The sequence below is a fragment of the Gobio gobio genome (genome assembly GCF_949357685.1).
Source record: "Gobio gobio genome assembly, chromosome: 22".
In the NCBI taxonomy this organism is placed as follows: domain Eukaryota; kingdom Metazoa; phylum Chordata; class Actinopteri; order Cypriniformes; family Gobionidae; genus Gobio; species Gobio gobio.
Window position 1 is genome coordinate 12,947,845 of NC_137118.1, and position 144,179 is coordinate 13,092,023.

At 38.9% G+C, this 144,179-nt stretch overlaps 4 protein-coding genes and 1 pseudogene across 5 annotated transcripts; 3 read left to right on the plus strand and 2 right to left on the minus strand.

Annotated features, from left to right (window-relative positions):
- Positions 1 to 5,331: 5,331 nt before the first annotated feature.
- Positions 5,332 to 16,840, plus strand: LOC307118883 (protein mono-ADP-ribosyltransferase PARP14-like). The gene is made up of 17 exons (XM_079804727.1): positions 5,332 to 5,519; positions 5,773 to 5,891; positions 6,492 to 6,522; positions 6,674 to 6,880; positions 7,459 to 7,686; positions 7,817 to 10,248; positions 10,965 to 11,195; positions 12,686 to 12,895; positions 13,121 to 13,223; positions 13,394 to 13,543; positions 13,659 to 13,721; positions 13,839 to 14,021; positions 14,196 to 14,402; positions 14,515 to 15,120; positions 15,197 to 15,348; positions 15,459 to 15,633; positions 15,717 to 16,840. Exons 1-17 carry the CDS (start codon positions 5,345 to 5,347, stop codon positions 15,995 to 15,997), a joined length of 5,553 nt encoding a protein of 1,850 aa, XP_079660853.1. The 5' UTR covers positions 5,332 to 5,344; the 3' UTR covers positions 15,998 to 16,840.
- A 14,194-nt stretch (positions 16,841 to 31,034) lies between these two features.
- Positions 31,035 to 43,221, plus strand: LOC307118884 (protein mono-ADP-ribosyltransferase PARP14-like; annotated as a pseudogene). Its single transcript, XR_013818695.1, has 8 exons — positions 31,035 to 31,212; positions 33,807 to 33,925; positions 37,145 to 37,175; positions 37,408 to 37,602; positions 38,862 to 39,095; positions 40,226 to 41,755; positions 41,832 to 41,888; positions 42,041 to 43,221. The product of XR_013818695.1 is annotated as a protein mono-ADP-ribosyltransferase PARP14-like (transcript).
- Positions 43,222 to 53,173: 9,952 nt separating this feature from the next.
- LOC307119161 (uncharacterized protein) lies at positions 53,174 to 91,226 on the plus strand. Its single transcript, XM_079805240.1, has 31 exons — positions 53,174 to 53,445; positions 53,975 to 54,093; positions 56,395 to 56,425; positions 56,636 to 56,839; positions 58,676 to 58,909; positions 59,022 to 61,435; positions 62,018 to 62,248; positions 62,409 to 62,618; positions 62,770 to 62,878; positions 63,039 to 63,188; positions 63,309 to 63,371; positions 63,484 to 63,666; positions 64,069 to 64,275; positions 64,387 to 64,945; positions 71,644 to 71,906; positions 79,085 to 79,203; positions 79,410 to 79,440; positions 81,243 to 81,446; positions 81,643 to 81,876; positions 82,005 to 84,445; positions 84,646 to 84,882; positions 85,053 to 85,262; positions 87,817 to 87,922; positions 88,235 to 88,384; positions 88,491 to 88,553; positions 88,637 to 88,819; positions 88,919 to 89,125; positions 89,218 to 89,823; positions 89,913 to 90,058; positions 90,147 to 90,321; positions 90,522 to 91,226. Exons 1-31 carry the CDS (start codon positions 53,268 to 53,270, stop codon positions 90,800 to 90,802), a joined length of 10,548 nt encoding a protein of 3,515 aa, XP_079661366.1. The 5' UTR covers positions 53,174 to 53,267; the 3' UTR covers positions 90,803 to 91,226.
- Positions 91,227 to 102,369: 11,143 nt separating this feature from the next.
- Positions 102,370 to 106,157, minus strand: hrh2b (histamine receptor H2b; the record flags this gene model as incomplete). The annotated part of the gene is made up of 2 exons (XM_079805241.1): positions 102,370 to 102,711; positions 105,537 to 106,157. 2 exons carry the CDS (start codon positions 106,155 to 106,157, stop codon positions 102,370 to 102,372), a joined length of 963 nt encoding a protein of 320 aa, XP_079661367.1.
- A 30,229-nt stretch (positions 106,158 to 136,386) lies between these two features.
- On the minus strand, positions 136,387 to 142,959 carry LOC307118560 (uncharacterized protein). The gene is made up of 3 exons (XM_079804215.1): positions 140,119 to 142,959; positions 139,762 to 139,836; positions 136,387 to 137,378 (listed from the first exon to the last, which is right to left on the minus strand). The coding sequence occupies exons 1-3, from the start codon at positions 142,899 to 142,901 to the stop codon at positions 136,844 to 136,846; spliced, it is 3,393 nt and encodes a 1,130-aa protein (XP_079660341.1). The 5' UTR covers positions 142,902 to 142,959; the 3' UTR covers positions 136,387 to 136,843.
- Positions 142,960 to 144,179: the final 1,220 nt, after the last annotated feature.

Below are 144,179 nucleotides of genomic sequence, written 5' to 3' on the forward strand. Positions count from 1 at the left end.
TGAACAACTTAGAACGTCAGTAGAGAAAGTCATATAGTTCATCATAATATCGTAATGTACATCATATGTATAATTCACCCACTATATTACCAAATGTACCCGATTTTTTCATATCAACAGAAAAATATACCGGGATAACCTGGCTTCTCTTGAGACTCCCCTTCTTCGGAGCAAAGTTAATGATATGCTAAAGCCCGACCTCATGTTGACATGACTGGTTACAAGTTAGTCTGTGACGTAAGAAACACTGTTTTTTAGACTGTCTTTGGTTCACTACAGTTTTAAAGGGGACATATTATGCACCTTTTTACAAGATGTAAATAAGTCTCTGATGTCCCCAGAGTGTGTATGTGAAATTTTAGCTCGAAATACTCCACAGATCATGTTTTATAGCCTGTTAAAATTGCCACTTTTTGGGGGTGAGCAAAAACAAACCGTTTTTGTGTATGTCCCTTTAAATGCAAATGAGCTGGTGCTCCCTGCCTGTTCTTTCAAGAAGAGGGCGGAGTTTTAATAGCTCGTACTACAACAGAAAATGTCAGAAACTAACGGTGTTCAGTTCGAACCGGACTCGGACAATAATGCCTAAGGAGGCAGAGAATATATGCTGCATGGAGATAGCAGCTATAGTTTTAATAGGTATAAGGTGCTTAATAAACTTTATATCTGTAAAACAACTCAGATAAACTATTATAAAGTACGCGCCTCCCTTTCATTACTGCCGTGAGCAGTATCGCTCTGGAGACTATAAGCTGGATCAAGAATAGTTAGTACTGATCCATCCTTGAGCTTTAACTTTTTATAAAAAAAAAAGAATTTTCCCTCGTTCAGGCAATGCACCTGCATTGCTTACAGGGCATTGTTGTCGCTATAGTTGCTCGAGCGTGGAGAAAGTGGCGGACAGTGTACAACTGGCTGAGGGCGGAAACTATGCTAATACGGAACAGCCGTGGGTGGAAACGTGCAGATTAAGGGGTGGTAATATTATAATAGATCCCCTCAGAAGGGGAATGAAATCTGAGCGGCTCGTTTTTTCACATGCTTGTAGAAAAAAACTTACCAAAACAAAGTTACTGGGTTGTCCTTTTTCACGTGTTATGGGTTGGTAGATGCACCGGGGACCCGATTATAGCACTTAAACACGGGAAAGGTCAGATTTTCATGATGTCCCCTTTAAAGGAGAAAATACTCAGCAATGGTGGTGACCTATGAATTCTCATATGGTTTGTTTTAAAGCATATTAAAAAAACTCCTCATAGACATACAAGCAACATTAAAAACTTGATTTTCACCACAGGGGGTGATGAATATGTTGAAGTTTAATATGTTTAAGTCATCCTTGTGGCGGTCAGCTTTGGTCAAGCATGTTACCAGAGCTCCATATCTTAATTGATCCTTGAAGCTGAGCTTCAAGAAATGCTCACAGTGCTACGAATGTCTTTACTCCCTAAAACCAAGAGCAGAAATAATGTACTGTCCTCAACAAAACTTCACACAGACTTCTCTTTCGATCTCTGTAACAACACTGCATACAAAATCAATGAAGCATAGTCAATCTTCTCTCTCTGTGTTTCTGCTTCAATTTCCAGGGATGAGCTTGTATACAGATGGAAAGAGTGTAGAGGGGGAGCTTAATTCAATTTTTCATGAAAGATGGTCGAAAGGGGACATGGGTTGCATGCTTAGTACTCTAATTTGTGCATATCTGCTTGTGTATGTGGTTTATATTTTACTAGTCTGGCGTGTGATCTATAATGAGGCTGTCAACATTAATTCTATATTTAAAAAGAAAACAGAAATGCATATATTTATACATCGGTAGTCCTACACAACTGCACGTTTTGATGGCACCTGCACTTTTTGTGAATTCCACGCTCCATGCTTCTTTCTGTGTATGAAGAGAAGTAATTGCGGAAGCTTTGTTTAGGGCCAGGACTCAGTGCTGTCAGTAATAATAATTTATTTAGGGCCCTGCTTGCAAAGGAAGAACTTCAATTCCAGCCCTCAAACAGACGCTGCCCTCCTTCCCTCTCCCTCATATCTATACAGGTAGGTGAATAAAGGCTAATGACTTAAAGAGCTGTTACTGAACTTAAACTGAAAAAGGTGACAGGAGATCAAACAACTAATAACAGCCCAAACCTCAGGAGGTACACCTTGTAATAACATTTTGCATGTACTTAAATGTGATTGGATGAATGGTAATTACAAGATTTATGCATTCAGGTCTAATTACAGAAGAGAGAGAATAGGCTTAAACTTTTAAAGCTGCTCCATTTGACGATGAGAGGAAAGCCCTGAGGTACTCAGAAACAAATTCTTTTTTTTATACATACGTTTAATTTAAAAAGACTGAAGAGAAATTACACAAATACATAAAGATTAAATGCTCACAGTGCTACGGATGTCTTTACTCCCTAAAACCAAGAGCAGAAATAATGTACTGTCCTTAACAAAACTTCACACAGACAAATACATAAAGTTTAACCATGTTATTTATTACATGTTGATGCACAAATTAGTTCTTAAACATTCTATCCAAATAAACTAATTTGGATGCCTTCAATGTCTCAGTTTTAATGTTGATGTCCATGAATTAGTTAGTTATATCACACAGTCAGGATAAGGTTATGCTGCCATCTATTGGTTGTAGAGTGCTGTTGAAGTGCTCCATATATTATGGTTTTTCAAACATTCCCTTTTATGCAGTGTGTAATATAGCTGTTTGTGAATGTAAATGTTCTACAAAGTTGTAAAGTCGAAAGTGCTCGATAAATAGGCCTACAATTAAGTCTCTCAAAAGAAAGAATCGCCTCCACGTTAAGTCATTTTTTGTTAGAATCTCACATGCGTGACAGTTCTACATCACTAGAAATTATATTTGCATAATGCCTGCCTATGTTGTACGTTGTCTGCCCGCGAACAACTTGTCTCGCCATTTTACTGATGACTGTGTCAATCTTCTGAATTCATGTACATGTGACTTTTTATTGTTTAGGTTATCTTATCTTTACTCCTGATGTACTTAAAACACTTACAACCCCCAGTGTTAGACACTGGCATGTCTAGACCTTAATTAAACAATTTAATAATCAATTAAATGTATAATTCAGCTGCGGACGCCATCTTCTGGCAAGATGTGGGAGCGTTCATGACATGTATGAATATCTACATGAAAGACTTCAATAGATGATTTTGCTAAAGTTCATCTAACAATAAGATGAAGGCGTCAGCTAACATAACATTAAAAAGCTACCATAGTAAAAGTAAAAACATTAAAAGCACCATAATACAAAACATATAATATTGAGTGCATATAAAACACTCACCTGTGAAAGGTTATCCCATTTCTTCTGGAATTTAAATCTCGGTGGTTTCACAACCAGAAGCTGCGTAGTGTTTGTGGCATCATTCTTTCTTATGTGAGTGACAACACACTGACCACAGCATCTAGCCTACGTTTTTTATCGGTTTTTGCCATAGTTGACACAAAAACACGATATACTCTCGTTGTGTGGTGGCGATCGTGTGGTCAACATGAACGTGACCTCTGGAACTTACCGAGGTATGAAGTGGGACATTTCATTTATTATATTCCCACGTCCAACCTAGTCTGGAAAGCAGCACGAGTGAAGGGCACAGAAATTTGGAGTGGAACGCATCCTTGGAATACTGAACAGCATGTGCACTCCCTTTCTTTTGGGTATGCGGCTCTGTTCAGAAAGGCTCATGTATAATAGCACACACATGGAGTCATGGGTGTACATTTCAGTTGGACAATAAACATAACATTTCTAAAAGGCATTTTCTGAAGGGGACACAAATAATACAGCCAAAATTGTACTTGTAAGGATATGTGTGGCATTTTGGTGCACTGAACATGATCTTAAAATTATCTCTGTCATTTTATCTGGCCAACAACACAAAGCAATAGTTGTTTAAATATCATATGGTATCATATCTTAGTAATCATAGGTTCACCACGCGGCAATATAATTATTAAGTTATCTTGCTTCTTCCATATAGAATTGAGCAAAACCCAACACAGCAGTAAATCTACAATACTAGTTAGTTATTAGTTTTTATTTTACAATAATTTATCAGTTCATACTTGGCTTATCGCCGTGTCAGTTGAAGCTGGTTGTGGTGATTTACAACAAGCTACAAAAAAGTAAAAAATATCGCTAAAATACTGGAATTATGGAAAAATACATTGGTTATCATATTTTTTTTGTCATTGCTAATTTATTAGTAACTCGTCTGTTTTAAAGAGAAAATAATTACTGAATCCGATGTTTAAAGTGAATAAAATAGCCTTAAAAGCTTTGGAGTTCCACAACTACTGAAGAACTTTGTACTCTCCCCCAATGGACTTGTTTGTGTAGGTGAAGTGCGTGATGGACCAAACCACTGTGAGGCTAGAGAGGAGGGACACAAAATGTTTCTAAACTTAACACACATTTTATTTTAAGTATATATAATTATATTATTTACAATACACAATGTGGTTTTTAATGCTAATCCTGACAAATCTTAGCTGTTCTTGAAGGATTTTTCTGACATCTTGTTGGTTGCATTGTATTAATGAAACAAAACCACATACTTTTACTAGACATGTGTATAATGAATGTTGGAAAAAATAAATATTCTGAACCCTAAAGATTTACACAAACTGAGAAGTGTCAAAAAGCATTTGGTTGTGCCCCGCTCTCCCATACATGGTAAATGGACTGCATTTATATAGCGCTTTTAACAGACCCATGGCCATCCAAAGCGCTTTTACTTCTTGCCTCACATTCACCCATTCATACACCAACGGTGGTGTCAGCCATGCAAGGCGCCATCCAGCTCGTCGGGAGCAGCTGGGGTTAGGTGTTTTGCTCATGGACACCTCGACCCTTGGGCAGGTGAAACCGGGGATTGAACCACCAACCTTCTGGTTTATATGAACCACTGGGCCACTGCCGCCCACTGAGCCACATCCTAAAAAGTAAGCTACATTGGAAGAAAAACAACTCAATACATGAATTACAGGAAATTGTATACTGCATGCCTCAGAAGCATGCATGAATACATTAGATAGGAAAGGGAATGAGATCCTAACACCTACATGACAACGATGTACTAAAAAAAAAATTTCCTTTGCGTTTTTCACTATGTAGCTACAGAGGACAGCATTGTCAAAATGATCCCCGTTCACACGGATCCAGACAGTGTTATATAAATGAGCCCTCCGTTTATCAGTAGCATTTCTCAGAAACAAAAGTGAAAATAAGCAGGAGGGCGTGATCCAACTATAAACACTGACTGTCAAGTCATTTCCTCATTAACCAGAAGGATCACGATGGATGAACAGTATCCCATCACTGTCGAGGGAGACTGGGGGCCTGAAGAAGCAAAAACTGTGAAAAATAAACTTCAGATTCACTTTCAGAGCAAGAAGAAATCTCAGGGAGGAGACTGCGTCGTGCAATATGACAAAAGCAACTCTGCTACGATTCTGTTCAAATCATCTGACGGTAAGTGCTAAAGATGTTAACAAAATACGTTTTTACATATATTTATAATAAATAAATGTAATCAAGCTGTTGAGATGTTATCACGATATTCAATATAATATATAACTTCTCTTACGGTCACTGTATTAAAAGAGAGAGAGAGATTGAGAAATTTGCGAAACCTCACTTTGAAAAACCATCGACCTCAGGCAAAAAAATTAGAAAAATGTTGTATTGTGATGTATTTGACTAAGTCTGATTGTTTGTGTTTAAGTCCGAGATGCCGTACTCTCTCAGGCAGAACACATTATTACTATTGAGAGTAAGCAAATCAAGCTGAAAGTGTTCAAACCTAGCGGTGTAGAGGAACAAGCAGAGAACACCATACAAAAGGTGAGTATAATTAAACGTTACAAAAAGTGCAGTTAAATTTAGACTGCATCATCAATACTATTTAAATGAATAATAATGGTCTATCATAAATTCTGAACCTTATTTTATGGTACAGACACATTTTACAGTTTCATTAGGAAGATGGTTGTCATATTGTTGAAAGACAGTGGAGAGAACAAACTTACTCTACTTGTTTAGTAGCATTCTCCATTTACGTGGTCATAAATTCTTTATATTTTTGTGGAAATTTGAAAAAGATGTTAAAATGTTGAAAGAGTACAAATCCAGTAATGCAGAGAAAGAGGCAGATAACACTGGACAGAGAGTGAGCAGACTTATTTTAAAATGCTCAATTAGGAACAAACAAACCATGGACAAGTGCAAACCAAAGTCGCTGCTATATATGGCCTATTAGAACATTAATCATTTAAATATTACTCTTTTACGGTTGAGATGATGACTGTGTTTCTCTAGAAAGATGGTTGTCACTTTTCTATAATGTCTCAAGGGTGCAGAGGAAAAAACAAATAACTTGCCCTACTTGTTTAGTAGTGTTCTCCATTTACATACTCTAAATGTTTTACATCTGTGTGGTTTCAGTTGGACCAGGCAAGTGGATATCAGGAACCAAGTAAGAATTATCTGAAAATATGTACATGTGATCTTTTTATAAAGTACATTTTCAAATTCAATTGACATGAATTAGGTAGTTACCTAATTGGTATAAAATAATTAGGTTAATTGTAGGGGGACTTAAACAAGTGTCACTTTTAATTTTCCAGAAGATCAAAGTGTCCTGCAAAATAAGTTGGATGTGAAGAAACCTCGAGAGTCAAGTGCTGTGGTCCTGGAGGACCTTCCAGATGATTTTAATCACGACATGTTGACACTTTTGGTGGAGAACATCAGCGGTCTCTCTGAGAATTACTTTGGCATGGAAATGATACCGGAATTAAAAAAAGCAGTTGTGACCTTTAAAAATCCCAGTGGTATGTTCATATAAAAATATATTTAAATGTATTATTTACATTTTCACATAATAATAATTATTATCATCATCATTTTGTTGTTATTACAACCTTTTGCAACTCATGGCCCACCAATGACTGTTTAAAACCATTCCAAAGGACCACCTTTACAAATATGATAGTATGAACACAGAATAACAGAAAATTCAAAAAGTACAATGATATACTGTTAATGCTGTTAATCTTTTATGCCACTGTAGCAGACTATGTCAAGTCAGCTGTATAGATGAAACCTGTCCTTGTATAAAAAATACTTTTGCCAGGTTTACTCAGTAACCATATATTCCTGTAACAATAACAGGGCAGGTCAGACCAATGACTGGGTCAGACACACAAGGGGAACACTCTTTTAACAAAAGTAATTAATAACACATCCCCACATCCAGGCTAACATACCTGTAACAGGTCAGACACAAAAGAGGGGGCCATTTCATTCATAATGGTCTTAAACAGCCTTAAATTTGACTTGGTGAAACCTGCAGAAACCCTGCAAATGGGTCTGGCACATTATGTGAATATTGATATAGTATTTCTGACAGATGCAGGAAAGTTCCTTGATGACTGCAGGACGCATGAAAAGTTCAAGAAGAATAATCTGAGGGCCCGTGTACTGGAGAGAAGCACATGTGTGAGGGTGGAGAATCTTCCAGCTGAGGCCAAAAAGATGCTGCTGGAACTTTATTATGAGAAATGGGGTGGTCCGGTTGAGGACGTTAACATAATTCCATCAGAACAAGCAGCCATTATTACCTTTAAGGAGGAAGAAGGTATAAACATGTGTAGTTACTGGTAGTCTGTATTGGTACAGTTCCATATTCCATGATGATACTTATTTACCTCATTTTATCAATGTCAATGCATTTATTCATTATACCTGGTACTTTCATTACTTTTCAGCCAAAGAGAAAGTTTTGAAGCAAGAGAATATCATCTGTGATTTTCCAGTCAAGATATATCCCTACTTTAAATCACTGGATACGGTCTTGTATGGTGGCAACAGACCACATTTTAAGCTGCCTGAACCCATTACAGTCAGTGTACATCCTGCCATCAGGGAGTTCCTCCTCAAGAAAGGGGAGATTTCTTCTATTAAAAACCAGATGAGCTCACACTTCTGCCAAATAAACATGGACAAATCTGAAACTTTGCTCAATCCTGATCCAGCATTACTGAAACAGAAAGGAGTTACCAGAAGACACATTGATGGCTGGAGTAAGAATGCCTGTGATGCCTTCAAGAAAATAATCTCAAACTACACAACATCTGAGTGGCCGGTGTCACACCTCGTATGGTCTAAAGTGGAGAGTGGTGTTAAGGAATTGGTGAAAGATCAGGTTTTCACTGATATGGATGCCTCTAAAGGGATCCTGACACTGGTGGGGATGACCCATGAGATAAAAGGACTGAAACCCATTATGGAGAAATTTTTAGAGAGAGCAACAGATCAAATAGAGAGAGAGAAGAAAAGCGTGACAGAGAATATGGAGATGTCTCCTGCCATGTACTCTCTGCTTTTACAAGATGGCTTGAAAAGTGCTGCTTCTCCACACCTGCACATTGACTACAACAAAAAAATTAACAGTCTAATTGTATCAGGTATTTATACAGAAACTCTTGCCTTCAAGAATTGGGTTCTTGAGAAGAAAGTAAACATGAGGAAGAAGCCCTTAAAGATTGACCACTCAATCTTGGAGTTTCTGAGATCAGTGGATTGTGATGAAATGTCCACAGATCTCTTTATATCTCATGGAATAACTGCTGTCTACACAATCGAAAATGGAGATGTTGTTGTGACTGGGGGCACAGAAAAAGAACTTGTTGAGGCAGAGAAGAGGGTGAATACGGTTCTTGCATCTAAAGAACTCATTATAGAAGATCAGGGTGTCCTTCAAATGCCAGAGTGGCAGGATCTCAAAAAACAAAATCAAGAATTGTTCAATACTTCCAAAAAGAGATCTGTGTTTATAAATATTTCACAGAGAGACAAAATAATAGTGACTGGATTCAGAGATGCAGTGATGGAGGTCAGTGCGAACTTAGAACGTTTCATTGAAGAGCACACTAGAATTGAAGAAACAGTTCGTGTCAAATCACATGCAGCAGTTGAATTCATAAAAGACAGAAAATCACAAGACGGGCAGCATTTAATGAAGTCTGATAAGATGAAAGTGAATTTTGATTCGAAGAGACCCTGGATAAAACTGTCTGGAGAGCGTATATTTGTCCAGCCAGCTATGACTTTCTTTAAAAGCTTGACAGAATCTCTCTACACTGACACACTGACCATTAAAAAGGCAGGAGCAAAGAAGTACTTCAAGGAACAGGGTAAAATGATGTTCTCAGTGCTGTTGAAGGAAAAAAGATTTGTGGTGGTGCTCCAGGAAGATTACATGCTGGAACAGGAAGAGGATGAATTTCCTGAACGCAGTGTTAAAGATTTTGGCCAGGTCTCTTGTGAAGTTCGAATGCCAGGTGGAGTAACTGTTACTGTCAGGATGGCAGATATTTGCAAGCTCAGTGTTGATGCTGTGGTCAATGCTGCTAATGAAGATCTGAAGCATATTGGTGGTGTAGCTTCCGCACTTCTTCAAGGTGCTGGACCATGTCTACAGCAATATTGTGACCAACACACAAAAGCAAATGGACGTCTGAAACCTGGAGATGCCTTCATCACTGAAGCTGGTCGTCTTCCCTGTAAATATGTGGTACATGCTGTTGGACCTCGCTTCAGTGATTCAGACAGACGAACCACCGAGAAACGCCTGAGACGTGCTGTGAGGGAAAGTTTGAACCAGGCATCGAGCAAAAACTGCTCCTCCATTGCAATTCCAGTTATTAGTTCAGGGATATTTGGTTGTCCTCTTGATCTTTGCACTGAATCAATCGCGAAGGAAGTGTGTGAGTACATCGAAGATCGTAACCGCAGAGGCACATTAACTGAGATTCTGTTGGTTGACAATAATGGCAGCACTGTGAATGCCATGGCTCAAGCTGTCAGAAAGGAGTTTGCTGCTTATAACCCTAAAATGACCAAACCAAATCAAACCAAACCTCATGGGTATAGTAACCATGGACAAGGATATCCTGGAAATGAAAGTGCTCGTGGACGTGGAAACGGAAATGGCTATCGTGGTGGTGGAAATTATGGCCAAAGAAACCAAGCATTTGAAGGTCCCAAAGGCCGTGGTAATAGGGACTTTGAAGGAAAAGAACACTCAAGCTCTGGTGGCAGATCCGATAAATATGAAGGGTTGAGTGTTCTTGAGACCAAAACTACAAGAGAGGGACTAAAAATCATTCTGAGCAAAGGGAACATCCAGGATGCATGTGTAAGTGAACAATAGATAAAACTTGTCAGACAGATAGACCATAGCAAAAAATCCCTTCTTAAAGCTGCAGTCTGTACCTTTTTTTTGGTTAAGTACATAATCCACTTACCGTAGCCCGATTCACAACGGTAAGCTTGTAATGTGTTATAATTTGAATGGTGATCATGCCGCCGTTCGTCTTTATGTCACATCTGTATACATAAAGAAGGAGTCCCCGGTAGGCTATATTGCATGTGAGGATGCTGCAGGTGGCAGATCATTTATAGCCTTTTCTCACAGCAGCTGTAATAATTAAACTTATCATTTTGATAAGGTCCAAACGACAAACAAGAAAAATTACTTGAGAAGCAAAACTGCATAAAGTTTTACTTCAAAATTATACTTGAAGAAGTGAAAATCTGCCAGTGCAAAATAAAACATATTTGAAGGGATAGTTCACCCAAAAATCAAAAGTCTGTCATCATTTACTCACCCTCATGTCATTCCAAACCTGGTTCCAAAACTCCTAAAACTCAAGTATTTTTTCTTGTTTTTAAGGTTTTTTAAAATATATTTTAACTGGATAATTATACATTTTTTAAACACTTAAGTGCATTTTTTGTACCACCATCCAGGTCAGTTAAAATCAAGTATTTTATATTGTTTTTATGTTAATCAGTGGTGATCACTTCCTCCAAAAAAAAAAAAAAAGTGTGTCTCCTTTGTTTCTCCTGCAGGCTGATATCATTGTAAACACTATATCAAATGACTTGGACCTCAGTAAAGGTGCCGTCTCCAAAGCACTCCTTCAGACTGCTGGTCATCAGATCCAGTCAGAAATCACCACAGCTGCTCGCTCAAGCAATGTCAATTATGGTGATATGGTCATCACAGATGGCTATAGACTGAAATGTTCCAAAGTCTTCCATGTAGTCTGTCCATTTTGGAAACAACGCTCAGCAGATAAGGTGAAAATAATATTTTTTTTTTAATTGAAATTTAACAAAATTGTCATAAACTGTGTTGCTTCATATGTAGATGTAACAGTCCCAGTGTGCAGTGAAGAACTCACAAGGGGGGTTGCACATTTCAAGTGTTTTTATTTTTTTCACCAGTTTACCTACAAAACAGGCAGGCCCGTTGCAAGGGGAGTGCGAGGCCCTGTGCGAACGTGATGTGCATGTAACGGGGGTCTACTGTAGCTATAGTGACGAACAATTTGTTGTTTATGTGGATATTCCAAAAAAAAATGGTCTATTCAGTTTAGCAGCATTAGGTTCAAGAAGTTAAACTGTGTAACTGAAATGGGCAGTGCTGTTTTTCAGTATTTCCTTTCAGTATTTTTTTTAACTTGGTTTGACTCATTTCAGAGGCGGCCAAAATCAGAATTTGAATGGACTGTGGCAAAGTTCTACGAGCATGACGTGCGATGCCTGTTGACTGGCATGCACATGAATCACTGTCACAGTCTCATGCACAGAGGCTATTTCAAGTTACTGCATATAACATTTTTAACAAGCAGAATAATACAGCATCACGATACACATTTTTAGCTCTATTTTGAGGGACAAAAACATGAACTTTAACTATTGGCTTTACATCATCAAGTAAGCTGTCACTTTTCTTTTGCGTGAGGCCCTGTGCGATCGCACACTTGGCACAGCCCTTGTGAAGGTACTGAAAACAGGAATTAATCGTTTAGTTGCGGCTCGTGGCTATCACACACAAGTCTGTAGCACTCCTCTCAGAAACTGAAGCCTCCGCCTTCCTGCTCTCTACTGCGCAACTCCGGTCCCGAGATCGCTACTGCGCAGACTCGGTCCCAAGATGTCAGCGCCATGTGCAGGCCTAGGAAAGCTTCAACTCTGGTCAGCGGAAGTCAATTAAGTCGCGTCATCCATATTTTTTTACGGTCTATGATCACACACCGTCACTCAGGTGGAAGTCTCGCTCTCAAACTCACACGAGACTTCATAAAACATGAAATATTTTGTGTTCATATTGTCTGCAATGAAATACAAGTCAAAGTAAATTTAGAAATCACTTCTTTTTTTATTTATTTGCGTTTTCCATACTGTCCCAACTTTTTCTGATTTGGGGTTGTATATATATATAATTTCTCGAAGTGTTTCTCTCTCTATGGCTCTGGCTATCACACACCGTCACCCACGGGGAAGTCTCGCTCTCAAACTCACGCAAGACTTCACGAGAGCACGGTTCCTTTAACCGACACCATGCAACATCGCCGCCACCTGCTGGTGTACTATGAGACTGTAACGTTTCAACATTACATTACATACATAAAGATGTTTCAAACATCTTTTTAACATTACAAATTATACATTAACATTATATTCTCGAGTGCAATACTCAGTCATTGCGCTACATAGGTAATTTATTTAGATGAATCTTGTTCAAAGATGATAATAGATATATTTATTTATTTACATTTTAAAAGGTACTCATTCAGATCATTAGAGATTGCCTGAAAAAAGCAGAAACCAGGGGAATGGCTTCAGTCGTCTTCCCAGCGATCGGCACCGGGAATCTTGGCTTCCCTAAAGATCTGGTTGCCAGAATCATGCTGTCAGAAGTCCAGGAATTTAACTGTACAAGTCTTCGAGAAGTAACCGTGATTGTGCACCCTTCTGACCAGGAGAGCATTCATGTGAGTGAAGGAAACATAGATTCAAGAACCATAAAAACACAAATATAGGCTATATATATATATATATATATATATATATATATATATATATATATATATATATATATATATATATATATATATATATATATATATATATATATATATATATATATATATATATTGTGATAATCTAAGTTGCTCATGTTAAAGTTGTCTTGTATATTTCTGTGCTTTATTGATTAGTGCTTTACCAGCTTCTTCAGACATGGGATGCAGGGTTCCATCACGAAAGGAGCACATCAACATTCAATGCCTAAATTTTTTGACAAGTCAGCTGAGACCTCTGGTAACACTTGCTTATCTGATGTCCATCACACTTATTTTGTTTTAGTACATTTTATTTAAAAACAAAATTCTGATAAAAAGTAAACCCAAATGTTACAGGATATATTAAGGATAGTGACAAAATAAAATTTAGATATTTTCCATACACCGTATATCTTTGTTTTTCGTTAGGGCTGGTTGACAAAGTCTCCTCTCCCTCTCTTGGGGTGCACACTATGCAGCTGGGTCGAGTGACTTTGGAGGTTTCATCGGGAGATATAACTAAAGAAAAAACTGATGCCATTGTCAACTCCTCAAATCAGACATTTTCTCTGAAATCAGGTTAATCCATCTTCACGCACTGTCTTGCTTATTTTAATAAATCTGTTTAATTTCTAAGTTATTTCACATTTGAAAAGAATTATAATGTAACTGTCACATTTCAATTGCAATCCAGGAGTATCCAAGGCCATTTTAGATGCTGCTGGATCACAAGTGGAAAAAGAATGTTCACAGATTGGTTTGTATTTTATTATCTATTATCATTTCTTGTTGATGGACAATACCTTTTTGAATACTTCAAGAGCGATCTAATAAACTTTAGATACTATTGTTAAACCCATTTTTTTTCCAATAGTGAGATCATCAAAAATGCAGCAAACAGAGATTGTGACCTCAACTGGGCGCCTGCCATGTGGAAACATCATCCATATTATTGGACGCAATGGTCCATCTGAAATTAAGGATACTGTTTTGTCTGTTCTGAAGTTATGTGAGTCACGCCAGATTACGTCTGTTGCCTTCCCAGCTCTTGGCACTGGTAAGATGATTTGTGTGGTATTTATTTATAATGCAATAAGAGTTTTTCTTATTTACTTTCTTAAATTAATTTAAAACTTTATTTCTTAATTTATTTCTTAAATGTATTTATTTGAAAGACATTTTGTGTAAATTATTCACTATTCTTTTCCATTTTTTTGTCTTAACCCTTTAGGTCAGGGTGGTGTAAAACCAGCTGATGTAGCAGATGCAATGGTTGATGCAGTTGTTGACTTTGTGAAGAAAAAGAAACCGGTGCATGTCACGTTTGTGAAGTTTCTTATATTCCAGACGGACATGTTGGCAGACTTCCACCAAAGCATGGTCAGAAGATCTGGTGAGAAAGTAGAAGAGGAAAAAGGTCTGTTTACCAAAATGAAAGGTCAGTAAACAATAAAAAATAATGCCTTTTCCATCTATTTATGTGAAAAAGTTATTGATAATTGATCCCTATCCCAATCCCCCCCCCCCCCCCCCCCCCATCAAACTTGTAGACATTTTATTTTCATGGGGAAATTCAGAATCTCCCACAAATGAAGAGTTTGTGATGGTGGTTGAGGAAATTGAGCCAGCTGTGTTCCAACTGTGTGGAGAGACACCAGAGGACCTGAGGGAAGCCAAGGACATGATCAACAGCTTCATAGTACGGGAGCATATGACCATCCCAATCCGTGATCCAGCCATTGCTCATTTCACCAAGGAGGATGTAGAAATGCTGTATGCCATGCAGAGGGAGTTCACAGTCAGTGTCAAACTTGAGAAGAAAGGCCAAGACTCTGTCGTCACATTGGAGGGACTGACAAGAGACGTCCACAGTGCAGAGAGTCGTGTTCGGGACATGATCCGCAAGGTGGAAAGAAATGAAAACGAAAGACGTGAGGCATTTTTAACCATCAGTAATGTAAAGTGGCAATATCAGGAGAATGGGCGCAGCAAAAACTTTGATATGATGCCCAATTATGAGCTGGAAAAGGCCTTTCAGAACCGACAGCCTTCAGTGAGAATCAAGATTAATAATGATGAATATGTGGCTGATTTAATTCGCAAAGAGGCCACAAGAGGGAGAATAAGTATTGAACTAAACAGAGTAGATCTGAAAGGTGAGAATATTTTATAATTTAGACAATGATCAGAAGGCAATCATGTACAAAGATTTGTTTTTATTCTTTTCAAAAGATGCAGCTGCTGCTCAAAGCTCTTTGCCGTCACACTGGGATGACATGAAAGGAAAGTCAGTTGTTCTTGTAAAACTCACAGCAGGCTCAAAGGAATATAAAGAAGTGGAGAAAGAGTTCAGAAGAACCAGTCTAACCTATAACATAATTGAAGTAAGACTAGATGAAGGGGAAATAGAAATCTCCTGTTTATTAGTTTTGAGGTTCTGGTGTTGCATTTTAGTACTATAGTGTAATATAATAGTGTTTCATTTTTTGTTCAGATTGAAAGAGTCCAGAACAGTGCACTTTGGAGAAACTACATGATCAAAAAGGAGGAACTGGAAGAAAAAAATAACCACAAAAACAATGAAAAGCGTCTCTTCCACGGCACTAGCCCTAATAGCACAGATCAGATCAACAATAACGGCTTCAATCGCAGCTACGCTGGGACGCATGGTATCAGTCAAATTCCACATAAACTTTATTTGCTCTTGTATCCATTCATGTCCACAGTCTAATACTCTTGTTCTGTTTTCTAGGAGCCATGTATGGGAACGGTACATATTTTGCTGTGGATCCGAGCTACTCAGCCCAAGGCTACTCTAAACCTGATGCCAAAGGACATAAACGCATGTACCTCGCCAAAGTGCTTGTCGGTGATTTCACTCAAGGAAAAGCAGGGCTTCTTGTTCCGCCTGCGAAGAGCTCCAATAGTGCTGATCTCTACAACAGTGTGACTGACGACACCAACAACCCAAGCATGTTTGTGATCTTCAATGATGTACAGGCTTACCCAGAATACATAATCACGTTCCAGTGAGGATTATGAGATCTCAGTTTCTGTTTTTGCTGCTGTTTTATGTTGATTTGGTGTAGCTGAACACACTGGTATGTGTCATTTTTACTGGCAATGTAGACTGTAGCATTATGCTCATATAAATGACAAAAACTGAGAGAAAAGTAATTTATCAACAAAAAAACATTTTTTACTCTAATCAGCAGTTATTTGTTATCATATATAGAAGTATTACCTAACAAAGAAAACAGTTTGTCCTGAACATATATGGGATTATGTTTATGTGGATTAAAGGGGCACATTGATTAAAATTAAACATATCATTATGTAACAATAAATTTAACAAAGGATTTAAAATATGATTGGTGAAGATTTTGTTTTAAAAATGTGTACTACATCCTTTAAACATTCCAAATAAATCAGATTTTCTGGATGTTTTATATGTTTCTGTGTATTATTGCATTAATTTATTTACAATAAAATAAATTAGGACATTCAAATAAGATTAAATTAAATCAAGGTAAGAACAAGGTAATGGTTGGTTTGTGTTGGAGCTATTTTCTTGTTTTGTAATTAAGTTAATAATTAAATTACTTTATTTTTGTTTTACTTTAACTAATTTGCATGATTATTTTATGGATGTAGATACAGAACGTTAATGTTACTATTTTCATTAATTTGAGCTATTTTTGTGGGGACTTTTATTTTGATAGTACTGACTGAGCACCTGTTTGTATGTATATATTGGTGATTACACTTAGGACGAGCAGGCACTGGGAAAGGTTGTTGGTTTTTACCAGGGAAAGAAAGGCTGCAGACACCATTTGTTTGTATGCTTGCTCAAATGGAAATAAACCGCATAAACGATATGGTTGCCTGGATATTGGTTTTATTGTATCCTGCGTAAGATACTATCTTTAAGTGCCTCAGTGGCCGTTTGATTATTTGTTTGATTTAAGTTAAGGACAAATCGCCACAACACAAAGTAAAAACCTCACCTTAATCTGGACATTCATGTCAATGGACTTCGTGGAAAGAGGATTGAGGAGTATGTTGTTGAAAAACACGTCGTTGTCTGGAAAGCAGTGGTCTACGGACATCACAGGAAGCCATTCAACAGTCGGTATGTGAAAAATGTTTACTTTGAAGCTGTATTGGAAGACGGCTTAGCTATTGGAGCATTTGGATTCATTTTTGGAGGTTGAATATTGGAAGTCTTAAAGAGTTTGAGGGACTTTGGAGGATATAGCGGTTGCGCAAATACCTCCACAGGGACCTTCACGTCATTCATTCATAGGAAAGCTATGTCATTGAAGCGACTTAATGCAAAAAATGATGTTTTCTCGCTCTATGGCAAACAAATTGTGTGAAAATTGAACAAAAAAAAAAAAAAAAAAGGAAAAGAGGGAAAAACAATGTCGCAACAATCTTGCACATCAAAAGCCAAGAGTGACGTTGTGTCCACGCACTCGGTAAAAAGAAGTTTCAAGTTCACAGAAAAAGGATTGGCATTTTTTGCAAAAACGTGTCAAGAAAAGAGGTCTTTGAAATGCAAGCAGGCTAAGAGGTACATGGAACAAATTGGTGCCTTGATGGAGTCCACTGACAATGTGAGCTCGGTGCAATCTCAGTTGGGAAAATGTATTAAAGGTCCCATGGCATGGCATTTTTCTATTATTTTATAATGTTTCCTGAGCTGTACTTATATTGTTAGTATGACTTTTACATCATAAAATGTCATAATTTAGAAATAAAAGGCATTTTTTCTATACTGCTGTTTGCCCTGTGGCTGAATGCCCTGCTTCAAGAGGCGTGTCTGCTGTGAGACTTCAGTAAAAACACCCACTGTTGTGATTGGCTGACATCTTTGCATTTTATATGAGCGGAGGGGGCGTGGTTTATCGAGGCACGAGCAGGCACGAGTCTGCCAGGGAGACGGATGGACCTGAGTTCACTTCACATCAGTTCTCAGCATGTCTGAACTGTTTTAGTTACAGCATATACTTTAGGTTATTAGTCTATTTCTAGTCGGAGGGACTGTCACTCATGTCAGAAAGTTAGTAACTTTAGTAAATTATGGATCAGCGCTGACTGGAGACGCGAACCGTTTAGAACGATTCAGTCCGATTTGGTGAACTGATTCGGTTCACTAAAAAGAACTGGTTCAAAAGAAAGATCGTTCGCGAACCGGACATCACTAATGTATCAGAGACTGAGCTCAGCGATTGCTAACAAAGTTATTTATAGTAACTACTGAGTTATGAGAGCGCTGTCAGTCAGCGCGAGTTTATTGTGTTTGTATCTGAGAGTTCTGAATAAACAGTCACACCGAGTCCGTCTCTTCATCATTATTCTACCAACTTTGTAACACATGCAAAGTACCATTACAGCTGTCGAGATGAACGAGTTAAAAGTAAGTGTTGATAATAGCATTATTTTTAAAATAAAATAAAAGCGTCAGTGACGCGCGTTGAGTACACAGCGCAAACAAAGACACAACAGCAGTAATCGGATGTAATCCAGTTTATTGTGGAGCTAGGCTGGCTAGCCCGGATATGCTCAAGCTTACCCCCCTTCTGCTTAATCTCACGCCGCGTTTGGTGCCTCCGCTGTGGGCCAGATGCAGTACTGTGGGTCGGGGATGTTGAAGGCCGAGCTTCGGCGTGTGTGAGGTTTATCTCTGCTGATGTTGAGCAGAAACTCATGACTGTATGCACATTTTAGAACCGATAGACGCGACGAGGACGTACAAAAACACTGACTCACAAGATATAAAACACGAAAACACCGTTCTGTCTGGAGAGAGAGAAGCCGCATTGTGTGCACGAATAATAAATAATTAGCTACACATCAGAAATCACTGATCACAGATCAGAAGGAACTGAAAAAAGACTTCTGTTTTCATTTGTACATCCAAACACTGAGAAACTGCCAGCGTTCACTCGTTCACAAGCAATGATGCAATGATCTCTCGACGAGCGTTTGCATGGGCGTGCCAGATTCTCTGGGCGGAGGAAAGGGAGGAAACCGTGCCTGCTTGGACGTCAAACCAGGAGACTTCAGGATTGGCTAGTCTGGCCTGTCATTTTCTCAAAGGCAGAGAAAGACAGCCACAAATCGGTTTTACACCGATCAACATTTCTATCCACTTGGGGACAATATTCAGGCTAGGGGAACTCATATTAATGTTGAAAAACCTCATAAAATGAAAATTTCATGCCATGGGACCTTTAAGTGTTATGAGGAAGCTAATGACACGCATGAATCCTTCTTGAATTTGAATATGCCCGAGAGTGAAGTTCAAAGACAAAATAATTATTTTCATGCAAAAATGACCATGTTCCGTGATTTCACTGAGGAAGTAAAGAGCTGGTTGTCTAAGGCTGCTCACCCATATGTACAATCCGTTGATACTGAGGCCAACCATCCTGATAACCAAAGTGTAACTTCTGATGGGATTAGACCTGAAGACAGTGCATCTAACATCTCATTGGTAAAGGAGAATAATTCCAGATTACACTCTCAAATATCAAGAGTATCCTCAACTTCATCTACAAGGATAAAAGCAGAAGCTGATAAAGCAGCACTTATGGAACGCATGACTGCATTAAAAAGAAAACATTTGTTAGAAGCCAAAGAAGAGGAATTAAGGAAGGAAAAGGAAAAATTGGCTCTGGAAACTGACCTGGCGGCCGCCAATGCTAAGCTCCGTGTGCTGGAAATTAATTCAAAATGTGGCTCTAAAGGATCTGACGGAATGAATTCCTATTTTGAAAGGAACAAGCAAAGTACAGGCCGCCTGAATCCGCATGCTGACCATTTTACTCCAGAACAAGTTGACATAAAGAATACTCACAGTGAATCTCATTCTGAGTCACAGGCTCAGATTGTCAGGTCTAAAAAGGTGGAAATGAAACAATCAGACACCAGACTTGCAACAGGTGATATACAAACACAAAGGACACAAACGGTTCATGATGCTCAGCAAATAGGACATCTATCCTATCTTAACTCAGCCTGCAATGATAAATCTCAGAAGGATATTGTGAGCATTATGCAACGACAGAATGATATTACCACACTGTTGGTTCAGCAAAATTTAGCCTCTGCTCTGCCAATGAGAAATATTCCTGTGTTTGATGGTGATCCTCTTCAGTTTCTAACCTTTATTAGAGCTTTTGAAAACTGTGTAGAAGAAAAGACGGATAATACAAAGGATTGCTTGAACTTTTTGGAACAGTACACCAGGGGTCAGCCAAGAGACCTGGTGAAAAGTTGTCAGCACTTGCCTCCTCAGCAGGGATACCAAAGAGCTAAATCCCTTCTTGCAGAACATTTTGGCAATGAGCACAAAGTTGCCTCGGCTTATATGGACAAGATTCTCACATGGCCTCTCATTAAGCCAGAGGACGTGAACGCACTGCAATCATTTTCTCTGTTTCTTAGAGGTTGTTCCAATTTAACACAACAAGTCATGTATATGAAGGAGTTGGATATGCCATCCAACCTCAGAAACCTGGTGATGAAATTGCCTTATAAACTAAGAGAAAAGTGGAGAAACGTTGCATGCGATCTGCAGGAGCAAAGTGGAAACAGGGCTGTATTTACTGACCTTGTGACCTTTGTTGAAAGACAAGTAAGAATTATCTCTGACCCTTTGTTTGGTAATATACAGGATTGTCAACCTACCAGCTATACTAAAACCTCCAACGCTGGCCATGCAAAGCAGAGAAGAACTGGAAGCACTTTTGCAACCAGTGTCAGTTCAGTAAAGGAAGGAGATAACGTCTACATTGATGATAAGATCAAGTCCTCGTTTGCCCAAAGTAATCTTAAATGTCTCCTCTGCCAACAGAACAATCACGCTCTGGATAAATGCTCACGGTTTAAGTTAAAGATGCACCGTGACAAGATAAATTTCATAAAGGAAAATGGAATTTGTTTTGGTTGCTTAAAGATTGGTCACATGAGCAAAGACTGTAAGAGTCGTTTGGTTTGTAGTGTGTGTCACCAGAAGCACCCATCAGTCCTTCACATTGAGGCAAGGGGTACCTCAGTCAAAGAAGCACAGGAATCTGTGAGCCTTCCACTAAAAGTGTCAACTGGACAACAGACATGTGGTCATATAGGGGCTGGTGAAGAGGATGATGCTGTCAGTTCAATTGTTGCAGTTCAGGTTAAAAGCCACATGAGTAATACAGTTGTGCAGACCTACGCATTTCTGGATCCTGGGAGTTCAGGTACTTTCTGTACTGTTGATTTGGCAAGGAGACTAGGCCTAAGAGGAAAGCCAACAAACATTTTATTAAGGACAATGGGTCAGAAGAAGATTGTGAGTACTAATGTTTTGACTGGCTTGGAAGTGTCTGGCATGGATACTAATGATTTTATCAAGTTGCCTAAGGTTTTAACTCAAAAGAGTATGCCAGTGTCAAAGTTGAACATTCCACGACAAGAGGATGTGGCTAAATGGTCTTACCTGGGGAACATAAAGCTTCATGATGTGGATTCAAATGTTGATTTGCTCATTGGAACTGATGCAGCAAAAGTGATGGAACCCTGGGAGGTGATCAACAGTCAAGGTGAAGGACCATATGCAGTTCGAACAAGAGTTGGCTGGATAATTAATGGACCACTTCGAGGTGGAAGTGGCAATGGAGTAAAGACTGGCTGCTCTGTTGTTACAACCAATCGTATTTCGGTGGAATACCTGGAGGAAATGCTCATTAAACAATACAACCATGACTTTAATGAAAAAACATCAGAGGAAGGATTGGAGATGTCAAGAGAGGACGTTAAATTCATGAAGATTGTGAGCAGTACAGCAGAACTGAAAAACGGACATTATTGCATTGACTTACCTTTTAGAGAAAAAGATCCTGTCTTACCAAATAATCGCTGTGTTGCTGAACAGCGCCTCCAAGGTTTGAAGAGGAAGTTTGAGAGGAACGATAAGTTTAAAGAGGAGTACACCGCATTTCTTGGTGATATGGTGGTTCAGGGCTATGCTGAAGTAGTACCCGTTGACCAACTGGAACAAGTGGATGGAAAAGTCTGGTATATTCCCCATCATGGAGTACATCACCCTAGTAAAGGAAAGTTGAGGGTTGTGTTTGACTGTGGAGCCACATATAAAGGAACATCACTAAACTGTCAGCTCTTGCAGGGCCCAGATCTCACCAACTCTCTTATCGGAGTTCTCATTCGGTTCAGGAAAGAACATGTCGCTGTCATGTCCGACATCCATGCCATGTTTTATCAAGTACAGGTGCCTGATAAACACGTGAACTTTCTTCGCTTTCTTTGGTGGCCTAATGGCAATATTGAGCAAGAACCAGTAGAACATCGAATGAAGGTGCACTTGTTTGGAGCTGTATCGTCCCCAAGTTGTGCAAATTATGCTTTGAGAAGAACTGCAGAGGACCATGCGTCGGATTTTCCAGATGAGGTGATCAGTACAGTTCTTCATAACTTTTATGTGGACGATTGCCTGAAGTCTATAGCTTCGGAAAAAGATGCAATTCAAATTGCAAAGGATTTGACGGTGCTCTGTGACAAAGGTGGATTTAGTCTTAGAAAATGGGTGACTACTAGCCGTTCTGTGTTGACGTCGATCCCAAGTGACATCAGAGCAACAGAAACAAAAGAGCTGGATCTAGATACGGACCAGCTTCCTATTGAGAGAGCGCTTGGTCTGCAATGGTGCGTTGAGTCTGACAAGTTTGGGTTTAGGACTTCAGTACAGGAACGGCCACATACCAGGAGAGGTATTTTGTCGGTGGTCAGCTCACTGTATGATCCATTGGGTTTTTTGGGTCCTTTTATCATGTTAGCTAAGTTAACGTTACAGGAACTCTGTAGGAGAAACTTGAAGTGGGATGAACAAATACCCCCTTTCTTCTCTAAACAATGGTCTGACTGGCTAACGGATCTTCAAAAGATGATTGGATTCCAGGTTGATCGCTGCATTAAACCTTCTGATTTTGGAACATCTGTAACAGCACAAATTCATAACTTTTCAGATGCCAGTCAAGCTGGATACGGTACAGTATCTTACCTGAGATTGAAAGATGATCATAAAATACATGTTTCATTTCTGGTGGGAAAGACTAGAGTTACGCCTCTGAAGCAAGTTACCATTCCTCGTCTGGAGCTCACAGCAGCAGTTCTAGCCGTCCGAATGGATAGAATGCTTCAGAAAGAGTTACAGTGGCCGCTGGAGAGGTCAGTGTTTTGGACAGATAGCACAACTGTCCTTAAGTATATCTGCAATGAAACTAGACGTTTCCATACCTTCGTTGCAAATAGGGTTTCGGTTATTAGAGAAGCCACAGAAGTTGACCAGTGGAAATATGTGGGCTCTAAAATCAATCCTGCCGATGCAGCGTCCCGTGGTCTGAAAGCAGAGGAATTTCTCACACACCAGAAGTGGATTAAAGGTCCAGAGTTCCTCTCTTTGCCAGAGAAGGAGTGGCCAATCACTGATGTGGATTTAGCTGGGATTCCCTCTGAGGACCCAGAGGTCAAAAGAGAAGTAGCTGTGAATGCTATTGTTAAGCACTCAGAAGATCCCACAGACTATCTCATTAATTATTTCTCATCTTGGAGGAAGCTTAAAACATCTGTTGCCTGGTTTCTCCAGCTTTAAAGAGTTCTTTTGCTCCTGAGCCAAAAGAGAGAAGAGTTTAAATCTACTGCAAGTGACAGAGACGTAGGAGGCAAAGGGGTTGTTGAACAGAAACTTCAGAGCTTCAAGGCCACTCTTGGAGGGAAATCTTTAACTCCAGAAAGTTATGATGAAGCAGAAAAGGCAATACTTTGTTTTGCTCAAAACCGTAGGTTTAAGAGTGAAATTGCCACCCTGAAGAAAGGTTTGGTTAGTGTCTCTAAGGACAGTGCATTGTACAAGTTGGATCCTATATTGGAAGGCGACCTTCTCAGAGTCGGGGGTCGCTTACACAAGTCTGCATTGCCATCAGAGATTAAACATCCTGTTATCCTTTCCAAAGATTTGCATGTTTCCCAACTGATTTTACGTCACCTCCATCAACAGCAAGGACATGCGGGTAGAAACCACATGTTGAATAAGCTCAGACAGAGATATTGGATAATTAATGCCAACTCTGCTGCAAGAAGAATAATTTCAGAATGTACAACTTGTAGACGTTACAGAGGAAGACTTGGAGAGCAGAAGATGGCAGACTTACCTGAAGAGAGGGTTATGCCAGATAAGGCTCCTTTTACAGATGTGGGAGTTGATTATTTCGGGCCCATAGAAATTAAAAGAGGAAGAAGCTCTCTAAAAAGGTATGGAGTGCTTTTCACTTGTTTGACCAGTCGGGCAATACACCTGGAAGTGGCATACTCTTTGGATACGGATTCCTGCATTAATGCTTTGCGGAGATTCATTTGTAGAAGAGGTCCGGTGTTTAGCTTAAGGTCAGACAACGGCACGAATTTCATTGGAGCAAACAAAGAGTTAAAACAAAGTCTGGCCGCTTTAAATAATGCAAAGATCCAAGGTGCTTTGATGCAAGATGGGATTAAGTGGAGCTTTAATACACCTACAGCCTCACATCAAGGCGGTGTTTAGGAGCGCCTGATCCGCTCAGTAAGAAGCATACTCACTTCAGTTCTTGGGCAGCAGGTTTTGGGTGATGAAGGCCTGCAGACACTGTTTTGTGAGGTAGAGGCAATACTAAACGACAGACCCATTACAAAGGTCTCTGATGACCCTAATGACCTTGAGGCCCTCACACCAAACCATATTCTTCTGCTAAAAGGAAAGCCCATCCTTCCACCAGGACTCTTTGCACCAAGTGACTTGTATATCAGGAGAAGATGGAAGCAAGTACAGTACATTGCCGAACTTTTCTGGAAAAGATGGACGTTTGAATACTTACTTCTAATGCAGGAAAGACAAAAATGGGCTGTACCAAGAAGAAGTTTCTCTCCTGGGGATATTGTCATCATTGCTGTAGCCACGGCACCGAGAGGGTCCTGGATGATGGGTCGAGTTCTGAGTGTTAAGTCTGACTCCAAAGGATTGGTTCGCTCTGTGCTCCTCCAAACTAAGACCAGCGTCTTGGAGAGACCTATAACGAAGATCTGTCTGCTTCTGGAGGCCACAGTGTAGCATCATGGACATATTCTTTCTTTTCTTTCTTCTCTTCTATTCTTCTTCTGTTTTGTTTCTTTTCTAGATAGACACGGGAAGAAGATCAGAAGAATTTATGTATTATAGTTAGAGCTAAGCTAGATAGTAGCTCCGTTACAGGAAAAAAGTAATTGTGGGTTTACACAGTTCACAATTAGGGGCTGGAATGTTGGAGCTATTTTCTTGTTTTGTAATTAAGTTAATAATTAAATTACTTTATTTTTGTTTTACTTTAACTAATTTGCATGATTATTTTATGGATGTAGATACAGAACGTTAATGTTACTATTTTCATTAATTTGAGCTATTTTTGTGGGGACTTTTATTTTGATAGTACTGACTGAGCACCTGTTTGTATGTATATATTGGTGATTACACTTAGGACGAGCAGGCACTGGGAAAGGTTGTTGGTTTTTACCAGGGAAAGAAAGGCTGCAGACACCATTTGTTTGTATGCTTGCTCAAATGGAAATAAACCGCATAAACGATATGGTTGCCTGGATATTGGTTTTATTGTATCCTGCGTAAGATACTATCTTTAAGTGCCTCAGTGGCCGTTTGATTATTTGTTTGATTTAAGTTAAGGACAAATCGCCACAACAGTTTGTATATCGTAATGAGAATGTCTTGACTTATCTTGGAGGAAAGTAGGCTACTTCGTAATAAAATAAATAAAATGTATTAACAAACAGCCTAAATTTAAATGATTCCCCCAAGAAACTGCATTCCCTCGCAAAATATGTTGTGTTCCCCTAAGAAACTTTGCATTCACTCACAAAAAACACAAACATTTCACAAAGTTTCTTGAGGGAACGCAAAACTTTTGCAAGCGAACATAAAAGCATTGAAATATATTTTTTCCATCACCATGTATCTTTTAGGGTCGCCGTTTTAACTCAACTCCATTGCTGCATCCAAAATTGCATACTGTATAGTAGGTAGGCCTACTACGTTTAGTTTTAAATTGAAACTTATTTTGCGACGTTAAACAAGTATGTTAGTTTGGGTGCGTCTCAATCAGCTCCCTAGCTCATGAATCAGTAGGCCTATATCGTGTACATGAGTCCCCAAGTGTGGGTATCTGCTGGAAGGAGTAATGGGAGTGACAAAAGGTAGGGGCGTGGAGAAAGGTCTTTATCATTGGTTGTAAGCTGCGGGTCAGGGTTTGGGGTAAGTTTCTGTTGCTATCCCTGGCTGTGTCCGAAATCGCCCTCTATACCCTTAAATAGGGCACTCATTTGTAGTGGTATCCGAAACCATAGTGGATGTTACAGAGTGGTGCAGGTATAACATCACTTGGCGAAAACACAGAAACGAGTTAGCATTTTAGCACTTCCGGTTCCATTGTCCTGGAGTCTAAATGGATGAAATAAGGTCTGTGGTGAAAACAAGCTCAAGACACTTTCACGTTTTATTCTAGGACGTAAAATACATCAGTATTACCGCACTCATGAATTATTATTTTTTAAACTTGAAAAAGGCGGTTGCTGACAAGTAGCTAAATGGGACTACAGAGGCTGTCGAGGAGATTAAACATCACCACACCGAACAGGTAAGCTGAGTCCCCTTTTACAGGCTCATTATGCTTAAAATTGTGCTCTTATAAACTAGTCTAACTCAAAAGTTCTGGGAAAATGTTTTGAGATAAAAACTCAAAGAGTTGTCGGAAGCTTAGTGATGGTGACGTTGACATCGTGCAACCGTGGTGTAGTTTGTTTATAGCTCACCTTTAGCTTTTATTACTTCTTGCGACTGCATTTAGGATTCAAAATTCATAAAAGTTGTGTTCATCTGTGATAATTATCTTGATGGACATAAAGTGCAAGTATCATAAACTTTTGTTCCTCACAAAGCTTGTTTTTTAGCGATAATCCAAAAGCCTATGGGTAAATCCTATCGGGTTTTCATCGAGGGAACCACTGTGATGCTAACTGCCGATTGGCCTACAAAGTGACGTCAAACCTGCACCACTCTATAGAGAATGAGAAGGTGACGTCACGATGTTCACTCCGTGTTGCATTTTGGGAAGGCGCCGCCATATTGGCAGGATACGCTATCCGTTGCCATGGTTACTTCGACAGTGAGAGATTTGTTTGAATTTTTGCGATACGGCGCAGTCTCTTGGGAAGAAATGGAGAAGGAGGAAGCGAAAGGAACGATGCTCTATTGGAAGAGACTAAATATGTGAGAGGTGGCAGCACTTCTGGGTTGTGCAGGTCGTACGGGTCGATGTTGTTGATGTCAAGCAGTTTCTCTAAATAATGCTGTTTGGCGGTGTTATTTAGTCTCTCCCGATAGAGCACCGTTTCTTTCGCTTCCTCCTTCCCAATTTCTTCCCAAGAAACTGCACCATATCGCAAAAATGCAAGCAAATCTCAAGCTGCTTTCTCGGTCTAACTGTCGAAGTAACCATGGCACCGGATAGCATACCCTGCCAATATGGCGGCGCCTTCACGAAATGCAACGCGGAGTGAAAACCTTGTGACGTAACTCCGCCTTCCCTATTGAGTGCACGCATTCAATCCCACAACGGCTAGAGAATACCCATAAAGCACTTTGAGAGTCACACGCTGAATTAATTCCCGCATCTCGCCAGGAGATGGAGCCCACAGGTGAATCAATCATCCATGCATTTTCCAACCCACGCAGGTCCGGCGTATAAATTCCTTTTTAAATGATTATTAAATTGTTGCGGTTTATACATGCTAGTTTACATTGCAGAGTTCAAGATAAATCTTCTCATTACTGCTGGAGCTGCCAGTTTGCTATATACGTTTCAAATAATTATTAATCGGCAAGCACAAACTAAGCGGCAGCCCTTCCAGGCTATATTCACTCACTTGTTTTCATTCTCTGCTTCAAGTGGACTATATTAGTGAACGCCTGTCTCCAAATTCGGGCACGAGTAAAGACCGTGGCTCACTACACTTTACTCAATTTCCAATGGCATGACTACATACAACGTCAACGTACAGTGTTGTAGAACATGCTGGTATTAACAGTAGGACCTATGTCTTTTTGATATTATTTTTTATGCTGCGTAAACACATTGATCTGTTACATACACTCTAAAAAAAAGGTGCTATATGGCACTAAAAGTGGTTCTTGGCCCCTAATCATAGGGGAACCTTTTTAAGTGCTGTATAGCATCTTGGTGCTTCAGTGGTTCATCAGCAGTTCTTCAACGGTTCTTTGGCTGAGGTGCTTTATAGCACCGCTACCTGCAGAACATGTTAAGATATGGTGCTATATAGCACCAAAAGTGGTTCCCTTATGATTACGACAAAGAACCACTTTTAGTGCTATAGCCTATAGCACCATTTTTGGACGCACCTATAGTGAGCATCGATGTATGTTTTTTACTGTGCATTGTGTGATTTTCCAGGGAGTAAACGTTTCGGTGCACTGGAAGGATAATTGAGACAGCCCTTAAAATGGCTTCCTGATCAGTGAACTAGAGAGATGATTGAGACGCACCGAATGAGTGTGTGTAGTATGAATGAAATTTGGATGTACTATATCCTCCATGTTGTCATTTGTCATGTGACCTACGGCTTCAGTTGTGTGTTGTTTCCCCTCCATTCACAAAAATCCTCTTTATTGAGAACTGGTTTAAAATTATTTGGGTTAAACAGTTGATCAAAAAGAATGGTGCTTTATACAATTATACTGAAACAGTTGATCCTACCCAATATTTTTTGGTTTTATATGCAATTCCCAAGGATTTTTTGAGCCTATTAGAATGTAATAATGATTATTCTTTACAAATAGTTCAGGTTCAGTTTCAAGTTGCTGGGTAACGATTTCACAAGTTCTGGATGTAAAAACATTTTCTTGCGTTCCCTTTTTTAATCTAAAGGTATACATCATGTTACTTCTCATTTTGATTAGAGTAAAATGTGGATGATAGGCCTACCTCATAAGCATGGGCGTAGTGGGGGAAAAAGTGGACCTGACTACCCAGGGCCCCGTCTAGGGAGAGGGCCCTTTGAAAAGTCTGGAATATATTTTAACATGGAACATGGGGGCCCATCAGGACTGCCTATGCATAGGGCCCAGGATTTTGTGCTACACCCCTTCTCATAAGTATAGAGGTTTCATATCAAATTTTCCATCGAGTTTACCCAGTTAATCACTTACAGCGTTTTGAATATGGAAGATATTTTCTTTTTTTTATTTTTTTTTATTCTAAGACTATTATTAATCGTTTATTTTGGGAGTGTCCCGCAAGACACAAACGTTTTGGAAGGAACTCAATAAACACTTACAAAAAAAAAGAGGCTAAGATTCTTTTTAATTTTGTAAGCTGATGTTATGCCTTAAATGTTTTTCATTTTTTTTCATATTTGATGATTTATTATATATTATTATTAAAAAGAAATAGCCTAATTACAATTACAAATTCAGAACAATTTAAATGTGATGTTAAAATCTATATGGAACAATATCCATAGATAAAATTTTAAAAGCAATGCAAATGCAGCTGTTTAATAGAGATAGAAAATAAATAGCTGTTTAATAGAGAAATACAAGTTTTGAAATTCCTTACTTAATTGTTTCTTCTCCCCCCCCCCCCCCCCCATGTATTTATTTACACCTGACATTTATGGTTATATGCACTCTTGTGTGTACAATATGTTTTGTTATTTTATTGATCACAAATAATTAATTTGTTTTATCTAAGCAACTTGTTATTAAATGCGTGACATGTTATAATAACGAATGCCGAGGCGCATTAAAGGCAGCAGTCAAGGTAGCAGTACGAGTGCAGTTAAATGTTAACTTGATAGGCCTACTACACTACAGCGTTTATTAGCTGTTCTCGGGTCAGCGTTTATATAAACAATCGCAGTACAGTAGGGGGAGAGCGGGGCACAACCTAACGCTTTTTGACTTTCTCTGTTTGTGTAAATCCACTTGGGGTTCAGAGTATTTATTTTTTCCCACATTAATTGCACGCATGTCTAGTACAATTATGTGGTTTTGTTTCATTAATACAGTGTATACTTTTTTCTTGATTTACCCCGAAAGAATGGAAGTGAAATGTGACAACATGCCCCGTAGGTGGGGTAGCCTACATTGTAACATGGGGCACAATGTAACATGACCAAATAACCGCTTAAAATGTTATCTGATATAATCAAAAAAATATACAAGACAAACTAAAATATTTCGTCAACAAAATACAATTATTAACTTTTTAAAATAAAATAGGCTAATTGCATTTTTTTAATCATTAAAAATAAGCATTTTTGAGTTTGACTACAAATACATCGCTAAATAGACAGCTATAGCCTACAGCATAGTTCAAAACATAACATAGTTTCTCAAAATAATTAATAAAAGTATAGAATATAATGGCATATTTCTGGCTCATTGTAAGTGTTACAACGCACCCCGTCTGCACAACTGTTAAACCGCGGCTTGTGTCTTCTGCTGTTAGATCAGCATTAAAGAACGATCTCAACTGTTAAATAACAGATATAAGATTAGGCCTACAATAATATCGGATTTGTCTTATTTTAAATAAACACAAAAAACAGAGATGAAAACTAAACTTCAGTGAGAAATTTATTTTTGCTATGGTTAAATAGCCTACGTGTTCAGTAATATCTTCCAGAGATTTTTTAATTTTGGAGCAATTTTTTCTCTAAATAATGTCGATATGGCAACTAGTAAATACACTAAGGTTCGTCATTCTGGCATGTGTGGAAAGGGTTAAAACATGCGTGTTACAACTAACCCCGCGCTGCGTTAGGTTGTGCCCCGCGCTCCCCTATAGTTCCTGTGATAAACTTTCGGTTTCACGGTAAATTGACGAAGAAACGAAAGCAGGAGGGCGCTATTAACTAGCTATAGCACACGGACTCACAATACATTTCCTCGTTGATGAGAAGGATCACGATGGACGAATATTATCCCATCGTTGTCGAGGGAGACTGGGGGCCTGAAAACGCTAAAAGTGTGACAAATAAGCTTCATATCCACTTCCAGAGTAAGAAGAAATCTCAGGGAGGAGACTGCGTCGTGCAATATAATGACAAAAGCAACTCTGCGACGATTCTGTTCAAAACACCTGACAGTAAGTGCTAAACACAAAAGCATTATGTTAACAAAATACCACGTTTTGTATTACTTAGTAGCCCAATGCAATGCTTTCGAGACACGTAAGGTAATTTCAGGTTCAAAAAGTGTACAATAATAGGCTACTGCTTTCAGTATAGCCTGGGTACTGCAGGGCTAAAGGCACACCTTAAGAAAAAATGTGCTTTTCACTACTCGAAAAGTGTGATTGCAGACAAAATATATAGTTTGTATTGAACATTTATGGAGCAATATATTTTGTGAGAAAATAAATCATAAAATTGGTTCATTTTCTTTAAAAACCTTATAAATATATGAGGTGTAAAGTTGCCTTTTACCACACACACAGGGTAAAAGGCTCACCGGGGGCAAAAGATACAAATAATAAAATGTTTTTAATTCTTGTTCAAAATAATCACTTCAGCAAAGTCTGCATGTTCTGTTTATTTGATAAAGCTTGTTCAATAAATATACTGTCATGTTAATATGTTAACATAAAAATATATTTTAAAAATACATAAACAATTATTTTAAAAAGTAAAGATTCTGAAGGCTTTGAATGAGATCCCATAATTTAATGTAGCTTTACAGTAGTAACATTAAATCATATTTTTTAAATATGATTATTTCATTATAAAATGGTGATTTATGTCTAAGGTGAACACCCAATTTAATAATTTATGTGTTACATCCAGAGAACTGTGCTGAGAGCAGGCTGAGGCATGGATCTACGTGCAGGGGTTTAATAAAGAAACAAGTAACAAACACAAGGAACGAAAGGTAACTGAAAAACAGGGACCACACCATTCAACAACTGAACTGACAGAGAGCAAATGAAACACAAGGGCTATAAATACACAGGGGCAAACAAGCCTAAGGAGGAAACAAGATACACCTGGGGAGACTAATCAACATGAAAAACTACAAAGAACTACAAAATAAAGAACAGGAAACACTTCAACATAAAAGTCCAAGGACAGACACAGTGACCAGTGTTGGGGGTAACGCATTACAAGTAACTTGAGTTACGTAATAATATTACTTTTTCCAGGTAACTGTAAAGTAACGCATTACTTTTCAAATTTACAACAAAATATCTGAGTAACTTTTTCAAAAAAGTAACGCAAGTTACTTTTTCAAATTAATTTGACTGACAGCTCTCCCGTCCCCATGTTGAGAAAAATAAGTGCAGAGGCGTTGTGTGTAAACATGATGGTTATTGTAGTTCCAGACTAAATGTGAGCATTTATTTCTCTCCCTTGCACAATAAAGATTCTGTACTCCTCAAAATGAATAAAATCAGTCAAATGCAAAATCAGAGTATGCAAACCTCCAATAATTAAATGTTAAATAAAACAACTATTTTTATGCATTTAATCTACCTTTATATTTAATTTACTGATGTCTTGCTGCTGACCTTTGATGATAAAAATTACTAGATTTTTTCTCCTGCGTCCTATTCTTCCATTATCCAGAATGGCACCATAGCAGAGCTGCGCCCTCTACTGTTCATGCGTAAATTTGCATTATTACCTCAGCCTGGGGCTTATTATTTCAATTTTAGTACGAAGAGGTCTTTACCGTTGCACAAAAATATAACTTTTTTGTTATAAAAAACAAAACAAGCCCAGCCCAGGTGAGAAAAAGTAACGCAAAAGTAACGTAACGCATTACTTTTCTTAAAAAGTAACTAAGTTACTCAATTAGTTACTTTTAAAGGGAGTAACGCAATATTGTAATGCATTACTTTTCAAAGTAACTTTCCCTAACACTGACAGTGACAATATGATATTTACTTTCTGAATCTAACCATGTCATGTCAACAAATGGAAAAGTCAGCTAACTATGTATTATCATGTTAATTATTGTGTTTTAACCCCAACAGCAGGGGTACCTTTTACCCCAAAATACCATACTTTAACATATTCTTCCGTTATTGAAAAACTGTTGCTTTAATTAGCTTGGAAATCATTAAGAAGATATTTGTCTCAAAATAGATTCAAACATTTTAGTGATTCTTTGCTACTTAAATCTACAACATAAAAAAAAAAACTTATATTAGATCAAGTTAGCGCAAAATAAGCTTTGTGCTGCTTTCCACAATTGCGTCAAGGATCAGACAAATTTCTGCATCTTGAAAAGTGGATGTTTTGGAAAGTGCTGAGGCAAGTTTTTGCGCCATCTGATTTAGAGGAGTATAAAATCAAAGGAGCCCTTAGCCCCACTGTACCCCTATAATCTGTGAATCTTCCGCTCAGATATCAGTTACTATACTCTTACACTAGCCACCGTTGTCATCCATTTAAAGAAAAGTAAAGAAGTGAATACTTATTAATGTAGCAGACTAAAACCTGTCATGTGCACACTTTGCTAGGAATTAATAATAATAATAATAAATCCCTGTTGTCACTCATTGTCAAGCATTTTGCAACATGTATTTGGGACCTACTAGAAGAATAGTAAGCTTATCATTCACTTATATATTACGTAATGATACAGTTTACAGTATATAACTCTGTGTTATTTTGTGGTATGTTCTTTGTTTTAAAGTATTGTGATGTTTCTGACTAAGCCTGATTGTTTGTGTTTAAGTCCGAGATACCGTACTCTCCCAGGAAGAACACATTATTAATATTGACGGTCACCAAATCAAGCTGAAAGTGTACAAACCCAGTGGTGTTGAGGAACAGGCAGACAGCACTGGATAAAAAGTGAGTAGACATTACAAAATGCACCACAATGCTTTTACAATCAAACCTTAGCTTAGTGGCTTTATAAATCTAATACTCTAGATTGCATCAGGTCAAACAAAATTGAACAAAATGGTCTATCATAAAATATTAGTTATGGTTGATACGTAGATGCATTTTAGAGTTCTCTAGTAGAGAGAACAAATAACTGTTTTGTAGTGTTCGACATTTACATAATTCTTAAACGGGTAATGAATTGAGAAATCAACTTTCCCTTGAGCTTTTGATATATAAAAGTTAATCGTGATATAAGAATATCCTGTAAGTTTCGGAGCTGAAAACTTTTAGCAGACAAATATTCACATTTATATGGTAGGTAGCCTACTGGGAGCAGGGAGACAGGAGCAATAATGCAGACATCAACAAAAAAAATAATGCAATAACATTTTATTAGGATTTTTCTAAATAGATACTGTCATAATGTTTATTATTGAATACATTTTGACATTTAGACTATTTCGAAAATGATGGGTGCGTCTCAATCAGCTCCCTAGTTCAGTAGTCAGGGCACATAGGATGGCCTGGATGGGTGTAGGATTTTCCAGCCTTAAAATTGTGTCCCCGTCCGGCCCTGTGTTTTTGTGCTTTCAAAACAATGCTTATCCAATCATAACAGTGGGCGTTTACTTCCAAGTCTTCAGTGCGTCATCACATTAAAACCGAACGTGTCTTGAGAGAGGCGCAAAACCAGGGCAGAAAATAGCCTATTACTTATTCATTATGATGTTTTTGAATGTAAAAACCATGCGAACGTCACAAGTAGACCTCAGACAACAGTATATATATATATATATATATATATATATATATATATATATATATATATATATATATATATATATATATATATATTAAAAAGCCAGTTCATGACACCTTAAACAGTGTTGGGAGTAACAAATTACAAGTTACGTAATCAGATTACTTTTTCAAATTACTAGTAAAGCATTTTGTTTTAATTTACAACAAAATATGAATTACCTTTTCAAAGTAAGGCAGGTTACTTTGTTTTTTTCATTTATTGACCGACTCCTCAGTCCCCATGTTGAGAGAAATCGGGAGTGAGGTGCAGAGGTGTTGTGCACTGTGAAAACATGATGGTTAGAATAAAAGTGAGCATGCATTTACTTATCACTTGCACAAAAACAGATAAAGAATCCCTCAAAATGAAAAAAAAGAAACTATGCAAATCTGCAATATTTAAATGTTAAATTACACAAATATATTTTGTATTTAATATAATCTTTTTTACCCAATGTATTTATTGCTGACCTTTGATGATCCAATTCAACCATACGAATAAGCAAAAATGACTAGATAAACATCATGACTAGATAAACATCACATTTCTTCTCCTGTGTCCTATTCTTCTGCAATCCAGAATGGCAGCACAGCTGAAAGGTTTGTTTGAGCTGTGTCCTCTTGTGAATTGTGAATTTGCCTTTCCTTCAGCCTGAGGCTTATTCATCTCACTTTTGGCGCAACTAATGGCACTTTTCCACTGCGTGGTATGACTCGGCGCGGCTCTCTTTTCTTTGGCTTGGTTTGCTTTTCTACTGCAGTTTAGTACCGCTTCAAAGTGGGTGGGATTATAGACTGATCGTTATAGTTGCTGAGAGCAGGGGATATCATCACAGACTCCACTCACCCTTGACACCTCCTGTTTGAACTGTTACCATCAGGACGGCGACTCCGATCACTGGCCACTAGAACATAGGCATAGGAACAGTTTCTTCCCACAGGCCATTTCCCTCTTGAACAGTTAAATACCACCCCCCCCCCCCCCCCCATGCAATATTCCCACTGTTTTGTGCAATATCTTCTAAACTCAGGAGATTATTTATATTTATATTTATTCATACTACACAAATGCTTTAAAAGGACAACTCCAGTGAAAAATGAACCTAGGGGTAATTAACACATGGTTACCGAGTAGATCGTTCTCTGGGATGCGTTTTGTAAAGTAAATGTAAAGAGTTTTATCTCTAAAAACAGATTAGAGTCGAGCCACGAACGCTGTGCTAAGTGAGCTGGTCGATAGGAATTATCGCAGCTTAGCACAGCGTTCGTGGCTCAACTCGTCAAGACTGTTTTCCAAGATGGCTCCTGTCTGTATACACGTAATGTACTGTCTTTATAAAGTATCTTCTTATTAAACTGTTTGTACACTTACAAAGTTCTCAATGCTTAGGTTTGCATGTAGGGACCCTCATTATGCTACCGTGTTAGTGTGAGGCTATTTTGAGCCTTGTTAGTGGTATTAACTAGCGATTTAATTTAACTTATTCTGTGCCCCATTTACTAGCGTTATAAGCTGATCTGTTTTTAGAGATAAAACTCTTTACATTCGATTTTCATGAAAACGCATCCCAGAGAAGGATCTTTCGGTAACCATGTGTTAATTACCCCTAGGTTCATTTTTCACCGGAGTTGTCCTTTAAATATGTTCATAATCTGTAAATGTTTATTCTGACTAAACGTAACTGTGACCTTACATTTTTTTTTACTATTTTCATATTTTTATTCTTAGAATTTGTATTACTATGTTCTTGTTATTTGTATTGTATATGTGCACTGGAAGCTTCAGCACCAATAAAAATTCATTGTGTGTGCAAGCACACTTGGCAATAAAGCTCTTTCTGATTCTGGTAGTTGTGCCGCCTCTACTGCCATGGCATTATTGTAAACGCAACACAAACAAACGCACAACACAGGAGCAATGGAGCATATCGATGGAATGGTGTTCTTGATTCTCGGCATGTGGATGTTTTTCACTGCAAGACGAAGTTTAGTTGCGTCTGAAATCGTGTACTGTCTGAGTAGGTACTACATTTGAATTTGACCTTACTTCGCAACCGTTAAAAAAGTCGGTTCTATGTTGTAAGAATGAGTGTAGTATGAATGTAATCTGGACAGAGGCTGGTAGTGACTATTCTCTCTGACCAATCAGTGATCTGCAGTGTTTACATGTCACATTTTAGTATCAGTATAGCTCACTTGGAACCTCAACCAAGGTGGTACTATTTAAGCGAGCCGTATCAAGATGTACTGAGCCGTATCATGCAGTGGAAAAGCGCCATTGGTGATGCAATTAGTTACTTTTCAGGATGTAAAACAATATTGTAAATCCTTACTTTTAAAAGTTACTTTCCGCAACACTGAATGTAAATGATGTGATTTCAGGTGGACCAGGCATGTGGATATCAGGAACCAAGTGAGTAAATCATCTGGACTTTGGTCTCTGACTGCATAAGTGCATGTGATCTTTTACTAGTTAGGTTCTCATGCTGTACTTGTTTTCAATGTTAAAGATATCAGTTAGGTTACTAAATGATACAAAACATTGTTTTGTTTGTTAACAGTAGTTGATACCGGTAACTGACTTACCCAAAAAATATCCTTCAATGACATTTTATACATTTGTGTATCTTTTATTTTGCCTGAAGTTCAAAGTGTCCCTCAAACTGATTTGGATTTGAAGAAGCCTCAAGAATCAAATGCTGTGGTCCTGGAGAACCTTCCGGATGATGTTAAACAAGATGTTTTGGCTCTTTTGGTGGAGAACATTACAAGTCTTTCTGAAAATGACTATACCATTGAACTAATAAGAAAAGCAGTTGTGACCTTTAAAAATCCCAGTGGTAAGTTCTCCTATAAAATATATGTACTTTTTATTATAATGTAAGCATATTTCACTTGGTCAATACTTTTTTGCACCCAAAAATGTATTTTAAACTTAATCTTGATTACACGATGCTTAAGCTTTATGTGATGGTCTTTTTGGCCTGGAGAAAATTAGAAAACTGAAATTCTTCAGTCGTTACAGGGCTCCAGACTAACATTTGAGAGCAGTGGCACCAGCGCCACTAAATTCTACCAAATATTCAAATATTCTACTCTTATTTAATGAAGACTACCATTGTTATTCTATATCATCACACTGAACTGACCGGAAGCTTCAGTGATAATAAAAGGAGCTCTCTTTACTTGTTTTCTGTGTAATTCAGTCACAATTCAAAGAAAAGTTTTTTTTGTGAAAAAAAGACTTTGTGACTTCCTACTTTTTTCCATATTAGGAGAGGGGTGTGGAAATGGCTAATATGTCAAATAATTGCTCCTCTGCCTCCAAATACTGGTTATAGTGGTTATTAATAAATTTTTTAAAAATGTGTTAATGCTGGAAAAGGTGTGAAGCACTTGAAAACCCTTGAAAAGTGCTTGAATTTCACTCTTAAAAGGTTGTACAGATGAAAAAAAAAACCATTTGACTATTTCTTCCACAATACCATGTGGTGTTACTACATTACATCCATGGTGAATGTTGGTGATTTGTGTCCATTTGGTTGCACTCTGGAGCCCTGCGTTAGCTTCTTGTACAAGCTTTGTGTGTGCCCGAGTCCACCAGTCTCTCTGTCTTCGGCCCATCACCTGTTGGCTTTTATTCTCTCCACGCCAATCACTGCAATCAGACACAGTTGTTAGTTGCGCTTGGCCCACTTAGGCACCACTTGTCTCCTCGCCACAATTAGATTTGATAAATTAACACCTTTAATATGTTACTGATATATATAGTTGTACACTCTAAAAAAATGGTGCTATATGGCATAAAATTGGTTCTTGGCTCGTAATCATGGGAACCACTTTTGGTGCTATATAGCACCATATCTTAACAGCTTCTGTATATGGTAGTGGTGATATAGCACCTCAGTCATCCCAAAGAACCGCTGAAGAACCACTGAAGCACCAATATTTGGTGCTATACAGCACTTAAAGTGGTTCCCCTATGATTACGAGCCAAAGAACCACTTTTAGTGCTATATAGCAACATTTTTTGGAGTTTATGTTATTATGACTTGATCAAATGTGTCTAGCACATTCTGTAAAATATAATTTCTGACAGATGCAGGAAAGTTCCTTGAGGACAGCAGGACACATGAAAAGTTCAAGAAGAATAATCTGAGGGCCCGTGCACTGGAGAGAAGCACATGTGTGAGGGTGGAGAATCTTCCAGCTGAGGCCAACAACAACAAGATGATGCTGGAGCTGTATTTTGAAAAATGGGGTGGACCAGTAGAGGAAGTTATCACAATTCCATCAGAACAAGCAGCCATTATTACCTTTAAGGAGGAAGAAGGTAAACATGTGCAGTTGTCTATGTTGGTACCAGAGTATGTGAGCGGAGTGGAGTGGCATAAATTTCCCCTCCACGCTTTAAGCATTCAATAATCACTCTGCTCCAGCTCTGCTCCGGGTTCACCATTTCTCGCTCCACTCCTCGCTCACTGCTTTCAGAAACAACGCTCCGTCTTCGCTCCAAGGAAATTTGCGGCTACCGTATTTAAGTAAGCTCTGAAATATCACAAAAGTTTGATTTATAACATACATTAAATGAAAAACAAACAAACAAAACAACAATAGGAGATAATGTAAACTATGTTTCAACATAGTTAATTGTGTTTATTGCAGTGCAAATTTTGTTTGGAAAGATGAAAATAGTACGTTTTCATCAGTTATTTTATCTACGGGTCACTGTAGATTTCACTGATTTCTGCTTATTTCAAAATCAGATGCAGATAAGCACTGTAAGATTTGTTTGAATATGCATTAGAGAGAACGATTGCGTGTGAATAAGTCCTACCTGTTTAAAATGTGCTTTCACCTGATCATATTCAGTATGTAGAAGGTACAAAAAAATTCCTTGAACTAACAGGAGAGGTGGTGGTCCAGTGGGTTAAACCACTTAACTGCTATGCAGAAGGTTGCTGGTTCGATCCCAGTGCTCACCATAGTGTGTCCTTGAGCAAGGCACTTTACTCCACGTTGCTCCAGGGGGATTGTCCCTGTAATAAGTGCACTGTAAGTCGCTTTGGAGAAAAGCGTCTGCCAAATGCATAAATGTAAATGTAAACTATAACATCCCGCTCATGTCCATCGCAGTCATCATAACCTTTACATTCTATCTGATTTGAGTGATCCATCTGTATCAAGCTAGTTAAATGTGTTTAACGTGTGTGTTCTGTCTAAAAATGCAATTATATTATGGGCCGTTGGCATGAAATGTACTCGTGATGGAGCGGTAGTGGAGCGCTGTCGGAGCGAGTGAAAGCCACAACGCTCACTCCCTTCAAAATCACGCCACTCCGCTCCCACTCCGTTCACATACTCTGGTTGGTACAATTCCATATTTGGAGATAACACTTTACCTTATTTTATCAATGTCAGTGGATTTATTCATTGTACCTGCAACTTTCTTTCTTTTTTTAGCCAAAGAGAAAATTTTGAAGCAAGAGAATAACATCTGTAATGTTCCAGTCAAGATATATCCCTACATTAAATCACTGGATACGGTCTTGTATGGTGGCAACAGACCACATTTGAAGCTGCCTGAACCCATTACAGTCCGTGTACATCCTGCCATCAGGGAGTTCCTCCTCAAGAAAGGGGAGATTTCTTCTATTAAAGACCAGATGAGCTCACACTTCTGCCAAATAAACATGGACAAACCTGAAGCTTTGCTCAATCCTGATCCAGAATTATTGAAACAGAAACAAGAAAGCAGAAGACTCATTAAAGCCTGGAGTAAGAATGCCTGTGATGCCTTCAAGAAAATAATCTCAAACTACACAACGTCTGAGTGGCCGGTGTCACACCTCTTATGGTCTAAAGTGGAGAGTGAAGTTAAGGAATTGGTGAAAGATCAGGTTTTCACTGATATGGATGCCTCTAAAGGGATCCTGACACTGGCAGGGATGACCCATGAGATAACTGGACTGAAACCCATCATGGAGAAAATTTTAGAGAGAGCAACAAATCAAATAAAGAGAGAGAAGAAAAGCGTGACAGAGAATATGGAGATGTCTCCTGCCATGTACTCTCTGCTTTTACAAGACGGCTTGAAAAGTGCTGCTTCTCCACACCTGCACATTGACTACAACAAAAAAACGCACAGACTAATTGTATCAGGTATTTATACAGAAATTCTTGCCTTCAAGAATTGGGTTCTTGAGAAGAAAATAAACATGAAGAAGAAGCCCTTAAAGATTGACCGCTCAATCCTGGAGTTCCTAAGATCAGCTGATTGTGACGAAATGTCCACAGATCTCTTTATATCTCATGGAATAACTGCTGTCTACACAATCCAAAATGGAGATGTTGTTGTGATTGGGAGTACAGAAAAAGTACTTGTTGAGGCAGAGAAGAGGGTGAATACGGTTCTTGCGTCTAAAGACCTCATTATAGAAGATCAGGGTGTCCTTCAAATGCCAGAGTGGCAGGATCTCAAAAAACAAATGCAAGAATTGTTCAATACTTCCAAAAAGAGATCTGTGTTTCTAAACGTTTCTAAACAGAGAGACAAAGTAATAGTGACTGGATTCAGAGAACCAGTAATGGAGGTCAGTGTGAAGTTAGGATGTTTCATTGAGAAACGCAATAGAACAGAAGAAACCATTCGTGTCAAATCACATGCAGCAGTCAAATTCATAAAACAAAGAAAATCACAAGACTGGCAGCATTTAATGAAGTCTGATGAGGTGAAAGTGAGTTTTGATTTAAAGAGACCCTGGATCAAACTGTCTGGAAAGTATACATTTGTCCAGCCAGCTATGACTTTCTTTAAAAGATTGACAGAATCTCTGTACACTGACACACTGACCATTAAAAAGGCAGGAGCAAAGAAGTACTTCAAGGAACAGGGTAAAATTATGCTCTCAATGATGTTGAAGGAAAAAAGATTTGTGGTGGTGCTCCAGGAAGATTACATGCTGGAACAGGAAGAGGATGATTTGCTACCAGGTATAGTTAATGGTAACACAAAAAAATTTAGGAAGTTAAAAATTGGGATTAATTATACACTGTTTTTTGTCTTTAGGGCCCCTTGGCAGAGTCTCTGCTTCTTTTCTTGGTATGGACTCTATGCAAGTATATGGTAAGAATCAAAGCATATTCAGAAGATCCAATGAGAAAGTAGAGGATAAAAGTCTGCTTACCAAAATGAAGGGTTTTCCATCTATTTATGTAATAACGTTTAATAAACATTTGTATCCCTATTTTTTCTTCTATAACCTGCTTACTTTTCAGGGGGAAATTCAGAATCTCCCACAAATGAAGAGTTTGTGATGGTGGTTGAAGAAATTGAGCCAGCTGTGTTCCAACTGTGTGGAGAGACACCAGAGGACCTGAGGGAAGCCAAGGACATGATCAACAGCTTCATATTACGCGAGCATATGACCATCCCAATCCGTGATCCAGCCATTGCTCATTTCACCAAGGAGGATGTAGAAATGCTGAATGCCATGCAGAGGGAGTTCACAGTCAGTGTCCAACTTGAGAAGAAAGGCCAAGACTCTGTCGTCACATTGGAGGGACTGACAAGAGACGTCCACAGTGCAGAGAGTCGTGTTCGGGACATGATCCGCAAGGTGGAAAGAAATGAATACAGAAGACGTGAGGCATTTATAATCGGCAGTATGGTTAAGTGGCAATATCAGGAGAATGGACGCAGCATCAGAGACTTTGACACGCTGACCAATTATGAGCTGGAAAAGGCCTTTCAGAACCGACAGCCTTCAGTGAGAATCAAGATTAATAATGATGAATATATGGCTGATGTAGCTCACAAAAAAGCCACAAGAGGGAGAATAAGTATTGAACTAAACAGAGTAGATCTGCTAGGTTAGAATATTGAGCTGATCTCTACAACAGTGTGACTGACAACATCTACAACTCAATTTGTGATCTTCCATGATGTACAGGCTTGCCCAGAATACCTAATCACCTTCCAGTGAGGATTATGAGATCTCAGATTTTGCTGTTGTTATATGTTGATTTGGTGTATAGCTGAACACAAACTGTTATGTGTAAATTTTAACTGAGAGAACAATAATCCTGAGAAAGTCTTGGTCCAAAACCCCAAAATGTTTAGACTGTCCATTTTAGCTTGAGCTGATTTTCTGAAACTTAGCTGTTTAATGTTATGGTTTCTTTATTATCTTTACTTACTCTAATCAGCAGTTATCCGTGTCATATATAGTATTGCCTAACATAGAACACAGATTCTGCTACTTATATCATATTGACTAAAATGAGACATATTATGTAATAATAAATATAACAAAGGATTTTAATTATGATTAGTGAATAAACAAACTGATTTTTGTACATCCTTTAAACCTTCTAAATAAATCTGATTTTCTGTGGATGTTTTTTGTTGCTGTGTCACTGTGAGATATTGCACTAATTCAATTACAATAAATAAATTCAAATAAATAAATTCAAAAAATCACCTTCAAATAATTAAATTAATTAATTAAAAAAATTTTTTTAAATTAAACCAAGGTAAGAACAAAAGGTCGTCACATGGCTATGGAAGGACATTCTGGAAATAATACATGTGCATTGCGTGAATATGGATTGGTTCACTGGTTGAATGGTTTAATGACAAAAGCATTGGTTTATATTACCTAGGTAACCAGACATATATTGGTTTAGATTGGTCTGATCAAGTGCACGTTTGCTCCTTTATAACATACCTTTACACACTGGTTGTAAACTTTGGAATCCACAAATATGCAATGGTTTCTTTAAGTAGGCCATATATTGGTTTGGGTTGGCTCAAGTATAAATTGTTTTTTATACAACAGTTCGTTCTGATTCCTGATTGTGAGGCTGAGAGCCTTTTCCAGCCATGTGATATATACCAGGAACAGTATCTCTCTGCTTGCAGGATTTCTCTCACAGGTGGACGAGCAAACACCATAATTTTATAAATACTACTGTCACAGAATGCAGTTTTAAGAGTGTTAGAATGTGAGAATGTTATTTAGACCTCAAATAAGCGACTTATATAAACATAACGGCTATTTGACGATTTGTTTAAATGCTTTACACTCTCAACCAGTCCCTCTGGAATTTGCCACATGGCTCTTGGCATTGTTTAAATATGAGGTATAATTCATTTTGGGTATATCAAATGGGCAATATTTGGTCTTATTAATTACTTGTTTCAAAGCAAATTGATTTGGCTAAGGGCAAAGTTAATTTTCATATAACTTTATATTCTTATTTAACTGAAATCCTGTACTAGTGCTGCTTTTGTACTTTTGACTGAACTGTTTGCTTTTGTTTATTTCCTATTGTACAAACTTATACTTTTATAATGGCTAATATTGTTTATTTAAATAATGTTTTGTCCATTAGTGATTGTGATTTCCACTTCACTGAAAGTTACATCATTGCACCATTGTAAGGTGACCCGCTTTCTGAAATGGAAACCAGGGATATTTCATTTGAGAAGTCAAAATATCACTAAAATCTCATTTGTTATTACCTTTTAATTAAAAAACAGGGACAATACATTTTTTAATGTTTTTGCTGTTGTTGTTTTGGGCTCCCTATATTATTATTAATATTAACATTAATAATTATTATGATTTAGTTTGATTATTAGGATTTATGGTCTGGATTTGATGCAATTCAATGCACCCGCAAAAACAAAAATAAACAAACAAACAAGCAAACAATGAAAACAGTTAATAGTAACCATTGTAAATAACAAACAGCTCCAGTCAGGGACACAACACCAAAAACCGTGACTGTCCCTGGAAAACGGGGACGTCTGGTCCCCCTACACCATTGTCTCTTTATGCGAGTCATTAGCAAAGACTTTTATATTGAAAAGGACTGAAACAAGGTTGTAAACAAGGATGTCGTTTTTCATGGGAAATCCATTAAATGTTAAAAGGACAAATATATCGCCTTCATTAGCGGACATTTAAATTTTGTGATTATGAATACAAAATTGACCTGAAGAATATCAGCTAGATGCAGGTAATGCACTCACTTAGTCTGTCTCTATCTCTTATAACACTACTCTAATACAATTAGCTCAGTGAAGCAACTCAGCATTCCTTCATTGCTAGTTCTAAAGGGACGTTTCTGGTTCCTACTGGTGGAACTGGAAGGAAGTAGTTCTGCACAAAAAATTGGTTTTAAAGACAGTCTGTTGATGTTTCTTATTTATTTACACACTTGTGCTGTCAAACTGTTGTATAAACGCAACATCACACTAGTAGTCATGCAGTATGGCTCTATTAGCACATCTGCAACATTGCTTTCGTTCCACTGCCATCTAGTGGCTAAACAATACCTCTGCAGACACAACATTTCTCTTTTTCTTTGAAGCATTTTTGTTAGGGTACTGTCTTGGAACATTAGGCCTACAACATAATAGCATAGGCTACACTATTCCATACACCATACGTAACAAAGAATTAGGCCTACTTTAAGAAAACAATGTACATTTTTATATAAAACAAGTATAGTAGCAAAACAAATGGTGTATTTACTCCTGCCACTAAAGAACACTTTCTTTAAGAAGTGCCTTCATGATGTTTAATTTAATCCAGGTCACAATTGGCTGAATTAGAATCAGGGACTATTTTTATTTTAATTTTTGAAACACGTCCTTCAACCAAGCTGGTCGTTTAGGAACTCTCACAATTCTTCTAGGACTCATTTGCTGTTCCTTCACATTAGCCTGAGGCTGTAAGCTGGGTTTCCCTTCTGCCGTGTAAAATGCTCATGTCAGATGTAAAAGTAACTGGAGGCAGCTCTCAGATGCAAGAGAGAACTCAGAGACTGACAAGGCAAGTAAGTGAGAAACAGTGGCGACCATTTCTGGTTCATCCGTTGGGTCACTTGTCTCAGGTAAGGGTCGAGAGAATGCAACCTCATAGGAATAGAACAACAGATGGGCTGACCACCGATTTGCATGCCAGCTCATCCCGTGTCTTTGGATGTAAGAAGCATTGTAAGTTATTGGTGGACTCAAAACGGCCTAAAAAAACCTTTAATCTGGAACCTACATACTGAAACCCACCTAAAACCTAATCTTAAGCATGAAACCCACTCGAAACCTTACACCTAAAAATGCTTTCAATCGGAATCCTACAACAAATAAGGATTCTGGGGCGAAAACGGCACAGGGAGTCACAAGGTGACAAGTTTATAGAAGGGTTTTCACCATTATTCTGTTTTGTAAAGAGGAAACCTAAACGATACATGTATTGTTCAGTTATTTTGGTCCCAAGTTTCTTTGTTTCTTTTTGAGTTGTTTTACAAGTTTGTCACTATAACTGCATGGTCACCCAGCAAGCAATAGCCATCATTTCACCGCCTCGGTTAACTATAGACCCGATGTAGTCTGGCTATGACTAACCCACTTCTAGCCAAAATAACCTTGAATTTGGTTACATGTCGTTTTTGCCAAAATAACTTGCGAGATGTATGATATTCCATAATGTTAGCAAAGTCAACAGTGATTACAAGGTGTTTGGTTTCATTTCTTTGACATGTTCATGTTCAATGACTAGTCTTTTCTTGGGCTGGTTAGACGTTGTAAAACCGCATGAATTCGCTCCAAGGATCGGCAGCGAACCGCGGTGAAGGCCTTACGCGTTCAGTGTCTCAGCTGGAAGAATGGATTTGATTATAATATTCTTTATCTGACTCCATTTCATTTAGTGGTCACATTTAGAAGAGAATCCCAACCGATTGTTTGGTCATCTATATTTGGTAGTTAATCATACATTTGATCGTTCCGTTTTAACCCTTTGTTACAATTATAACGTTCCACATTGGAGATAGTTAATAATTACAGATTAATTCAGAAAGGATCAAAATGTAACAATTTATTAACAATCAAGTAAATGTAAAATGTCAATTACATCATAGACATAAATCTCTTCTAAAAGGAAACACAAATTCTGGTTATGGTTACACTCTAAATAGTTTCAAATAGATGTAAACATAAACCATTAATTATGCTCTGTAGGCCTCTGCCTAGAATGTTACCTGTGAGAGAGAGAGAGAAAGAGAGAGAGAGAGAAAGAGAGAGAGAGAGAGAGAGAGAGAGAGAGAGAGCTAAAGAACAGCTCTCTCCAGAGAAAGCCAGAGAAACCAAAGAGAGCGAGCTACAGATGAAATTCTCTTTTATCCTCTTTCCTGATGTCACCAAATTCAAACCTGACTCTTGTAAAACTGACCAATCAGACCAACCCGTGAGACATTTGAAAATAACCAATCAGACAAAACTTCCCCCATTGTATCAAAGGTGCGAAAACCTGTTGGCCAGCCGGCCAATCATTCTTTTGTCTTTCTAACTCAACCTGGCCCTTCTGATGGCGTTAAGGGGGAAGGGGTTGAGTCAATTTCAATATCTTGATCACGACGATGGCAGTTAACAGCAAAGCAGAGGATTTTGTTCCATTTCAAATATCTTTGATTATTTTCCACCTTACAGTTCCCCGTTTGGCACCATTGGCCACAACCATTGAGTCCAAAGGTGGCATTGTCCACAAAGATATGCTTTCTGTTGTGTGTAGATGTTATTCTTCAGACTTCTCGTCCAGACTTGTTGTAAAAGCAGCTGATAAGTTTTCAGCCTTTGTTGTCCTTGTAGCCCTGCATGAGAACTTCATCATTGATATGCAAAACGTCCATTGATTACTTCACACCTCAAGAACAGTCACTCTTTTTGAGGACACAGGAGCGAACTTTTGCTGCAGGTATTCTGTGATTAAGCACAACAAAGAACAAAAGCATACATGGCATTTTTCATTGGTCAGAAGTCTGATGTGGTCATATTAAAATAGTCTCCGGCAATAAGCCCTTAAATCGATATACTTAATAAAGTGGTCAGGGTTTGAGAATAAAAAGAAGATTCCACAAGCTCGTACATTGTTTCTGGGAACATTGAAATAAAATGCATTATAACAAAACAAATCATTGTTGATTTTAAGTCCCCCTTTTCATGAGGAGTATTAGCAAAATATTCAGTGTAACCAAGACTCGGAAATCAAACTCAAAGTTCATGTAACTTTCCACTATTTCGGTGGTAGTGGAATTTGAGCATTTTGGTCTGAATTTCTCGAAGGAAATGTAGCAAAAGTCAGTGCAATTGATACATAAAAAAAAAGATGGTACTCATCAATAAACCATAAAAGAAAAACAACAAATCAATCACATTTATGAAAACATATATATATATAATAACCACTGTGTTTGTTCAGGAATCTTCCAATGTAATTAATGTAGATCTAAATATGATTAGTCATACAATAATGGGTATTCCTGGTAACTGTGTGTGTGTGTGTGTGTGTGTGTGTGTGTGTGTGTGTGTGTGTGTGTGTGTGTGTGTGTGTGTGTGTGTGTGTGTGTGTGTGTGTGTGTGTGTGTGTGTGTGTGTGTGTGTGTAGCTATCTGGATCTGTTAGTGTGAAAAGATGAACAATAGATCTTTGGTGAAGTAACACTTTTAGACTCTATGTCATCTTTGTCGTTTATGATGTGTAGTGTTCAGCCTGAATAGATTTGGTCTATTCCAGGTGATGTTGTCGTGAGTGTAGGGTGTGTTCTGTGTTAATGTTTTGGAGATGGGTGGAATCTAATCAATATCAATCTGTGTTGCATAATTTAATTCCAGTTTTTTCACTGGGAGGTCATGTAGACATATTGTGAGGTGTGATTGACCTCATCGAATATATATAAAGATATTCGCACCCATCTCTCACATCTCCAGTTTTGAGATGCAGGGGGGAGGAGGGCCTTTTGGCCGTCCGTCCTCCAAGGAATTGCAATTGTCATCCTGAGATAGAAACAAATTACAAATTTAAAGAGAAACAAATTTAGAGAGAAACACAGTTAATTGCTGCTGTAGTTTCTGTGTATTAACAATTAAGACTGTTCTGGCAGTCGAGCCTTCACAATCTGAGACTTCATTACAGTCATTTTGAGTGAAGGATGAATTGGTTATGAATTGGTTTTCTATTATCTGTGCCACATTTAACAGCACAATTCCCCTCCTTTTTGGCACTGGGAATTGAACCAATGAAAAGTATTATAACTTGCTCAATTTAGAAATAGCAAAGGTCAGAGTTATTGAGTCCTGTTGCGATGAAGACATTTTCATGGTTAATGCAATTGTAATTCACACTGTAGCCACATGGCAATTCTATGTTCCTGTTTATGGTTTACTACAGCTATATTGGAAATAGCAGAGCTTCCACTATAGGAGACAAACAAATTCAACATTGACACATGCAACTTGAAATTGCTGTACAATTCCAGTATTAAAGTTATTCCAATTTACACAAGATACATGGCCTAGAATGCGCAGCATCTACAGCCTTTATCCTAAGTGTTTCATCACTTACAGTAAAGCAATCATGTGTTTTAAAGAATAAACTTGACTAGTCTATGTGTATCTTGTAGCACAAACAACCATAATGTGTAATCAATGCGCACAATGTGTTATACAATTACAAATTTGAAAATACAAACAGGATCATTGTAATCTGGATGTTTTACTATTAAACTCCTTGCTGAGAGGCTGCTAACCCGCTCGCAAGTGAAGTTAATAGCTGAAGCCCTTGCATGAACACTGCAGTTAGCTCAAAAGTTTCATCCAGTGCTGCTTGTTTTACTGCGACCACTGGAAATCCTGCATTATCACAACAATCTTCGAGAGCAGATATGTAATTACTGCCGGTTTGAAGTTTTCTTTGTAACTGATCAATTTTTGTCGCCATTTCGTCACGCTGTCTAGCCCACTCTAGTTGCTCGTATGCGACCGCTTCGACTTTTGATCTTAACTTTTGTAATTCATCAGATCGCAATCTTTCAATTTCTTTGATATTTGCTATCGTTCGTTCGTTCTCGACCATTGTCTTGAGATCGTTACGACGAAGCAAATAAACAATTGCAGCGGGGATTTTCTTGTATTTTGATTCAGATTTTAGTTGTGCGCCTTTAGCAGAATACCAGGATATCATTTCGTTGTTACTCCATTTCAGGTTCAATCCTTTATCGCTTAATCGAACGAGGAGTAATTGTACGCCTAAGATTGCCATAATTTTCTCATCTACACTGCTGCTGTTATTTCCCTGAAAAGTCATGTTTCACGTCTAATTCTTACACAATATCGGATTTCTACGGTTCCGATCTATAGTGGGCATACCGACCCGTTCTAGAAATGTGTCTATATGTGTGAGTTGCAAATAAAACTTTCCCTCAACAATTCTAAAAGGCAAAGAAGGTTTACTTACTCATTCTGGTCGGAGGGTCCGCTTTAATCCATTCACAAGATCAACAGAACAGCTGAGGAAAGAGAAGCTCAAATCTCTTGTTGATTTTAAATCCAATACTTCCTGAAAAGGACGTTTCTCGTGAAACTGCTTTGTTTTGAGATCACGTCGGGGTCACCATTTTGTAGGGCCCGTGAAATTGGTCCAATCTGCCGGTTCGCCAATACACAGGGAAGGTCACACGTGTTCTGTCCTTATTCATGCAAAGTATTGGTTGGTTAAATTTGTAATATATTAATCATATATTTACTCGTTTATTTCATCTGACTCCATAAATGAAAGGTTTTAATAATATCTGTGCCTCACTAAAAGTGAGCGAATGTTTGACTATTCCTTTAACCATTAAGTGAACAAAGTCAAAATCAGTTAGAATAATCAAATGTAACAATTTATTATGTCAGGTAAATGTATCATGCCAATTTCATAATCAATTCAAAGATAATCGATACAAAACATCAAATGCTCAGGAATACAGAGAAGATGCAAACCCAACTTTAAGAAGTACATGAGGCTGAGAGATTTCTCCCTCAGCCTCGCGGGCCGACCTCAAGTACAGGAAAGGCCTCGAACTCTCTGCTGCATCTCCTTAAATAGCCAGACCTCTTTTACATGGAAACATGTGCTAACAAAAGAAATTTACATGCAGTGGTCGCACCTTAATGGGGGTTGGTGAACATTTGCTTGAGATAACCACCTTCTTTTCTAAGTCAGTTGTCCATAAATTCTTAAAACCTTATTACCTTTTATTTTATCTATCTGGATATGAGATATCTGTACCACTCACTTTGAGACATTTCAAATGACACCAAAAACATAACAGTCAATGATAAAACATTCACATTAAACCATATTCCTGTGTGAGTTATTAGTAGTTTGTGGAAGTGAGGTTGTGTGGGGACCCTTTGTCTCAGAATAGGGCCTCAACCAGTATTTTCAGTCTTACAACGTCTACTACATTTTCAGTGACAGACCATATTTTGCCTTGTTTTACGTCAGGGCTGTGCTTGGACGGCTATTAAACGTCTTTTAAACACAAAATTGCTTGCTGGGCTTGTTTATGGATTGTGATACTGGTTTATTGGAAATGGATAATATAATTAAAATTCTTATTTTATTTGGGAAATATCACGTAAAGCAGAGTGTATGTTAACTGTACCAAACTTAAAGTTTTTTTTTTTTTACAAACTTCAATACAGAACAATCGTAAAGCTGTCAAGCGATCTCAACTGTTGAAAGGGACAATTGATGTATTAGAATAGATGATTGATTTTTGATATAAGATGCAGAATTGTGATTTTATTGTTTCATAGATTCAATTGTGTTTTTGTATGACTTTGTATTCCCCTATTGTTATGTTATTTATTTATTTATTTATTTTTTGTCACATGCTCTCCAAATATTAGTTCTGAATGGGAAAAAATGTATCAGAGGGTTTCTGTTCAACAACTAATGATTACTAGCGGCCATGATGCTGAAGGGCAAAAGACCCAGAGTAACATTGATCAACTGACCTCCCCTGAATTGCTTAGGCTACTGGAGCTTGCGGACAGATTAGACAGATCAGTAATTAATAGATTATAATGTTATGTAGGCTATTGTTTTTATAATTCTCACACACACACACACACGCACACGCACACGCACACGCACACGCACACACACACACACACACACACACACACACACACACACACACACACACACACACACACACACACACACACACACACATTTGGAAACAATGAGTGACAATGACAACTTGATGCACAAATAATCGAGTCGTCAATAATCGAGTAGTAAGTCGAGTTGTCATGAATGGGTGTCTTTTAAATGGTGATTTTTTTTCTCTTTAAATATACTTTATATATGGAGACGTGTACTATTTTCATATTTGGTGACTTTTGAGGGTGGTCCAGGAGATTTTCAGAGGGAGGGGTCTGGCAACAATGGTGGGCGGGGTTGGATGTCGTCAAAATAACACCACGTGCGTTTATAAAACTGCGAAAATACGAACTGTTGACAGAAAAACGTATGTTCCGGTTTTAAAACCCAATTAATAGGCTTGTTTGAGATGAGCGAAATCTGCGCAGAACCGATCACCGGTGATCAGCGCGAGATGCATTCCGGTTAGAAAAGTGTCCGAGGGCGGTCCGCCTTGCTCTGATGTCATGCTGACGTTTGTCAAAAAACTCTCGCGAGCGAAAGGCGGATGTGTCGGATTCTGCAGTCGAGCGCATTTGCTCTCCACCGACTGCGCTGAGCAAAAGCATGATGGGAAACGACTGGCTGACGACACAGCTTAATGCTTATTGGTTTAAACAACCGTGATGTATGGTTCTTTTTTTTAAATGTTTGATTTTAAAACTCTGAGATCATGTTTTTATGTGTGAATATTCCCAAACTCTCTAACAAAGGCGATCTCTCTGTGGGTTATGTGATTGTTGTCATATTTATAAAAATTTGTATGTAGGCCTAATTAAAGTAAAAATGATTGATAAACACGTCTTTCGAATGGAAATAAATAACAAAAACTTTGGGTGTCTTGTTCATAATATTTATTTTCATATAAAAGTAACAGAACTTAAATTACATCCTGTTTATCAGCAACAAAGCGCACGAGTGTGAATCCCGCGATATCCGCCTTTGATCTCGCAGGTGTCTGATCCACTACGAGAAGAGAGAACTGTCCGGCTTGCCTGCACTTTTTTCACTCCTCCCCTCACTGCAGCCGCCTAGTCTCGGCTGAACTGCAGGCGAGGCGCATCTCAAACAAGCCTATTATCAACTCGAAACTTCACTTAGTACAGCATATGTCCACTCTTTGCAGAGACGCATACCCGACTCTCTCCACTAGGCTGTTCCGAGACAGACAGCAGGCGCGACCAGTCCCATTACCGATGACGTCACTCACAGAACGAACTCAAAATATTATTTATCAACAAAAATACTCTGTCTTGAAGAACTAAATAAAGATGTACATAAAGTAAAATAATTAAAGCAATGTGTCAATATGATACAAAGTGGCCTACTGTGTTGTAAACAGGCCACACTCGGTTTCACAGTAAACTGACGTAGAAACGAAAGTGAAAATAAGCAGGAGGGCGTGATCAACTATAGGCTAATACACTGACGCGAGCCATTTCCTCGTTGACCAGAAGGATCACGATGGACGAACAGTATCCCATCATTGTCGAGGGAGACTGGGGGCCTGAAAACGCGAAAAGTGTGAAAAATAAACTTCATATCCACTTCCAGAGTAAGAGGAAATCTCAGGGAGGAGACTGCGTTGTGCAATATAATGACACAAGCAACTCAGCTACGATTCTGTTCAAATCACCTGACAGTAAGTGCTAAACACACAAACATTCATAAGGTATTAACAAAATGACACGTGTTGTGTTATTTAGTGATGTAATCAAGCTGTAGAGACACGTAAGGTAATTTCAAGTTCGAATACAAAGTGTGACAAACTCTCTCGAAGTAGCCTATAGTAGCCTATGCTATAATCTGTGAATCTTTGGATCAAATTACTTCTATTGCTCTAGCCACCGCTGTCACTCATTTAAAGAAAAGTAAATAAGTGAATACTTAGCAGGCAAAATCTGACATGTACATACTTTGCATAATAGTAATAGTAATAATAAAATCCCTGTCGTCACTCATTGCCAAACATTTTGGAACATGTAGTCTCCTCTAATTTGGGATCTATTGGACTTTTTTTTTTTTGCTTATAGGCCTGGATGTCTCATTGTTAATCATCTGGTCAAATTCACTATACATAATGACATATAACTCTGTGCTGTTTTGTTGTGGTATGTTCTTTGATTTAAAGTGCTGTAAGCCTATCTGACTAAGCCTGCCTGTTTTTTAAGTCCGAGATGCCGTACTCTCCCAGGAAGACCACAAAATTACTATTGACGGTCACCAAATCAAGCTGAAAGTGTGCAAACCCAGCGGTGTAGAGGAACAGACAGACAGCACTGGACAAAGAGTGAGTAGACATTACAAAATGCAGAATTAAAGGGTTAGTTCACCCAAAAATGAAAATTCTGTCATTAATTACTCACCCTTATGTCGTTCGACACCCGTAAGACCTCCGTTCATATTCGGAACACAAATGAAGATATTTTAGTTGAAAGCTGATGGCTGAGAAAGGCTTCAGATTGGCCTCCATTGGCATTCAGTACACTTATACTCCCAAGACGGATAAAAGGCACTCAAAACATCGTTACAAAGTCCATCTCACCACAGTGACTCTACAATAATCTTACGATGCGACGACAATAGTTTTTGTGCGCAAAAAAAATCAAAATAACACCTTTTTCCAACTTGTTATTGCCTTCCGCATGTGCCTCCACGACGCATGCGCGAGAATATGACGCAGATCCGGCGTTCGGACAGATGACCCAGAAGTGATTTGTTTACAATCAGAGGAAGACGCGCGTATCTCAGCTGTTGGATTCTACATTGATCGTGCTTTAGGTCTCGGCGTAGTGCTCAAAATGGGGTTAGAGTGGCGTTTCATGGAATCCCGAACCCCGGCGCTACGTCATATTCTCGCGCATGCGTCGTGGAGGCACACGCGGAAGACAAGAACAAGCTGGATAAAGGTGTTATTTTGATTTTTTTTTGCGCACAAAAACTATTGTCGTCTCATCGTAAGATTATTGTAGAGTCACTGTGGTGAGATGGACTTTGTAACGATGTTCTGAGTGCCTTTTATCGGTCTTGGGAGTATAAGTGTACTGAATGCCAATGGAGGCCAATCTGAAGCCTTTCTCAGCCATCAGCTTTCAACAAAAATATCTTCATTTGTGTTCCGAATATGAACGGAGGTCTTACGGGTCTCGAACGACATAAGGGTGAGTAATTAATGACAGAATTTTCATTTTTGGGTGAACTAACCCTTTAAGACCACAATGCTTTTACAATCAAACCTTAGCTTATAGTGGCTTTATAAATAAAATCCTTTAGATTGCATCAGGTCGAACAAAATGTAACAAAATGGTCTATCATAAAATATTAATTCGGTTATGGTTGAGGCGTAGATGCATTTTAGAGTTTCTATATAAAGATAGTTGTCTTTTTTCTATATTGTTGAAAATGCTAGAGTAGAGAGAACACATAGTCTAGCATTACATGTAACACAAGTTATGTAATCAGATTACTTTTTTAAGTTACTAGTAAAGTAACGCATTACTTTTAAATTAGTACAACATATGAGTTACCTTTTTAAATAAGTAACACAAGATAGTTTGGTTTCCCATTTATTGAACGACTCCTCTCCTGTCCCCATGTTGAGAGAAATCGGTAGTGAGGTGCAATCCTATAATGCAAATATTATGCAAACCTGCAATAATTAAATGTTGAATTACACAAATATATTTTTGTGTTTCATCTCATTTTATTAACCAATGTATTTACTGCTGACCTTCGGTGAACCAATTCAACCATACGAATAAGCAAAAATGTCTTTAGAAAAACATCACATTTCTTCTCTTGTGTTCTGCAATTCAGGGCTGTGTTTCCTGTACAACGACGTAACTCACTGCTTAACTTCCATAGTACGATGCATTGTTGAAGAAATCAACTAGCTAGTCATGACTACTTACCAAAAACCGTATTGTCACAAATGTGGTGTTCAACCATGTTTGGTTAATGATGTCACGCAGGTGGTGGAGTAATAACTTCTTTTAAAGGGAGCATAACACACACAGTTTCTGCCAATCTCATGTTAATCTTGAGTACCTATAGAGTAGTATTGCATCCTTCATATCTCCAAAGAGTCTTTAGTTTTATCATATTTATAAAAGACAAATACGGCGTACTGTTTTTTTCCGAAAACAGCCAACCTAGTGGAGGCGTGCAGTGGGCGGAGCTAAAAAGAGTGCGCGCACACACACGCACACACGCACACACACACACACACACACACACACACACACACACACACACACACACACACACACACACACACACACACACACACACACACACACACACACACACACACACACACACACACACATGGCATAACTTTCTAAAGTTGAAAGGTTGCTGAAAGGTTTGTTTGAGCTGTGTGTTGTGTAAGAAATGTTTATGTTATGCTCTACTCTATTAATGTTATGCTCTAATCCATTACTCTTATTAAAATCTATTAAAAAACAAACAGCCCCAGCCTAGATGAGAAAACTTAGTTACATAAAAATGTACATAATTAGTTACTTTTACAGGGAGTAACACAATATTGTAATGCATTCCACAACACTGATTGTAAATGCTGTGATTTCAGGTGGACCAGGCATGTGGATATCAGGAACCAAGTGAGTAAATCATCTGGACTTTGGTCTCTGACTTATGTCTGAACATATGTGCATGTGTTATCATGCTGTACTTATTTTCAATGTTAAAGATATGCTAGGTTACTTAATGATACAAAACATTATTTTGTTCGTTAACAGTAGTTGATACCGTTAAAAAAAAATCCTGCAATGACATTTTATAAATATGTGTCACTTTTATTTTGCCTGAAGTTCAAAGTGTCCCTCAAACTGATTTGGATGTGAAGAAGCCTCAAGAATCAAATGCTGTGGTCCTGGAGAACCTTCCAGATGATATTAAACAAGATGTTTTGACTCTTTTGGTGGAGAACATTACAAGTCTTTCTGAAAATGACTTTACCGTGGAATTAATACCAGAATTAAGAAAAGCAGTTGTGACCTTTAAAAATCCCAGTGGTAAGTTCTAATATAAAACATATATACTATACTACATACTTTTTATCATAATGTAAGCATATTTCACTTAAGCCCTATTCGGATGGTAATTGTTTCTCATGTGGACATCCGTAAAAATAAATTTGCTTGCCACATCAGTGATCAAACTGATTTAAATCACATTATAGTTAAAATGGTTCTCTGTCTTGTATTTTATCGCAAAATGATGGATGTCATTTTAAAATGTGGAAATAAGCGGAAATAAGTTAAAGGGTTAGTTCACCCAAAAATGAAAATTCTGTCATTAATTACTCACCCTCATGTCGTTCGACACCCGTAAGACCTCCGTTCATCTTCGGAACACAAATGAAGATATTTTTGTTGAAAGCTGATGGCTGAGAAAGGCTTCAGATAGGCCTCCATTGGCATTCAGTACATTTACACTCACAAGACCCATAAAAGGCACTTAAAACGTCGTTACAAAGTCCATCTCACCACAGTGGCTCTACAATAATTTTACTATGCGACGACAATAGATTTTGTGCGGGAAAAAAAATCTAAATGACGCCTTTATACAGCTTGTTCTTGTCTTCCGTGTGTGCCTCCACGACGCATGCGCGAGAGTATTACGCAGATCCGGCGTTCGGACACATGACCCAGAAGCGATTTGTTTACAAGCAGAGGAAGACGCGCCGTATCTAAGCTGTTGAATTCTACATTGATCGTGCTTTAGGTCTCGGCGTAGTGCTCAAAATGGGGCTAAAGTGTGCATTCCATGGATTCCCGTACGCCGGCGCTACGTCATATTCTCACGCATGCGTCGTGAAGGCACACACGGAAGACAAAAAGAGGTTGAATAAAGTCGTTATTTTGATTTTTTTTTGCGCACAAAAACTATTGTCGTCGCTTGGACTTTGTAACGACGTTTTAAGTGCCTTTTATGGGTCTTGTGAGTGTAAATGTACTGAATGCCAATGGAGGCCTATCTGAAGCCTTTCTCAGCCATCAGCTTTCAACAAAAATATCTTCATTTGTGTTCCGAAGATGAACGGAGGTCTAACGGGTATCGAACGACATGAGGGTGAGTAATTAATGACAGAATTTTCATTTTTGGGTGAATTAACCCTTTAATACAACCTCTTATTTACAGCCTCTTAAAAACATATTGCTGCTTGGTTATTTTAACATATACAATTTCTACCGTAATAACGGCCCATTTCAAATGTTTACATGCTTTTCTTCTCCCTTTTCTTTTGAGCATTGATGAAATATTGTTCTTGTAAATACTTTCCATTTCAGTAATAAAAGTGTAGGCTAGATCTTTAAAATGCATCCAAATTACAGCGATGCGCAACCGACCGTACGGTGCTCAGCATTGATTAAAGAGGATATAAACAGTGAATTTTGAAGTGACCTCCTAAACGGATGGCAATTAAATTGCCACACAACCTTGTGTTTGTCAAAAAATAGTTGGCAATTCGGCCGGGGATTTTTACGCAGGTGAGAGAAAAACACTGACATTATGGATTCGGACGGCAATAAAAACACTGACTAGCCCCTGTAAATGTTGAAAATACCTTACCACCCCATGAGAAACAATTACTTCCAAACAAGGCTTAAGTGAAACCTTTTTGCTCCTAAAACTTAATTTAACTTATCTTCATTACAAAATGGTTGCGCTTTACATGATGATCTTTTTGGCCTGAAGAAAATTTGTTAAGTGAAGAAAAGTTTAGAAAATTCGATTTTTAATAAATTAACTCCTTTGATATTTTGCTGGTGTATATATGTAGTTGTATATTATTATGGCTTGATCAAATACATCTAGCTCATTCTGTAAACTATCATTTCTGACAGATGCAGGAAAGTTTCTTAAGGATAGCAGGACGCATGAAAAGTTCAAGAAGAAGAATCTGAGGGCCTGTACACTGGAAAGAAGCACATGTGTTCGGGTGGAGAATCTTCCAGCTGAGGCCAACAACAACGAGATGCTGCTGGAACTATATTTTGAGAAATGGGGTGGTCCAGTAGAGGAAGTTAAACCAATTCCATCAGAAGAAGCAGCCATTATTACCTTTAAGGAGGAAGAAGGTATAAATACATGTACCATTGCTGGTAGTGTTCGCTGTTACAGTCTTAGATTTGGTAACATTTATATATCAGTGCATCTATTTATTGTACTTGCAACTTTCATTCTTTACAGCCAAAGAGAAAGTTTTGAAGCAAGAGAATATCATCTGTAATGTTCCAGTCAAGATATATCCCTACTTTAAATCACTGGATACGGTCTTGTATGGTGGCAACAGACCACATTTTAAGCTGCCTGAACCCATTACAGTCAGTGTACATCCTGCCATCAGGGAGTTCCTCCTCAAGAAAGGGGAGATTTCTTCTATTAAAAACCAGATGAGCTCACACTTCTGCCAAATAAACATGGACAAACCTGAAGCTTTGCTCAATCCTGATCCAGAATTACTGAAACAGAAAGGAGTTACCAGAAGACTCATTGATGGCTGGAGTAAGAATGCCTGTGATGCCTTCAAGAAAATAATCTCAAACTACACAACGTCTGAGTGGCCAGTGTCACACCTCGTATGGTCTAAAGTGGAGAGTGGTGTTAAGGAATTGGTAAAAAATCAGGTTTTCACTGATATGGATGCCTCTAAAGGGATCCTGACACTGGTGGGGATGACCCATGAGATAACTGGACTGAAACCCATTATGGAGAAAATTTTTGAGAGTGCAACAAATCAAATGGAGAGACACAAAAACAGTGTGACGGAGAATATGGAGATGTCTCCTGCCATGTACTCTCTGCTTTTACAAGACGGCTTGAAAAGTGCTGCTTCTCCACACCTGCACATTGACTACAACAAAAAAATTAACATACTAATTGTATCAGGTCTTCATACAGAAACTCTTGCCTTCAAGAATTGGGTTCTTGAGAAGAAAATAAATATAAAACAGAAGCCCTTAAATATTTACTATTCAATCGTGGAGTTCCTGAGATCAGTGAATTGTGATGAAATGTCCACAGATCTCTTTATATCTCATGGAATAACTGCTATCTACACAATCGAAAATGGAGCTGTTGTTGTGACTGGGAGCACAGAAAAAGCACTTGTTGAGGCGGAGAAAAGGATGAAAAAGGTTCTTGCATCCAAAGACCTCATTATAAGAGATCAGGGTGTCCTTCAAATGCCAGGGTGGAAGGACCTCAAAAAACGACTGGAAAATTCATTCAATACTTCCAAAAAGAGATCTGTGTCTGTAAATCTTTCACGGAGAGACAAAATAAAAGTTACTGGATTCAGAGAACCAGTGATGGAGGTCTGTGCAAACTTAGAACGTTTCATTGAAGAGCACACTAGAATTGAAGAAACAGTTCGTGTCAAATCACATGCAGCATTTGAATTCATAAAAGACAGAAAATCACAAGACTGGCAGCATTTAATGAAATCTGATGAGGTGAAAGTGAGTTTTGATTTAAAGAGACCCTGGATCAAACTGTCTGGAGAGCGTATATTTGTCCAGCCAGCTATGACTTTCTTTAAAAGCTTGAGAGAATCTCTCTACACTGACACACTGACCATTAAAAAGGCAGGAGCAAAGAAGTACTTCAAGGAACAGGGTAAAATGATGCTCTCAATGCTGGAAAAAAGATTTGTGGTGGTGCTCCAGGAAGATTACATGCTGGAACAGGAAGAGGATGAATTTACTGAAAGCAGTTTTAAAGATTTTGGCCAGGTCTCTTGTGAAGTTCGTATACCGGGTGGAGTAACTGTTACTGTCAGGATGGCAGACATTTGCAAGCTCAGTGTTGATGCTGTGGTCAATGCTGCTAATGAAGATCTGAAGCATATTGGTGGTGTAGCTTCCGCACTTCTTCAAGGTGCTGGACCATGTCTACAGCAATATTGTGACCAACACACAAAAGCAAATGGACCTCTGAAACCTGGAGATGCCTTCATCACTGAAGCTGGTCGTCTTCCCTGTAAATATGTGGTACATGCTGTTGGACCTCGCTTCAGCGATTCAGACAGACGAACCACCGAGCAACGCCTGAGACGTGCTGTGAGGGAAAGTTTGAACCAGGCATCAATCAAAAACTGCTCCTCCATTGCAATTCCAGTTATTAGTTCAGGGATATTTGGTTGTCCTCTTGATCTTTGCACTGAATCAATTGCGAAGGAAGTGTGTGAGTACATTGAAGATCATAACCACAGAGGCTTCAGTAGCACATTAACTGAGATTCTGTTGGTTGACAATAATGGCAGCACTGTGAATGCCATGGCTCAAGCTGTCAGAAAGGAGTTTGCTGCTTATAACCCAAAAATGACTTTGCCTCATCAACCCAAACAACATGGGTATAGTAACCATGGACAAGGCTATCGTGGAAGTGGCCGCGGTCGTGGTCATGGACATGGAAACGGCTATAGCGGTCGTGGAAATTATACCCAAAGAAACCATGAAGGTGCCAAAGGCCGTGGTAATAGAGACTTTGAAGGACAGGAACACTCAAGCTCTGGTGGCAGAGGATTGAGTGTTCTTGAAACCAAAACTACAAAAGAGGGACTAAAAATCATTCTGAGCAAAGGGAACATCCAGGATGCACGTGTAAGTGAATCATAGTCGCTTCGAAAAAAATCACAGACAGAACATAACAACAACAAAAAATTCTTAAAGGAAATTTGAATATCAGTTTTTTTTTCACTTGCTTTCCAGCAAAAAATATATACAAATTCTTAAAAGAAGAAGAAAGAAAAACACAACACTGCATAATGATATACTTTAGAATTATACTTAAAAAAAGTGAAATCTGCCAGTTATATAATTTTAATTAAAAGGATATTTCATCCAAAAAGCAAAAGTATGTAATCATTTACTCACCCTCATGTCATTTCAAAACAGAATTTTCATTCCCGACTGAACTATCCCTAAAGATACATTCTCTGGAAAAAGGTTTAACATGTTATGCAGTGTTGCTTCTCAAGTAATTTTTTCTTATTTTCTTTTGGAAGATAAGACAAAACAAAATTCACTGCAAAACATCTTATTCTTAAGCCTTATTTATTAACACTAATGTGCATTTTTGTACCAGCATACATTATAGATCAAAGTGAATAATTTTAATTATTTAATGTTAATCATTGGTGACCACTTCATCCAAAAGATGTCTCTCCTTTGTTTCTCCTGCAGGCTGATATCATTGTAAACACTATATCGGAGGACTTGGACCTCAGTAAAGGTGCCGTCTCCAAAGCACTCCTTCAGACTGCTGGTCATCAGCTCCAGTCAGAAATCACCACAGCTGCTCGCTCAAGCAATGTCAATTATGGTGATATGGTCATCACAGATGGCTATAGACTGAAATGTCAAAAAGTCTTCCATGTAGTTTGTCCATTTTGGAAACAAGGCTCAGAAGATAGGGTGAGAATAACAATTTTGTCATTGAAATTTAACTAAATTGTCATTAACTGTGTTGCTGCTGGCTGATTAAATTATGTGCTACATATTTAGGTTCCATTTATTTATTTGGATGGTACTTATTTAAAGATGATAATAGAGATATTTATTCAAATTGTTAAAGGTACTCATTCAGATCATTAGAGATTGCCTGAAAAAAGCAGATACCCGGAGAATGGCTTCAGTCGTCTTCCCAGTGATCGGCACTGGGAATCTTGGCTTTCCTAAAGATCTGGTGGCCAGAATCATGCTGACAGAAGTCCAGGAATTTAATTGTACAAGTCTTCGAGAGGTAACTGTGATTGTGCACCCTTCTGACAAGGAGAGCATACAGGTGAGTGAAGGAAAAATAGATTCAAGAACCATAAAAAACAAAAAGTCACGTTTTTTTTCCATTACACACAGTATCTAAATAATATCTAAACAATTGACCATAGTTTCTCAAGTTAATGTTATCTTCTATATTTTTGTGCTTTATCTGTTAGTTGTTTACCAGCAACTTAAGACATGGGATTCAGGGTCCCGTCACACAAGGAGCACATCGAAACGTCATGCCTAAAATAAATATTTCTGACAAGTCAGCTGAGACCTCTGGTAACACTTGCTTATCTGATGTACATCACACTTGTCTTTTAAATACATTTCTGTTAAAATATGTATTCTGATAAAAAGTATATCCGAATACACAGAATACATTTAGGATAGTGACAAAATAAAACCGTTTCCATTCATCTTCTCTGTGTTTTTCCTCTAGGGCTGGTTGACAAAGTCTCCTCTCCCTCTCTTGGGGTGCACACTATGCAGCTGGGTCAAGTGACTCTGAAGGTTTCATCAGGAGACATAACTAAAGAAAAAACTGATGCAATTGTCAACTCCTCAAATAAGACATTTTCTCTGAAATCAGGTTAATCCATCTTCACACACACATTGTCTTGCTTATTTGAATGCATCTCCATTTCATTACGATTTATTTCACATTTGAAGAGAATGGTAATGTAACTGTCAATTTCTCTTTGTAATCCAGGAGTGTCAAAGGCCATTTTAGATGCTGCTGGATCACAAGTGGAACAAGAATGTGCACAGATTGGTTTGTATTCTTTTAAATGTACATTTCTTTTTCATGGACATTACCTTTTTGAATACTTCAGAGAGATCTAATGAACTTTAGAAGTGATTGGTAAACCCGCTTTTTCCAACAGTGGGATCATCAAACATGCAGCAAACAGAGATTGTGACCTCAGCTGGGCGCCTGCCATGTGGAAAGATCATCCATATCATTGGACACAGTGGTCCATCCGAAATTAAGGAAACCGTTTTGTCTGTTCTGAAGCTATGCGAGTCACGCCAGATTATTTCTGTTGCCTTCCCAGCTCTTGGCACCGGTAAGACACTTTGTGTGGTCTTATTTTATTTATTTATTATTTTTTTTTTTTACATAATGGCATTTTTCTTATTTACTTTTTGTTAATTAGACCCTAAAAATGCATGAATGTTTCGTAAATCATTATCATATATTTGGGTCTTAAACCCTGTAGAATTTGTTTCAAAAAATGAATGGGAAAACAATTATTTTATATATTTTTTCCATGATATATTGCTTTTAATAAATTGATTCAGGAATACTGAAAATGTTGATGTCTAATAAAAAAAAAAAAATCAGGAGTAGGGTAGTCAGGTCACTAAAGACCCGAGGTATGCGTAAGGGATTATAAGGGTTAATAAAACAGTTTTGACATTTTCTGTGAATTATTCTCTATTTCACTGATTTGTCTCTAACCCTTTAGGTCAGGGTGGTGCAAAACCCACTGATGTTGCAGATGCAATGGTTGATGCAGTTGTTGACTTTGTGAAGAAAAAGAAACCGGTGCATGTCAAGTCTGTGAAGTTTCTTATATTCCAGACGAGCATGGTGGCAGACTTCCACCAAAGCATGGTCAGAAGATCTGGTGGGAAAGTAGAAGAGGGTAAAGGTCTGCTTACCAATATGAAAGGTCAGTAAACAATAATAAAAATAATGCTTTTTCCTCCTATTTGTGTAAAGAAGTTTAATAAACAGTAATTGATCACTGTTTTCTTGCTATCATAATCTCCAACAAATGAAGAGTTTGTGATGGTGGTTGAGGAAATTGAGCCAGCTGTGTTCCAACTGTGTGGCGAGACACCAGAGGACCTGAGGGAAGCCAAGGACATGATCAACAGCTTCATAGTACGGGAGCTTAGGACCATCCCAATCCGTGATCCAGCCATTGCTCATTTCACCAAGGAGGAAGTAGAAATGCTGAATGCCATGCAAAGGGAGTTCACAGTCAGTGTCCAACTTGAGAAAAAAGGCCAAGGCTCTGTCGTCACATTGGAGGGACTGACAAGAGACGTTCACAGTGCAGAGAGTCGAATTCGGGACATGATCCGCAAGGTGGAAAGAAATGAAGATGAAAGAAATATGGCATTTATGATCAGCAGTATGGTTAAGTGGAAATATCAGGAGGATGGACACAGTGTCAAAAACTTTGATGTGCTGACAAATTTTGAGCTGGAACAAGCCTTGCAGAACCAGCGACCTTCAGTGAGAATCAAGATTAATAATGAGGAGTATGAGGCTGATTTAGTTAACAATAAGGCCAGAAGAGGGGCAACGAGGGTTAAACTGATTAGAGAAGATCTGTAAGGTGAGAATGTCATATTTTAGACATTGATTAAAAGGCCATCATGTACAAAGATTAGTTATTAATGTATTTGTTCTTGTCCATAGTTGCTGCTGCAGCTCAAAACCCTTTCAGACTGGGAAAACATTGTAGGACCTGAGAGGACCTCATTCAAACTGACCAAGAAGCAGAATTCCACAGAGACTGAGTCAACACCTAGGACCATAACATCAGAAGATCCTGTCAGATTTTCGTTGTGTTGTGCACTACTAGGCCACCCAGGCTGAGACTATGGTGGCCTAGTAGTGCACAACACAACGAAAATCAAGAAAGCAATTACAAGTTAACAACACAGAATCTAGCCACAACACAGCGGAAACAAGCCACAACACAATGGAATCACCACAAAACAATGGAAATGATCCCGCTCTCTTTCTTGGCCATTATAGAGGGTGCATTAAAGCTATGGACTTTATACAAGAGATAATGGTCAAATGAATTCCAAATTTTGGACTTATTGTTAGACCATTAACATGCGATGCCCAAATTTTAGTTTTAAAGCATAATTTTCATGGCAGCGAGAAACAGTTCTATTAAATGAATTCAACAGTAATAATATGTGCAAAGCTCAAGAGTCCATTGGTATGGTAAAAACGGTTAAAAATTAGCATTTCGTTAGTCCATTACCACTAGTAAAAATCCTACATGTTGACTTTAACACCGTGAAATGGGCTGATTGCACAACAGACGGAAAAAAGGGTTCATAAAAATATATTGGTACAGTAAAAACAGTGCATCAGTTAGAATTAAATATAGAAAAAAAGAATCTAAAAGTTTTATAAAAAATATAACCAAAACACAAGTTGCACAATGACACCACAATGACACAGATACTACAATTGTATTAATACAATTACATATAGACATTGATACACTAAAGCTTCTAAATACATGGATTTTCATGCAATATTTCTTCATAATATTTTAGGAATATTAGGGTCTTTTATTCTTTGTACAATAAAGTGATTTAAGAAGTGAGTTCAATTCCATTTTAAAACGAGGATAGGATGGAATACTGTTTGCACACTGTTTCCTTATGAATGAATGATTTTTCAATTATAATAATAATAAAAAATCGATATACTCCAGAGGTCTAATTTTATTATCATTATAATGAGTGTGTAACACTGGCAGAATCAAATATGTGAGAACCTAGGACAGACCAAAATTGTTTGGATATAGGGCAACCAAACAACAGATGTGCAAATGTGTCCTTTGCTTGTTTACAAAAAGACCATGAGCTGTCAATGTCCAGATATTTAGAAATATTAGAATTTACATGGTATATTTTATGTAAAATGTTAAAAGTATTTAATTTGCCTTATTGGAAATGCAGTATTTTCCAGGTAAAAAACAGGCCCTTTACCAATCTATCTTCAAGGACCTCCAATAGAACTTTCCTCTTGGAGAAATGTTCCTTTTAAATTTTTAAAAAAATGGGCAAATATGCCTATTGGTACATTTTAAACAATAAATTAATTCTTTCCAAGAGTAAAGCAGATTGTATTGTAACTGAGTGACTTTTAATAATGTGAATTAACCCAGGTGAGGCCGCTTTAACCCCTGTATTAAACTCTTGGAGGAATTGAAAAAGTCAATTTGTAAGTCATAAATTGCCCACAAGTTGAAACATTTCCTGAGTCATCAAATAAGGAAAGAATGCAGTTAATATTATTGTGGAACTATTTGGGGGAAAATAGAGATGTAACGTAAGATCCACTGGAGGCAAGTTGAATTGATGAACCCAAGTGCAGTTTATTTACAGACGTGAACAGATACAACACAAACAATGACTTGAAGCATGAACAGACTTGAACGAGGAACAAACTTGACTTAAACCTAGGGATGGCTGATGCGAAACTGACATTTCAGCTCTTTGTCGAAATCCCGAAGTGCAGATGTTTCGAAACACTGCTCCGAACTGTAATTCGAAACACCCATGTCACGTGATTATGGCTAAATGAAGCTTCAAGTGTTTAATCTGGAAACTGCCTGTCGAAACTGGGTTTGAGTGAACGAACCACACAGTCACACATCTGTATGAACCTAATTTCCCACAGTTTAAAAGTGAAGTTAATCCATCTTCACCTTGTGGGTTTTTGTGAGAGGAGAGAGATTTTATGATAGTAGTGATTTTCCCTCATTTGTATGTACTTGCTAAAAAATATTTGTGCATGCCAGCAACAAGTGACCCTTGTGAGAGGATTTTTTCAAAGGAATTATATGTAAAAAAAGAAGTCGGCTAAGTCCTTCAACAGCAGAGCAAATCATATTTTTGAATAAAAATGTTATGTAACAAATGTGACACATTGTGGCTTTATTTATTTTTATGAATCTTCATTTTTCATGACCAAAAAACCTATAGTTATTCACAATGAGGAGGCTACAGGTTACAAAACCAAGATCGTGTAGTTGTCAGACAGATGTTAAAAACGTTTTTTTTTTACATGGATCGTCAAGGTTATTTCAGATCAACACATGCAAGTCACCACTAGGTGTCATCATAGAGAAGGGTGTCGGATTGTTTCGAAACTTCGACACAATATGCCACATAATTTGCTTCAACTGTTTCAGTGCTTCACAAAGCCTCGGTCTGCTCATCACTACTTAAACCAGGACAAACACTCACAACAGCGGGTTACAGGGAACGATTCTAAGGGCCCATGCACTTTTGGGGCCCCCAGAGATCGGTTTTATTAGTAGGCCTAGTAGTAATGTAATAAAAAAGTATACATGTATAAAAGTATAAATCTACCAAAGAGTCTACTGTAGGCTACTATACTTTATGTAGCCATTAAGAAAATGTATTTAGTCTCATATTTATGTTTAAATAATTTGTAATTTTTTTTATTTCATCTATGTTGATTATGAAAAGTGAACAGCACGAGTAAGAAAGGACACATCATAAGATGTGCAATATGTCGGAAGACATGGAGTGGGTCAGAAATTATTTATTATGGCAAATCAGCATAGACACAGAAAACTCTATAGTTTATAAATAAACAATTAAAATATCTCCTCTCTATTTTTGACACATTCATAATCATTTGCCGGTTGTTTGTGCCAAGCTTTATGAGTGCACAATAGGGTAATATATTACGCAAACGCTCATTAGGATATGGTTTAGAATTCTCTCAGTATAATTATATAATTATGTAATTAAATTAATAAAAAAAGCTTAGTCGACGAATGGCTTAAATGAACAACTACTAGTAGAGTAAAGAAAAAACTTTAGTCGGGGGCAGCCCTACTTATTTCACATATTTTCGAACCAGCAAGGGCATTCTGGGCTGAGCGAGCAGTGCTGAGCGAAATGAGCGAGCTCGTGTAATTGTATGTTTGGTGTGGAATGGGTGCATAGGGGGCCCAACCTCATATTCTTTCATATTGGGCCCAAAATTGCTAGCGGCGCCCCTGTAAGAACACATGGCTAAAACAACCAATGAGAACATAACACATGAGGACAAGCGAAGCACATGACATGATCACATGAGGGCACATGGCAGGATTACATGACAAAACCAGGAAACATGACTGATGGGAAAACAAGATAAGAACATGAAACATGAACATGAAACAGAACCAACACACATTACAAGAGATTATGATAGTGATATCACTGTTGTTCTATTAAAGTGTCCTATGAGGTGAGAAACTATGGATGTAGGACAGTTTCAAAGCAAGGAGACGCTGCTGATGAAATTTGGACAAAGCAATAGGTAGCAGAAGGTAAATAGTAACTCGATGTAGATCCAGGTTGGTCCTTAAGTTATACAAGTTCATCTCTTAGAAACCTTAGGACCACTTTCGGAAGAACTGTATACGTGTGTGATTTGTTGACGATGTTTTCTGATTATGTGTTTTGCCCCATTGTGGGTTTTGTTTTGTGTTTGTTTTTTGTTAAATAAATATTCATTTCTCTGCACATGAGTCCTCGCACCAGTTTCCTTGTTTGTACTGTGACACTGTGTTGTGAGTAGAGATAATTAATTTACGCAAACAGGTTCTTCCCAAAGACGTTTCTTCCGAAGAGACAAGGGTGGAAATGCCTCCTCAGAAAATTGGGCAAGAAAATAATCCATATTACAAAAATATAACAACGTAAATATTACGAAATGAACATGCACGTATACAGCGCATCCAAATATGCACAGATGATCAACCTTTGGTTTCTCACCTGTCCAGGCTTCAAATGGAGTCATTCCTTTCACAGATTTCGTTTTGGACTTCTGTTTCTCAGCTACAAAGCTGTTGACGGTTGTCTGGTTATCACCAGACCAAGCTCAATTTAAGATTGAACACTGGTCTGGGGAGTCTGCTCTGTATTTTCTACTGCACAAGAGGCGTGAACAACGAGCATAATTCAAATGACTCTGTATGCAATTGGATAGTCCTTCAACCAATCAGACCACAAGAGGCGTGATAAACGAACATAATTCAAATGACTCTGTATGCAATTGGATAGTCCTTCAACCAATCAGACCACAAGAGGCGTGATAAACGAACATAATTCAAATGACTCTGTATGCAATTGGATAGTCCTTCAACCAATCAGACCACGAGGCGTGATCAACGGGCAACCACCCATCACTTCTCTATCCGTTATCGTGTTAAACCCGCCAATAGCGCACCAGGTGGATAAGCCAGTCTGTGATTGGTTCCCGCAAAAGTGTAGCAGAAGCAGTAGAAATTAATGTACAGGTTTCCAGACTGAGTTGCAGGGTGAAATCAAATCGCAGGCAGATCAGGCTGGGTTTAACCAGACTATGTTGACTGTGCTTCGGCCCAGAATTTTTGCATCAGCTAACTTTGATCGCATAATCAATGTTTTGTTAATTTAGTGTGTCTTTGGTATAGGCTACTGTCAAATTCCTTCTTTCTTCAAGAAATTTTGAAATGTAGATGATGTATTTTAGCTGTCTTCCAGTGGATTTTTATGCCATTGCCTTCCATTAGGAACTTCAGAAAAAACGTAAGTATTTTCATCAATGAATTCCGAGCTTGAAACCCTCCCCCCGGACAGCACGCCAAATACGCATTTAAATTTACTCTTATAAATTATATGCAAGTGTGAACTTGTGAAACCAAGTGGTTCAAAGTGTTTTTTGCTATGATTACTGTTGAACTTACTGCGATGATGCTTTCCTTCAGCACATGATTCAATTCAATTCACATTTATTTGTATAGTGCTTTTCCCATTACATATAGTTTCAAAGCAGCTTTACTGAAAATGCATGTGTCTACATTACAATTTTAGAGTGATCTGTTATCAGAGGTGACTGTCCAAATTATGTATTTCAGAAATGTACGCAGTTAGCTAACAAAGTATTCATTTCAACAACTTATTAAATTAACCCTAAAACAGGCAACGCAAAACCACAAGTTACATACTCTTTAGTGTCTTGTTTTGGCCATAAGAAAGATTTTTTTCATCAAATAATTTGATCATTTATCATAGCCTGGTCTGTCTTGAGTTGCTGGTCACATGATTTGGTTTTCTGTGTTCAATTAGTCAGCCTGTCCTAAACCCAACATGGGCGCCATCGGTGCAGGACATTCAGATTTTGTGATAAATAAATATATATTAATCTTAATTTTTTTCAGAAAAAAATGCAAAGCAACTGCTAATATTAATTGTGAACATTGTCTTTAGATGTTGAAATGCAAAGATGTAGTCAACAAAAAGTAATAATATCAGTTTTGCATGTGAATATTGACATTTGCACGGGAGACCTGGAGGACCTAGGGTCTTCCCTAAGGGCCCCGGTCCTGGAACGAGATTTCTACTGTCCCTCCCACCACCCACAACCGATCGCTCACTCGTCACACTGGAATTCGCAATAATGCAATGACCAGTACAGGGAGCCCAGTTTACCTTGAAACACCATTCATTGTCAATACTGTGGATAATCCTTTTTTTTAAATAAATAAATTATAATAAATTTAAATAAATAATAAATTTTAAATAAATTTTAAAATTTACTCTAAAACATTTGATGATATATAATGTCAAGTTCTTGAAAATACTTCTTTACTTACCAGTGAAGGTGACTCATATTTTTTTGTGGGTGATTAACTGGATGGAAACTAGTGGAAAATGCACTTTCCATTGGAGAAACTATGGAGCCATGTGACCTGTGCACATGTGCTGAAACACTTTCATTGATTAGTATTTGAGTTCTTCTTCCCTAAAATAGGTTTGACCAATAAATTGGTGTTTCATTGTATTAAAAATAAACTAAAATAGACTATGTTGCCTGGAGGCAACACCGTTCGGGGTTAAAGATGAAAAGGGAATTTATTTGAAATACAATAAAGTATACTTTTTTCACCAGGGTTAGATTAAAGTAATATCAGATTTGTCTAATTTGAAATAAACACACAAACACACAAACACACACACACACACACACACACACACACACACACACACACACACACACACACACACACACACAAACCCAAAAAACAAACAGAGATGAAAAATGTACTTAAGTAAGAAATGTAGGCTACTTTTGCTAATATATGTTCACTGATATCTTCCAAAGATTTTTTAGTTTTAGCACAATTTCTTCGAGTGTTGATAGGCTATGGCAACTAGCCTAGTAAATAAGCTAAGTTTCGCCACACTCTCGGTTTCACAGTAAACTGACGTAGAAACGAAAGTGAAAATAAGCGGGAGGGCGTGATCAACTATATATACACGGACTCGCAAGCCATTTCCTCGTTGTCCAGAAGGATCACGATGGACGACGAATATTATCCCATCATTGTCGAGGGAGATTGGGGGGCTGAAAACGCTAAAAGTGTGAAAAATAAACTTCAGATTCACTTTCAGAGCAAGAAGAAATCTCAGGGAGGAGACTGCGTCGTGGAATATGAAAACAACTCTGCTACGATTCTGTTCAAATCACCTGACAGTAAGTGCTAAACATAGCATTTGCATAATATGTTAACAAAACAACGCTTTTTGTGTTATTTATCAATGTAATCAAGCTATCAAGACAATTACGGTCATTTTAGGTTAAAAAAGTGTCTTTGTCTAGAAAATTGCTACAAACTCACGAAGTAGGCTAGCCTAGGAGAGAACGGGGAACAAAGTAACGCAGGGATAGTTGTAACACGCATGGTTTACAACTTTCCACCCATGCCAGCACGACGAAACTTAGTGTATTTACTAGTTTCCATATCAATACTATATAGAGAAAGAATTTGGGCAAAATCCAAATCTTCTGAAGATATGAACATTTATTTAACCATATCAAATTTAATGTTTCATCTCTGTTTTTGAGTTTATTTAAAATTAGACAAATCTGATATTATTTTAATCTAATATCTGCTATTTAACAGTTGAGATAGTTCTCAAATGTTAAAGACAGTAGTCAGTAGTCTACTGTACAGTAGTCTACCAGCAGAAGGCAGGCGGGGCATGTCAATAACACTGCTTTACAATGAGCACCTAACTTTGCTATTCTATTCTATTCTATTCTATTCTATTATTTTATGAATTATTTTGAGAAACAACGAGATAGAATTCAAATGTTCAGAAATTATTCATTATTATTATGTTTTGAACTATGTATAGCTGTGTTTTGCAGTGTGTTTATTGTCATGCTCAAAAATTAGTTTATTTTTAATTATTAAAAAATTACATTATTTTATATGAAAGAAGTAGGGCTGAACGATTTTTTTAACCAATATTGCGATTGCGATTTAATATGCAATTATTTTTTAAACTCTTTATCTTCTGTATACATTATTGTATAGTAATGGTGGAAATCTTTAATTGGTACCTCACGATCCGATTCCGATTCTGGGAGTCACGATCCGATTACAAAACAATTCTTGAACTTTTTAATTTTTAAGTTTTTAATAAATTAATAAGATTAATATTAATAATTAATGTTTTTTTATTATGATATATGTAATTATAAGCTTTTTAAAATAACTACACATTATAACATTTTAATTAAAACAATTGCATGTTGATAATTTTAAATATATAAACTAATATAGCTGCAAAACAAAGTAGTAAATCATAAAGAGAAACAAAAAAACATATTACAAACAATGAACAAAGAGTGCTTTCAGTATTTAAGAGTGTCTGAACTGTGAGTGATTTTTCTCTTTCTCAGCTTTACTGTTTGATTATTAATCATGACATCATAGACAGCGGGAGACCTGCATTCGCACTAATGCACAGATCTCTTTTGAAATATAAGATGTTTTTGCCCTGTCTGTTTAATTCATTAAGACATTACTGATGGTGTTTACATTAATTTTGCGTCATAAAAGCATTCTGAGACGCGCACAGACGCGTGCTCGCAAGCTCTCTTCACAATGCGCCGCGTGAGCATTTGAAATGGAAAGCCTTCTGTCAGTGAGTTTCTAACGACATGAATGAAGCCCAACATTATGAAGCTGCAGACTCGGAGCCTGCTGCATCTACAGTCCCGCACCCAGAGCCATAGAGAGAGTCCAGCATTCTCAGGCCCCTCGTTTTTCGAGACAGCGCCTCCTGCTGTTCGGAAGATCGTATAACACCTGCACACAGAGTCCCGCATTCTCAGACTCCGGATGCAATATTACGGTCTCGCTTCTTTTAAAGTTTTCCAAATAAATTCACACAAAATAATAACAAAATAACATATTTGCGTTCCCTGCTCAGTGCATGTGCCAAAAAACACACTGTGTTCTCTGACTTACAAATTACCCATTAGTTATTTTTTGAGTGTGGGTGGTAGGCTAGCCTAATTGAAAGAAAATTACTGATGGAAGAGATACAATTACAGATTGAACTATCTTATTATTAATATTAATATTGTGTGATTATTATATTGCCTCAATGTTTTTTTAATTCAAATTCCAATGTTTCTTTCAGTTCAACCTATGCTAATGGTCTAATTAACATACCATGCTAACATTACAAACCCTGTTTTTTGATATTTTGAATGCAATGCAAAGCTTAACTCAAATAAGAATAGACAAATCACCAATAATAAACAATTCTGTACTTTATTTAACGATCACCTAAACACCATGTTGCTGTAAAAAGGACAAAGAAAACAAAAAAGTAAGAAAGAATTTTGTTAGTGACTTTACTTTTCATCTTCAATTGCATAAGGTAAAATAATAACTTTACTTTCTGGTAGGTGACTGTTTTTTCATTCGTTTGGCAATCGCTCAGTCAAATTCCTCGACTTCACTAAAATAATTGCCATTGTCAAAAATATTGTGTAATAATAAATTATATATTTTTTGCAAATGCAAATTACAAGCATACCTAGGGTGATAAGTAAGACCACTGAGGAACACCTCCTCAGCTCCTGCCAGGACAATGCCTGCATCTCACATAGGCCATTAATGATGGCCTGTCCATATCAATAAATAAATGAATGGCAATAATAGAAACAATTCAATTGACAAACATGTTTGGGCCCACCTCAGGAAAAGAAAACTAAAAATTAACTCCACTTCATCTGTGAAGTTCAGTTGAGTTTTAGACTTATCCAGCAGAGCTTTGAGGTGTTCAAAAAGAATGGCTGCTGTTGCTTATAGTCCATGTAGACTGGCACACGTGGCTTTGGGGGAAACACTTTGGTTTCCCATTGAGAACATCCTGTGGGCCAAACAAAAATTATTGTTATTGTTAGTGTTATTTTATATACATTATTTCTTATTCATATTATATACATTTATATATATATATATATATATATATATATATATATATATATATATATATATATATATATATATATATATATATATATATATATATATATATATATATATATATATATATATATATACAGGGCTCTCAAGTTTTGAACTGAGTTCAGAGTGAGATTTTGGCGACGGCAGCAGGGGTTTGGGTGGGGGTTCTGATCTGAAAAATGACACTAATTTGTATAAATAAATAAATAAATAAATAATAATATTTGTATTTAATTTAATTTAACATTTCTGTGTGTGTGTGTGTGTGTGTGTGTGTGTGTGTGTGTGTGTGTGTGCGTGCGTTAGGGTGACCACCATCAAACAAACCAAATGTGGGACGATTACTAAGTTTGTGTGGGACAATGTGGGACATGTTACCAACACTAAAACATAACCTGAAACTGTTGTATAATCTTAAATTCAACATCACTGAGCCCAAAGGCAGCAGGCATCATGCAGATAACTACTTTTGAAACAGTTCTGACCAAGTGCAACTAAAATCCAACTAAATAAATAATGAAACAAATAAAACAACATTAAATTAGTTAATCTTATATATATATATATATATATATAAAAAAAATGTGTATACAGAACTGCATTTATTTATTTATTTATATCGTTTTCTGACAGGGAACACATAGAACGAATCACCGCTCCACATTTTGATTGACAGCCGTCACAACCTACCAGTGACCGTGTTTACTCCTTTCTTTTCAACCATTGGATATGGTTTAAAAAATGGCTTTAAGGCGGGATGTTACTTCTGACGAAGCGCTGTTAAATATAGGTGAAAAACGATGCCGCAAAAATAATAAATAAAAAGCTTTCTTAAAAAGGCAAAAGAACGCATGCATGTTTTCTCAATATGATCATTAAAAATCAATAGACTGGTGAAAATGCGGGACATTTTCTCAATATGCGACATGCGGGACAAGGGGTGAAAATGCTGTGCGGTACAACGCAAAGCGGGACAGGTGGTCACCCTAGCGTGCGTGCGTGCGTGTGTGTGTGTGCATAGTATTAATTCTTGCATTTCTCTATTTCAAAGAAAGATGTCAGGGAAGAGGTAAATTAATAATCCATAATAATTTGGAATATTTTTTTGCAGAATTTACTGTGTTGTAAATATAATTTATTCTGAAGCAATAGTCTCACCAGTGTTCAATCAGATTTGAGATATTTAAATCTGCATATCTTTTTGATATTTTTACCTTTTATGAAGGGCATTTTCCCATAATCTTATTAAATATAGGCAATGCTTCAGTTTTCATTTTATATTCTTAAATTTGATCTATTAATAAGACACTGTAGGGCTGTTGTCAATCAAATTAAATAATTTACACTGAAAAATTCTATGAGATTGTTTTAAATATTTTTGAATATGAAATTAAGAATATTTTTGAATATACAATTAAGAAATGTTGGAAAGAAAACACTAAACTAAACCACCAGTAGGTGGCAGAATGTAAACTTTGTTGTTGCGGGAATATCTAAATCTTACCCGGATACAGCAATGCTATTTTCTGATTGGCTGTTCGGAAGCTGTATTTTTTATTTGATTGGCTGGTGCGTGGCAGGGCCTTCTGAGCACTATATGTGGAAGTCACTTGATTCCTCTAATAGCAGCGCAATTTGGTGGGCATTATCCTGGAAATTTCTCTGCATGAGAAATACAAGGTGTGGCGTGTGAGCGTGTGAACGGGTTGAAATGCGTGTGTCTCACGCCCAATGCGTGAGACTTGAGAGCCCTGTATATATATATATATATATATATATATATATATATATATATATATTCAAATATTTATATATTCAGATACAGTTATTTCACCATTTGCAGGATCCTTCATATCAACAACTTCATATCACAGTTTAATTAACATGGATTCATTTTAATATGTAAGTTTTATAAGTAGGCTACTCATTTAAGTAGGCTACATAAATTATATAAAGTAAAATAATTACTCCATCTGACATCAGTTGATTCAATTTATAGTTTTAAGATAAAAGGTCATTTAAAAAAAAGGTCAAACTGTAAATCTGATTAAAAAATTAATGATGATTCTTTGATATTAACACACTCGATGTATTTAATTGGTCTACCTTAATTTTAATCGGATTTTACCATGGCTTGTCTACAAAAAGTCCAAGGTTAAAGGCTAGCTAAGCTATACAAATATTTTCGGGAAAAAACTATCTTTACAAATATTAAATGAGCTATTCATGTTGGTGTATCGATCAGCTATAAAGTGGTTTGATTAAGACATAAATGTGTTAAATAAAATTGATGATACTCACGTTTCGGCCTGAATCCTTCACATTGCAATTGCATTGTTTACCCGATCCAATTTGATAGAAGGCGCTGTCTCGAAAAACGAGGGGCCTGAGAATGCGGGACTCTGGGTGCGGGACTGTAGATGCAGCAGGCTCCGAGTCTGCAGCTTCATACTACTCATGAAGCCTTCGTTGAGCATTTGTAAGGAAAATACCGGCGGGCGAGAACACACTGTAAGCGTGACATCAGTTTCTCACAGCGCTTATCCTGTGCAAAGAAGCCTGCGAATGTCATTGCAATTCGCGCCGTCAACCTTTCCGAACGTTATGAAATATTATTTTATGGTTCGTGCGTGATTGTGTGTGTGTGTGTGTGTGTGTGTGTGTGTGAGAGAGATATAATGGAAGCAATCAGAATACGGGTGTTTCTAAAACACACGCAGCGCCACCGCGCACCTGCAGTTAAAATCTAAGCTCAGAATCGATCCAGAATCATTGGAGAGATGATAGTAGCCTATAGTATGAACAACACCATATTAGATAGATCAAACACAAATAGTTTTTTTTTTCTTTTAGGCCAGGCATATGATAGGCTATGTGTAACGTGCCAAGTTGATGCTTCTTCTGCAGACTTTACTCTCGCGTGTCACGTGACCAGACTGTAATTGCAGCCTTTGCGGTTATGAAATCGCGTTATAGCATATCGCGATATTATCGCAAATGCAATTAATCGTTCAGCCCTAGAAAGAAGTTAATAATTGTATTTTATTGACAAAATATTTTAGTTTGATAATATAATATATATTTGTTTGGTTAGATCAGATACCATTTTAAGCTGTCATATGGTCATGTTACAACGTGCCCCACCTATTTAAAGAAAAGTAAAGAAGTGACTTATTAACATAGCAGACCAGGCCCGGTTACAGAATCATATCACTGAGGGTGCTTCTGAAATTACTGAGGGTGCTCTAGTAAAGTGCAGATAGGCTAAGCAACGGCTCCACCATAGAAGTGTGAGAAATGTATGATTATTTACAAGTCATCACTTTTACCAAGAATTATAAGTTCAAAGATATTTTGCTACAAATGTTTGTCTATTAATCTATTAGTCTGCCTTTACATTGCTTTAATGCGTTACTATTTTAACATGTCATCTTCCTGAGAATCAGAAACAAAGTTTTTGTGAATTGAGATTACATCCTTTGGAGCATAAAAAACAAATAGATAGTAAAAAAATAAAATAGAAATAATTCTATGTTATATAATATATTCTCTGCTCTGTAGAGGACACCAGAACCCATTTATTGAGAAAATTAAACGACATGAATAGACATAAACCATGGGATTTTTCTTTTATTCACTGATACATTTTTATGCTTATGTTATGAAAGATATAACGTAACAGAATAATTTGATGTACCATTTTACTTAATGCAATATGTGTCTAATTTGCATATTAATGTGTTTTGGGACAATAGCTATGTAATGTAAAAAAAATGTGGAATAATATTTTCATAAGAATATTCATCCAGACTTAAAACTGTATGTTGTCAGAGAAATTCGATAAAAAAAATTCTCTACAGAGGAAAAACCTCTATTCTGGGTCTCAGGTGGAAAATTTGATCACTAAAATGCTGTTGCTTGGTCAGTTCATCGCGATCTCACAAAGTTCCGTTATAAAAATGAAGTTTTCAACAACAAATCTCTTACTTACATCGTGTCTTGACTGGTTTCGCAAGCCTGAACTCAGCACTGAATAGCCTAAAAACTCTTTTTTTTGAGCGGTGAGATTCTGATCGCGTTCAAGAGATCAACAACTATCTGTTATTGGCTACATTACTCACCACTGCAAAAACACACTGTAAATATGCAAATCTGCCAAACCGGTTTCGCCAATATTATTACAGTATCAACTGAGGGTGCTTTTGCTTGCATTTGAGGGTGTTTAGCACCCCCGTAGAAACGGGCCTGTAGCAGACTAAATAAACGTACTAATATCACATAAAATGATAGACCTATATAACTTAATGTGTTGTTTTGTGGTATGTTCTTTGTTTTGAAGTGTTGTAATGTATCTGACGAAGTATGATTGTTTGTGTTTTAGTCCGAGATGCTGTGCTCTCCCAGGAGAAACACATTATTACTATTGACAGTCAGAAAATCGAGCTGAAAGTGTACAAACCCAGCGATGTAGAGGAACAGGCAGACAGCACTGGACAAAGAGTGAGTAGACTTGTTACAAAATGCAGAATTCATTGGATGAGTGGCTTTATAAATCAAATATGAATATGAATTACATTTTATGGTTGAGATGTAGATGAATATTCTCTATATTGTTGAAGAAGACTGGAGTAGAGCGAGAGTAACTCTACTTGTTTAGTAGTGTTCTCCATTTACAGAACTGTAAATGCTTTATGTTTGTGTTTCAGGTGGACCAGGCATGTGGATACCAGGAACCGAGTAAGTAATCATCTGGACTTTGGTGTCTGAGTGCTTACGAGCAAGCCTTTTTTGGGTTAGGTTATCTTACTGTTATTGCTGATGTTTACACATTTTCAATGCTAAGGATTAGGGCTGTCACTATATCAGATTTTTACACCATGGTTATCGTGGCCAAAAGAATTCACAGTAATGATATATTGTGATGTCTATAGAAACATAAAACAAAAAAAAATTATCTATCAAATGCATCTTTGCTTTATTTTGTGTGTTTTTTTCTGGCTTCTTTGACACAACCTAATACTGTCACGTTCAACAGTGTTATAAATCAGCTTTAACAGCACAACTAATGCACAACCTGTTAACTTGTGTCCCCAGTTGAAACCCAAATCCAAGAAATGGCATACCCAAATTAAAATACATAGTTCATGAAGCCTTTGGACTTTAAACATTGTAGACTTATTCAAAAGAAAACATTTGGCAGCTTGCTGACATATCATTAATTAAAGATTTATGTAACATTTTATGATATAAGACCATCTTATGTGATTTTCCATGCTATTTCATTTAGAGAATAAATTGCTAACTGTTTTTAGCTTAGCGCAGCGTCATAATACAATTTATGAGAATAACAGCATATTTTACTCCAAAATCGCTTTACTGCGTCAGTTAAGTGATCCTTCTGTGAACTGATGTGGCTTCTTATCACAGAATGAAGCAGAAATTATATAATTGTTATTATTATTATTATTTTGCAGTGATAATGGCTATGTTGATTGGCATTGCATTATAAGGCCTACATTATCCTTAATAAAATAACCAAGATGGCTTGAAAAACACAGATCAACCATATACTGTCACAATGGTGTGTTAATTCTCTTCATGTTTAATCAGTCAAAACATCTCTACCTGCATTTTATTCAGCTGCAGCGATCCATATTAGGGATTTCCTGGGACTTCAGAAGTGTAATACTTCTATGGGTCTCACTTGTGGACTTTATGCACAAGGGCGCCCTCCGGTGTTGAGTATAAATTAAACAAATTACACGTGAAAGTTTAACGTCCCAAAATGCTCACTTCCCCCTATTTTGGGTAAAAGAACAACAAAAATATTCCTCTCTAAAGATATTTGAAGTAAACATACGATAATCCATACGTTTTTACCCGAATGAGCACACATTTGGACTAAAAGCCTCAATGGATGTAATGTAAATATTATAAAACACAGAAAGGTGTCAGCAGTTTACAGGTTAATGTAACATTTCCCCCAGGACTAGCAATCATTACAACTGAACTTAGTCTCTGTATTGTGGAAAAATACGCAGGAGGATGGACGTGGAGGTGGGCGAACAGGTTGCTTGTATTGCCACCTTTTGCACTTACTGTTGTTTGGCAAGTCCTGCAGACTGGGAATGACTGCGAGTCATTTTCTCTGTATCCAAAAAGCTCCCATACTTCTGCTTTAATGACAGATGGCAATGTTAAGGTGCAATACCACCACTTATTGTACTTTGGGATGTCCACCAGGTACTGGTGCTGGATTATTTTGTGTACTATTAATTTGAAATATTACAGTTATTGTCAATACCGGTATATTGTCCCACCCTTAATAAACACAATATCGATATTTCATGTTTTCAATACGGGCATATCGCGACACCCCAAGTAAGGATATCAGTTAAGTTACTAAATAATACAAAACATTATTTTACAGAAATACAAAATATTATTTTAGTTACTGTAGCTGACACTACTTGTGACTTCACAACAAATAACCTGCAGTGACATATAATAAATATGTGTATCTTTTATTTTGCCTGAAGATGAAAGTGCCCATCAAACTGATTTGGATGTGAAGAAGCCTCAAGAGTCAGGTGCTGTGGTCCTGGAGAACCTTCCAGATGATATTACACAAGATGTTTTGACTCTTTTGGTGGAGAACATCAGCAGTCTTTCTGAAAATGACTTTACCATTGAGTTAATATCAGAATTAAGAAAAGCAGTCGTGACGTTTAAAAATCCCAGTGGTAAGTTCTACTATAAAATATACCTGTTCCTTTTATCATAATGAAAGCTTATTTCACTTAGTCAAGACTTTTTTGCACCCAAAACTTAATTTAACTTAATCTTGATAACCCAATGCTTCATATTTTACTGGTATATTGTATGTTATTATGACTTGATCAAATGAGTTGGGCAAATTCTGTAAAATGTTTCTGACAGATGCAGAAAAGTTCCTTGAGGACAGCAGGGCGCATCCAAAGTTCAAGAAGAAGAATCTGAGCACCCATGCACTGGAGAGAAGCACATGTGTTCGGGTGGAGAATCTTCCTGCTGACGCCAACAACAACGAGATGCTGCTGGAACTGTATTTTGAGAAATATGCTGGTCCAGTAGAGGAAGTTAAAACAATTCCATCAGAAAACGCAGCCATTATTACCTTTAAGGAGGAAGAAGGTATAAACACTTGTGCATTTGATGGTAGTCTTTGCTGTTATAGTTCTAGATTTGCTAATTCATATTTACCTAATTTTGCCAATATCAATGCATTGATTCTCTGTACCTGCAACTTTCATTCTTTACAGCCAAAGAGAAAATTTTGAAGCAAGAGAATAGCATCTGTAATGTTCCAGTCAAGATATATCCCTACTTTAAATCACTGGATACGGTCTTGTTTGGTGGCAACAGACCACATTTTAAGCTGCCTGAACCCATTACAGTCAGTGTACATCCTGCCATCAGGGAGTTCCTCCTTAAGAAAGGGGAGATTTCATCTATTAAAGACCAGATGAGCTCACACTTCTGCCAAATAAACATGGACAAACCTGAAGCTTTGCTCAATCCTGATCCAGCATTACTGAAACAGAAAGGAGTTACCAGAAGACACATTGATGGCTGGAGTAAGAATGCCTGTGATGCCTTCAAGAAAATAATCTCAAACTACACAACGTCTGAGTGGCCGGTGTCACACCTCTTATGGTCTAAAGTGGAGAGTGATGTTAAGGAATTGGTGAAACATCAGGTTTTCACTGATATGGATGCCTCTAAAGGGATCCTGACACTGGCGGGGATGACCCATGAGATAACTGGACTGAAACCCATCATGGAGAAAATTTTGGAGAGAGCAACAAATCAAATAGAGAGAGAGAAGAACAGCGTGACAGATAATATGGAGATGTCTCCGGCCATGTACTCTCTGCTTGAAAGAGATGGCCTGAAAAGTGCTGCTTCTCCACACCTGCACATTGACTACAACAAAAAAATAAACATCTTAGTTTTATCAGGTCTTCATACAGAAACTCTTGCCTTCAGGAATTGGGTCCTTGAGAAGAAATTACAAATGAAGCAGAAGTCCTTAAAGATTGACCGCTCAATCCTAGAGTTCCTGAGATCAGTGGATTGTGATGAAATGTCCACAGATCTCTTTATATCTCATGGAATAACTGCTGTCTACATAATCGAAAATGAAGATGTTGCTGTAATTGGGAGCACAGAAAAAGCACTTGTTGAGGCAGAGAAGAGGGTGAATACGGTTCTTATATCCAAAGAACTCATTATAGAAGATCAGGGTGTCCTTCAAATGCCAGAGTGGCAGGATCTCCAGAAACAATTGCAAGAATTGTTCAATACTTCCAAAAAGAGATCTGTGTTTATAAACTTTTCTAAACAGAGAGACAAAGTAATAGTGACTGGATTCAGAGAACCAGTGATGGAGGTCAGTGCGAACTTAGGACGTTTCATTGAGAAACATACTAGAATTGAAGAAACAGTTCGTGTCAAATCAAATGCAGCAGTTGAATTCATAAAACACAGAAAATCACAAGACTGGCAGCATTTAATGAAGTCTGATGAGGTGAAAGTGAGTTTTGATTTAAAGAGACCCTGGATCAAACTGTCTGGAGAGCGTATATTTGTCCAGCCAGCTATGACTTTCTTTAAAAGCTTGACAGAATCTATCTACACTGACACACTGACCATTAAAAAGGCAGGAGCAAAGAAGTACTTCAAGGAACAGGGTAAAATGATGTTCTCAATGATGTTGAAGGAAAAAAGATTTGTGGTGGTGCTCCAGGAAGATTACATGCTGGAACAGGAAGAGGATGAATTTCCTGAACGCAGTGTTAAAGATTTTGGCCAGGTCTCTTGTGAAGTTCGTATACCAGGTGGAGTAACCGTTACTGTCAGGATGGCAGACATTTGCAAGCTCAGCGTTGATGCTGTGGTCAATGCTGCTAATGAAGATCTGAAGCACATTGGTGGTGTAGCTTCCGCACTTCTTCAAGCTGCTGGACCATGTCTACAGCAATATTGTGACCAACACACAAAAGCAAACGGACGTCTGAAACCTGGAGATGCCTTCATCACTGAAGCTGGTCGTCTTCCCTGTAAATATGTGGTACATGCTGTTGGACCTCGCTTCAGCGATTCAGACAGACGAACCACCGAGCAACGCCTGAGACGTGCTGTGAGGGAAAGTTTGAACCAGGCATCAATCAAAAACTGCTCCTCCATTGCAATTCCAGTCATTAGTTCAGGGGTATTTGGTTGTCCTCTTGATCTTTGCACTGAATCAATCGCGAAGGAAGTGTGTGAGTACATCGAAGATCGTAACCGCAGAGGCACATTAACTGAGATTCTGTTGGTTGACAATAATGGCAGCACTGTGAATGCCATGACTCAAGCAGTCAGAAAGGAGTTTGCTGCTTATAACCCCAAAATGACCCAACCAAATCAAACCAAACCTCATGGGTATAGAAACCATGGACAAGGCTATCCTGGAAGTGAAAGTGTTCGTGGACGTGGAAACGGAAATGGCTATCATGGAAGTGGCCATGGAAACTATGGCCAAAGAAACCAAGCATTTGAAGGTCCCAAAAGCCATGGTATTAGAGACTTTGAAGGACAGGAACACTCAAGCTCTGGTGGAAGATCAGATAAATCTGAAGGGTTGAGTGTTCTTGAGACCAAAACTACAAAAGAGGGACTAAAAATCAATTTGTGCACAGGGAACATCCAGGATGCACGTGTAAGTGAATCATGGATTACTTGTTACTTCTAAAAACAGAAAACTAACTTTTAATAAACAGAGCAATTTCAGGAGGGTCCTTGCACCATCAGTGCTTGGGCCCTAATTAGTCATTTTTGACTGGATGGCAGTCAAAATATCTAAAAATCCTTAAGTAAGTTTCTCCCCCTTCAGAAATGACTTATTTGTTTCTCCTGCAGGCTGATATAATTGTAAACACTATATCAAATGACTTGGACCTCAGTAAAGGTGCTGTCTCCAAAGCACTCCTTCAGACTGCTGGTCATCAGCTCCAGTCAGAAATCACCACAGCTGCTCGCTCAAGCAATGTCAATTATGGTGAAATGTTCATCACAGATGGCTATAGACTGAAATGTTCCAAAGTCTTCCACGTAGTCTGTCCATTTTGGAATGGTGGACAAGGCTCAGCAGATAGGGTGAGAAATAATTTACCTCTGTCAAATGTATTTTTGTTTTTCAGTTAATAACAATTTTAAAGTTAAATAAATATTACAAATGTGCCTCACATGTAGGCTGGGCTTATTTACTTAAATGGTACCTTCTTTAAAGATCATAACAGATGCTTTTTGTTTTTTTAATTTGTAAGGTACTCATTCAGATAATTAGAGACAGCCTGAGAAAAGCAGAAACCAGGGGAATGGCTTCAGTCGTCTTCCCAGCGATCGGCACTGGGAATCTTGGCTTTCCTAAAAATCTGGTGGCCAGGATCATGCTGTCAGAAGCCCAGGAATTTAACTGTACAAGTCTTCGAGAGGTAACCGTGATTGTGCACCCTTCTGACCAGGAGAGCATTCAGGTGAGTGAAGGAAAAATAGATTCAAGAACCATAAAACACATTTGAAAACTTAATGCACCGATCCGATCTTTTGACCATGTCCGATTTTTTTGTCCCACTTGTTTACATTTACTTTAGACACGACTTGTATTTAATATCTGTATTTACATTAATTCCCGCCCAAAATGATTGCATGTGATCGCTTTACTGTGCACATGGTAGACTCTCTGGATTTGAATGGCCTATTAAAATTATTTATATAATTCATGTTGGGTGGCCATGATCATTTGCCAGCATGGACAAGATAACAGCTGTCATGGATGTTTTGCAGCACAAAATTTGACCCAACGGATATACACAGGAAAATAACACAAATTTTAATTTGTAAGTTTATCTATAGGTTGTTAGATCTAGAATTCTGAAGTGAAATAAAGTAGCGCTGTAAGATTACAAAGAGAGAGAGAGAGAGAGAGAGTAACCTAATAGTGATGCTTTTTGGTTTAAAGGGGGGGGGGGGGGGGCACTCAGTTTCAGTCAGTCTCATGTCAATCTTGAGTACCTATAGAGTAGCACTGCATCCTGCATATCTCCGAAAAGTCTTTATTTTTATTATAATTATAAAAGAAAGATGCGCTGTTCCGAGTCTTTCCGAAAAAAGCTGTGCGGCTGGGGGCGTATCGTGTGGGCGGAGCTAAAGAATGTAGAGCGCGCGCCGCTGTTACTGTGTTGAGTGCGTCTGAAAGCTGCGTCATCCCTAAAAGCGGGAAAAAACTTTATTCAAAATAAAAAATGGCTTTTAATCAGATACAGCCATACATCTATGATCCGGAATCAGACCCAGAGGCTGAAGTTGAACAGGAGCAGAAGCAAAAACGACTAGAGCAGGACGTCTCTATGTGGTATAAGTTACACTAACTATATAATATGCTTAGCGGCTTGTGTTATTTACACGTGTGTGTGTGTGTGTGTGTGTGTGTGTGTGTGTGTGTGTGTGTGTGTGTTTACGCGTGGTTTGTGTAGACATGATTTGTAGTAAGCGGACTGGTTTTGCACGTCAGGCTAGTGTTTACATAGAAAGACATGGAATAGTAGCGCATTTGAATGAAGAAGCGCGCTTATTTAGTTCAACATATTTCCCCACTCTTTGTGTATTGTTGTTTGGAGTGCTTTACAATACACAAACATACACATATAGTGGCCAGCTAAACAAATCTACACACACTATACATCGCATGCTCCATTGATCAATACGTGATCATGTTTGGGCTACTTGATGGGCATAGGCAAAAACAGACATTTGAAGCAGTCTTACTCACCGCCTGCGGTTCTAACGTTGGGACCTTTATCGTTGGGACCGCTCCAACCTTCAGTATTAGGCGATCTGAAAATCCGGCGTCGAACTGGGCCTTGTTTATAAAACAATCGGCACCGAAATGCAGGGAACAGACATAAATATTTGCGCAACTCAGTTGCTGCTCCGGAAAAGCAAATTCCATCCACTGTTGCCTTAACGCGGGGTTATTTGGCAATCTGTACAGGACTGTTTTGGCCTGGCAACCAAAAACACACTTTTTTGGTGACATTGTTAATTACTTGAAGTCACATCACCTGTGCAGCGCAGCCTACGAGCCAGCGCTTTGATGGGCGTAGCCTATTGCTTTCACGCGCTCTCTCTCTCTCTCTCTCTCTCTCTCTCTCGCGCGCTCTTCCGGTAGAATTGTCCGTACGGCCCATACAAGGAAATTCCGCCCTGTTGACGTCAAGCGGACCCATGATCGAAAAAAACTTTCCAAAACTTATGACTAACAGGAAGTACTAATTTTGGCAAAGAAATACTCCCATCAAACGTCCACCTTAGCTTTTGAAACGGTGTCAATGTTTAGCATGGGAATCCAAGTCTTTAACAGTGCAAAAAGATCAGTATGCATGAAACAGCATGTCACCCCCCCTTTAATTACAGCAAAGTTATCACCTCATTTGCTGAAAAATATAATGTAGCTTTCAGTACTTAAGCTAAGTTTTATTTCTAAAACTCACAGGGCAGAGGTTAGAACCAGCTTCTGAATGTTTCTGTGAGTGCAATTTCTTTCCTTTTATAAAGTTTCCACCTCAATAGAAAAGCTGCAATTTAGAGCATACAGGCAGGCACATCTTCTTCACAATACAACATTAAAAAGCTATCTTTGTGGGCAAACATGTCGCCCTCATCTTGTGGTGGTTTGGAATTCAAAGGGGAATCGGATATACGTGTTTAGACGTAGGTCAGATGTTCAGATATCGGATATGTATCTGACTTAAAACCACATTTGGAAGTGGCTTATATCGGATTCGAAAAAATTGGATCTTGTGCATTTTTGTGTTTACACGTGTGTAACAAATTCCGATCTCTGTCAGATGTGAGTAAAAAATTGTAAATGCAGCCATAGACTTTTAATAAAAAACATAAAATGTTTACCAAAATGTTTAAATGTAAATATAATGTTTTGTTTAAACTATCTTTTTCTTTAAATTAGATCATCTTCCATAATTGCTCATGTTAATGTTGTCTTGCACATTTCTGTGCTTTATCAATTAGTGCTTTACCAGCATCTTTAGACACGGCATTCAGGGTCCCATCGCAGAAGAAGCAGATCAACACTTCATGCCTAAAATAAATACTTCTGCTAGAGCTCAGACCTCTGGTAACGCGTGCTTATCTTTTTCTGTTATTACTGAATACATTTTGTTAAAAGATTTATTCTGATAAAAAATATTCTGATTTATGGCCTCTCTACTAGTGATCAATAGTAAAAGTTCTAACATACATGACAAACTATGATTGAGTTTTCATGTTTGTGTGAAATGAATTTATAGGAATAATTCTTGCCAAAAAAAAAAAAATTTGAACCAAAAATAAATGAATCAGTAAATACAGGATAGTTAAATTGAGTAATCATGTTAGCTATGAGATCTTTCCATACATCTCTGTGTTTTATTATTTTCTTTATAATTAGGGCTTTTTGGGAAAGTCTCCTCTCCCTCTCCTAAGGTGTACACTATGCAGCTGGGTCAAGTGACTCTGGAGGTTTCATCAGGAGACATAACTAAAGAAAAAACTGATGTCATTGTCAACTCCTCAAATCAGACATTTTCTCTGAAAACAGGTTAATCCAACTTCACACACACACACAGACACTGTTAATTAAGTTTAATTTAGAATTAATTTGACATTAAAAGAGAATTACATTGTAACTGCTAATTGTAATCCAGGAGTATCCAAGGCCATTTTAGACGCCGCTGGATTACGAGTGGAACAAGAATGTGCACAGATGGGTTTGTATTCTTTCAAATTTTAGATTTATACTTCAAGAGATGAACTTTAGATGTGATTGGTAAACCCGTTTTTTTTCCAATAGTGAGATCATCAAACATGCAGCAAACAGAGATTATGACCACAGCCGGGAACCTGCCATGTGGAAACATCCTCCATATTATTGGACGCAATGATCCATCTGATATTAAGGATGTTGTTTGTTCTGTTCTGAAGTCATGTGAGAAAGGCCGGTTTACCTCCATTGCCTTTCCAGCTCTTGGCACTGGTAAGACGCTTTTCTGTGGTCTTCTGTTTCTACATACAGTAGTTGCAGTACATTGTTGATTATTTACTTTTTTTGGTAAATTTGTCTCTAACCCTTTAGGTCAGGGTGGTGCAAAACCAGCTGATGTAGCAGATGCAATGGTTGATGCAGTTGTTGACTTTGTGAAGAAAAAGAAACCGGTGCATGTCAAGTTTGTGAAGTTTCTTATATTCCAGACGAGCATGGTGGCAGACTTCCACCAAAGCATGGTCAGAAGATCTGGTGAGAAAGTAGAAGAGGAAAAAGGTCTGCTTACCAAACTTAAAGGTCAGTAAACAATAAAAATAATGCTTTTTTCAACTATTTATGTGAAAAAGTTATTGATAATTGATCCATATTTTTTTCTATCAAACCTTCAGGCCTTTTCACATGGGGAAATTCAGAATCTCCCACAAATGAAGAGTTTGTGATGGTGGTTGAGGAAATTGAGCCAGCTGTGTTCCAACTGTGTGGAGAGACACCAGAGGACCTGAGGGAAGCCAAGGACATGATTAACAGCTTCATATCACGCGAGCATATGACCATCCCAATCCGTGATCCAGCCATTGCTCATTTCACCAAGGAGGATGTAGAAATGCTGAATGCCATGCAGAGGGAGTTCACAGTCAGTGTCCAACTTGAGAAGAAAGGCCAAGACTCTGTCGTCACATTGGAGGGACTGACAAGAGATGCGCACAGTGCAGAGAGTCGTGTTCGGGACATGATCCGCAAGGTGGAAAGAAATGAATACAGAAGACGTGAGGCATTTATAATCGGCAGTATGGTTAAGTGGCAATATCAGGAGAATGGACGCAGCATCAGAGACTTTGACACGCTGACCAATTATGAGCTGGAAATGGCCTTTATGAACCGACACCCTTCAGTGAGAATCAAGATTAATAATGATGAATATGTAGCTGATTTAGTTCGCAAAGAGGCCACAAGAGGGAGAATAAGTATTGAACTAAACAGAGTAGATCTGCAAGGTGAGAATATTTTATAATTTAGACAATGATCATAAGGCAATCATGTACAAAATTTAGTTATTCCTGTGTTTTGTTATTTTTGTCCATAGTTGCAGCTCAAAGTTCTTTGCCGTCACACTGGGAAGACATGAAAGGAAAGCCAGTTGTTCTTGTAAAACTCGCAGCAGGCTCAACTGAATATGCAGAAGTGGAGAAAGAGTTCAGAAGAACCAATCTACTCGCCAACATCATTGAAGTAAGACTAGACTAATACGTTTCGAAAGGATTTGGTGTTGTAATTTAGCACTATGGTGTAATAGTAATATTTTTATTCTTGTCTCTAGATCGAAAGAGTTCAAAACAGCACACTTTGGAGAAACTACATGATCAAAAAAGAGGAATTGGAAGACAAAAACCAGCATACAAACAATGAGAAGCTTCTCTTTCACGGCACTGGCCCTGACAAGACAGATCAGATCAACAATCACGGCTTCAATCGCAGCTACGCTGGGATGCATGGTATTATTCTGTAACAAAGTTCAGTTTAGGGAAGCATATAAACAATCAAATAACAACTTAAAATGACCCAGGCCTTGTCCATTTTCTCTCTTGGCTGTCGGCCGCACCCTGCTCACCACAAATTCAGCATAAACTTTATTTGCACTTGTATCCATTTGTCTTTTAAACCAACAGTCTAATGCTCTTGTTCTGTTTTCTAGGAGCCATGTATGGGAATGGTTCATATTTTGCTGTGGATCCGAGTTACTCTGCCCGAGGCTACTCTAAACCTGATGTCAAAGGACATAAACGCATGTACCTCGCCAGGGTGCTAGTCGGTGATTTCACTCAAGGAAAAGCAGGCCTTCTTGTTCCCCCTGCGAAGAGCTCCAGTAGTGCTGATCTCTACAACAGTGTGGTTGACAAAATCCTCAATCCAACCATATTTGTGATCTTCCATGATGTACAGGCTTACCCAGAATACCTAATCACCTTCCAGTAGTGATTTTTTGTTTTTGTTGCTATTTTCATAAGGTTGAATTGTAGGTCTTTGGTAGTGTTATACAACCTGTAAAATATTTACAAGCAGGAATTTCAGACATTTTGCAATCATTTTTAATGTGGCAAATGAGAAAGGACAGTAATGTAATCCTTGGAAAGGCTTTGTCCAAACCTCAGAACATTCAGATTTTTCTGATTTTGGTTTATTTTCATGGTTCTCTTTTAAACTTTGCGTTAATCAGTAAGAGACTTGTTTTTATCCTGCTAATTTAACATATAATAAATAAAAGCCTAATAAGGATTTGTGCTGAGCATTTCTGTTTTACAGTGGATAAAAGAGCATATTGATTACAATTATAATATGTAAATGTAACAAATGTTTTGACTGAAATACCATTAGAAAAATAAAACACATGAAACATTTCAAATAAGTCTCCATCTAAGTCTAACATCTCTGTATAATGTCATAGTTAACTGCTAAAGTTGACTTACCCAGGGCGTGATAAGAATAGGTAAGATCATCCCACCCCTTCCCAAACACCTGTCTTGACCTTTCGGCTAAGAAAGCATTCATCTTTAATTTTTGATTTGTGCATTGTTAAAAGCAAAGTCTGTGTGTTGAGAAGTTAAAAGGTCCCATGACATGAAAATTTCCCTTTGAGACTTTGTTTTTAACATTAACATGAGTTCCCCTAGCCTGTCTATGGTCCCCAGTGGCTAGAAATGGTGATAGGTGTAAACCACAATTTAAAGGAGCTGTATGTAGGACTGTGGTCAAAACTGGTACTGCAATCACTTTCAAATTACTGTAGAGCGGTGTATCCCCTCTCCCCCTCCCCCAGACTCGAGGTTGCCAGATAGGCTGCAGGATCCAGCAGGAACGTAGGCTGCTACACAGAGCTTTCAATGGCAAGTGACGAGTCGTACACAGTAAGTTTTTTTTCTTTCTGTTAATTATGTTTATGCTTCAAGAGCGATGTTTTGTGAAGTAATTATGAATCGCAAAAATGTACTAATGGCGATTAGCCAAATATAATCGTAAATATGAACGCTCGTATGTGACAGTACATTCCCACAAGAAAAAATACTATAGTAAAATTACAGCAAACCTAAATAACATTAGCAATGGTCATACAGGTCAACTTGCAGCATGTTTTGTCCACTATATATGCGAAGAACGAATGAGGAATAATTTTTACCGAGGCTTACGTTAGGTTACTGTCTCAAATACTTTTTCACAGTGCCATAATAGGCGTGCTAATGTTGTTTTCCTCAGCGTCCCAGCATAGTGACAGAGAAACGGGCTCTGATAATGCATTACTAATGTTAGCAATGACGACTCGCCGTTTTTATTTACCAAACAATTCCTTAACGTTACCTTTTCAATTCAATGACCCACCTCCTCCATCTGCGCTAACCTAACGTTACTTTGCACGAACATGCATATCTTTGTTCGACTGTCATGCATATTTGAAATGTCCATTTACATTAAGTACAAGTTAGCCAAACATAGGTGAACCTTACCTGTCCAGGAGAAAATTAGCTACGTTGGCATCAGTCTTCAAATTATTCTCTGTTCTCTTTCATAGGTTCACTCGACGCTGCGTCACTTTAATGACGTAATGGGACGCCCTCTGGGTGTGCCGATTGTCTGAAGCCCTTATAGAATCACGCCAATTGATTGGCTGATGGCGCGCACGTCGCCCCACCTGACGTAGTCACCTATATTAGCGCGCGCGCGCCATCTGCTCCTCAGATTTCTCTGCCTTCACGAAGCGGCCATTTCATGCCCTTCGGTTATCGATTTTTCTGGCCCAAAATTCTAGGATTCAGTCGATATTTACCTCAGCACTTCAGCGACCGCGGATTGTGGAACTTTGTTCTCCTTGTGGTGAAGTGCTATGGAATTCCGGCGTTGCCCACCGCCGTGCACTCGCTTCATCGCGATCGACGATCCCCACAGTAAGTGTGTTTAATGTCTGGGATTTCCTCACGTACGCGACGCGGTTCAGGGGTTCTCTAACTGTAAATACTGCGATAACCTCCTTCTCAAAACCCTCCGCTCGAGGCTCGCGGTTTTTGAGACCGCGCAGGCCTCTCTTGGATCCGCGACCTGGGGTTCGGATGTAGAGCTCGAGGATGTGGAGTGCGAGCAGACGGGCCTCGCCCTTTCTCTCCCTCTCTCCCCCGAGCACGTGCGCGGGACTCCGCCTGTGGAATACTCGCATGATTATCTCTGTCCCAGCCCGGAGGCACGCGATGCGGTTTCCTTCGGACTGGAGGATGTCATTTTCACTGCAGCATCCGACTCCGAGGATTTCGGTGCTGCAAATACTGACGACGCTCTCCCGCCAAGCGGCCAGGAAGCGTGGCCATCAGCGGCATATGACGAGCTCGTGGATGTACTCGCGCGTGCTACACAGAAGCTCGCGATCGAGTGGCCGGATGAACCCCGCGAAGCTCAATCTTCTCGGTTGGATGAGAGATTCCTCAGCGGCCCTAATTCTAGATCTACACAGTGAGATTTCCAGATCCTGGAAGCAGCCGTTCTCAGCCCGCCTAACTAACGTGGCAGCCGCTGATTTCACCAACCTCGTGGGTTTTGAGGAACAGGGCTATTCCGCTATTCCCGCGGTTGAGGACACGCTGGCCACTCACCTCGCGCCATCTTCAGCTCCCTCGTGGAAGTCCCGCCCCCTTCTTTCCACTAAGCCGTGTAAGACCACTTCTGCCCTGATTGGCAAATCCTAGATGGCGGCTGGTCAGGCTGGCATGGCCCTTCATACTATGGCCATTCTCCAGGCCTATCAGGCGGATGTATTGAAGGAAATGGACGAGGGCACCGGTTTGACACCAGAAGCTGTAAAGGAGCTTCGTAAAGCCACGGATTTGGCGTTACGGGCTACTAAACACACAGCTCGCGCTGTAGGGCGCTCTATGGCTCAATCTCACTGAGATTCGCGATAAGGAAAAAGTTTTCCTTATGGACGCTCCGATTTCCCAGTCCGGATTGTTTGGGGAGGCGGTTAATACTGTGGTTGAGAAGTTCAGATCTGCAAAATCCCAGTCTGCCACTCTTAAGCAGTTCATGCCGAGGAGAGCGAGGGACGCTCCTTCCCCCTCCCCCTTCTCTCTTTCAAAAGAGAGTTTACCGCCCGGAGGAGCGACCAGAGTTATCCTCCACCCACCACGGTCTGGGGAGCTCGCGGTCGTCCATTTCCCCGTCAACGTCCTCACAGACGCATCGACCCAAAGCGGCCCAGCAAACCTTCTGCTTCCGCCACTTCGAGTCGCTCCTGACCCTCCGGTCAGAAAAAGGGGAGCTGCAGTTCACGACCGGGGCTGGGTCAGACCGCGCAAGCGTTTCTGCCCGCCCCCCACCAGCTCTCCCTATCCAGCTCTGTCATTTCCGCTGCCAGCGCGCTTCGGAATACAGAACCGACTCTATCCTCGCCTTTTCCGGCGCTGAAGGAAGGAGACGCTGTCTGCTTTCTCCCCTCACGTCTGATTGGCTCACCATCCGCCGCTCGTCCAGACGGAGACACATGCGGTCTTCTCCGGGAACCAGAGCGGCCCAGCCTTCCACTGCCTACTCCGTGCCAGGACGCCACGTGCTCTCCTCTGCGGATGGCCACACCCCCCTCAGAGGTCCAGCTCGACACCCTAACTCAGGTATGTCCACCGCACCTCATCATACCTCCCACTTTGTCAAATTTCTTCCACGAGTGGAAGCTTTTGCCAGGGATATCATCCTGGGTCCTCCGCACAATTCAGTCAGGCTACACGCTTCAGTTCTGTCGCAACCCTCCTCGCTTCGACGGGGTCGCTCAGACGGTAGTAAACAGCGCCTCTCAGGCTTCTGTGCTACAACAAGAGCTCTCTTCTCTCCTCCTAAAGGGGGCAATAGAGGAAGTTCCGGCAACAGAGGAGAAATGTGTCTTCTTCAGCCGTTATTTCCTTGTTCCGTAGAAAGACGGCGGTCTGCGTCCCATCCTGGACCTCCGCCGCCTGAACTTCGCCCTCTACAAAGGGAAGTTCAAGATGCTAACGCTAAAGACTATCTTGTCTCAGATACGTGCGGAGGACTGGTTTGTCACTATAGACCTGAGAGATGCTTACTTCCATATTCAGGTTGTCAGACGACACAGGAAGTTTCTCAGGTTCGCCTTCAAAGGGAAGGCTTATCAATACAAAGTCCTTCCCTTCGGCCTTGCCCTGGCACCAAGGACGTTCACAAAGTGTATGGATGCTGCTCTGGCCCCGCTGAGGCTCCAGGGCATCCGTATTCTCAATTACCTGGACGACTGGCTCATTCTGGCCCACTCCAGGGAGTTAGCCTGTCATCACAGAGATGTCGTTCTTCGACACGTTCAATCTCTTGGCTTGAGAGTGAACACAGACAAGAGCGTTTTTACTCCGGCTCAGCAGACCACCTTCTTAGGTGTTCGTCTGGATTCCGTTCCGATGCAGGCCCGTTTGGCCCCTGCTCGGATTTCCAGTATCACAACATGCTTGGTCCGCTTCAGGCTAGGCCATCATGTTTCTGTGGGTACGTGTCGCAGGCTCCTGGGTCTCATGGCCGCAGCTTCCCCGGTGCTTCCCCTGGGACTACTCCATATGAGGCCCTTCCTCTGGTGGATGAAACGCTCAGGGGCTCGGTCAACAGGATCGGCCCTTCGCCTATTGAAGGTGTCACGCGGCTGCTTTCGTGCCCTATCAATGTGGCGAGACCCTCTTTTTCTTCAGAAAGGGGTCAAGATGGGGGCTGTTTTCCGTCGCCAAATGGTTACGACGGACGCCTCTCTTACCGGCTGGGGTGCGGTATTCGAGGGCAGACCAGCTATGGGGATCTGGGAGGGGGAAGTTCTCTCCTGGCACATAAATTGCCTGCAGTTGAGAGCGGTATCCCTGGCCCTTCAGCATTTTCTCCCCTCACTCAGGGGGCATCATGTCATTGTCAGGACCGACAACATGGCAGTGGTGTCTCACGTAAATCGCCAGGGAGGATCACGGTCGCGCACCCTGGACAGGCATGCGCGCCGACTCCTCCTGTGGTCTCAGGACAAGTTTTTGTCCCTGAGAGCAGTCCATGTACCCGGAGTCTTAAACCTCGCTGCAGATTATCTGTCGAGACAGAAGCTCCAGTCGGGGGAATGGATGCTGAACCCTCAAACTGTGTCACAGATTTGGGAGATGTTCGGGAAAGCGGAAGTGGACCTCTTTGCCTCGAAGGAGTCGTCCCAGTGTCGGCTCTGGTTTTCTCTGAGCTCTCTGGCCCCGTTGGGGATAGATGCGTTCGTGCATCCATGGCCCAATCTGAAACTCTATGCGTTCCCGCCCATCAAGCTGATTCCGGCGGTTCTGTACAGAGTAAGGGAGAGTGGGGCCAGCCTCCTGCTGGTGGCTCCACACTGGCCATCCCAGACTTGGTTCTCGGAGATGGTTCTCCTCCTGGACTCCTCCCCATGGGAGATACCGGTCAGGAAGGACCTTTTGACACAACTTCAGGGCAGGATTTGGCACCCTCACCCGGAGATTTGGAAGTTGTGGGTATGGCCCATCAAGGGCCAACGACACTAAACGCTGGTCTTTCTGCGGACATTCAGGAGATCATTGCTAATGCGAGAGCCCCCTCCACAAGGAAGCTCTATTCCTCCAAGTGGAGGGTCTTTGAGTCGTGGTGCTCGACTCATGCAGCAGATCCAGTTAACTGCCCGGTTGGTTCAGTTCTGGAGTTCCTGCAGGAGAAGTTTGCTGCTGGAGCAGCGGCCACCACCCTTCGGGTCTATGTCGCAGCTATAGCTGCCGGTAGGGAGTCGGACGAAATCCCTCTAGGCAAGCATAGACTGGTTTCATCTTTCATGCGAGGGGTTAGGCGCCTGAGACCAGCACGCTCCCCTGGTATTCCCTCTTGGGACCTCTCCGTGGTCCTTGAAGGGCTAACTTTGGCTCCAATTGAGCCTTTGGAGTCAGCTCCTGAGCGAATTCTGACTCTCAAAGTTGCTCTTTTGTTAGCTCTGTCTTCTTTGAAACGAGTGGCCGATCTACAGGCTCTCTCTGTTAACGGGACCTGTATGGATTTTGCCCCTGGCCTAGTCAAGGTTACCTTAAGACCTAGGCCGGGTTATGTGCCCAAAGTTTTGTCCACGTCATTTCGCTCTCAGGTTATTACTCTTCACTCCTTTCACCCCCCACCGTTTGACTCGGAGGAAGACGAGAAACTTCATTTGCTCTGCCCAGTTCGAGCGTTGAAGTGTTATGTTGACCGTTCAGACGGCTGGAGGAAATCTAACCAGCTGTTGGTGTGCTTCGGTGCTGGCCGCCGCGGGCTTGCCGCTTCGAAGCAAAGGGTTTCCCATTGGGTGACAGAGGCTATTTCCTTAGCTTATGAGGTGCGTGGTTTACCTTCACCTCTTGATATTAGAGCGCATTCTACCAGAGGTGTGGCTTCCTCTCAAGCACTTTTTAGAGGGGCTCTTTTGGAAGATATTTGTGTGGCGGCAGGTTGGTCCTCTCCGCACACTTTTGTGAGATTCTATAGTTTGGATCTCGACATGGCTCCGGGTTCGCATGTCCTGTCTGCTTAACCTAGTCATGCAGGTTATCTGGTGTTCTTTGAGCCAGATACGGCAGCGCTTTAGCTTGGCGTGTTTGGTATATCGTTCCCATTACGCCATTAAAGTGACGCAGCGTCGAGTGAACCTATGAAAGAGAACGTCTCAGCTTACTTGCGTAACCTATGTTCTCTGAGTAGGGAACGAGACGCTGCGTACGCTGCCAAGCTCCTCGCGCTGCCGACAGGCCTTCCTTTTCGGCAGAGAAATCTGAGGAGCAGATGGCGCGCGCGCTAATATAGGTGACTACGTCAGGTGGGGCGACGTGCGCGCCATCAGCCAATCAATTGGCGTGATTCTATAAGGGCTTCAGACAATCGGCACACCCAGAGGGCGTCCCATTACGTCATTAAAGTGATGCAGCGTCTCGTTCCCTACTCAGAGAACATAGGTTACGCAAGTAACCTGAGACGTTTTCAGCCGTCAAAGGCATCTCTTATACAATTCCTTGTTTTATTTCGGACACTGTCACAACGTTTTTCTGATTCATAACGAGGTCGTTTAGGTTTCGTAAAGTTAGACATTGTTTATCCAAAAAGTTTGTAGCTGCAGCTGTGATAACTAGAGCAGAGCTGGCAACCCGAATGCAGAAACACTACTGACTTCGTGATTGGTAGATAGGTGGAGGGTGGCGCTTCAGGCCAAAACACAACATGTCAACTTCAACATCAGTTGAGGGCTGCAACTTCACTTTTAAAATGACAATATCTTGGCCGGACAACCGTTGTCAGTGATATAAATATTTGAAATTAACATGATTTCTTAATGTCTAGTGACATTTCAGGGCCATTTTATGATTAATTGAAATACATTTCTTACATACAGTTCCTTTAATGGTGTCCTGCTCTGCCTTTGAGAAAATGAAAGCTCAGATGGGCCCATCTGGAATCTTCCCTATATATGTCGTCATGCGGGGAAAGGTTAGCTCCCCTTTCTCTGCTTTGCCCGCCCAGAGAATTTGGACAAAATTGATTCTGTTTTTTTTTTTTACATTTAATTCCGTCGCAATGTCAGCGCAGGCTTTACAAACAGACTTTTACCATATGGATTTGACAGCACCGCCAAAAACAGTGAGTAACAGTGTTCATTAATGCCTGATCTGTGATTTCTGATGTGTAGCTAATTATTCAAGTTCACACAGACTTTCTTTCTAAATAATTGAATACTGTATGCATCAGTGAATCAAGCCAGTGACTAAACGATCAACTTCACATTGTTTCTCTTAGTAGCATGAAACAAATCTGTTATTTAAATTGTGATTAAAAGAAACGCTCAAAGATCAAAGAACACTCTCTTTATAATGGCTGAAGCTGTCAATCACATCGCGAGTAGCCTGTATCTGCACACTTGCCAAAAATCCCGCTATAATGAATGATGCTGTTATGCTGCACAACGAAGCTCTTACTGTATTTATATCGATATTGTGTCTGCTGTTAGCTGTGGTGAAAGCATTTTGTGAGAGAAATAGTGTTGCAATGACGAGATCATTGTCTGTGTACTCAATGCTCATCACTGCAGCCTTTCATGTGATGGGAAAAGATATACAAATAATGCTATAATCAACACTTTCACAATTCCTTCATCTTGACAGTTGTAATAGTAAAAAAAAAAAAAAACGTAAAGTATTCGATAGAGGTTAATTTCAAATGCAAATATGTCAGCCAATCACAACAGTGGGCGTTTACATTGAAGTCTTACAGCAGACACGCCCCTTCAAACAGAGCATTCAAGCCAGAGGGCTAAAATCAGGATAGAGAAGTGCCTTTTATTTCTAAATTATGACATTTTTATGATGTATAAATCATATTAACAAGAACACCTCAGGAAACATAAAAATCATGGGAGCTTTAAGGAATTTTGAGGTAGTGGCTGAAAGTCATTAATGAATTGGCCTCAGTGTTGTGAAAAAGCAGAGGCTGTCAGTCACAAGAATGATAACAAACAGAAATATTTGCATGCAATGCACAGATTTTATCCACTTTATTTTTCAATTTGGAAGTATCTTTTTTTTTTCCTGAAGACGTGCAAGACTTCTGATTCCTTCCATTTTATGGCCAAACATGTCATTTTAATGGGGCCCTATTATGCCTCTTTTACAAGATGTAAAATAAGTCTCTGATGTCCCCAGAGTGTTTATGTGAATTTTTAGCTCAAAATCCCACAGATAATTTTTTATAGCATGTAAAAAAAAAAGTGTCCCTTTCAATGCAAATGAGCTGGAAGAAGGCGGAGCTTCAAGAGCTCCTGTTAGCAGCTCTGATTACCTCACGCAGACAAGCACTGAAAATGTCAGAAACTGTTCAGCCTTTTATGTTTAAACCAGAGGCGAACAAAGATGGAGAGACTCATGATGACGTGACAACATGTAGAATGCAACAGGACATTTCTGAATGGTTAGTTGATTCTTTTATGTAGCTGATGTGGAGTTAACTATCTTCAAGTCCTCGATTAGCATGTTCTGTCATGATAATCTATAAATTGCTAGGGCTGTTAGATTCCGAAATATTTGTAAACCGATTCCTGGTTCTGGAATCGCTGGAGTCAAACAAAAGAGTTTAACAAAAGATTGGAGGTACCTAGTTCCAGAGTGACAACATGATTTAAGGATGAAGAAAGTATCATTCTCTGAAGCTTTACATTTTGTAAAATTAAGATACAGTTCAATAACTAAGTAATCATGATTTTAATTATGGATGCCCCTGAAATGGCCCATAGCCCAGCAGTAAATGTGCTTTAATAAATTAATAAGCGCATTATTCAAGGATGTGCATTTATTTCATGGTTAGAACTACATGACATGTCTAAAATGCATGTGCATAAAATGTAGGAGGCACACTGTTCAATGAAACCACAATAGCCACAATATTAACAACAAAAATGATATAAGAGTGCGTGGATTTTTTTTCCAATCATGTGCACAAGGACGTTACATTCGTTACTACAGCAACAGTAGGGCACATTTTCTTTCAGGATTATCATTGGATTATAGAAAGAAAAAAACTGCATTTTATTTAAGTGAAACCCTCACATCTGCATCTGTTATTGCAGACCAAACAGCGCTCAAAACCTACCGTTTTGGACAACATAACAGCTAAAATCATGGAGTTTTGGGGTGCAAAATGTAGTAAACTTGTCCAAGATGCAGGATCACAGAAGGAAACAATGACAATAAACTAAGTGAATGAAAAGTAGGCTAATAATCTGTGAAATGTTTTATATGGCTTTATTTGTATGTTTCAGCGTGGCAGACAATAAAACTAAGTTGTTAGAATTACGTTATAGTAACGTCTTTACGCAGTGACGCAGAATTGTTTTATTTTTAACTGGTTCATTAAAACAAACTGTCCGAGATAATCTTTTGTGGAAATGAAATGGACTTCCAATAACAATTAGTTAGTGAGAGACAAATTAATGATTAACTCCATTGAACCGAAAAGGGCTCTTAAAAGAGGAGTTGATTCCCCTTGATGGAATCGATTCCAAACTTTGGAATCGACTCTCGATTCCCAGCGCCTTGGAATCAAGGAATCGATTCTTTTTGGAATTGCTTACCAGCCCTATAATTCGCTCATGTGGGAACTCTTGTAAGGTGCCTTCAAAGCCAGAGAATATATGCTGCATGAAGATAGAACAGGTACAGTTTAGTTTAATTATGGTTATAACTTATGCTGTCATCTTGCTTATATGATATGATATTGCATTTGTGTTATGTACTCATTAGCAATAAATGTGAAAAGACGGATGCGATACCTTGAGCAGATTCCCAAATGTGCTCTACTACAACATCTGTTCCTCTTAAAGCTACACTATGTAACTTTTCCGTCCACTAGAGGTCGCCTGTTCAAAACAAAGGCGTAGTTTGATGACGCCACGTTTGAGCGCAGAATCTTGGGACATGTGGTCTTCACCTCACAGCCGGTGGAAAACAGTCAGGATAGGACTCGGGCAGAAATCATGTTCATGGATGCGATTATTAACATTACTGTAGTCTGAAGCAGAGCAGGAGCGAGTGTTGTGGAGCTGAGCAAGGCCGCAGGAGCGATTGAAGAGCGGGACTGTTATTATGGCATAGTCGCTGGCGGGACTTTTATTATGACACGGTTGCCGGCGGCACTTCCTCTTCTCCAGTGCTGAGTGTGAGGTAACGCAGCTCTGTTTATCGTATTAGATATATCTGAGTGTGTTGAAAAGGAAGTTATGACGTTCGCTCGGCGGCTGCTATGACACTTGTTCACACTGCAGTGAGAGTAAAGTGTTTCACTGAATAAAACCGGAGACCGAGGGTGACGCAGATATGACGCAATCGACAGGCGACTCCCTCACACGCATAGCTCACACGTCCCGGTTCCTTGGTTAAAATAGCAATTTTCTCACGATTTACAAATAGTTGAAAACATTTGGGATATTCTAAGTACTCAACTAAACAAAATATATAACACTGGCCTAGTGGTTTCTGGATGTTTTACTGCAAAAATCCTACATAGTTCACCTTTAACAGGGCCTCACCCACTTTATTGCGTGTTCTTGTGGACAGGATGCATGTAAATTTTAGGGTTAGTGATGACACCATCCTGGGAAAAAGCTTGTTGTAGTCCCTACCAGCCGTTTGTTGTAAAAGTGACTTCTTTATAAGAAAATATCTCCCTTTGCTTTGAACTTTGAGCGTAGAAACTTTGCAGAAGTTGCTCAAACAGCAACATTACACATAGCTAAAGTTTAAAAAGTGAAATCATAATCAAGGACCCCTTTAATAATCAAATATTAGTGCATTTGAAATGCTTAAGTCATCATTTATATATTGTCTGGAATCTGGTATTGTTATTATAGTCATTGCAGGCTATTCTTATCTTCATTTTGGGATGCTAGCATATGTAATATACATTCACTGGAGTGAATGAGACAAGTCCTGGTAGACCACTGTGTGTTTTGTTGTATAGCTATGAGTCTTTTTCTTTTAGAAGGGGTGAACAAAAGGCAAATCTCCCTGATTGCTGCGTCTACAGCAGAGCAGCTGTACGCATGCCCGACGGAAATCTCGGTTTAAGGCTGGGTAGAGAATAGGGTTCAGTGCAGAGTTGAGATATCCCAACCAAAGAACGATAGAGTGAGTCAATTTGTTCGGATGGGTCTCTGCCAACATTCCCATGTATGTGAAGTAGGTGAAATAGGGGAACCAGCAAATGACAAAAGCACCAAGCACTGCGGCCAGGGTCACTGTGGCTTTGTGTTCACGCGCAGTGGCAACTGCATTTGCAGCCTGCGCAAAGGATGGAGTGGTTGCCCGTATACGACGCACCTAAAAGTGAGACATGAAGAGAGAGTGAGAAAGGGAACAGAGAAATCGCAGTTTACTTTTTCTGGGGGGATACAATGAGATATTTGGTATGATGTTTATGAGGTGGGTCAATGACAAATAAGAGGGAGTGTGTGACTTTTGAAAAGGGAGGGAAAAATTGAATTTTTCTTTTTAGGAATGTAGGGGAGAGCAACTACCTACCAACCTAACGCTTTTTGAATTTCTCCGTTTGTGTAATTAATTTTTGATTTTTAGTATTAATTTTCTACCACATTAATTGCACACGTCTAGTACAATTATGTGGGTTTGTTTCATTAATACAGTGTATACTTTATTCTTGATTTACCCCGAAAGAATGGAAGTGAAATGTGACAACATGCCCCATAGGTGGGGTACATTGTAACATGTGAGGGGCACAATGTAACATGACCAAATGACAGCTTAAAATGTTATCTGATATAATCAAAAAAATATCCAAGACAAACTAAAATATTTTGTCAACAAAATACAATTATTAACTTTTTAAAATAAAATAATGGCATTTTTTTAATCATTAAAAATATACTCATTTTTGAGTTCGACAACAAACACATCGCTAAATACAGCTATACAGCATAGTTAAAAACAATAATAATAATGAATAATTTCTGAACATTAACTCTGTCATTATTCCCCCTTTTCTCATGGTTTCTCAAAAGAATTCATAAAAGTTTAGAATATAACAGCGTAGTTCTAATAGGGGCTCATTGTAACGCAGTGTTACAACACCCCGCCTGCACAACTGGGATTTAAATCGCGGCTCGTGTCTTCTGCTGGTTAGATCAACATTAAAGAACAATCTCAACTGTTAAATAAAAGATATAAGATTAAAATAATATTGTATTTGTCTTATTTTAAATAAACACAAAAAACAGAGCTGAAAAATAAACTTGAGTAAGAAATTTACTTTTGTATTATTAAATAAATGTTCACTGATATCTTTCAGAGATTTTTTAATTTTGGCGCTATTTTTTCTCTAAATAATGTTGATATGGCAAATAGTAAATACACTAAGTTTTGTCATTCTGGCGTGTGGAAAGGATTAAAACATGGGTGTTACAACTAACCCCGCGTTAGGTTGTGCCCCGCGCTCCCCTACTCTTTGTACACTGAAGAAAATTAATAATTAACACTTTTTTATGAGCTGAACTCAAAGATCTAATACTTTTTTTATGTACACAAAAGGCCTATTTCTCTTATTGTCTTAATCTGTGTTAGTGAGCACTTCTCCTTTGCCGAGTTAATCCATCCACCTCACAGGTGTGGCATATCAAGATGCTGATTAGACAGCATGATTATTGCACAGGTGTGCCTTATGCTGAGTTCAGACTGCACGGTTTTCAAACTCGTCGGATCACTGACAGGAGGTTTCACATTGCACGACTTCACAATAGGAAGAATCACAGACAACTCTCTCCGGTGTGCAAAATACGTGAGAAGTAAACAATGCGAGATTGCGCATACGTCAGACCGGAGCTCTTGCTCGAGACTGGAATTGTTATTAAAAATTATAAACTGCAGAAAGTTTGCGATCCAAATTGTCTGTGCGCTGATTTGCAGCGAAAAGGAGAAAAAGAAAACAGATTATGGCGGAGGAAATGGTTGGGGAGACAGGGAGCACGGATTGTGTTTTGCAAAGAGAGTTTGAGGTAAATAAATCATTTTGCAATGTGCTGCTGTTGCGGCTGGTCAAGCAAATGTCTGTGCTTTGTTTCTGTTTGATGGAATTGTAAATATATCTATTAAAATACTGATACGCTGTTCTATAACTCCTCCCCGAACCTCCCGTTGCCCTGTATCTTGCTCTCTCATTGGCTGTAGGTCATCATAAATGTAATTTTCAGTCAGAACACGTTTCACACAGCAGGATTTTGAAACGCTCATCGGCGATTCTCTCAGATCCCATCTTTGATCATTCGCAAATCGGTGCTTGTGCATGTGAGTGACATGATTTTGGGCATTTGTCGGCAATTTCGCAAAACCTGTCGGCGAGTCAAAATCAGGCCTAAAATCAGATAGTGTGAACTCGGCATTAGGCAGGCCACAATAAAATGCCACTCTAAAATGTGCAGTTTTATCACACAGCACAATGCCACAAGTTTATGAACAATATTAGAGAGATATAGGCCTTTTGTGTACACAGGAAAAAAGTCTTAGATCTTTGGGTTCAGCTCATGAAAAATGGAGGTAAAAACTAAAGTGTTGCGTTTATAATTCTGTTCAGTGTAGTTCTATTTATGTCATATTATTTTATGACCAACAACTAAGATTAATGTCTCTTAGTGTAACCATAAAATAAAAAAATAACTTTAAAAAAAGTAAGTTTTTTTTTTTTAAATTAAATTTATATTTACTCAATTCATTAAATACACTTATTTTACAACACAAAAATGATCCGTTTATATATTTTAATAAAGATTTAGTTCTCTCTATGATGTCATTTCCTGTTTATTGTATGCACGCTTCTACATGCTAGTCTGCTTCACATAACCTTATTCTTAATATTAAGCTGTGCAACTTTTTTCTAAGAAGAAGATTATGCCAAACTGCATAAACTGTAACTATTTTAATCAGTTTCCCCCTCTTCGTTATGATAGATAGTTGTATCACCTTGACATTTCTATTTTGCTTTATTCTTATACCCCCCACAAACACATAATTCTTTTAATTCAGAAATTAAAACATGTCCATCATAGAAGAGGTGTATTCCAGTCAGTGCATGTTGGAAGTGAATAAATAGATCGGGATATAATTGTCATGTCATTGACCCAAGTGGAGAAACGTACCTGCTCACGTGCAACACAGAATATACGATGGTACATTCCACACATGACCAGCAGAGGGAGGTAGAAGATTCCAAATGCTTTCAGCAGCACATAATTATTATTCCATTCATAGCGGCAGGTCCTGCCTTCCTCTCCTTCATCCCACATGACCCAGTCCAGGTTTTGCACTCTAAAGTCAGGTGTGTTCCAGCCTAGGTTAATAGACACAAAGGACACAGCCAGAGAGCATGTCCAGATTGCAGTCAGAGTGACCGCCACCCTCCTAGGTGTGACCCTCCTGGGATAGCAGAGTGGACTGGAAATCGCAAGATAACGATCAACACTAATGGCCAGTAGAGTGAGGATTGAAGCACTGCAGAGCATTACATCCAGAGAGATGTAGATGTTGCAAAAGACACCACCGAGAGGCCATCTCCCGCTGCGTAATTCCAGCATGGCAGAGAGTGGCAGTACCAGCAAACCCAGCAGCAAGTCTGTCACAGCCAGTGATAGTATAAAACAGCTACTAATCTGGTGCAGACGCCGACTGGTGGCCACAGCCAGACAAACCAGCACGTTTCCACAAACGGTCAGAGCAATGAAGACCACCAGTACCACCCAGCGCAGGGCAGTGAACGTCATTGTTAGCTGCTGAAGCTGGAAAGCTTGGAGATTTGTGTCCTCCTACGTCAGAGTGATATCCAAACTAGTTTATTCAGGACTCCACGTGTCATCTGTTTTTCTCAAACATTTACATTAGGTGCTATAAAACTGCCATAACATTAACATCTATGGCCACTGCTCAGATATCAGCCCAGGTTCATTCCTACAAGAAAAAGAACATGGTTACAGAAAAAAGCAGCCATTTAGTCAACTTTATTTAACTTCATCTCATCCCAGTTCATATATTAAAATATGTCAGTGCCAGTGTTTTGTCTCAAGATGCACACCAGTAAGGTTTTTTCAAAGGCACTTTTATAAAAGCTACTTAAAGGGATAGTTCACCCCAAAACGAAAATTTGATGTTTTTCTGCTTACCCCTAAGGCATCCAAGATGTAGGTGTCTTCGTTTCTTCAGTAGAACACAAATGAAGATTTTTAACTCCAACCGTTGCTGTGTGTCACTCATATAATGCTTGTCGATGGGGTCTAATTCTATTAGAGTAAAAAAAAACATGGATACCTCATTCGAGTGATCCACGGCATGATCCACGCAGGCACTAATGAGGTATCTATGTATATATCTATGACCCGGACAGAATTTTGACCTCACACACGGGAAGTGATGGCAGTCTGCAGAGCTAAAGCGTTCGTCTGATATGAGGTGAAATTAATTGCATAAATACCGTTCGGTTTCTCTCAGAAACCGATCGTTTCGTGTCTTAAGACATCAATGTGTCGTCACGAGCCGCGGGGTTTAATTTGAAGTTGTCTGTCCATGTTTTTTTTACTCTAATAGAATTCGACCCCATTGACACGCATTATATGAGTGACACACAGCAACGGTTGGAGTTAAAAATCTTCATTTGTGTTCTACTGAAGAAACGAAGACACCTACATCTTGGATGCCTTAGAGGTAAGCAGAAAAACATCACATTTTCGTTTTTGGGTGAACTATCCCTTTAAATGTCCTAATTGAATTTAGGCCTAATCTTGGCTTAATCTAAGCCCTGTCTGTGAAACCAGGCCTTCATTGGGTCATTGCAAGGCTAGGCTCATTGGAAAAAACATGTTTCAATCTGGTGATGGGCACTTTCGAAACACTGCTTTGTGAAGTTTTGAAAATCATTTGTTACCATCCAGTCATTATGAGTGTAGCAAACGTGTGATTCCAAACCAGTTCAGCGCAAACTCAGCCCTGAAGCCAATTTCATTTCATTGAATGCTGCATTCAAAGGCCGATTACGTTACAGTGGCGCAAGGAAGGCTGTCCCAATTCGAAGGCTCCTTCAAATGCGGCCTCAAAATGCCACTCCTTCATGGCCTTGCCTATCTCAGAATTCATTGCACGCCGGTGACGACCGTTTTTTAGAGAAATTGCCAGATTACACTTTTAAGTATTTGGTTTTTTAGTCGAATATTCAATGATACAAAACTTTAAAGCGGTTTAAATGTTGACATATCTCACTAAGACGTGATCTTATATAGTTTATACTCTTTATTATGAACATGTAAATAGACCAAGGTGAACATAATTAGACAAGTTGTGAACCCTGTTTGGTTTTCAGACTGTTGAATATAACTTTCAAAAAAGTCCAGGACAAAGGTTACTGCCGTTCATCAACGGCAGCTGTCACAGTTGCTAGGCGACAAGAGCAGTCCTCTGTAGGCTAGACCGTCCCATTTAACAACACTCGGCCTGACCTTTGCAGACTTGGAAGGTGTAGCCTTTGAAGTCTGCGTCCTACGAACGATGCAGCCTCTGAATTGGCATGCCGCTAATGATATCACATGTGTTTAGTGTTTATTCTGACACATTCAGCTCATCTGATGCTCACAAATTCACTTTTCATGTAACCATAAAGGGTACATAACACACACAGTGGAAATGCTCCCGACCACTAGGGGGCTCTCTGAGTGCGGTAAATTTAGTTTTCCTGGCATTGTTCTATAGATTTGCCAGTCTTACAAATATTTAAACACTGCGATCAGTTTTAAGTGTGCAATTGTTTTACCATGGCTAAGGGAACGTCTGCCAATTCCACCAAGTTGTTGAAACGTATCTTGTATGAATATACATATATTTTTTTAAATGTTAAAATTCCAATGTTGTGTTGTGCATTACTAAGTCAGTTTTACCAATACAATCAAGCTGTGGAACATGTTTCACATGTCTGTTTTTAAATGGTAAAAGTAATTTTAATTAATACAAATGATGCGTTTCAACCACTTGGTGGAATTTGCAGACGTTCCGTGGTATCGGGTCAAAGCATTCTCGAGCATAAATATGCAGCTATAATGCATGTAGGTGATTTTGAATTAATATTTCATGTCGATAAACAATGGTTAGCCTACATATTGTTAAACTAATCGTAGTATTGATATCCTTGTAAGATTGCCGACTATAGAACAGTGGCAACTTTACCGCGCTCCGATGGCCCCGAGTGGTTGGGAGCATTTATGTTGTGTTGTGGCTTGATTTCGTTGTGTTGTTGCTTGTTTCAGTTGTGTTGTGGCTTGTTTCCGTTGTGTTGTGGCTTGTTTTATTTGTGCTGTGGCTTGATTCGTTGTGTTGTGGCTTGTTTCAGTTGTGTTGTGGCTTGTTTCCGTTGTGTTGTGGATTGTTTTATTTGTGTTGTGGCTTGATGTCGTTGTGTTGTGGCTTGTTTCCGTTGTGTTGTGGCTTGTTTTATTTGTGTTGTGGCTTGATTTCGTTGTGTTGTGGCTTGTTTCAGTTGTGTTGTGGCTTGTTTCCGTTGTGTTGTGGCTTGTTTTATTTGTGTTGTGGCTTGATTTCGTTGTGTTGTGGCTTTTTTCCGTTGTGTTGTGGCTTGTTTCCGTTGTGTTGTGGCTTGTTTCCATTGTGTTATGGCTTGTTTCGGTTGTGTTGTGGCTTGTTTCCGTTGTGTTGTGGCTTGTTTTATTTGTGTTGTGGCTTGATTTCGTTGTGTTGTGGCTTGTTTTATTTGTGTTGTGGCTTGATTTCGTTGTGTTGTGGCTTGTTTCCGTTGTGTTGTGGCTTGTTTTATTTGTGTTGTGGCTTGATTTCGTTGTGTTGTGGCTTGTTTCAGTTGTGTTGTGGCTTGTTTACGTTGTGTTGTGGCTTGTTTTATTTGTGTTGTGGCTTGATTTCGTTGTGTTGTGGCTTGTTTCCGTTGTGTTGTGGCTTGTTTTATTTGTGTTGTGGCTTGATTTCGGTTGTGTTGTGGCTTGTTTCCGTTGTGTTGTGGCTTGTTTTATTTGTGTTGTGGCTTGATTTCGTTGTGTTGTGGCTTGTTTCAGTTGTGTTGTGGCTTGTTTTATTTGTGTTGTGGCTTGATTTCGTTGTGTTGTGGCTTGTTTCAGTTGTGTTGTGGCTTGTTTCCGCTGTGTTGTGGCTTGTTTTATTTGTGTTGTGGCTTGATTTCGTTGTGTTGTGGCTTGTTTTATTTGTGTTGTGGCTTGTTTTATTTGTGTTGTGGCTTGATTTCGTTGTGTTGTGGCTTGTTTCCGTTGTGTTGTGGCTTTTTTCCGCTGTGTTGTGGCTTGTTTTATTTGTGTTGTGGCTTGATTTCGTTGTGTTGTAAGTTCACAACATAAGTTCACAACACAACGAAAACAGGCCACAACAAAAAGAAATCAAGCCACAACAGAGATGCTCCCAACCACTCGGGGCCCGGGTTTCCTGCCCAATACTATGGTATGACCTCAAAACACTTTAAGCATAATGCATGATTTAAAAAGTAATATATTTTGACATTTGCATCACTCCATTAGCTCCATATATGTGGCTTTCCTGATGTAGTAAACTTGCTTGGAAGCTCACCTGGTGTACCCTACAAGTCACAGTAAAAGAGCTCAAAAGACTTGAGGAAGTGAGCTAAAATTACATGGCTTCTTCAGAAAATGTTTCATGTTTGCTTTTGATAACATTAATGGTTAGGTTTAGGGTATGGTATGGTTTAGCGTAGGTAATTTGTTACTTTTTTCAAGCGTGATGGAGCATAAACTTTTTAACACCAATTGCTGGACATTTGTCGTGTTATACAACAACTGACAACTGACGTAATAAAACGTTGCAAGATTCTTCTGTTTCAAATAAAACTGAAAATGCTTTTAGTGTCACTCACTGGACATTTCACCTTCATAGTGTCACAGAAAGTTGCCATTTTGCAGACATGTCGCCAAAGGCATGTTTTCCCAATGATCCTGGGTTGGACTATTCTCTACCATTCATATTTTGAAACTTATGTGTTAGCACAAAGAAATGTTAATGAATGCGCTTGTCTGATATGGTGTGGTATTATGTCTTCTGGAAGGTCACCAAAAAAAATGTAATGCAAATCTGAATCTAAATTGAATGCAAATTTAATGCAAAACTTCGGCCCCTGTTTACTGCAAGGACAAAAAGGCCTGAGTTATACAAGATCTCTCTCTCAATTGTAGCTTATTTCTTTTTCTCTTGTACTTTTTTAATATAAATTTATTTAAATCACAGTGGTAGGGTGCTGGGATATTGATTTATTTTTCTTGTATTTTGCATTCAAAGCTACATTAGTTGCCGATGATGAACACTGCTGAGATAAAATCACAGGAGAAGATGACAGTGGGTTGAACAGATACTTGTAAAGGGAGGAAAGCACATAATCACTTTGTCATTGTTGGTTTCCATGTGGATTTTACAGCACCAGACATGTTTGCACAAGTGAGAAATATACAATAAAGAGACCATAGTTACTTGCTAGGCAATCTAATTTATTCCTTTGACACCCATGTAAGCACTCTGGAATGTTTGTCAATTTGAGTTATTTTATACACCCTCATAAAATAAATTCAATTGTTTTCCGCCATACTGTATATGATGGCCAGACTGTCTAGTGCCTTTATCCCTACACAGTTTAAACACAAAATTATTTGCTCAGATCAGACCTAGGTCATTTCTTTTATAAAGGTAACTGGAGAAGTTTGAGGAAATTAGATTTAGGGTCATAACAACGAGACATTGAGGGAGATTTGTCCCACCAATTTTGTTTTACCCCAGCCCAGCCTAATGTGCAGCTACATCTATAAATAAGACATTATTTGGACTTAACCGCTCGATTCATATGGATTAGTTGATCATTTTACTAACTTTTTGAAGCGACAAAGTAGTTGAGTAGCTATCAATGGAGGGACAGAAATCTCTCCGATTTCATTTAAAATATCTTCATTTGTGTTTTTAAAGGCGACATGAGGGCGAGTAATTGAAGACAATTTTTACATTTTTGGGTAAACTAACCCTTTAATGTATGCATTTTTACAAATGTCTACAGTTTATGTTTTTAGTAGCACATTTTTTTGCAGTCATCCATTAATTGAATGACAGGCATTACAGCAAAGCAGCCTTCGTCTCTATTGATTTCAGTGTGTTGTGCTCTTCCTTTGTACTTTGTGAAGCTGTAAAAAGGTGTCTTTTATAAATTCTAAGTTTGTTGAATACATCACTGCCTGTAACAACCAAATCATTATTTGTTCTTTGACCATTGTACCTGGATGATACATAACAATGATCATTAAAACAAATGGATGATCTATTTTTGATACACAACAAACATTTATTCAATATTATTTATAGGTCATAAAGGTTCATAAGCATAATTAGGGGCTTTTTTGACTTGAGCACGTGTAAACTTTGGATTTATGTTAAAACATACTACATGGAATAAAGATTGGATTATGGCCTTTATTAGCTTTTGATTACTGAAAGTAAGTGTAAATGTGATAGAGTGGACACATTAGCTACATTATTTAAGAGTTGAAATTGGGTTGAAAGCAACACAAAAGTGGTGCTATTTTCATAACCCCACTTCTAAATTACAAGTGTTTAGAACAACGATAACCTGCAGTTAAACATAGTGAGAAAAGCCCTTGAGTGTAAACATGATGCAATACTCTCAAGACTGTAAGATCTGATCCAAAACACTTGATATTTTCACTCCTTCAAGTATAATGTCAGAAATATCACAACATTTGATTATCCTCCTGGGATCAAGGAATAGACTTTTGTCCACTGTAGTGGACATTATATTTTTGTGAATTGCTCTGATATCATACATGTCACAGTTTTAATGTATGGATGCCCTGTAAAGAGCACATTCGGGGCTTTGCAGAGATACCAAATGTTTGGAGGTTTCACCAGGACAACAACAACTCCTTGGTCTTTAAAAATGGTTGACATTAAGGTTTAGCGCTCTTATTGAAATATGATAACATTTTTAATGATAATGTTATAAATCAACATCTCAGGAAAATGTTATCTAATCAAAATATGACTTTCTGTTACAAAACAGGGCATTGATTTCATAAATGTCCACTGTAGTGGACACCAGGATTTAAATCATGTTTAGGCATTTTGGAGACATAACAAATGAATAGGGAAAGAAATCTGATATCAATATTCCTATGAAATATTAAACATTATTATGAAAATGTTGCCAATTATTACTCCCATTATTACACTTCTTTTTTCATTTCATGTTGCACCAAGAACACATTAATATGCAAATTAGATGCAGTGTATAGATACATTGTATTGAGTGGGAAAATCCAAGTATGGCCCTTTTACCCACATATTTCATAAAGAAAAATGGTATATCAATGCATTTCATTATATATTTCATAACATAGTTCAGAATCATCTTTAAACAAAGTTTGTTAAAAAAACAACAACCCTGAAACCTAAAAATTGATTGGTGAATTAAAAATAAATCCCATTTTTTTTTGCCTATACATGAAATTTCATATTTTATTTTTTAAACAACTGAATCCTGGTGTCAAATACAGAGCACATATCATAACATATGAATAAAATGTAATAATAATAATATTTTTCCATTTGTTTCTTATGCTCTAAATAGTAAGTAAGTAAGTAAATTTATTTATAAAGCACATTTAAATTCAGCTTACACTGACCAAAGTGCTGTACAACACAATCATAAAATACAATAAAGATAAAATAAAAATAATAATAAAATTAACAGTCAAAATTAGAATAAGAAAAAACAAGAAAACATTACTAATCCATAATTTAATAAGCAGGAAATGCTAAAACGTAGAGATGTGTCTTAAGTCTAGATTTAAAACAGAAACAGAAGGAGCACTCTTAATGTCGGGTGGCAACTGATTCCATAATCGTGGAGCAGCAACTGCAAAGGCTCTATCACCTTTCGTTTTAAGTCGTGAACGTGGGACATATAAGAGAGCTTTATTGGCTGATCTGAGGGACTTAGGAGCTGAATTCAAATGAACAAGATCGGAGATGTAAGATGGGGCTTGTCCGTTAAGAGCTTTGAAAATAATCAGCAGAATTTTGAATTGAATTCTAAAATAAACGGGAAGCCAGTGAAGAGAAGCTAAGACTGGAGTCATATGATAACGTTTTTTTGTACAAGTAAACAGTCTGGCTGCTGCATTCAGAACCATCTGTAAACGTGCCAACGAAGATTGAGGAAGACCATGGTATAAAGAATTACAATAGTCCAGCCGTGATGTAATAAATGCATGAATAACTCTCTCCAAATCTTGAAAGGAAAGAGTCGATTTAAGTCTGGAAATGATTCTCAATTGATAGTAGCTGTTTTTTACAACTGAGCTAATTTGTTTTTCAAGACAAAGCTCAGAATCAAAAATAACACCTAAATTTTAAATAATGTAATGACATGAAAAATACTAAATTCAAAAAAACTATTTTTTCTGGGTCCCAGGGTTATATAAAAAAAGGCAAATGTCAGCACAACGTGGTTGAACAAAGTAAGAAATGCATACAAATTTAATATTTGAGTGTATGTGGAAGGAACATTGTAATAGAATAATCTCTTACAGTTAAAGGTAGATACATTTCAAAGGTATACAGATTAAATAAAAGTAGCTGCGTTTACATGGACCCTTATAATCCGATTGTAATCGGACTAGTAACACAATTGAAATTAACCATGTCAATCTGAACGAATTGGCCAGATCTGATTAACATTTCATTCGTAATGTAAGGGGTGGTGTATTCCTTTTGTAATCTGATCAAGTGGACATGAAAACACTTGATCAGATTGAAAACCAAAACAGGGGAGTACTGCATATGTGCAATATCGTAGAAATAGTGTAATGATATAAGACATGTGGAACAAGCTGTTTTTCCTGTTCAATAAAGTGTCACAAATGAGTGTCCTGTCATTCTGAAATTCACTTTACACTAATAGTCTGTGAAGTGAAGCAGGACAATGTCCCACCATTCCTTGTTTCGGACTCTCATCCACAGACAAGTAGCATAGCATAATTGTTCATGTGCTCGTCGTTGCCTAATTAGGACCCAAAATAGGAAAATATTCAGTTTACTTTTTCAAACCAAAAAAAAAAAGAGGACGGTTAGTATGCAACAACAGCAGGAAACTCTATTTGTGCAGTGTGCACATGACAAAAGGTTAAATCCTGTCAGAAGCTTGTGACATATAAACGTGCACATCAACCCGATCACTTTATAGCGTTCCTGTAAACACTAAGTTCGGATTCATCAATCAAATTGAAGCAATAAGTGTCCATGTAAATGTCAATTTGCATTGTGAAATTTCTTTTGTGTCTATTTGATTTGGCATCTTCCTGTAGTTAAGACTGTAATATCTCTCCCCCTTTTAACCATTTGTGTGTTACCACAGAAACCTATTAACACAAGGACAAGCATTATCAGTTTACACGTTTATGGCAGAGGTCAGAAAAAAATGTTAGATTCCAAGGAATGCTCAAACATAAATGCAGGTGAGAGATGGTCGATAGCAACGACACAATTAAGGCACTTTCATTCAGCATTCTCTGCAGTGTAGAAACATGAGCTTAAATGTTTCCATGACAAAATTCCAAGATCACCAAGTTATACAACACTTGCCCAGTGTTCTTCTAGACCTAATAAAACACCTTTTATTTTTTTAAACAGCATGAAGATTAACTGGTCAGATGGATAGGCTACATTACATTGAATGAGGCCTGTTTTTCCACCTCTGTTGAGAGAATGACATGCTCCAGCTCTTTCACATGCACAGAAATGTGTGTTCATGCACTAGATATTCACTCAGTGAATCATGCTGAAATAAATGAATAGTTTAAGCGTGCAAGCATGAGGTTGATGACAATATTGCCAACAGTTGGAGTGTTAATTAGCTGCAGAGTGGCTGAACTCCCTGGCTGTCAATCTAGACAGCCATCAAAATAACTAACACACGGTCTACTAAACGAATATCTTAAATAAAAATATTAACAAACAGAATGTTCATTGGCTGAGGCGTGATCAAGAATTATAGCCATGGTACCACTGGACAGTTTCTACAGTGCGACGAGAAAGTATTCACAGCTCTTCACTTTTTCAACATTTTGTTATGTTACAGCCTTATTTCAAAATGGATTAAATTGCTTATTTCCCTCAAAAATCTACAAACAATACCCCATAATGACAACTTGAAAGAAGTTTGTTTGAAATCTTTGAAAATGTAATGAAAATAAAAAACAAACAAGTAGTCACAGCCTTTGCCATAACACTCAAAATTGAGCTCAGGCGCATCCTGTTTCCACTGATCATTGAGATGTTTCTACAACTTGAGTGGAGTCCACCTGAGATAAATTCAGTGGATTGGACATGATTTGGAAAGGCACACACCTGTCTATATAAGGTCCCACATTTAACAGTGCATGTCAGAGCACAAACCAAGCCATGAAGTCCAAGGAATTGTCTGTAGACCACCAAGACAGGATTGTGTCGAGGCACAGATGTGGGGAAGGGTACATAAAAATGTCTGCAGCATTGAAGGTCCCAATAAGCACAGTGACCTCCATCATCCGTAAATGGAAAAAGTTTGGAACCACCAGGATTCTTCCTAGAGCTGGCCGCCCGACCAAACTGAGCGACCGGGGGTGAAGGGCCTTAGTCAGGGAGGTGACCAAGAACCTGATGGTCAATCTGACAGAGCTCCAGCATTTCTCTGTGGAGAGAGGAGAACCTTCTAGAAGAACAACCATCTCTGCAGCACTCCAGCAATCAGCCCTGTATGGTAGAGTGGCCAGACGGAAGCCACTCCTCGGTAAAAGGCACATGGAGTTTGCCAAAAGGCACCTGAGTGACTCTCAGACCACGAGAAACACAATTCTCTAGTCTGATGAAACAAAGATTGAACTCTTTGGCCTGAAGGGCAAGCGTCATGTCTGGAGGAAACCAGGCACCGCTCATCACCTGGCCAATACCATCCCTACAGTGAAGCATGGCGGTGGCAGCATCATGCTGTGGGGATGTTTTTCAGTGGCAGGAACTGGGAGACTAGTCAGGATTAGGGCTGTGCGATATTGAATAAAATTCGATATGCAATGTTAAATAATGCGATATTCGATATGCGATACGATATTGCTTCGTGTCTTTTTAAATTCTATAAAAAAATTATTTAAAAACTGAGAATGATACCGTTTATGTGTTTCACATTCTTTCTGGGAAAAGAAAGCATCGCTACAACTTCTGAAAGTGACCAGCAGTGTTTTAGCAAAAATTAATGTCACAAATCTGACAATATAATTTTAACATCAATGTGAACAAACAAAAAATTGAATGCCAGTATTTAAATACCCAAAAACTCTTTGCTTGACTTGGTAATATGTAGTTATATCAACCTAAAACTTAACATCAAGAACATCCAGGTAAACAAACACACCTAAAGTAGGGGTGGACGATTTTTTTTGTTATTTTAATTTTTCTTTGTTATTAAAAATAAGACCAAAAAACAGCAGTCATTGTTTGACAGAGAGCGGCAGGTTTACTGTATTAGCAGGCTGTCACTTTAAGACCTAATGCTTCATAACAGAACTGAAGGGATCACACGCTCTCAGAGAGGCGGCTTGTACGCACGTTTCGGTGTGTGTGTCAGACAGCACGAGACGGCAAGGAGTTGTTTCGCAAGTTATTGTGTTTAATAACTCTTTTTAATGTCAAGTCACATAAGTAACAGTCGTGTGCCCAGTCTATACTCTGCTATATGCGTCGACCTAAAATGTACACTTTTCACAATGTTGAAGTAGCCTATTAAAATCATTCAGATATTGCATGCCGTTGCGATATGCATATCGCGATATGAAGGTTTGCGATATTTAGATAATTTCGATATATTGCACAGCCCTAGTCAGGATCAAAGCAAAGTTGAATGCAACAATGTACGGAGATATCCTCGATGAATACCTGCTCTGGACTTCAGACTGGGGCGAAGGTTCATCTTCCAACAGGACAGCAACCCTATAAGCACACAGCCAATAACAAAGAAATGGCTACAGGACAACTCTGTGAATGTCCTTAAGTGGCCCAGCCAGAGCCCAGACTTAAACCTGATTGAACATCTCTGGAGAGATCTGAAAATGGCTGAGCACAGACTCTCCCCATCCAACCTGATGGAGCTTGAGAGGTCCTGTAAAGAAGAATGGGAGAAACTGCCCAAAAATAGGTGTGCCAAGCTTGTAGCATCATCCTCAAAAAGACTTGAGGCTGTAATTGGTGCCAAAGTTGCTTCAACAAAGTATTGAGCAAAGGCTATGAATACCTTTTTCCCATTTTTTTCTGTTTTTAATACATTTGCAAAGATTTCAAACAAACTTCTTTCACGTAGTCATTATGGAGTATTGATTGCAGAATTTTGAGGAAAATAATGAATTTAATCCATTTTGGAATAAGGCTGTAACATAACAAAATGTGGAAAAAGTGAAGGGCTGTGAATACTTTCCAGATGCACTGTATGTGTGTGGTCTCATTTTAAACAAGCAGTATAGCCTGAACAGAAGATGCTAACTCATCCATCTTTAAACAATGATGAAAAGTAATAATTCTTTCTGGCCCCCTTCGTCAATGTTTAGCTTCTTTGCTTGGAATACAAAAAAAAATGAGCAGGCAGTCTGCAGATTTTCCAAAATGTAGGACAAACACTAACATTTATATTTGATCACTTGCTTATATTAAACATGAGTGCTTTTCAAAATGCCACATCTCTAAACATAATCAAGTCAGCTCATCCTTTAAGTTTGGGGTCAGTAAGATTTTTTTTTTTTTTTTTAATAATCATAGTTTTTAAATTGAACAAAAGTGGCATTAAACACTTGTAATGTTAGGTTTATATTTCAAATAAATGCTGTTCTTTAGAATGTTTTACATCAAAGAATTCAGAAAAAAAAGAATGGATCAGTGTTTCCATTAAAATATTAAACAGCACAACGGTTTCCAACATTGACAATATCAGCACATTAGCATGATATCTGAAGGATAGAGTAATGATGCTGAAAATTAAGCTTTACCATCACAGGAAAAAATTACATTACTTAAAACGTAAACCCAAAGATATCTTCTCTTCTCAGTAAATTAAACATTGAATTTGATATCCATGTTCTGCAGTTTAGTAAAGTAAAAAAAAGTTATGAAACTATTTTCACTCCAATGTTAACATTATCACAAAAAGGCAGTGAAAGGATGTAACTCACATTCTGCAGGTGGATCACGGTTGCAAAGTGGAAGCTCCTGCATGGGTTGGCGTTCACACTACTGTAACAGCGAGATAATGCCTGTCTGTTTGCGTTTGTTTGTCTTTCAGTGCTTCTGTGCTTTTTTTTCCTTTTAGTTTCACACCTCTATTTTCCCGCCCTTGTCCTCCCACTCCCTCTGTCAGCCTTAGTATTTATAATCTGTTATGAAATTAACATTGTAATCTTATCACTGTACACGCTCACCTAGTTCTCTTTTTCTCACGGGACAACATGCTACTGTTTTAGACATATATGAGACTCTGGGATACACCATTAAATGGCTGCATGTTAACAGGTTGTAGCATTCATGCTCAAACTCTGTAAGTCTTATTAGCAGTATCTATAGCAATAGGATTTTATGAAGTAATAGATTAATGCAGAGAGCTACTCACCCATTGTATAAAAAAGTCCCATGTCAGGCTTGATGAAAGTTCCACATGCACTGATAGGATTAAAGCCACCCATGTAAATTCAATGTAATGCTGATCATGTTTATAATTCTCATTGGTTGCTTTCTAATAACTATTTTGTGTCCATTTTTAAAGGAAATACTTAATGTGCTACTCTGTAAACCTGAATAAGTTGGCAAAACTCAAAACATGTTTTGAAAACAATCGGTTGCCTCAACATTTTTAAGTTAAGAAATTCAAAGTTTAAGTAATCAGAACTGGCAGATTTTTATTTTGTACTTATACATTTTAATTGTTCTTAACTGCACTAATTCATATATTTAACTTAAAATTTTCATGTAACCTTAATGTGAACATTTTATTAGTATAAACATTGTTATTATATTAGTTATTAGCTATAGCTATAGCTAATAACTCCGATTGTATTCGTTTGAAAGAAGAATGTCATATACACCTAACTTGAGAGTGAGTAAATCATGATCTAATTTTCATTTTTTGGTGAACTATCCCTTTAAGTTCGTCTAATTATTTGTCTAATATTTCATAAAACTCAAAACAATGAAACAGTTCAGTTTACTTAAAATATATCAGTTCTGTGAACTTGAAAGAAAAAAAAGTGCTAAATACTCATAAAAGTTAATTTAACTGAACTAATTTGTTTAATTTAAGTTTGAGCATTAGGGTTTACAGTGTAACTCACATTGTTTTCTAGAACCACAGCTCTTTTATGCTGCAGAAACTCTGGTGGTGTGAAAGCACAATTTAGACCTGCTGTTGCATTTACACTGTTTACACTTACTCACTGCTTACGCACATAGTGTGCTTTTAATCAAAGTGATAAGGATTCTAATTTATGAATTATTAGTTGATAAGGTGTTTGACATGAACCTTAATGATTTACAGCCTTATAAGTTATTTGTTGCCGTGTGCTTTAGTTTTATCTGCGTAATTAGGGAGCATGCGGTGTGGACTGATAAGAACATACAGTATGTGGTCCGTTATTAAAAACATGGATGCACTGATCATTTTCCAGCCTTAAATGACTTGTAAAACCTGACACTCGATTAGAGATATATTATTATCATGCCACTTTATTAAGTCAGATCTACTGATTTAGAAGAATGGGAATAACGGTCTTGAAGAATTTGAATACATTTTAAACTTCCAAAGTCAATACATAAGGAGCCCCGAACATGACATGCAGGAAAAAATGGTAGGCTAAATCGTTGTTTGTTCAGCACATCCCACAGATGCTCGAATTGATTGATATCTGGGGAATTTGGAGGCCAAGTCAACACCTCAAACTCATGCTCCTCAAAGCATTCCTGAACCATTTTTGCTTTGTGGCAGGGCACATTATCCTTCTGAAAGAGTCCACAGCCACCAGGAAATACCATTTCCATGAACATGGTCTGCAACAATGCTTAGGTAGGTGGTACGTGTCAAAGTAACATCCACATGGATGGCAGGACTCAAGGTTTCCAAGCATCATAGTGCACCATGGTGCCTTGTGTTCCCCAGGTAAGCGACACACACGCACCCGGCCATCCATGTAATGTAAAAGAAAACGTGATTCATCAGACCAGGCCACCGTCGTCCATTGCTCTGTGGTCCAGTTCTGATGCTCACGTGCCCACTGTTGGCGCTTTTGGCGGTGGATGCAGCCCCATACACAACAAACTGTGATGCACTGTATTCTGACACCTTTCTATCAGAAAAGGTGTCTGTGGCGAACAGCGAGGCCGAGGGACCGTGAGGGCGGGACGAGGCGGCGCTCATCAGGGAGGATGAGCGCCAGCTGCGTGCCGCAGCGATCTCGGCCCTCGCGGAGGAGTGAGGGACTATAAAGGAGGAGCGACGACAGTGAGGGACGAGAGAGGACCAGGCCTGGATTTTATGTTGTATTTTATTTATGTTTTGTTATGTGTTGCTGCAGTCGACCGTGAGGGGCTGCAGCTTATTATTTTCATTTTGTGTTTATTTGTATGTAGGCGACAGTCGTCCGCGAGGGGCTGTCGCCGCCATTTTAGTTTGTGTTTGTTTAATTAAAAGTTGTTTTGAATGTCCGCTGGTTCCCGCCTCCTTCTTCCCGTACAAACATACCTTTACTACAGTGTCAATTGCTTCTTGAGCAATTTGAACTACAGTAGCTCGTCTGTTTGATCGGACCACACGGGCCAGCCTTCACTCCCCACGTGCATCAATGCGCCTTGGCCACCCATGCACCAGTTACCGGTTTACCACTGTTTCTTCCTTGGACCATTTTTGATAGATACTGACCACTGCAGACCGGGAACACCCCACAAGAGCTGCAGTTTTGTCGTCTAGCCATCACAATTTGACCCTTGTCAAACTCTCTCAAATCCTTATGCTTACCTATTTTTCTTGCTTCTAACACTTCAACTTTGAGGACAAAATGTTCACTTGCTGCTTAATATATTCCACCCAGAGTCCTGCACGGGTGCGGGTACCCGCGGGTATTGCTGAAAGGGTGAAAAACTATCCTACTATGTCGGATACGGGTGCGGGTCGGACAAGGGAGAAACACAGGTCTAAACACGGGTTTTAAAAAGTCAAGTGCAAACGAATGCAGGCCTATATATAAAAATATATGCATGTATATTGTAGATGTGTTCCTAAAAATATGCATATACAAAAATATGCCTTGCCTGTATTTCAAGTTGATAAAAATTATTTCAAATCCATATCAGTTTATTTGTGGCTGCGCGTCGAGCGCACGCGCCCTCCCAGAAGTATCACAACCGCGCGCACACGATCTGGAGATGGATCCTGAGGAGTTGAAGAAAATATAGCAAATGTGGAACTTCATCGCTGAGGAAGCACGCAGATAACTGTGGTAACAAACCAAGCACAAGCAGTTCTATCGAACAGTAGTTTTTGTTATGTTTCCTGAGTTTGGTCTCTTAATAACAGTGCCTTAGTACATTAAGCCACGTTAAGCGTTTTTTACGTTAAGCGTTTTAGAATGTCCCGGCTGAAGTTGTCCTTGTGTTAATGGTCGTGTAATAACTTCTGTATGCTGGCAATACACATTTTTGTAAGTGTGTCTATAATGTGATATGCTAAACTGATTTTATTGCGGGTGCGGGTCGTGTGTCGGTTCTATTTTAAGCGGGTCGGGTCGGGTGTGGATTTTATTTAGTGCTGTTGTCGGAAAACGGGTCGGATGCGGTTTTAAGCACTGCGGGTACTGGCGGATGCGGATTTACAAAATCGGACCCGTGCAAGACCACCCACTAACGGGTGCTGTGATGATGAGATCAGTGTTTTTCACTTCACCTGTAAGTGGTCATAATGTTATGCCTAATCTGTGTAGTATATATACTACACAGATTATATATTTTTCAATTTACCACTAAGTGGCACTCTAAAATGTGACAAACTTAATCTGCAGTGTTAATTATTCATTTGTTTAAGTTTTCTGTCTTCCATTTTGTGGACATCCGCTTCCAACATTACAATGCTCATTATAACTTTCTTTAAACTTTCGTTAACTTTACAATAAGTAAATCCACTTCACCAGCTAATTAATCTCTATTTAAATATACCTACCTGATCTCACAGCAATTTGTACGTATTTTACGAGATGGCTAATTTGTACGAATTTGTTTGAGCTCGCTCATTCGAATTTGTATGATTTTTGCTAAATCTTACATATTTGACAAGTTGGCCAATCTGTATGATTTCGTACGAATTACCGAACCTCAAACCCCACCCCTAAACCTACCCGTCACTGAGGTTTAGACGAATCGTAAAAATTTATACGAAATGAGGTTGTACGAATTAGCCACCTCGTACAAATACGTACGAATTGGTCGTGAGATAGCGTTGAATATACAGAGCTACCGCTGAAACGGAAGTTCAAACACAAAATTCTAAAGATGGCTGCCCCCAAAAATATACTTCAGCTGTCCGTGTCCCGCAACGGTCCGTGTGTGAAATAATTTTCGCCATCAGGAGGGTCCGTGTGCAGCCCAATTTTTGTGTCTGCGCCGACGATGCGCATGCAACAGCGCATGTGCAAGTGACTTGAGCGCTTGAAATCAAAGTCCACTAGATGCGGAAGTGCGAAAAGAGCGATACAAACCAACATGCTGTTCAAAGAACAATAAACAGAGCATATAATTTTTTTTGTTCTTCTTCTAAACTTTGCACGCAATGGTGGATATGCTACTTTTCTTCTTCTATCCTGAGCGAATGTCCTGATTGAGTATACTTTAAAAGCTTGCAAATGTGCGTGAGACACAGCGGAAAATTAATTATACCCAATCCATTGGATGAAGAACATAGTGCAAGAATTTTTGATGTCTTTTTGATACTGTGCCAGTCAGGCTGACTTGTATTTATAGATTTATAGAAAACACTTCAACTTTCATCAAGTTGCAGAAGACCTTCAATCAATTTCCTGACAATATGTGAGAGAGCGAAAAACAACTTTGCATCTGAATATCTATGGCACTCTACAAATTACTGTGTTTGTGTCTAATGATTCGAATGTCGGCATCTATGTCATAGGGGTTTGTGTTTGTTTGAAGGACGTTTCCTGTCAGCTGGATTATTTTCGCTCCATGCCTCTTCTGGGCCAATTAACAGGGATTCAAAATATCTTCTGGTGCTTAGACCCTGTCTATGTATATCATTCTCATCTGAGCGTGCGTGTGTGTGTGCGCGAACAGGCCAGAAGGAGCCTTTACTCTTTGCTTGTCATTAACCAGCCCAAACACAACCAGTGACGTCTCAGGACTAAGCTTGATGTCAAGGGTCTACAGTCACGTCTGTTCTCTGATCTTCCTGTCCAGAGTCACCTAGCAACTCCAGACCTCCACGACCCCTTGTACTGCGCAAAGAATGGACTGCAAAGATGAACAGCCGAATCGAGATGATATTAAGACAGAGAGCAAACATTGAAATGAGGTAGTCGACTCAATAGCAGGTCTATTCTGGCTGTTGTTTGTTGTTCCATCATGGTGTAATATTCCAAGTAAATAAATTAAAGGCTTTTAACAAAGGTGAGAGAGGAGAGAATTTCCTCCAGGCTAATGTATCTGGAGACTCTTTTGGTGCTTGTTTAACTTGATTAAAGCTTGTGACACACTCTTCTTTATCCGATGCCTTGTTAAAGAGAACCAAAGTTTCAAGCAAAGCTTCTGTCAAAGAAATTGTTCCTTGGAGGTGATGCGTGTAATTTTTTTGAAGTTAAAATAGTTTCTCCCATTCCGGCTTAATGTGCAGAGACAAATTTACGTAAGCCGCTTGTAAGTTGATTTCCTCAAAAAATATAAACACTGCGGTTCTGTGGCTCTTTCTACATTGCTCATTTGTTTTTTAGCTGGCCGACACAGCAACATTTCTCAAACAATGCTCTCCAAACAATGTCTGAAAAACGTGGAAAGAGAGTCCAAAACCTTGTTTTTCCCAATTCAGTTTGGTGTCGCTAATAATGCTAAAATAACACATGACATCTTTTATAAAACACAACTTTACAAAGACAAATTCCTGTACTGAAAGGCACTTATAACATAAAAAAATACAATTAAGCTTTAGTCTTACATGTAAAAAGTGCATGTAGAAAATTACTAAACATTTTATATTCAACATCTAATAAATACGATGACTGTGACAGCCCTAAAAATACACAATATCATTCAAAAGTTTAGGGTTTGTAAGACTTTTAAATGTATTTGAAACAAGACTTTTATGCTCAAGAAGGCTTTTACTTGATCAAAAATACACAATAATATTGTGAAATATCACATATTATAGAATGTATTCTAGAATATACCATTTTCAGCATCAGTCTTCTGTGTCACATGATCCTTCAGAAATCTCTCTAAAGCCCGGGATAAACTGCAAGATTTTCGGCTGTCCCAGGCGAAAGATTGCCATTGTGAAACAATCGTGGCGATTTCTGTGATCGTGGCTCCTAATCGTTGGTCCAATGTTGTACAGTGAGAGAGGTTCCAAGATAGCCGTTGTCACAGTCTCGAGACCAAAGATAGCCTACGATCATTTTCTGACAGTGTCAGAAACTCAGCATGATCATCGCACATTGTGTTTGCTGCTACGGCCTATGTCAACTGGCCAGCCAATAAAAACTCCAACTTCTCAAGCTCTTTTCCCTTCCTCTTTCGCTGTATCCTCTTTTTTCAGCACTCATAAAAACTACAACTGCCAAAAGGTGATTTATCATGGTCGTTTTGTTTACTATTAGCACATGATGATTTTATGTCAACAGTCTACATAAATGTCAAGTTTAATAAATCCATGTTGCAATGTGATTTGTAATGATGTTATAATGTTAAAATCGTGCAGTGTATCCCCGGCTTAATATGCTGATTTGCTGCTCAAGAAACATTTCTTGTTATTATAAGTGTTGAAAACACCATGTCAATTTTGGCCCATGCAAAAAAAAAAAACTAAACATGACAAAAAAATCACTGCATGCATTTTGCATAAGAACATTGTTTTGGTTGTGCTTTGGCTCTGTGTAACTTTGTGGATGAATATGGTTATCATACTGCTCATAAAACATTCACTTCTAGGCTTAAGAGATATATTGGATGGGAAAGATCTCAAGTTGACTTGCCATTAATAAATTCCAGCACAGTGCTAGAACAACCATAATGAAATTATATTTCACAATAGACAATGCTTTACAATGAACTCTGTAAGAGAGAGCTATACTTATGGCAATTTATCTGTTCCATAAAATACCTTGCTTACCTGTTGAGTAATAAAAATCCCATCTTCGCATCGCTTTTCCAAAATTTCAAATCCCTCAGTTCTTACCAACAAGCCAAGCCAAGCCAATGTTGATTCTGGTTTTATTTCGAACTCTGACACATTCTCTTTCTGCCAGCAGACTCTCAATTTTAACATGCTATAAAAATGTTCTGTGGGGTATTTTGAGCTTCAGAGTATTTGAGTATTCAGAGACTTATTTTACATCTTGTAAAAAGGGACATAATAGTACCCCTTTAAAAAACTAATAGCCTGAAAAACCTCTCAAGCTTACCGAAGACAAGTAAACAGTGATAAAGAAAGAGCAAAGAAACTAACTAATACAAAGACACAAGTGAAATAGACCTACCTGAAAAACTTAAAGCACTAGAAATAAGAAATACTACATAGAATGTATAGAGTAATCAAATGTATTAAAAAAACACTGAATTGTCTTTGCTGTGTTAATTAAATATAAATTTTTCTTATTAAAGTTCGAAGATGTTATTCAGTCAACAGCAGTGAGAGATTTTCTCTTTTTGTTGATGTTGTTTAATAAGCATCAACAAATAACAACAGCAGGGAAATTTGGATGCTGTCACTTTAAGGCGGCAGCGGTAACACTTTTAGCATAGCTTAGCATATATCATTGAATCTGATTAGACCGTTAGCATCCCGCTCAAAAAACAACCGAAGAGTTTCAATATTTTTCCTATTTAAAACTTGACTCTTCTGTAGTTACATTGTGTACTAAGACCGACAGAAAATGTCCGATATGGCTAGGAACTATACTCTCATTCCTGCATTATAATCAAGGAACTTTGGTGCCGTACCATGGGTTCAGCAGACGCTAATGATATTACGCAGTGCCTGAAAATAGGCTAACTTCCGTCAACATAACCAACGTGACAACCTGCTTGCACAGGGAGCGTGCCTTGTAACCATGGAGACATTTCTGAGAGACGATTCAGAAGATATTTACTTTGGTGCAGATCCTCAACTGTATCTATTTGAACCGGAATGCACTGATGATTAGGTTGTCATGTTGGTTACGGCAGCAAAGTTCCTTGATTATTACGCAGGAATGAGAGTATAGTTCCTAGCCATATCGGCCTAGAAAATCACCTTAGTACACGATGTAACTACAGAATAGTGAAGTTTTAAAGGTCCTGTTCTTCGTGATCCCATTTTTCAAACTTTAGTTAGTGTGTAATGTTGCTGTTAGAGCATATATAATACCTGTAAAACATAGGCGTCGATTTCGGGGGGGACGGGGGGGACGCGTCCCCACCAGATTTCGTCATGAGTCCTTTTGTACCCACCACTTTTTCTTTTTCTTTTACACCTCGAGTTCAATTTTACGGTGAAGCATTGCTGCCACACACATTTTTTCCATTCAATTGTGTCGTAATAACGATATCTTATGTCATTTTAAAGACATCTTTTGTCGTAAAAACGTTTGAAAAGCAGAAGCAAGCGCCGTAAAATAGTCTCTTCCGCTGTATCAGTGGCAGTGCCCATAGCACGAAATTGTTGTAATGTATTGATGTAGCCTACGTTTCTTAACAGCCATGGGTAGCAGGTGCCATGGACCACTCATGATTAGCGTAATGACGGACCCCGGTGTAGCCACAAATATCATAACTATCTATAGGCCTACTGTAATTAAGACATTCAAGAAATGTATTAAAAAGAAAGACGCTTTCAGCCTTACTCAAAGTAGAGCCCTACGTTTCTGCCCGAGCTGGGCCCCGACTTTTTACGCCCTAGGGCCGGCCTTCGGGCCAATTTTCCAGTCATAGCCTACCTCAGACGCGGGCCGGGCTCAGGGCCTTTTTAGGCTATAGGACGGCGCTATGCAAGCAAAAAAATGCTTCAAACATTTTTCTAAATTAACTTAATAAAGAAACGAAACGAAATATAGCCTAACTACTTTGACAAGTGTTGATTTGAGAGGCTAAAGCGTCGGGTTAACTCACTGTCGGCCGCTGGCCGCTTGATCGTCACTTTGAAAAGCAAACACTTTAGTTTAACAAGCAAAAAAATACTTCAAACATTTTTCTAAATTAACTTAATAAAGAAACAAAACGAAATATAACTACTTTGACATTAAAAACAAAACTGAACTATTTTAATGGCTGCAACTAATGTGTAATAGGGAGGATAAATAAAAAACACGGGCTCCAGTGGGACTGATAAAGAAATAGCAAAAATGAAAAATATTAAAGAATACGCGGGCCGCTTTCGTCGGCATGAGTAATATAGGCTAGAAGACCCGCAATATGTCTCTCAGCTGACATTTTTATTTATTTACATTAGTAAGCTACAGGACATAGCCTTTCAAAACATGACCTGCGCTAAAGAGAAAAAAAATTAATGCATCATGTACCCAGCACTTCTGAAAATGCACTTCTGAATGCGTCTCTGTCCCCAGCACATTTCAAACCAAACTGACGCCCATGCTGTAAAATTATAAAGCTCAAAGTTCAATGCCAAGCGAGATATTTTATTTAACAGAAGTTCCCTTTCAAAGCCTATACAGCGAACGGCCGGTTGGGACTACATCTCTGTACATCCTGCTTTAATTACGTCAGTAGAGCAGTTTGTCGACTAACCTCCGCCCACAAGAGTACGCGAAAAAGGGGGCGTGGTCTTGTTGCTCCCGCGTGGATAAGAGGAAGTGTTGCGTTCGGTTGTGTTTGTATAGTTTGTTTGTCGCCATGTCGTCGAGACGCTGTTATTTTCATCCCGGAGTCAAGTCACCTTTGTTTGGCTTTCCCAGGGACGCTGTACTTAGAGATCATTGAGCGCATGCATCCCCGTTATGGTGAGAGGCGTGACCTTTCCGGTAACGTGCGCTCTGCGTGCGCTAAGCTGCTGTTGAATCACAACACGGGAACCGCTGGCACAATCAGAACTCGTTACGTGTTTCTGAAGGAGGGACTTCATAGAACAGGGAAATCTTTCAAGCCGTTTTGAGGACAGTGAAAACAGCAGTATACAGATAAGTAAATTGTGTGAAAACTACTGTGTTTTTTTACACGGGAAACATGAACACATGTTATATTGCACACTGTAAACACAATCAAAGCTTCAAAAAAACACGAAAAACGGGACCTTTAAATAGGAAAAATATTGAAACTTTTTTGAGTGAGATGCTAACGGTCTAATCAGATGCAATGGTCTATGCCAGTGGTTCTCAAAGTGTGGTTGGACTCAGGCTGCCTCTAGTGGTACGCAGAGGAATCACTAAATAAATTAATAAACACATACATTTTAATTTAATCTTTATTTGAGTAAAGTTTTTGTTTTACATTTAAGTACAGAACAGTTTTAATTTAACTTTACAACACATTTTAATTTAATCATTATTTAATTATTTACCTGTATGTAAGCGCAGTGCAGTGTTAATGTTAAAGTGGCTGACAACAATCAATATTCTTATTAGGAATAAACTGCCTAGTTTTTGAACTGTGCAGAGCTGAGGCTGAATAGTTAGGCCTACTACGTTACTGTATTTTAAAGTTGGTCATTATGGTGGTACTTGGAGAGCCAAATATTTTCTGAGGTATAAAAAGTTTGAGAACCACTGGTCTATGCTAAGCTATGCTAAAAGGGCTACCACTAGACCTGGAGATCAGTTGAATGGATTTGAAAACGGTAAAACTCAACTGTTTAACTCTAGGGGATATTTTCTATTTTAAAAAATAGTGGTGTGTTCCTTTAAGACATAAATTACTGTGCTTTCTTGCAAATACAAGGTCACTTTGACACATAGGTATGTATATTTAACAGTTCAAACCCAATTATGTGGCAAAAAGCACACTTCTCACGCTCTTTTTGAAGAGTGACTTCGTGCCAGACATCGTTGAGAAAAAGCGCTGCTTATTGCACTCAAATGGTTTAAAATAATCTGTTTTTAAACTGTAAAGCTTGATAAGCTTTCATGACTGTGTAGCACAGCAACATCACATGAGCATAAGCGCAATAGAGAAGATAGTCCAAAATCTCTACCGGTTGACAAATTTCTACCGGTTAATCGTGTCTACCGGTATATCGCCCACCCCATAGCCACTCTCAAAGTAGCCAGAGCAACTTTTCTCTATTTACAGATATAGGTGAGTGAGATATGTATGCAATTTCTCATGAAAACCATCCCTGCTAGGTCTAAAATATAAACACTTATAAATTATGAATCAAATGTCAACTCAGCCTAAAAATAGTAACAAGGGAAATTAATTTTGGACCTTGTAAGCAAAAAACACTTAAGGAATCTAAACAGATGGTTTTATCCAAAGCGACCTATGCTGGTCTGACACATTCCCCTGAAGCAGCATGAGGTTAAATGTCTTGTTCAGGGGCAAAACGGTGATACAGCAGGACTGTGATTTCATTGGCTCTTCAACTGTTGGTTCATCCTTACGTCTTAACAACTTTGGCACCAAAAGTACAACCTCTCCGGAAACAGCTTGGAGCCGTGAGCACTAAGCTATCATCATCCCCTCTGCCTGTCAGGATCTCTCCTTGAATATGTCGAGATATTTAGAGTAGCAAAATTAGTGAGCTGACTGATTTCAGGTCAGCCCCTTCATTGAGATGACTATTTATTAGTGATTGTGTTTTATCATTTTTTTTGCTTTGTAGCTAAGTGCGTGCGCACATTATAGCATTTCAGTAGATCTAAGTGCTGTGGCCCTTCGCTGCAATCTGTCATATCATATTCTCATCCTACGAAACACCGACCTTATATCTCCAAAGACACATGCTGCTCTGATCTGCACCCCGCCTCTGGAGAACCCCACCGAGAGAAGAATATAGGGAGTTAATGCACTCTCATGTCCCACCCCAACTAAAACACAAGCTCCCCTGGGAGGGGTCAGAGAGAACGCAGCCTGTGACACATTGTCTCCAGCCTCCTCCATCTGAGTTACAGAGACACATTTGCGTCCTCTTTTAGGAGAAATGATAGGAAGGGGCTGTTCTACTTTTGAGATTAGCAGAGAGAGAGAAGAAGCAAAAGAGAGGGGGTGAGAAAGAAGAGATATTGAGATAATAAAACTGAAGAAAGGCAGACTTGATGTTCATATTTTCTCTCCATGTACTGTACACTATTTTACAATAAAACAATGTTACAATATTTTGATGTTGTAGTGTATATCTATGGTAGGCCTTTAATAATGATTTATATGCTGAGTTGTTGACTTCCGTTTCTGAAAAATGTCATCCTTTAATGTTTGTATCTTGTCTGTAAACAAAGAAAAAGGGCTATATGGTGGCATGTACTGCTACTTTGGATATATATCTTGTAGGATTTTCTTCTTGCTATAACTGATCTTGGTGTAGCTGGTCAAATCTGTTTTGATATGATCACATGCAACATATCTCATGAACAAGAGCAGTAACTTGCTCCTACACTAGTAACTCGCAATTTTATGTTTCAACCACAAATGGTGACAGAGTAAGGAAGCTTGTTTCCGCCACAGAATAAAAAATAAAAAAGGTAATTGCGACTTTTTGTCTCACATTTCTGAATTTTGTTCTCGCAAATTGAGAGTTTACATCTCGCAATTCTGACTTTTTTCAGAATTGCGTGATATAAAGTCGCAATTGTGAGTTATAAAGTCAGAATTGTGAGATATAAAGTCACAATTGTGTGATATAAAGTCGCAATTGTGAGTTATAAAGTCGCAATTTTGAGTTATAAAGTCGCAATTTTGAGTTATAAAGTCACAATTGTGTGGCATAAAGTCGCAATTGTGTGATATACAGTCGCAATAGTGTGATATAAAGTCGCAATTGCAAGTTTGTCAAAATTGTGAGTCCAATTCTGAGGGAATTTTTTTTTTCTCAGAATTGCGAGTTTATATCTCACAATTCTGACTTTATAACACGCAATTGCGAGATATAAAGTCAGAATTCTGAGATATAAACTTGCAATTCTGAGGGGCAAAAATTTCCCTTAGAATTAGACAATTCTGACTTTATATCACACAATTCTGACCTTATAACTCGCAATTGCAATTTTATATCTCACAATTCTGAGAAAAGAAGTCAGAATTGCAAGTTATAAAGTCAGAATTGTGTGATATAAAGTCAGACTTGACCTATCAGTAAGCCCCTCCCCTCGAATGCAGATGAGCCAATGGCAGTTGAGTATCAGTCGCACGGGTACCGGAACTCTGACATCTTTAGGTTTCAGCGCCGTAGAGAAACATTGGAAAATCCGAAGCTCTCAACAGTTTGATGGTGTTTGCAAACCTAAATAACTAGCTGTTCTTATGTCATGTAACGTTAACAGTGTTCGTCAAAAACACAAACAAAAGTCTACATTTCAGTGCCTCTCCATAGTGAAATGATTATGTGTATTAATTTAATTATGACTATAAATCGCAATTATGACTTCATATCTCACAATTCTGACTTTATAACTTGCAATACTGACTATAAATCGCAATTCTGACTTTATATCTCGCAATTCTGAGAAATTGCAAGATGTAAAGTCACAATTATAAGATAAAAAGTCACAATTATCTTTTAAAATGTTTTATTATGTGGCGGAAACAAGCTTCCATAACAGAAAGCCCATGCTGTAGTATACCTTCAAGACAGAAATTCCTATAGGAAATCTTCCCTTAGAATTACCTTGAAATTATATCTAGAATTATCTCACTTGAACACTTTTTAGTCTCAAATATGTCAGCGTTTGCGGTCACACTCAGCTATGGCCTTTAAACACACCACAGGCTGAAAGTAGACAGTACATTATTCATTCTTTTTTAAACTAAACCATAAATTATACATGTAAATTGAAGATTCAACTTCACTAGAATCATACAACATTATGAAAGTGACCTAATCTTGCTGATAAACATGCATGTTCTGATCCCAGCCTTGCTTAGTAATGCTGCCCTTTCTGGTTTGTTTTGTTCCAGAGCCACTGGCCTGTAGGAGTGTATCACAATGGCACTCACTCTCTTGGATGAGGGCTGGCTGTGAGGTCCACTTGCTCTTTGGCATGGAGAGAGAACCCAACCCCTCCAGTGCAGTGGAGAGATGCTGACATTTGGGGCTCCTGTCACTATACACGCACTGCAGAGATTCAATTTTTTTAGATACTAAGTTAAGGCAGAATCTAGTCCAAAATAGAGCATAGCCCCTGGCAACAGCTTATTAATCAAAGGAAGCTACCAGGGCATGAATAGCTCCGGAGTGGATTTGTGTTTAAGAGTGTGCTTCTACATATAAAGCCATGAGTGTGTCAGGCAGCCAAACTTTTAATTCATCATAGGTTCTTCATGCTTCGCCACGCTCTTCCTACATTGTTTGACATTCAAAGTCTTTTAAGAAAGCCTGTTAGGCCACAGATTGTTTTGGGCTTTGGAGACCTGACGCATGCATTCACTTCCCTTTGGGAGTGCCAGGAGTGGAGCTGATTGCTTTCAGACCAACCGCCTGTCTCTCCTCACTGTGTATCAGGACAGTCGATTGGATATACATTTGTAACACTGTATGCTAACAACAATTTCTCGTATGAAATATACAGTCAAAATGCTTGTAAATGACAGGTTTTTGATTTAGTCAGTAAAAACAAAGACAAAATGTATAATGCATAGCATGCGAATAATATTAAAAAGAATAATTTAACAAAAAAAGTATGACAAGAAAACATAAAACATTAATAAACAATATATATATATATTTACATTGTTACTATAGAATAGATTATAAAACAATATTATGTTTATATCAGTGTTATTGTTGATATATTTTTGTATACAGTGTCGCCGCTCCCACCACGCGCATCACGTACAGCGCATAGGGAACCAAGTGCTGAGGGGGGCACCACAAGAAAATCCTATCCAACATCCAACATCCCCCCCACCCCCCACCTCCCCACCCCTTTGTAGAAAGTCACGAACGCCGCCACCGCTGACATCATAAAGTAATTACGCCTAGGGCACCAAGACGCACGCACGCACGCACGCATGCACGCACGCACATATATTTTAGCAACTGAGGCAAATCAGACACATAATCGCCTGTTACATTTAACAAATATGTTTGAAATGCTTTGTGCTTAGTAACAGACCTTCCCCCAACACAACAGAGAAAGGCCTCTGTTACCCGAGTTACCATCAGATAAGACTCGGTTTACGACCAAAAGGGAATTTGCAGAGAGCTGAGATTCTCAGTCTTGCTGAAAAGGACAAATAAACCATCTTAAACTCATGTAGCCTAAGTGTAACCACTTTAGAAATATATAAACATATATCCATGCATGATTTGTTTTTATAGGGTTTGGTATATGTGTCAATTCAATCTCCGTTCGATTTATGTTTCAGAATTGCATACTTTGGTTAACGAAAATCATGTGTATGCATGGGCGTCGGAACCGGTTAAGCCCCACCCACTTTTTACGATCAATGATATTGGACCCACTCACTTTTATCGTCTCTAATCCAGCACGTCTATTTACCTACCTCTAACCAATAAACACTTATTATTAAACACCTTAGACACTTTATTTCCACTTTTCTAATATTTTCTTCGTTTTTATTGAAAATAAATGCCTTTCCGATCTGATATGTGATGGGAAAAGGGAGTAGAGTGAGTTTAGCGTTTTTTACGTTTAGCAAACAAGGCAGTATATTTGTACTTAATGTAAATGACATCTACTCCAGTAACATTTTTCTGAGAGAGGACCCACCCACATTTTTTTTGCTTCCGACACCCATGTGTGTATGGCATGTTTGTTCTGAATGATTGTGTATATGATATGTCGATCCTTATTTGTATTACAAGAATCTTTAATAGTTCCTTCGTCAACGACCAATCTGCAAACGATCTACTTGACACAAAGGGCCGTTAATCTCTCCCTCCAAGAGCCTGAATACGATTGGCTCACTGGCCTACAGGGCGGGATTTCTCCCAAAAGCTTAAAAGAGAGGGATGGACGGATCCTCCCACTCTCTTCTCTTCTTCCTGGCCGAAATAACGGCTCATCTTGGCCAGCCGGCCAGATAAGGCCTACACACACATCCTCACGTGTGTGTGGCAGGAAACCCGATGCTACCACATGGCTATGGGCCAGCAGGCCCAAACCCGCACGCCATGTGCAACCTCCTCAACCTCAATGGAGTCGAAACAACCACGCAAGATCATAGTTTCTTCTTCAATCGATGCAGAAGAACTTGATCGCCACTTCAATGCCATCGGACGGAACCATCGAAACTTCCTCTTGCGATTTCACCGGACGGTCTTCTGCAGCTAAGGCTAAATGCAAATAAAGTACGAAACCCAAATCGCTGTGTAGTTAGTAAAACTGTAAACCCCTTTGTTCAGACAAAGGAGTTTATCAGTGATGGTTCTTCCCAGGTTTTAGACTCTTTGCATAACTTCATCCATCTGTTCTGACCTGTTTCTTCTAACCACTTTAGCCATGCCCCTTTACCATGTATATGTTTTTTGTATATATGTTTTATGTCAGTTTAGTCTTGTACGTGATTTAGTTATTAAAGTTTGTGCACAATAAATGTTGGTTCTGACTCCCTGCCTGCAAATGAATTGTCCCTTAAATTATTTATCTTGTTATGCGCTCTAAGCGCTTATGTAAATAGAAAGGAAGAATTATTTTTCTGTGGCCACGAAAAATATAATTTTCTTGGAATTAATTAATAATCAATACTGAACGTTCATAGGATGAACTGATTGATTGATTGTAATCTTAATGTAGATACATCAAGTGAATCCATTTAACTGATTCAAATATTCATAATTAATCATAATGAGTTATGAAATCTTTTTTAATATTTCCCCTCTGAGCTAATTCGCTACAATATATGTATATATATATAAACACACACACTATATTGCCAAAAGTATTGGGGCACCCCTCCAAATAATTGAATTCAGATGTTCCAATCACACCAACTTTCTGCAGAGTCAATAGCTACAGACCTCCAAACTTCGTGTGGCCTTCAGATTAGCTCAAGAACTGTGCAGAGAGCTTCATGGAATGGGTTTCCATGGCCGAGCAGCTGCATCCAAGCCTTACATCACCAAGTGCAATACAAAGCGTCAGACGCAGTGGTGTAAAGCACATCGCCACTGGACTCTAGAGCAGTGGAGAGTGAGACATGTTCTCTGGAGTGACGAATCACGCTTCTCTGTCTGGCAATCCGATAGACAAGTCTGGGTTTGGCGGTTGCCAGGAGAACGGTACTTGTCTGACTTCACTGTGCCAAGTGTAAAGTTTGGTGGAGGAGGGATTATGGTGTGGGGGTTGTTTTTCAGGGGTTGGGCTTGGCTCGTTAGTTCCAGTGAAAGGAACACTTAATGCTGTGCAAAGAGATTTGACAAATCTGACAGATTACTACCGCAAACACTGAAACAAAAATAGTAAATTAACGCTGTTAACATACTGTGTTCTTTCGTGTGAAAGTCACCTATGTATGTTTGGGCATGTGTGGGTAGGAAGAGAGGCTTGATTTACAAGAAAAGAGACAAAACACCCATTTGTTGCATAACCTTGAATCTGTGGTTTATTTAGTTAAAATTCAGCCATTGAAACGCCATATGTCAGTCCCATCACAGTCCTCTGGCTTTAACAGATGATAGCTGTCCATCTGGAAGATCAAAAAGGAAGTGATGTGCATCCTCATCATGTCATGTCCTAAAAAAGCATCTTAAGTGCAAAACCCTTCATATCTAGTCAAGGCAAGCATTATGTTCATTGTAACGGTAGGGAATTTAGAATTAATTTTTAAAGTAAATCTTGTACAATTGCATTTGCCAAAGAAAACCAGTTTCATAATTTAAAGTCCTTGGTAGTTCACAGTCCTAGAATGCCATGTAATATTGCTCCATTCCACAAAATATGTCAGACTTCAGAATGCATTACGGCCAAAAGGAGTTGTGACTCCGCATACCAGAGGGTTGAGAGTCATGCATGAAAATCAGATACTTGGCATGATGTAATCATTTCCTTTGGACTTTGTGTGGCAGCCAGCCAAACAGCTTCCTGCATAGTTTCTTCCTCTTGATTTTGGCCTTGAACAGGCACTGATTCTCTGGGTGAGCCTGAGACTGAATCTGCGGCATAATCTCAGTCTGAGATTGAATCTGAGATATAATCTGATTCTGAGATTGATTCTGAGGCCGAATCTGCGGCTGAAACTGAATCTGTGACTGAGGCTGAATTCGAGATATAATCTGTGGCTGAGCCTGAGGCCGAGACTGAATCTGTGACTGCGAATGAGTTTGAATTTGAGATTTAGCCTGGATTTGGCACTGAATCTGAGAAATAATCTGAGGCTGACATTGAGTTTGACTCTCAGATTGACTTTGGGTCATAATGTTAGCATTTAGCTGGTGTAATTTGTGATTCTGAATGAGTAAGGCAAGTAAAGAAAGAGATTCTTCATATCCTTCTCTTCTCTCTGGTGTTGGTGGACACAGACTCTGGAAGAGCTCCTTGAATCTTCTCTCCTGTTGCCGGAAGTCATACTCCACACTAGCCCAAAGAGTGAGTAAAAACAGTGGGAAAGAGAGAAGAGAAAAGGTAGGGCGACAGAAATGGTTCATGGTTCATAGTTATTTTTCCTTTTGGAATTAGATAAATTTACACTGCTGTTCAAAGGTTTAGGGTAAGTAAGATTTTTAAAATGTTTTTGACAGAAGTCTCTAATGCTCACAAAGGCTGTATTTATTTGATCAAAAATACAGTAAAAACAGAAATATTGTGAAATATCATTACAATTTAAAATATCTGTTTTCTACTTTAATATGTAATGTATTCCTGTAATAGCAAAGCTGAATTTTCAGCATCATTACTCCAGTTGTCAGTCACATGATCCTTCAGAATCTGATTTGGTGCGCAGGTAAAATTTCATATTATTATCAATGATAACAGTTGTGCTGCTTCATAGTTTTTGAGGAAACTGACACATTTTATATAATATATAATAGATATACAATTAAATAAATAGAAGTACAAATTGAACTTCCGTTTACATTACATACAAATTATGTTTGGGTGTGTAATTGCAAGTAACATTGTGCTTTTTTCTCTTTTTTATTTTCTCCCACCACCCATGTATTAATAATGATAAATATTATTAATAAATGCATATGCATTTCTTTAGTAGAACAAAACATTTTTGGGTTACACTTTATTTTAAGGTGTCATTGTTACAGTGTAATTTAAATGTATTTAAGTACTGAGTGATATTCATTAACTACATGTACTTACTATAGGGTTATGGTAGGATTAGGGTTAGTTGCATGTAATTATGCATAGTTTACTGTTATTACTATGGTAAGTACATGTATAATAATAATAATTTGTTACATTTAAATAGCGCTTTCCTGGGTACTCATAGTGCTTATCATATAGAAGAGGGGGGTCTCCTCAACCACCACCAATGAGCAGCATCCACCTGGATAATGCGATGGCAGCCATATTGTGCAAGAACGCCCACCACACACCAGCTTATTGGTGGAGAGGAGAAAGTGTCATGAACCCAATCAGTATATGGGGATGATTAGGAGGCCATGATGGACAGAAGCCAATGGGCAAATTTGGCCAGGATGCCGGGGTCATACACCTACACTTTTTTTTCCCTGAAGGACATCCTGGGATTTTTAATGACCACAGAAAGTCAGGACCTCGGTTTATTAATCAATGCATATGTATTTCTTTAGTAGAACAAAATAATATTGGGTTACACTTTATTTTAAGGTGTCATTGTTACAGTGTAATTTAAATGTATTTAAGTACTGAGTGATATTCATTAACTACATGTACTATAGGGTTATGGTAGGATTAGGGTTAGTTGCATGTAATTATGCATAGTTTACTGTTATTACTATGGTAAGTACATGTATAATAATAATAATAATAATAATAATAATAATAATAATAATAATAATAATAATAATTTGTTACATTTATATAGCGCTTTCCTGGGTACTCAAAGTGCTTTACAGGGGGGAATCTCCTCAACCACCACCAATGCGCACCTGGATGATGCGACGGCAGCCATATTGTGCCAGAACACCCACCACACACCAGCTTATTGGTGAAGAGGAGAAAGTGTCATGAAGCCAATCAGTATATGGGGATGATTAGGAGGCCATGATGGACAGAAGCCAATGGGCAAATTTGGCCAGGTTACAACCCTACTCTTTTGTTCCAAAGGACATTGTGGGATTTTTAATGTCCACAGAGAGTCAGGACCTCGGTTTAACGCCTCATCCGAAGGACATAAAAAACATGTAACATATGTAACAAGACACTGTAAAATAAAGTGTTAACAAATATTGCTTCTCTGGAAAGAAGTAAAATTTGAAACAAATTGTGTTGAACTAGAAGACAATACAGTACAACAGTTCATGCTTAAAGAGATTTCACTCAAAATGGAAAATTCTGTCATCATTTACTCACCCATATAACGTTCCAAGCCTGTATGACATTCCTTCTTGTGACATTCCTTCACAAAAGAAGATAAAATAAGAATGTTGGGGTCCAAACAACACTGGACCCCATTCACTTTTATGGACGAAAAAAATGAAAACAATCTCACAGTAAATGATGACAGAAATTTCAATTTTGGGGGAACTATAGGCGTGTTCACACCATGTCATAATTACCAGAATTATGAGGAGCGTTCACGTCCTCGTTGAGCTCGTAATTACAATTTGTACGCTGGACATTTTTTGAGAGCTCCTATTTGTACCATGCGATTCATTTAGAAGTTGATAGTGTTGCCATAGAAATGCATAATTCCTAGTCTGACGACGAGAACAGCTCTGAGTAGGAATTACGGTAATTACGATATGGCGTGAATGCAGCATATCCCTTTAAAACGACTGCTAGTCTCACTGGGTGCTCTCACCTGTAGACAGCACATGCAGTCTTCTGACAGGTGGAACAGTCACTAAGGTCTTGGCCGGTCCGAAAACATCGGCGACTGCATAACAAAACAAACAGGTAAGGAAAACGATTTTAGAAAGTGTTGTTTTGGTTTGCCTTTGGCCTTGCACTCACATCTATAAATGCATGTAGAGCTCATTTACAGCCCTTATTGACCGACGCTTGGAGATCAAACCAAATGTACTTCAAATTAAACCCCAACTACCTTCTTTTCCTGCAGCTCCGCTCTGAGAATTTCTCACAATTAACTTTAACACATCCAGCACGCCAGTCACACTTGTCTATTATCTGCTAATCTTTGAATAACTCCGTCTCTCACCCTTTGCTGAGTGCGTGGCTCATCTCCAGGTCCTGGATGCAGTTGAGAAGAGTTGTGACTCTTTCCTTGTTGGATTGCAGACTCGCCTCTACCATCTCTAATCTATGCTTAGGGTCCCGTGGGCTGCCACAGTGAGGCGACGCAGGCAGCAACTGGACCGCAGAAGCAGGGTGGTCGTGCATTGGGGAAACGTGTTCATTTGGGACAGACCCAATTGCTTCAGAATGTGTTTTTGAGTCATTTTGTGAGTTCTGCTTGGGCAAAGTGCCTGAAGGTTCCAGAGGGGAGTTCCGGTTAGAAACCACATTCAGGCCTCTGTTTTCATTGCTCCCCAATATGAATGTAAAAGTTGGCGCTTGTGGAGGTGCAGAAGAAGGTTTGGGAGGTCGACAAGCAGGGGTCACAGAGGGAGGTGGCTTGTTTGGAGGCTGAAGCGAGTGTTGTGAGCCGTTGATTTGACGTTCTGGTTCTGCTGCCTTAATTTCAGTTTGTTTCTTTGACTCTGTGTCACTCCAAGACTTAAACTCATCCCCAGTGAGTGTTTTAGCTTGAGGAAAAGCCCTATCGGAAGCGATGGCTAGTAATGAGGACTCAAGAGTGTCATTATTAAGCTGATTCAGGACAGAGCGTCTGAGAACTGTAGGCTCTGTCTGTCTACGTGACTTTTTCGAATGAACACACAAAGCGTGCGAGGCTGCTCTGACCCCGGGGCTAGTTTGAGAACGTTCTTTGGTGTACGATTGCACCTCCACCTCAGTCTGAGTGGTGGTAAATGCATTTGAGAGGTTCTGATGGTTGATTGTTTGTGTCGTAAGTGTTGCTTTGTGATGGGTTGACATATTTGGGGCATGTGAAAACAAGCGAGTGTCATTTTGGCTTTTTGACTCGCGATAAGGATGTGACAGTGCGTCTTTGTGTGCGGATATACCCTGCAGTGATGTTCCACTGGTGTCTGTTCGCTGTGTGGATGTGTGGGAAGCTTGCTTGTGCGTGTCGGCGGGCAAAAGAGTGCCGGTGTGTATTGGCGTGTGACGTGATTCACCGTGAGGCCCTGAGAGTTTATGTGTGTGTGTTACCAGCGCAAAATGCAAACGTGAATCCGAGGGTGAGGATTCTGACTCTGTGTCAGCACAGATTTGCGTCCCGCTTCGAGGTTTAATGCCAAAATTTGTGTGTGAGCACATTGATGGTTTAGTGTGCGTGTCAAACTTGGACTCTAATCCATTAGGGAATTGAACCGGTCTGTGAATTTTTGAAGCAGTGGGGGATATGACACCTTCATTCACACAACTCTGCACAATAGTTTGGTGTTTAACATTTGAATGTAAATGAAAACAGGTAGGAGGTTTAGAAAGTGTACTTGTCTGACTCAACCGTGAGCAATCAGCGTTCTGAGGTTTGGAGTTCTGTGGCGTGCTAGGTTGGGGCAATATCTGTTGTTTCAAAGTAGTTTGCAAAGGTTTGATGTGTGTTTTATTTTGTGGCTGGGTGGGCTCTGAGTGTGTAGGTGCAGCTTGGTTTTCTTGATTTGACCGTTTCTCATCAGGGTTTGTCTGGTGTGAGGACCTAAAGTGGGTGTTTGCATGTGATATTCTGGTACTTGTCACCTGTGGTGCCGCTAGCTTCTCTGTTGGGCTGTTTTTGTGTGTTTGGGGAGGGTTAACAGATGCAGGTCTGCGGGAACAAGAGTTGTGAGGTTTGGGAGCATTCCAGAGTGTGTTTACGACCTTAGTCGAAGCTCTATCCTCTTTCACTGTAACAGTGAGCGTGTGTGTATTTAGAGATGATGAGCGACCGGTATGATTAATGTGTGTGTCAGCACTAGATTCCCTCTTGACTGTGTGATGATTAGTGAGGTTTGATGCCTCACTCTGCTGAGCAGGCAGCAGAGATAATGGCCATTCCTTGTTTATATTCATGTTGAGATAAGAATGAAGGTTAGGGCTCATGGGGTGCTGCTCTGACTGTGTGACGCTGCGGTCGGTGTGCCTTTCTATCTGCGTGTATTTCTGCACGTCCCTCCCAGGGTAAAAAGGGGATGAGTTTCTCGACTGGAGTCCTAGAGAACCTGCGGAAGTTGGCGGCGTAATCGTCCTGGTTTGGCTGTGGAGTCCAGGAGTTGCTGGATTCTGCCTTCCTCCACAAGCACTGCAGATATTTACGGGAGGTCTGTGAGGAGGTGAACGCAGAGGTAACGTTTTTTTCTGTCCAGTGGAAGACTCTTCCCCTTCACTGATGTCGCTGCTGATCCCACCCATGACCTCAGAGTCAACCACACTCCCATTGGTGAAGTGACAATTCCGTCTCGGTTTTAGCCTGCTGTAAGCCACACCTCTTAACGGAGGACTTGTTCTGATTGAACGGTTATGGCACTGCACTTCTTCCCTGACGCTTTTACAAATATCCCTCTCCAGCCCCTCAAAAGTCACACCCTTTTTCATTTTAGTCTCCAGACTTCTTCGTTTAATGATGATACTTCTTGTTTTTTCTTTCCTGTTATCCTCCTTTTTACCGGCCTCGTTTAAGATGTGGCCATTAGGTGGCACGATCACTGTTTTTTCTGATTGATTGCTACAAGTGTCCCTATGTTTTCCGTCCAGATGTAGTTGGTTGTTTCTCATTGCAGGTGATGTCTGAACACCAACGTTACAGTGATGTGTCAGTGTGAGGGCCGCCATACTACTGGTCCCATTTGCCACGGCCCTCCAGACACGTGTCCCCACAAGGGCGGGCTCTCCTAGAACTGGCACCGGAGTGGTGTGATCAGCTGCCCGTCTACCCATCTCAAGTATAACTAGTCCAGGCAGACTTGAGTAGAAATCAATGCATTTGACCACTATGGTGCACCTAAGGTGGAAGGAGAAAGAGAACTCTTGAAAGTAAATAGACTGAAAAAGGCAGACAAAAGGTGAATAGTAATGAATGCTATTAGTTTTACATGAGTCATACTCAGAAAACTGTGCCATTTTTGTTTGTTTGTTTGTTTGCTTTCATGTCTAAAAAATCTTCAATTATGTTATGTCGTCACTGTATGTCAGAAATGCATTAAAGGGTTAATTCACCCAAAATGAAAATTCTGTCATTAATTACTCACCCTCATGTCGTTCCCAACCTGTAAGACCTACGTTCATCTTCGGAACACAAATTAATATATTTTTGATGAAATCCGAGAGCTCTCTGACCCATTCATAGACAGCAATTTAATTACCACTTTCAAGGCTCAGAAAGGTAGTACAAACAACGTTAAAATCGTCCATTTGACTACAGTGGTTCAATCTTAATTTTATGAAGCGACAAACAAAACGTCTTTATTCAACAATTTCTTCATGTCTGTGTCAGTCTCCTACGCTGTTGACGTAATAAATACAGTGCAGTGCTTCTGAGTTTTGTCAGAGCTACGCAAGCACGCCGGCTTACCATTGGCCGATGCTGTTCACGTGAGCACCACGACACATGCGTGTGATGCTGAAGCAGAAGCTGACCAACGTAAACTGTGTAGGAGACTGACACAGACGTGAATAAATTATTGAATAAAGTTGTTCTTTTTGTTTGTTTTTGCACACAAAAAGTATTCTCGTCGCTTCATAAAATTAAGGTTGAACCACTGTAGTCATATGGACTATTTTAACAATGTTTTTACGAAATGTCTTCCCGTCTGTGTTAAGGCCCGGGTATACTTCGGCCGTCCGCGTTCGTGCACCGTCCGCATGACTAATTTCCGGGCGCGGAAAGTGAAGTATACCCCGGGCTTTAGTCTCCTACGCCAGAGGTCTTCAACCCTGCTCCTGGGGACCCACTGTCCTGCAGAGTTTAGGTCCAACCCTAATTAAAGACAGGTGAAGCTAATCAAGCTCTTCAGGATCACATGTTGAAAACACACAGGCAGGTGTGCTGAAGCAGGTTGGAAATAAACTTTGCAGGACAGAGGGTCCCCAGGAGCAGGGTTGAAGACCTCTTACCTCGCTTCCGGGTAATGTCAGAGCTACGCCATGTTTTTACTACCTTTCTGAACCTCGAAATTGTTGATTAAATAGCTGTCTATGGTGGGGTCAGAGAGCTCT

Coding starts and splice junctions, on each gene's coding strand:
- LOC307118883 (XM_079804727.1), top strand. CDS start 5,345: ATGGATGAACAGTATCCCATCACTGTCGAGGGAGACTGGGGGCCTGAA. Junction 13,224..13,393: donor CAAGTCAGCTGAGACCTCTG/GTAACACTTGCT, acceptor GTTTTTCGTTAG/GGCTGGTTGACAAAGTCTCC. Junction 13,544..13,658: donor GACATTTTCTCTGAAATCAG/GTTAATCCATCT, acceptor ATTGCAATCCAG/GAGTATCCAAGGCCATTTTA.
- LOC307119161 (XM_079805240.1), top strand. CDS start 53,268: ATGGACGAACAGTATCCCATCATTGTCGAGGGAGACTGGGGGCCTGAA. Junction 71,907..79,084: donor TCTGTTCAAATCACCTGACA/GTAAGTGCTAAA, acceptor TTTGTGTTTTAG/TCCGAGATGCTGTGCTCTCC. Junction 81,447..81,642: donor GACGTTTAAAAATCCCAGTG/GTAAGTTCTACT, acceptor TGTTTCTGACAG/ATGCAGAAAAGTTCCTTGAG.
- LOC307118560 (XM_079804215.1), bottom strand. CDS start 142,901: ATGGGTAGACGGGCAGCTGATCACACCACTCCGGTGCCAGTTCTAGGA. Junction 139,837..140,118: donor AGCCACGCACTCAGCAAAGG/GTGAGAGACGGA, acceptor TTTGTTATGCAG/TCGCCGATGTTTTCGGACCG. Junction 137,379..139,761: donor ACTGCATGTGCTGTCTACAG/GTGAGAGCACCC, acceptor TCTTTGGGCTAG/TGTGGAGTATGACTTCCGGC.